This window comes from Clytia hemisphaerica, unplaced genomic scaffold, assembly GCF_902728285.1.
Source record: "Clytia hemisphaerica strain Z4C2 unplaced genomic scaffold, Clytia hemisphaerica genome assembly, whole genome shotgun sequence".
Lineage (NCBI taxonomy): Eukaryota > Metazoa > Cnidaria > Hydrozoa > Leptothecata > Clytiidae > Clytia > Clytia hemisphaerica.
In genome coordinates, this window is record NW_027104166.1 from 508,659 (window position 1) to 644,367 (window position 135,709).

The 135,709-nt window shown below is 35.6% G+C and overlaps 14 protein-coding genes and 2 long non-coding RNA genes across 17 annotated transcripts in view; 9 read left to right on the top strand and 7 right to left on the bottom strand.

The window, feature by feature from the left end:
- Positions 1-2,354, top strand: part of LOC136814213 (cilia- and flagella-associated protein 52-like) — a 13,820-nt gene extending 11,466 nt beyond the window's left edge. Inside the window, exons 14-15 of the mRNA XM_067070729.1 lie at positions 315-449; positions 1,748-2,354. Coding sequence (XP_066926830.1) covers positions 315-449; positions 1,748-1,900 — 288 coding nt within the window. The 3' untranslated portion in view covers positions 1,901-2,354. The remainder of the gene's footprint in view (positions 1-314; positions 450-1,747) is intronic.
- On the bottom strand, positions 2,279-4,980 carry LOC136814214 (uncharacterized). Its single transcript, XR_010847612.1, has 3 exons — positions 4,841-4,980; positions 4,437-4,488; positions 2,279-3,426 (listed from the first exon to the last, which is right to left on the bottom strand). It is a non-coding gene; the product is annotated as an uncharacterized lncRNA (long non-coding RNA).
- A 1,546-nt stretch (positions 4,981-6,526) lies between these two features.
- Positions 6,527-9,025, bottom strand: LOC136814178 (uncharacterized). Its single transcript, XR_010847602.1, has 3 exons — positions 8,956-9,025; positions 8,317-8,368; positions 6,527-7,578 (listed from the first exon to the last, which is right to left on the bottom strand). It is a non-coding gene; the product is annotated as an uncharacterized lncRNA (long non-coding RNA).
- Positions 9,026-9,831: 806 nt separating this feature from the next.
- LOC136814158 (uncharacterized) lies at positions 9,832-12,175 on the top strand. Its single transcript, XM_067070671.1, has one exon. It carries the CDS (start codon positions 9,832-9,834, stop codon positions 10,750-10,752), a length of 921 nt encoding a protein of 306 aa, XP_066926772.1. The 3' UTR covers positions 10,753-12,175.
- Positions 12,176-19,199: 7,024 nt separating this feature from the next.
- LOC136814217 (fibrous sheath CABYR-binding protein-like) lies at positions 19,200-31,995 on the bottom strand. 2 transcript variants are annotated; one of them, XM_067070731.1, is made up of 4 exons: positions 31,749-31,995; positions 23,337-23,556; positions 22,619-22,776; positions 19,200-21,473 (listed from the first exon to the last, which is right to left on the bottom strand). In XM_067070731.1, exons 2-4 carry the CDS (start codon positions 23,512-23,514, stop codon positions 20,712-20,714), a joined length of 1,098 nt encoding a protein of 365 aa, XP_066926832.1. In that variant the 5' UTR covers positions 23,515-23,556; positions 31,749-31,995; the 3' UTR covers positions 19,200-20,711. The 2 variants fall into 2 exon arrangements, with proteins under 2 accessions (XP_066926832.1, XP_066926833.1); XM_067070732.1 differs by lacking the exon at positions 31,749-31,995 and adding an exon at positions 28,120-28,284.
- Positions 31,996-32,096: 101 nt separating this feature from the next.
- On the bottom strand, positions 32,097-35,770 carry LOC136814218 (uncharacterized protein RP689-like). The gene is made up of 4 exons (XM_067070733.1): positions 35,514-35,770; positions 34,523-34,734; positions 33,342-33,672; positions 32,097-32,866 (listed from the first exon to the last, which is right to left on the bottom strand). The coding sequence occupies exons 1-4, from the start codon at positions 35,707-35,709 to the stop codon at positions 32,853-32,855; spliced, it is 753 nt and encodes a 250-aa protein (XP_066926834.1). The 5' UTR covers positions 35,710-35,770; the 3' UTR covers positions 32,097-32,852.
- A 6,858-nt stretch (positions 35,771-42,628) lies between these two features.
- On the top strand, positions 42,629-59,880 carry LOC136814219 (Bardet-Biedl syndrome 7 protein homolog). The gene is made up of 5 exons (XM_067070735.1): positions 42,629-42,780; positions 55,880-57,325; positions 58,046-58,289; positions 58,644-58,699; positions 59,326-59,880. Exons 2-5 carry the CDS (start codon positions 55,929-55,931, stop codon positions 59,795-59,797), a joined length of 2,169 nt encoding a protein of 722 aa, XP_066926836.1. The 5' UTR covers positions 42,629-42,780; positions 55,880-55,928; the 3' UTR covers positions 59,798-59,880.
- LOC136814159 (uncharacterized) lies at positions 55,079-55,660 on the top strand. The gene has a single exon (XM_067070672.1). It carries the CDS (start codon positions 55,079-55,081, stop codon positions 55,658-55,660), a length of 582 nt encoding a protein of 193 aa, XP_066926773.1.
- A 1,308-nt stretch (positions 59,881-61,188) lies between the features above and the next one.
- LOC136814220 (cyclin-C-like) lies at positions 61,189-62,927 on the top strand. The gene has a single exon (XM_067070736.1). It carries the CDS (start codon positions 61,630-61,632, stop codon positions 62,485-62,487), a length of 858 nt encoding a protein of 285 aa, XP_066926837.1. The 5' UTR covers positions 61,189-61,629; the 3' UTR covers positions 62,488-62,927.
- An 862-nt stretch (positions 62,928-63,789) lies between these two features.
- LOC136814221 (soluble calcium-activated nucleotidase 1-like) lies at positions 63,790-65,191 on the top strand. The gene has a single exon (XM_067070737.1). It carries the CDS (start codon positions 63,884-63,886, stop codon positions 65,060-65,062), a length of 1,179 nt encoding a protein of 392 aa, XP_066926838.1. The 5' UTR covers positions 63,790-63,883; the 3' UTR covers positions 65,063-65,191.
- A 12,484-nt stretch (positions 65,192-77,675) lies between these two features.
- LOC136814222 (four and a half LIM domains protein 2-like) lies at positions 77,676-86,176 on the top strand. The gene is made up of 4 exons (XM_067070738.1): positions 77,676-77,836; positions 84,170-84,346; positions 85,143-85,251; positions 85,787-86,176. Exons 1-4 carry the CDS (start codon positions 77,834-77,836, stop codon positions 86,092-86,094), a joined length of 597 nt encoding a protein of 198 aa, XP_066926839.1. The 5' UTR covers positions 77,676-77,833; the 3' UTR covers positions 86,095-86,176.
- A 2,181-nt stretch (positions 86,177-88,357) lies between these two features.
- Positions 88,358-91,108, bottom strand: LOC136814179 (CD209 antigen-like protein E). The gene is made up of 4 exons (XM_067070691.1): positions 91,001-91,108; positions 90,119-90,260; positions 89,208-89,293; positions 88,358-88,565 (listed from the first exon to the last, which is right to left on the bottom strand). The coding sequence occupies exons 1-4, from the start codon at positions 91,068-91,070 to the stop codon at positions 88,417-88,419; spliced, it is 447 nt and encodes a 148-aa protein (XP_066926792.1). The 5' UTR covers positions 91,071-91,108; the 3' UTR covers positions 88,358-88,416.
- Positions 91,109-93,837: 2,729 nt separating this feature from the next.
- Positions 93,838-107,468, top strand: LOC136814223 (resact receptor-like). Its single transcript, XM_067070739.1, has 6 exons — positions 93,838-94,410; positions 94,917-95,265; positions 95,671-95,945; positions 96,484-96,612; positions 97,484-97,619; positions 106,678-107,468. The coding sequence occupies exons 1-6, from the start codon at positions 93,916-93,918 to the stop codon at positions 106,911-106,913; spliced, it is 1,620 nt and encodes a 539-aa protein (XP_066926840.1). The 5' UTR covers positions 93,838-93,915; the 3' UTR covers positions 106,914-107,468.
- Positions 103,238-105,430, top strand: LOC136814224 (solute carrier family 22 member 2-like). Its single transcript, XM_067070740.1, has one exon. The coding sequence runs from the start codon at positions 103,294-103,296 to the stop codon at positions 104,830-104,832; it is 1,539 nt and encodes a 512-aa protein (XP_066926841.1). The 5' UTR covers positions 103,238-103,293; the 3' UTR covers positions 104,833-105,430.
- On the bottom strand, positions 107,336-113,790 carry LOC136814225 (protoheme IX farnesyltransferase, mitochondrial-like). The gene is made up of 8 exons (XM_067070741.1): positions 113,677-113,790; positions 112,555-112,649; positions 111,665-111,830; positions 110,804-110,928; positions 109,753-109,823; positions 109,238-109,329; positions 108,337-108,567; positions 107,336-107,826 (listed from the first exon to the last, which is right to left on the bottom strand). Exons 1-8 carry the CDS (start codon positions 113,696-113,698, stop codon positions 107,504-107,506), a joined length of 1,125 nt encoding a protein of 374 aa, XP_066926842.1. The 5' UTR covers positions 113,699-113,790; the 3' UTR covers positions 107,336-107,503.
- Positions 113,791-115,391: 1,601 nt separating this feature from the next.
- LOC136814227 (uncharacterized) lies at positions 115,392-118,128 on the bottom strand. The gene is made up of 3 exons (XM_067070743.1): positions 117,523-118,128; positions 117,201-117,310; positions 115,392-116,959 (listed from the first exon to the last, which is right to left on the bottom strand). The coding sequence occupies exons 1-3, from the start codon at positions 117,843-117,845 to the stop codon at positions 116,097-116,099; spliced, it is 1,296 nt and encodes a 431-aa protein (XP_066926844.1). The 5' UTR covers positions 117,846-118,128; the 3' UTR covers positions 115,392-116,096.
- Positions 118,129-135,709: the final 17,581 nt, after the last annotated feature.

Sequence of the window (135,709 nt, forward strand, 5' to 3'; positions counted from 1 at the left end):
AAAAAAACTTATAAATAACAAGTCTACACACAATCAAATACACCATTAAACATAACAAACTAATGTAATAGCACCGAAAGATTTTTCTTTATATACATGATTTTTATAAGAACATCCAAAATTTTTGAAGCCTTCGGATGCTCTTAACTTTTTGAGTTTTAAGCCTAAAAAGTATTTTTGACCATTTTCCTAAGAAATAGGGTGTTTTTAAGTCTGCAAAGCCTTAAGATGTTCTTAACTTGTATTAGTATTTTGGCCATCGAAGCCTTATGTTCTTATATAGTTTGTTCTTATAAAAAACGTGTATTCCATAGATCGGATACTGGGAAACGTATGATGGCTCGCAAATCCGAGAATTGGTCGGCACAAAATCGGGTGCAATAAACGGGATGGATGTTTCTCCCGATGGATCGTATTTCGTGACTGGTGGAGAAGATAAACTTTTAAAGGTAAGACAGTCAAGGATATCCTGCATTTGCGGTATATGTTTTTGTTCTTATCCTGCGTATCCTGGTATATGTTTTTATCGTATACTACAATCGCAGGTATGGTATGTCTAATGCAAGGAACACAAATTTTTTCGAGTTAAGGAAATTTCGAGTTATAGAGTAAGGATTATGAGGCATTGTTAACTAAAGGGACTATAAACTTGTTCGAGTTAAGGAGACATGCGAGTTATAGAGGTTCGAGTTATGGAGACTCCGCTGTAGTTCCATTTCTTTAAAGATATTCTTTTTAATGATATAGAAAATAGGAGTCTCTATGCTGATGAAGCAGAATAAACAAAAGAATTTCTCAAAATCTGACATAACGTGGCGCCGAAAAGGGGAGAAGACTGTTCTTTTTGGTCCAGCGCGCAGCAGAATGGACCTTTAAAAAGCAACTGATCGAAAAGATTTTGTCTTTGTCGGGGCCTGTGCGCGCAATAAATTAACAAGTCCAGGCTAAACCAACCGCCGATCTAGAATTTTTGCCCCACCTACCCGCGCGATGTTTGACCTATGTTTTGGATTGAATTGGTAGAAAAGTCAAATTTCCCGGTTAGATTAAAGGGTTGTTTCAGGTAGGGTCAGGTAGGGTTGGGGATGGGAGTTAACCCCTGGTTAGGGTTTTAGCCCCCGGGTAGAGTTTGGAGTAAATTTATAAGGAACTTTGAACTCCTTAATGCAGTTGTGATCGATGGCCGAGTGGTTAAGGCGCTGGCGTTCTAATCATAGGTGCTTTGTATATAGTGGGTTCGAATCCCATCAGCGGCAAAAGTTTCGAAATTTCGGGAAATGCATCAAAAACTTTCAAAATTCAAAACTTAGTAATAATACAAAGAAAGTGTCAAAGAGTAGAAGCTCAGAGTGGAGGATGGGAACGAAATTTTTTTGCGTCACTTAAGGAACCCGGTACGAACGACATTCGGTTATTGCCACGTCAGCTGGACCTTCACGCCGCTCCGGCTTTTTGTTTTTTGTTTAAAAAGCTGTGTAAGCAAGTGGTAGGAAAAACGTTAAAGGTTTTGTTTTTACATAAGTGTTCCCGTCTCATATCAGAGACATATTTCATATCAGGACAGTGTCTTTTGTTATGTTATGCTGATATAAGCAAAAAAAAATTTCTTTTCCTCTTTCTGACCAATCTTGCTCCGCATCTGTGTCAATCCAATGCGAAAAAGCTTGTGACTTAAAATTGATGAGTAAGCAAATGATATCACTCTTATTTAAAAACAAAACCTTTAAACTCATGCTTTGTTTTTCAGGTGTGGAGATATAACGAGGGTGACGCGCAACAAGTAGGAATCGGCCACAGTGGTGAAATCACACGATTGAAGATATGTCCAAACCAAAGACATATTGTAAGCGTAAGTGCTGACGGTGCAGTTTTACGATGGAAATTCCCTTTCCCATCTTAAAGAAAGATGTGTTTTTTCCCTTTTTTTTAGAAAATTGTAAATTATTTCCGAATGTATAATTTATTTTTTTAACGTATTAACCCTGAATTCGGACTAAGGATTTATAAAGAGGACTTACACACGCCATTTTACTTTACCAACACTGAATCTTTTAAAAGATACAAGAAAATACACTCAAAATCTTGGTGATCGTCTTAACAGCTTACAGCTTCTTAAAACTTAAAAATGGAAGTCGTTGCACATTGTAGAGCATTGTAACCTGTTCAATTTAAAAAATTGGCCAAAAACATAGATCCGTCCGTATTTAGTTCTTCAAAACTTCTATTTTCACTGATTAAAAATATTGTTCATAAAAATTATTTTTTCAAGTGTGTATATTTTTGTTCGATTTTTTAAAACTTATTACAAGATTGTGTGATTTTAATTGAAAATATTCTGGCTTTTATTGATTAAACTTTCACATTTTTTTCACTCGCAAATTTGTGAATCTTGGCTGACTCTCGCTAATTCGAACTAGAACGGGGAATATTTGAGGTTAGACTTACAGAAATTATTTCAAGAGGGTTTCTCCTTGATGGGGATTGGGAATTATATCGAAATATAGAAAGATTCGAATGATGGAAGTTCGAATAAGCGAGATTCTACTGTAGACACTGGATACACGGTTATCGATTCAGCCGGTGAGATTACTTAATTCATAATATTCATTACGTAATGTTTTCTTTGGAAACACCCTGGTTCTCCTCATTAGTTGCAAATTCTAAACAAATTGTCCCTAGCTTGAATTGCCACTACTGGCAAAAACCGAGATGTTTCCGTTGAAAACTTTACTTACTGAATATCACTAATTAAATTATCTCACCGGTTAAATTAAAGGTTTGAAATTTATCTAGCCAAATCTTTACAAAACTCCTCATTCCCTGTAATGAATCAAAATTCAAAAATAAGTGCCAAGGCAAAAAGTTACAATAATTTACACTATTAATTTTAATTTTAATGATAAACTTATAATAGTTTACACATAACCAGCAGCGTCCTTTTCCAGTTAAATGTTAAATGTTTTCATAAGAAATTTACAAATTTGAAATCAGAGACGTCACAATCTGCACCATTCGTTCGCAAAAGATAGAACTTCATATCATAAAATTGTCTGGCATCATTGTTGAGTGTGTTATGTACTTCTTCGCCATCTAATTCAATTCGGTATTTATATTGACCATTTGCAATATAGTATTGGCTAATCTTGATCATGTACGGCTTGTTGATGACCAGCCCGTATTTCAGATATTTATGGTCATAATTTGAGTTGACAGCAGATGAGATTTGAAGCATTGAATTTTGTGTGGTGACTAATGGGGAACGAATACCATATGATTGCCTGCTACCGTGGTTTGTGATGATAAAAATATTATGCCAGTCAGATTCGTTTTTTCCAAAGCTATGAAAATTGACGGTGAAAGAGATTTCCCATTCGGTAGACTGCCGTGCAATGCTTGTAATAAATCCACCAGATCTGGCTTTCATTTCTAAGACAGGAAAATTTATCCTATAGACCGGCTAAGTAAATGGCTTTCAGAGTATGTACATTTTTTTAAATAGAAGCTATATAAGAATATTAGGATTTGACGATCAAGAGCAAGTTCTTACCCTGAGTATCAGAGGTTAAGTTTTCAAAGAAAATAGTAACCTCTGAAGACAAATAATAGAAATTTTATCGCGCATGTGTCAATCTAATCACTGTAGAAAAAATCAAAGATGAAGAGCAAATATTACCATATTAATGTCTAACAGACTGTATCAGTATGCAGTTTACTATTTACGAATTCCCCAGAAACCTCCAAGTGTAGTTGAAATGAGTTTATTTCGAAAGAAATCTTTTACATGATCCCCAAATGTATAACAGTAATTACTAAACTTTTAATTATGGAAATGTCACTTTAATTGAATCGAAATAATAGACAGACTTTATGTTTTGATTCTCTATCACTGACTCTTTTTACAAAGCATTGATGACTTTTTGTAAGTTGTGTTTTCAACGACGGGAATAAAAATATCGACTATGACGCTCATCCAAGATCTTGGATGGTCGTCATGGTTACTTTTGTCTTCGCTGATTGCGCGATGAATAGAATCTCGATTCGTCGGCACAGCGTAAATATATGATTTTGAGCTGTGCTTTTCACGGTAGCAAGTTCTAAGAAGCTTTCACTTTGCTTGCATGGGAAGGGTTTAAGATTTTTCTCTCTCCTTCATCTTTTCAGAAAATATTTATTGGCCTCTCCAAGAAAAAATTAATATGGGGGCTAGAGGATATGAAATTTTTTTGAAATTTACTCCCTTTACCCTTTACTTTGTGAATTATGATCCCCCGGGTAAGCATCAGTTGACCTCCCAGAGATTCAAAACTATCAAAACAGAGCAAGTTTGCCCCCAAATAAGGCAAATTTCGCCGATATTTCACTACCCCCCCGTACAAAATATCCAATATATCCTCCACCCCCATGTACCAAAATTTTTCTCGAACGGTCCATTTTACCTTTGATCAATATTTGTGGCTTAGCTCCATGGATATTTTCTGGTATTCCTTTCTAGAAAAAAAATTTGGATTGAAAATAATCAAATTCACAGTGATGTATGCCTTTGCTTGAAATCAGCAAAATCTTGTTATATACTCTCGGGTACCTAATAGCCGGGGAGATTGGAATAAGCAGGGGGATCGGAAAACTCTCAAAAATCAATAAGTGGGGAAGGGGCTGGAATAAGAATGTCTTGGGTGCAAAACTTTCGAAAAATTATTTAGCGGGGGGACGGCTATTATAGGTACCCGAGAGTACAGCTCTTTTATAAAAAAACACCAGCAGATGAAAAAAGCTAGCGGACACCATACTGCTTTACCAGGAATTGGCTTGTGTCCGGTATTTTTTGAGTATTTGTACTTACTATGCATTTATTTTTAGCCTCTAAAAAAGACAAATCAACGATCGTTAAAATTGCCAGAAAAAAGAAAGTTGATGATGATTTGTTTTGATGCATCTTTATTCTTCCTCGTTCAACGATAATCTTTCATATACTAGTACTGTCTTTGCGAGAAAAAAAATGCGATTGCAATTTATTAACATTTTCTTTTTCGGTATACTTTGATGATTTTTTGTTCTTACGCGTTTTTTTTTATAAGAACATCCAAACTTTTTGAAGCCTTCGGATTTTCTTAACTTTTTGGATTTTAAGCTTAAAATGTACTTAACATGTTCTTATTTTCACCATTTTTGCCTATTTTCATAAGAAATCGGGTGTTTAAGAGTCCGCAAAGCCTTTAAATGTTCTTAACTTGTTTTTAAGATTTTAGCCATGGAAGCCTTATGTTCTTATACAGTTTGCTCTTATAAAAACGTGTATTCTTTTACACGTTCTCAATTTTATTTGATTTTCGGTCTACATGTTACCTGAATGATTGAATCAAGTTCCTAAAAGATAACCAAGATTTTACCCCATTTGAATATTTAAAGCAAAACAAACTTGTAAAACAATTGAAACAATCAAAATCAGCCATATTTGTTTTGATTTTTGATTTTGACATGTGACATATGTTTTGATTTTGTAGGGACATAAAAGTATTGACGAAATTTGTAAACAAACCAGGATACATTTGAATATTTAAGTACGGTTTTTAACAATAGCCTGTCTAAAATAAGCAAAAGGCTAACCAAAATTAAAATCTAAATTTTTCACACCTTTATTAACCGAATTTGCGCCTTCGTCGAATTACAAGATCTTTTTTCGAGTTAGTGAAGGAAAACATTTCATTTGGACGATTTAGTTGGGCGAAAGTGACAAAATTGTAAATTTCGTCGGGGAAAAGTGACGAATTGAAATTTTGGTCGAGGGAGAGTGACGAAAATGCCTCTAGGTGACGAAACTTTTCCCCGACGAAAAAAAACTCCGACTAAATAAAACTCTGACGTTTCTTTCCCGATAAGGTAGAAGATATTCTTATAAAAAAAGTGTGTATTAAACAACAAAATAAAAAATAGCGAACAAAAAAGAACAAACAAAAGAAGAAAAAGAAACAAAAAAGCTATATAACAATTATATGCTTATCTGATTATCTGATATTCCGATGGCGGATTGGCGGCCACCCACGCTAAAGCTCTAAAGGAGCGGGCCAATTTCCCAACGGAGAGGAATGATAGTCGGCCTTTGATGTGCCGCACCTCCAGTCGGGTTCAACATCCCTTGTGCGTAAACCTATAAATATTTCGGTTGGACCTGCCGATCCCCGAAAACGAGGGCTGGGTTACCAGACCTCCCACTGCAAAATTCTTGAAGCGGTCTCACGAAATTCCGTAACGTAAACCTTCCAGATGTTGAAAATTTGCCTGATCTTCAGAGCTTTAGCGTGTCGGATCATAGTATAAGAAAGCCGCGGCTGGAATATGTACAGCATTGTCTTTTCAGTTAATTGCTGTTTCATCTCTGTCTCCGAGCTTTATAAGAACATCAAGATGCTCAGTTTATTATTGGTAGATAGTTTTTGAAATTTTTCTCTTATTTTCCTCCACAAAAAGATTTTTGTTGCTAGATATCTTCGAGTCTGTACCCAATAGAACACTTGATCTAATTTTGGACATATTTTAGGGGTATTTGTGGAAACAATAGTTTTTCGCCAAAATTGAAATTATAAGAACTATATTCAAGATGACAACTTTCCTGTCAGTTTAAATGATAAATTTTGAAGGTGCTGGCTTGAAATTTTCACAGTATTATCTTGACGTACTTTTTCATTGATTTCTAAAAAGATTTCACTGAAATATTATGAAGGCATTTTGAGGCACCTCATTAATTTTTGAGTTCTTTCAGCCCAGCCATTTTGTGCTTGTTTAAATTTCTTAGTGTTGATTTTTCCTTTACAATGATTTTATAATACAAGTGTATTATCAAGGGCATATCATTAATGTCTAAAACGCACTGAGAAGTAAGTATTAACGACAAACCAATAAAATTTACCATTAAAGATGCTACATTACTGATTTCTTGATCAACAAATAGTCATCAAATACGACAGAGATAGAACAAGAGAAATTCAGATGTTATCATTCCAGCCGCGGCTTTCTTATACTATGGTCGGATGAAAGTTTCACCATGTGGTTACCAGATAAATTGTATGCTTATTTAACAATAAAGTATGCTATTTAGCAATAATCTCTAGTTAAAGGTTTAGAGTTTTCATAAGAAATTTACAAATTTGAAATCAGAGACGTCACAATCTGCACCATTCGTTCGCAAAAGATAGAACTTCATATCATAAAATTGTCTGGCATCATTGTTGAGTGTGTTATGTACTTCTTCGCCATCTAATTCAATTCGGTATTTATATTGACCATTTGCAATATAGTATTGGCTAATCTTGATGTTGTACGGCTTGTTGATGACCAGCCCGTATTTCAGATATTTATGGTCATGATTCGAGTTGACAGCAGATGAGATTTGAAGCATAGAATTTTCTGTGGTGACTAATGGGGAACGGATACCATAAGATTGGTTGCCACCATGGTTTGTTATAATGAAAATATCATTCCAGCCAGATTCAAAGCTATGAAAATTGACGGTGAAAGAGATTTCCCATTCGGTAGACTGCCGTGCAATGCTTGTAATAAATCCACCAGATCTGGCTTTCATTTCTAAGACAGAAAAATTTCTTTAATAGACCAGCTAAGTATGTACAATTATTTTAATGGGTTTTCCCAGAAAAAATTGGAATATGGGGGGTGGAGGATATAACAATTTTCAGTGATGAAAACCTCCCGGATAACCCAAATTACCCCCCGGACAGAGCAAGTTTACCCCCCGGACAAGGCAAATTTTTATGATTTTTCGCTACCCCCCGGACACTATATCCTCCACCCCCATGTACGGACATTTTCTGGAAGAGCCCAATATAGAAGAACAAGCTATAAAGAACATAAGGCTTCGACGACGAAAATATTAAGAACGAAAATACACAGAAAATAGGGAATAATTTAAGAACATTTTTAGGCCTAAATTCAAAAAGTTAAGAACATCCGAAGGATTAAAATCTTAGACGTTCTTATCAACAAACTTGTAAAGAGTTGTCCCCGTCTCACTAGAAATTCAGATGGCCCATAATATTGGAAGTAATATCTGCCAGCAGAATTCGAAAAACGCCAAAACAAAAAGAAAGTGCTAACCCCAATCCACCATCTGAAATGCAGAAAATTCTAAGAAGCCTTCACTTTGCTTGCATGGGAATGGTTTAAGATTTTTCTCTCTCCTTCGTCTTTTCAGAAAATATTTATTTGGCATTCCAAGAAAAAATTTGAATATGGGGGTGGATTATATAACATTTTTTGGAAATCCACCCCCATGTACAAAAATTTTTCTCAAAGAGCCTTTTTTACCTTCGATCGATATTTGTGGCTTAGCTCCATGGATATTTTCTGGTATTCCTTTCTAGAAAAATAATTCAGATTAAACATAATCAAACTCACAGCGATGTAGGGGCCGCTCACATGGTACGTACGCACTAAAGGGGGGAGGGGGTCTTCTCAAAAGCATATGCTTGCGTACTGGGGGAGGGGAGGGGTCAAAGGAAAATGTACGTACGAAGAGAAATTTTTCATAGCCTTTTTTCGCTTGTTTTTCTGTCGACTTTTACGCTTCTTATACCCATCAAGGAAAAGTTTCTTAATAAACATTGAGTTTCATGTATGAAATAAAGGTCCGAACCAAATGATTTGAATTCGAAAATTTATTCAAACGAGGGGAGGGGCGGTGAATGAAAAAGTACGTACTTACCAGGGGGTACATCCATTTGCGTACGCTTGCGTACATGGGGTGAGAAGTTACTCAATTTTCGGCATTTTAGTGCGTACGTACTATGTGGACGGCCCCGTATGCCTCTCTCCTCTCTCAGCAAAATCTTGTTATATAAGTCCCTTTTATAAAAAACACCAGTAGAAGAAAAATGCTAGCGGACACCATACTGCTTTTCTAGAAAATGGCCTTGTCCGGTCTTTTTGGACCGTATTTGTACTTACTATGCATTTATTTGTAACCTCTAAAAAAGACAAATCAACGATCGTTAAAATTGCCAGAAAAATGAAAGTTGATGATTTGTTTTGATGCATCTTTATTCTTCCTCGTTCAACGATAATCTTACATATACTGTCTTTGCGAGAAAAAACGATTGCAATTTATTGCAATTTTTCTTTTTCGGTATACTTTGATGATTATTTACTCTTAATCTTACACGTTTTTTTTTATAAGAACATCCAAAATTTTAGAAGTCTTCGGATGATAACTTTTTGGATTTTAAGCCTTGAAAGGTTCTTAACTTGTTATTAAGATTTTAGCCATGGAACCGTTATGTTCTTATATAGTTTATTCATATAAAAAAGGTGTACTTTTTTACAGATTATCAATTTTATTTGATTGTCGGTTACTTGTTTATATTACCAGAATGATTGAATCAAGTTCCTAAAATAACCAAGGCTTTACCCCATTTGAATATTTAAGTGCGTGTTTTAACAATAACATATTATCAAAAATGAAATTACCTATTCATTGCATTTATTTCAGTTCGAGCTTCGAAAAAATAAATTTCTGATTTTGTATTTACTTTGATTTTCTTTTCGGGTGCGGGTAAACTACAATGACAAAGTTTTCTGGTTATATAAAATTCTGTTCTCTTCTTCGTTTCATTCAAACGGCACCGCGAAGATATTACCTACGGTGGCCGAGAGGGGACAGCACTTTTTTTTTTGCTGCGCGTTTTTTTTTTGCAGCGCGTTTTTTTTTTGCTGCGCGTTTTTTTTTTTGCAGCGCGTTTTTTTTTCGCAGCGCGTTTTTTTTCGCCAACGAACCAGCCAGGTTATGAAATGCGGGATTCACTTTCAAAATCATAATAAACAAATATGGCGGCGCACTGCACTGAATGTGGTGTTCCTCTTTCTTTTGAGGATTGCAAATTTTGTAGAACATGTGGTGCTCCTCAAAAACGAGAACAAGGTACTAAAGCCAAGGAAAAACTTACAGAAGAATCAGAAGGTACTTCAACAAAAACACTTTCAGAGTTTACCAGATCCAGAAAAAGAAAGCTGGCCAACAAACAACCACCAAAAACGAAAAAAGCAAAATTAAACGAAGTATCTGTTAAGATTGGTTTGCTAACATTTAAAGATGGAAAATGGAAAAGGCAAGGAAGAAGATTGCCTGTATTGGTTCTAGACCGTGTAAATGCAACAGAATTAAAATCGAAAGCAGTTAAGAAGTTTGCAGAGTATGATCAAAACTTTTGTTCGACAGAGGACTACATACTCCTTTATCATGATTATTCTGAGATGGTGTATATACCTGGCACAATGAAAGCGTTTATCTTATCTGACTATAAAGAAAACTTAGGAGATCCGTACTCTAAAATAGTTTTCTTCTTAGTCCAAGAAACTGACTTGGAAGAGTACACTTTATTCAAGAGATCATCATCAACATCAGGATCAGAAAGTGCTGAAGAGGGCCAAGGAAATGATGATAACGAGAACCAAGAAAATGATGATGACGAGAACCAAGAAAATGATGATGATGATGACACTATTTCTGGAGCTACTTCTAATGCTAGAGATAGAACTTACCAAAATGACTTTTTTGATGATGCTAATGAACTCTATAATAGTGGTGGATATAATCCTATCATCATAGATGGGGATGATGAAATGTTGAATAATGAACACCTTTCTAACGCAACCCCACCACTCCTCAATACGGCTAGTTCTGCTGTTCCACATGAGGTGAAAACCAACGATTTTGCAGAAAGAAATCCACCATCCAATTTGATTTGAATTCTTCTAATGCATGTGCAGAAACCACCCAAGAGAGTAAAACAACTCATTCTAGCGCAAGTACAACAACGCCAGAAGAAGATGATACTCTTGATGGTAAACTTAAATCAATCAATGAAACTTTAAATCAAACAAGTTCTTTCAAACTTGAAATCAGAAGAAATAAGGCTTGGCCTGACACCTTTCAGAAACTTAACCGTGCATTCAAAAAGTCGGTAACACCCTTTGATGTAACATTTATTGGGGAAGACGCTAGAGACAGAGGTGGACTTATAAGAGAATTCTTCACTGTTATTTTTGAGGACATCAAAAAGTATCTCCTTTGTGCTGGTGCTGGTGACGGATATACATTCAAGCATGACATGGAACGCTTAAAGAGAAAGGAATTCTATGTCCTCGGAAATTTACTTGGGTTAGCCATTTTATATGGTTGTGCTGGTCCAAGATATCTGATGCCTGCAGTGGTTTCAAAAATCTTTTTTCAAAAAATCACATTTCAATTCTTTATCCATGATGTACCAGATTTCGAAATTCAGCAAAAATTGATCAAAGTTGATAATTCAAAAACTGAAACTGACTTTCAAAAAGCCATTAATATTGATGAATTCCCAGAACGATTTGATGCTGTATCAAAATCATCAGTCAAGCTTGAAGAGAAAAATAGCTTCATCCAAAATATTATTGAACATTTCATTATTTGCAGATGCTCAGAAGAAATTCTTGATGTAGCCAGTGGAATGGATATCCATGATTTGCATTCTGTTCTTTTATGTCATTCAGAGGAAGTGTTTAGTGAATTTTCTCTTGGGGAAAAATCAAAACCTTCTTCAGAGGATGTTATCAAAATATTTTCAGAAATTGATTATCATAAAGAATCTGAGGAAATCAGAAAATTACAGGGAGATTTTTACTATAACATTACAAACTTTGTCCAATCGATTGAGGACGAGCCATTCATTTTATCAGTCCTAAATATTGACGGAGAAAAGGAAATCAGTCAGAAAAAAGAAGTAACACTGTCTGACTTTATAAAATTCATTTCAGGATCTCGTTTTGTGTTGCCGTCAATGATTGGAAATTGTAAATTGAAGTTTGCAATGCCAGATGAATGTGAAAAAGGTGAACGTGTCTTTATCAGTATATGTCAAATGTTGTTCAAAATACCATTAAATGAGAGATATTGTGTAGACACTGAAGACTTTAATAGAGCCCTATTAGAGGATATATGTGATTCTCCAGGTTTCGGTAAAGAATGAGACTTATTTTTTATGTTGAAATTTCTGTTATTTATTGTTGAATCTTAAGTTCATCAATATGGCTTACTTTTTTTCTCAATAACCTTTTTGAAACATTTTCACTCTATGATACCATCATCTGATGTTTAAAATATAGATTCTTTTCGTTGTTTTTAAAATCTTTATTTATTTGGGACCCTTAAAAATATTGCTTTTTGAAAAGATGATCAATCTTAAAAGTTTTTATTGGATATTTTATTGAATATGTAGTGGATATTAGCCGATAAAAATATCAGCTTTTTAGTTGATATTATTTAGTTCTTCCTTTGTTCTTTATTAACATTACTCTCGGGTGCCAGATAAACAGGGAATCAATATAAACGGGGACGTTTGAATTTTTGTTTGAAATTTAATAAACAGGGGGAGCTCCTAATTACTGGGGTGGTTGGATAATGTGGCCCAAAAACGCTAAAAAGAATGAAAATAGAGTAAGTTTAGGCATATTAGAGCAAAAACAAGGAACTTTTCCTTTAGTAGCTGGGGATTTGGGAAAAAATCGAAAAATTAACAAGCAGGGAGGGGGCGTTTATTCAGCACCTGAGAGTACATTATTGATAGTAGATGGCAATCAAGATGTTCTTTATTTTTTATTGTTAAAATATTATATATCAACCTATGTATACCAGGATTTTAAGAGAGAGAGAGAGAGAGAGAGAGATTTATATTTTTACACTTCTTCTGAAACCTTTTTTCTTGGAAGTGTTTTAGAAGTTTTCCAAGTAGATTTCTGATCTATTTCAATGCTAGGTTCTTTCTGTTGCATTTATTCTTTTGTGAATGTTTAAATTTTTGCTTCATGAAAAAAAAACCTTTGGAAAATGTTGAAGAATTTTAAAGTGTAGTGCTACTTGTTTAGCAACGGTTTCGAAGAGATCAGATAATCACTTTAGATCACTGAAAGATATTTAGTATCATGTTAGGTAACTTGTTTATCATTATCCTTTTTTCTCCCAGATTTTTACCCTGTTTATATTTATGATGACTTTTCTATTTATACTTAGTCCAGAAAGAAATGCCCAAATGTCCACCTTTAACCGGACTTTGTGAACGAATTTTTAGCTAAAACATCCCCCTTCAATTTTTTTAAATGCTGTTTTATGCCTTCTGATATAGCTTTGACGTGCTGTGACAATTTCTAACTTTTAGTAAGCCTTAATTTTCGACAAATTTATTTCACTAAAATGGTTAATTTTTTTACGTCAGCATATTTTGAAGTTCCTCTAAATTTTGTAGTACAAAGCACTGTATTTCATTACAAATTTGAAGATAAATGAATTCTCTGATGACGTCATAGCTATAGAATGACGCGAACAAATCGAAAAAATTATTTTTGGTAATTTTGGCGCTCCATGGAGAAAAGAAAGTTTCGTAAAACTGATGACATATTCAGGATATCAAAACAGAATTTAAAAATCTTCTTTAGATATAGATCCTCAAAGACAGACCATATTTTGCGAAATTCTGACAACTGTTTGTCTAAAACTGTAACGTGCTAAAGCACTGGGTTCAACTTCAGTATACATGTGAAAGTGAAAGGCCCAATTGTAAACACTTTTTTTAAAAGGGCAATGGGTACTACGGATAAGAGAAGGCCGATTGTAAACCCGTGGTGAATGGTGATTGGAATAAGAGAAGGCTAAGTCGTAAACCCATAGGGTGATGAGTAATCAGGACTAGGGAAGACTTAAAATTGTAATCCAAAAGTGATGGTCACTCGGAATAAGGCAGGGCTAAATTGTAAACTTTGGTTGATAAGCCTACGTGGCGATCGTTCACAGGAAAGGGAAGGCTCGATTGTAAACCCAGATGGCAATTTCAGGAATAAACAAAAATCGGAATGAAATATCTAGATTGCAAAAATTCAAGTAGAAAAATTTCGTGGTAAAATGGGGATAACTCCCGAAAAAGAGCGAAATTAAAAATATTGAAAAAACTGCCCCTAAGTTTTAACATGGCGTGTGCCAAATTTCAGCTCCTTAAACCAATTATTCCGCTCTCTACGCTGCCCCAAAGTTTGCGGACAAACAAACTCACAAACAAACATTCTGAGATTCTAGCTCAACTAAAGTTGAGAATAAGAATGAAATTTTGATTAATCAAGCAAGGTCGGTACGGTAAGGTACCAAAAGTTTTTTCCAAAAAATATCTGGATTGTTACAAATAACTAGCGTGTAAAATTTATTGTAGTGGAATTTCAGGAAATTTCAATATTATTAATTTTTCGATTTGACAAAAAATAAGTCGGTTGGGCCCGTAGAACAATAAATTGAATTGGTCTTGCCTAAGATATTCAAAAATATTTAGAATCTTGCAGACTTTGAAAAAAGTTTTACCGGTCGAAATATAAAATCGAAAAAAAATACATTTCGCGGGTTTGGCCTTTTTTCAGATGAATTTCTTTCATTTTCCTAAAAGTTTCAACAAAATTTTCAAAAAAATCATATTTTGCGGGAAAAAAACGAAAATCAATTCCCGCAAGAATTATTTCCATTGGGTTTGAGGTGAGGAGGCCAATATTTGACCATGACCCTCTTGCCCCCCTCCCCCCGTTGACAGGACTCGTGTACGTACGGACTCCCTAGAGTACACCGAAAACGAAAGGGTTAAGGGCGAATGATTGAGCAAAATTAAGTTACTTTGTCTCTAAGTATTTTTGTCTAATTTAAACGAAAAAAGTTTTAGATACTCTTGATTATACACATTTATGGATAATTTGTAAAAATGTCTCTTTAGCTTCTGCCCAGTTTTGTGGGGGATATTGAAAGTTTTCTGATTCTATAACATATCGAAAATACGCATTTAATTCTTCATCTGTGTTCTCCACGACGGCGTTTGACGCTTCTTGAGGAATGTTTCTTTCGTTTAAAAGGTCAGCTATCAAATCCTCGTCTAAATCTTTTTTTCTATCTTCAAAACCGACGGATTCTGGAGCATAAAATAGTATATCTGGAATGCCTCCTTGAGTATCATGACGAGAGCTTCTTATATGATGAGAGTTCCATTCATCTTTTACAACATTGAGTTGATTTTGTAAAAATTTGGAAAATACAAACCACACACATTTCAAATGAACATAATGGCCGAGGATGAGGTTACCATCACTTATGAGCTCCTTAAAAAAGTCAATAATCCAGCCAGTGAATGATTTTTTTAGAAATGACCACCAGTTTTCTATTCTTTGGTTAGATACCGAAGTACCATAGAAATGAGCATTTTCATTCTGAACCAAAAAACAATGAACATCAGCCATGATTCCATTTTCAGTTCCAAGATCGGATCTCAACTTAGCTGGGCAAAATTTAAATCTTCTCACAGTTTCTAAATACTTAGATGCAATTATGACAGGATTGTTATTTGATTTGACTACATTAAGCCAAAGGATCTTCCGGGAAAATCCATCGATACAACCATGAATTGCTAGGCCATAAGGCTTGAGCTTGTCGTACCCATCAACATGCCAGCAATGGTTGGCACCAGGGGAAGAATATGCTCGTCTGTTTAATCGTCGGTTTCGTCTGATCATAACACCCTCAGGATCAAGCTCCTTCATTAAATTCATCACTAAATCCCTTTTTACACTAATACCAAAAGAATGTTTTAGGTGGTTACACATACTTCGATATCCCTTACCTTGGCCAGGCCCTTCCATTTCACGTAAAATTAAGGCTGATAAAGCAGGTACTGGGATGTCTGTAAAACTTCTTGACAGGTTATATGTCTTTAAACGACGTTTCAGTGTTCTTAAGCTCATCTCGATACCATGATATATTCTTAACATGATGACTATTTGGTTGTATTTCAATAAACCTTCATTAAAATAATGTTCAATTATTTCACGTTCATCAGTCACACCTTGCTTTAGTCTCGTCTGGTGACAATAGGTTTTTGTTCCACAATTAGAACAAAATATTGCCATGGCATCATTTATCAAACTCCTACATTCAGTACAATAAACCATTTTGCGTTGTTGAATTGAAGTTGAGTAACACTGTAACACTGGGTGCACTATACAACAGTCTAGCCAGTTCACTCACTTCGCCGGCATTTGAACTGGGTATTTTAAAGTCGTGCAAAGAGTACGCGCTGCGAAAAAAAAACGAGCTGCGAAAAAAAGCACGCTGCGAAAAAAAAACGCGCTGCGAAAAAAAAGCACGCTGCGAAAAAAAAACACGCTGCGAAAAAAAAAGTGCTGTCCCCTCTCGGCCACCGTAATTACCAGTGACGAAACCACACACAAGCGACCGCCGCCAAATGTGATGTATTTTGTAACATTTTTAACTCACGCAATGCTTTGAAATTTTACTAGTCTGAATCGCAGACCTCTATAGATATACTTCTTCAATAAGAAACTTTTTTCGCTAGAGGATAAGCAGAAACCTAAAATTTTACAAGCTTTTGACTAAATATTATTTTAGTGAGTGCGCCCATCATGCTCTAATAAACTATAAATCGTGGTCAATGTAAAAATGCACAGCCTCGAATTTAAACCTGGGGGTATTAGGTTTGCGAGATGACGGTAATGTTCGAGCCAAAGTTTGAAAATCGACCCTTAGAAAGACTGAATTAAATTTTGTCCACTTATGACGTTTTTGTACCCTTGGAGTGACTAATTTCCGATAATGGCAGCAAAAATTTTAAAATATTAGTACATCAAATTTCAAGAATTTATAACCCTTTGAGGGAGTTGATTTTTTATTTTGGTAATTTTGGAACCCTTACAGAAACTCAATTTGCCTTTTAATGGTTTTCGTACCTCTTTTATGAGCTTTCGAGCGTGTGAAAAAGGGACCCTTATGGCTCGCACATACCCGGGATCCATTTTTACCCCCCTCCCCGGATCTAGTCACGATGTTCTTTGTTACTCCTCAAAAAAGTATGATTAAATAATTTTTAAACCACAAACCAGGGGGTCCCCAAACTGGCGTAAAAACCAATCATATTGATGAATATTTCAAGCTATTGTGTGCTACTTTATCAATACTGCAATTCTTATTCAGCAAAAATAAAAGAAACTCATCATTCAAAAATAAACCAGAGCATTTCTACAGACCACAGGAAAGAGATTTTTAGATGAATCTCGATATTCTTATCTGAAATATGAATTCATTTAAAAAAGTATAATCAATCAAGATTAAAATTAATTGAAAATTCCCTAAAATAATGGAGTTCAACAGTCAGTAAGAAATATCAAATTAGCCCTTCTCGACAAAAGCATGGAAAAAGCAAGGAAAAGCTCAGAATAGGCAAATTAGCCAATAATGAAGAAAAAATTGATTTTTGAGCGAAATATTGATATGTTTTTTTTACCAGAAACAAAATTTTTCATGTTATTCTAAGAAACTTCTCCTCTTTAAGATGACTAATCGAAATATCCAATGCAATAAAGTGGAAGTACTGAAATCACAAATCGCGCCCAAACTTTAAATTCTGAAAAACGTTACATTACACACATAAATCTCAACGTAAATCTCAACATATTCAAACCAAAGTAAAAAGATTTGCTGGGAATGGGAAAGTTTAGCCCCTACGCTAGACTATTATTACCTCTCTTACTACTTTTCCCACCTCGAAAATCTGTCCATCCAGAGTGTTGTTACCTCTTTTTTTTAAACTACCCACATCTTAACTATTTCGCTTACAGTATACTAGCATGCTAAACGACAAATATTCTGACATGGTAAAAAATATGAAAAAACAATGAAAGGGACAAACTCTAGTCTACACCTTACCAAGACGACTCCAGTACAGCTTCTAAACCATAAATTTGTACAGTATGTGTCCCCCAAAACGGCGATCAAATTTGAAATTTCTCTCAAATCTAGAGGAAAAGAGATTTTACAAAAATTTTTGCTGCATGAAAACCTTTAACATCTCTACTTTATTTCCTGGAAGTTCTTTTTCAAAATTTTCAATTTCAACAATATTTTTCAATCGCTTAAAGATAGGTAGCTTTTTTCTAATGGCCCCCAAAACGGAGGTTTGAAATTTTAGTGATTTCTCGAGATATCTTTAAGATATGAATACAAAATTTTGACCATAGTTTTGAAATATGATTTAGAGGGTTTTGGGCATAGATTTATTTGATAAAATTTTTACAATATACCCCTGGTTGTCAAAATGCAGGTTTGGGGCCCCCAAAACGGAGGTGTAGTCAAAATTAAATTATTAAGCCCAGTGGTAATAGGGGGAAAAAATATGAGCATATTTGTGTTTTCCCTTAAATTTACGACCCGATGGATGTAAAATTTATGATTTTTATGAAATATTTCAAAATTTTCGATATTGCAAAGTCAAAACTGAAAATTTAGAAATTTTCAAAATGACAATTTGGATTTAACAACGTCTTAATCAAGTTTTTGAAAACAAATCTCTTTTCATGTATTCTCCATTCATGTATGGAATAAGCTGTGAAAAAAAGAATTTGCCGTTTTTGCTGATTCAGCGAAAATTTTTATATATAATGTTAATTTTTTGTTATAAACTATTAACTCAAGGTGATAGGAATAGAATTCCAAGATTTTTTGCTTTTTCGGTTTAGTCAATGCTGATTCTAGGGCTCCTAAATACTGGTTAAGCTTCAAGATGCTATATCTTTTACCCAGCCTCTAAAGTCACAGATGTATTTACATTTTCTGAACGGCATTAGGTGTAGAAAGTTTCCTATACCCCGTTTTCATAACTTATTTTCAATATCCAAGGAGCTAGAGTGAGTTATATGCAATTTTTATCTAATTTTGGTGTTAAAATATTTCTTTTAGACGCAAATATGTTATTTTGAATCTGTCTCAAACCAGCAAAAACATGCTCAGTTTTAAGTATAACCATCATTCTTTCAAAATAAACAAAAATCGTTTAATTCTGATAAATCTACAAGTCAGAATCTTCATTTTAATGAAAACCTCCTTTTTGGGGGCCGTCTCCGTTTTGGGGGCCATATACTGTAAAGCCCGAAGGGCTAGATATCGTGCTTTTGCTGAAAAGTGTGAAATCCTATCTAAGTCACGTGACAGTAACAATAGAATTACAGCAATATTTTTTGCGATATTCACTTTTTTTTTGCTTGAAACAGCTTCGGGCTTTAAAATATATGGTCTAAACGATAGTATGTCTATGAAAACAGGCTAAAGGGATAAAGAATTTTAGAAATTATTTACTAAAAGCACACTTCTTCTTTGATGGTTAAAAATTTTTGAACTTAAAGTACAGATACAATATAAACTTTTTTATAGTTCCATATTTACAACGGTTATAACAAGGCTCATAAAAACTTATGAATTCTTTAACCCTCTCAATTTTTATGAGTTTGCGTTGGCTGCCCACATCCCCTGATTTGATATAGGAATGCTAATATCGTGTGTAAAATGAAACGATAATTTTCTTAAAAAGGTTCAGAAATCCAATGATTGTACACGCTTTTTTTTATAAGAATAGTGTACTTTGGCTGGGTGAGCATTATTCTTCTTTTTCTATTGTTATAAACAATAAGTCCATTGCTCTAACTCTGAAATCTCACCTTGATACTCTTATAAGTTATAGAAGTTATTCTTATAAAAAAAGCGTGTTTTCATTAAATTTGAATTAAAAGCTTGAATGGCTAGAGGCTAATTCTAGCCATTCAAATTTTTAATTCAAATTTAATGAAATTTAAAGACCTCTCGTAAGAAAAACTTACTAATCAGGTAACTTCAAATACTTAAAAACACAACCACGAAGGTAGTTCTCGGGTGGGAATTTTAAACACAATGAGCATCCCTCCCACTGTGAAAATAAAATAAACAAATCCTCTAATAGCATTAGCAAAATATTGTGCTATTTTTTCTATTCCCACTGAATTTTCTGACTTGAAAACAATGGAATTCAAGTTCCCCGCCGTTAAAAAACATGAAAAAATCCTACGAGGTCTTTGAGGAGGTAGCCTGTAACAAACTTTTCTTCGCTGACTGAAAAGATAACACGGTAAGTTTTTTCAAAAAATACTAAACGATCGTGGGCGGGGTGGTACAGGCTAGTGAGAAGGGGATGTTCAAAACATCAGAGGGGATACGTGCAGCCTAAAAGTTTGCGGGAAAAACATGGATCTGATTTTCCCTTTGCAATAAATCGCGAAAATTACCCTATTTCCCCAGACTGATATTTATCATATTTACTGAACGCACCCAAAATTTCAAATTTCATGGGGTATATCCTCCTAAAGGTCTACGAATAAGTCTTTGTTAAGTTTTCAACTACGATTTTTAGTCAAAATTAGAGAAACGCCCTTTCCCAATTATTTGTGTTCATAAAAAATTATAATGTTAAATCAGATATTTACAAAATTTATTATCCACCGATATATACCTATTGACAAACGTACTTTTCCAAAGTAAAGTTTTATAACCTCGTGTCGTTTAGCCTTCATAAATTCAAAAGGGCGTCCAAAAATGGAACACAAAGACCGCGTACCGTTATTTGGATGCTGTGGACGGCTGATGCTACCTGGGGAACAAGTAAGGTCCCAAACTGAACGTTAAACTATTTATTGTCTGCTGGGCTTTAGACAGACAGGCTTCTCACTGCTCATATAAACTAACTCCACCCTATTACAAGATAGAGTCAAGCGAGAACTCCAAAAAGGGAGTCAAAATAGACCATTTCCATTTGTATAAAACTATAACAGCAAACATGTTACTCTGAAGGTTCAGCGGGAGCCTCCGATTGTTCTTCTACAGCTGGCTCACTGCTTTCTGGTGCTGGCTCCTGACTTTCTTCAACGGGGGCTGCCTCTTCACTTTCAGGGGCAGCTTCCTCAGTTGCATTGTCCTCAGATGGAGAAGCCTCCTCACTTGGCTTATCACCTTCATCACTAATCGGTGGTGCTTCTTCCGTATTTTCAGCTGATGGTTCTGGTTCTGTAGCCTCTGCGCTTTCCCCCGTTGCCTCTGCACTTTCTGTAGCCTTTGTACTTTCGTCTGGTTTTGGTTCTTCTTTGAATTCACTATGGTTTTCATCACCAGTTGATTCAGCTGGCTGTTCGTCTGTAGCCTCAGTTGATTCTGACGGTTTATCTTCTGTGTTTTCAGCTGATTCTACTGGTGTTGCTTCAGTTTCATTTGTTTCTGCTGGGGTTTCCTCTTTAGTTTCGTTTTCTGTTGACGGGGTTTCCTCTGTTGTTTCTTGTGCAGTCGTTTCATCAGTTTGGTCTGCAGGAGTTCCTTCTTCTTTAGGTTCCTCAGGAGCAGGGTCTGCTGAGTCCTTAGGTTTTGCTTGTTCTGGCGTTTCTTCTGCATGAGCATCAACAGAAGGGGTTTCCTCTGTTACTGCTGTTTTTGACGTTGGAGTTTCCTCTGCTGGTGTTTCAGTAGGATTTTCTGGTTTACTTTCACTCTCTGCCGTTTCGTTTGGTATCGTTTCTGCCAGTGGTGTTTGTTCTAGGTCAAGACTTGTCACCTGTAAGATGAACCAGAGGTATAAATATAATTGAAATACAAGGAATTTAATGTTGCCTGATATACCTTTAACCAATGAAAAATGAGTAAGTAGCGTCGCTAAAGGGTTATGATTGTTTACACCACTCCACCACAGTGAAATGTCTCTCATATCTTAAAGTTTTAGCGGGAATTCGCTTGGTTTGTTTTAGAGGCAATCTTGAAAATGCCCTGCGCTAGGGAAAAACTTGCTTTCCTTTCCTCAAAAGCCAATCGCACTACAAAGGGTTGATAGGTATATGATGTGAAGGTTAGCTTTAGTTTAGACGGCGGACTTTGCTGAATTGGTAGAGAATTAGTAGGGGGCCAAGCCTGGGGTCCCGTGACATCTTTTCTACGACCTAGCCATTTTTAGTCTATTCAAAAGAACAGTATATTAAAAGATAATTTTGAGAGGGAGGACGCGGATTAGGCCTGGAAAAACTTTTTATGACCAAAATAGTGACGCCATAGGCAAAACTGCAAGGGAAAATAAGGGGTAGGAAAACAGCTGATTTTCGAAAGTCAAAATAAACCAAAATGATTGGTACCATCAGAAAGAGCATGAAAACCTGAGCAAAAAAAATGTATTACAACAACTCTCTGACTAAAACACACAAAGAAATACAGCCGCTTGAAGTTCAAAAACATACCGACGTCATAGTACGATCAAGACTGACCAAGACAAGATTTGACGTCAAATCGCAGTAGAGCTGACAGTTAGTTGGTCTTAAAGCGGCTGCATTTTATTGTGTGTTTTAGTCACAGAGTTGTTGTAATACAATTTTTTGTTCAGAATTTCATGCTCTATCAGATAGTACCAATCAATTTCGTTTATTTTGACTTTCGAAAATCAGCTATTCTCCTACCCCTTATTTTTCCTTGCAGTTTTGCCTATGGCGTCACTATTTTGGTCATAAAGAGTTTTCCCGGGCCTAATCCGCGTCCTCCCTCTCAAAAATATCTTGTAATATACTGTTCTTTGGAATAGACTAAAAATGATTAGGTCTTAAAAAAGATGTCACGGAACCCCAGGCTTGGCCCCCTACTAAATGCAGTCTAAACTAGAGCTTAGATAGACCTTGTTTTGATAGTTTGCGCCAATCAGGAATAAGGTTGAATTCATACCTCGTCAGCATCTTCAATTTCTTTTTTAGCATCTTCAATCACATTGACTTCAGTTTGTTCTTTCGGTGAAGAAGAGTCCGGTTGTATATCCTGCCCGTCGCCCGCTTTCCGTTCTTCCTCCGGTTGAGGACTCTCCTCTTTGATAGGAACGTTCACGTCTGTAGTAAGAATTTCAAAAAAATCATTAATATTTTTTAAAATGATGATTTAAAGATAAGTACGTGAAAGTTAAGAAACCTTAATTAAATCTAAGCAACAGTCTGACACACTTGTCTCGCAGCCCCGGTGAAACTTTTCCCCACGGGGATAAAAATTTCTATCGAAGTCCCAATACACAGGTTGCAAAATTATAGCAGTGCAGTCAAAACATGTGATTACTCGAAAAAGTTCATGTGACTTTATTCCCATGTTACTTGGTTTTTAACTCAGTATTAATAAATTCGAACCAATCAGAAATAAAGGTCATGTAACAAGCACATAAAAATTTCGAGCAAAAGCGTGATTTGACTTCAAACTTTATTTTTGCAACCTGTATATTGGGGTAGAAATTCTGTTGTTCCAACATTCAAGCTCAAAAGATCCAATAGAATCTTTTACATTGAACGACTTGGGATTAAATCAAAGTCAATTTCCCCGGTGGACCTGAAATTAGGTATTTTTCCCTTTGGAGACGAAATTTCGGCCAGATTTGCTTTGTACGAAACAGTGGTTTTACTACCTCTTGACGGCTGTGTATTTTCATGGTTAACAACGGGTTTAATGTTTTCTTGATTTTCGTGATGATTGACAGGTGGTTGATTGGGTTGTTGTTTTGGTAGGTTGCCATTTTCATTATGATTGTCGTCATGGTGATGGTGATGCACTACAACACCTCCTTTGCTTGTACATGAACCCATAATGGTTGATTTGTTGTGGTGTGGTAGGATATGTTACTTTAGCTGGAAAACAAGATGAAAGAAATTTTTACTTTTATGACTTTAACAATCTCTCGGATTCATTCTTCCATAATCTTACTCTCGTATATGTATCCCAAGTACTATTTTTGATAAAGTTAATATCCACTGAGAAAAAATTAAAAAAAAAACAAGTGTCCCAAAGGACAAGATCTGCTATGGAAAGGTAATTTATACGTATTGACCAACTCTCGGTGTAAAAAGTAGCAATTCAATATGAAATTTTAGATCGGTGATTTATTAATTTTTCACCGTGAAAGCCACGGTGACTTGCACGGTGAAAAACTCGATTTGAGATTTGAAAAACCAAAAAAATCAAGGTTAATTGCTTAATTTTTTACTAAGCATGATAAAAACCTCATAAAATCTAAGATGTGCGTGAACATAGTTTTAAGCCCTTTATAAACAATTACACAACTTCTTCTTCAGTTTGGGTGAAAAACCATGGGAATATGCAAAGTAAGTAAAAGAGTAAAAACCTAGGAAAGAGGTGATAATCATAGAGCACTCAAAAATCTAATTTACATCAATTTGAGAAATGTTCTCAGACATTTTCGAAATAATATTTCTTTTAAAACACTATAATTTAACAATATCAAAATACTAGAAGATTAATTCCGCATAATTTTACCTTCACACGGGAAAAAAGAAAAAAACCAAGCCAGTTTTGTTGTCAAGACGACAGAAATATAAGTAAAATTTTAACAAATTTTTTTGATAGCTGAAAACCTTCATAAAATCAAATCTAAAAAATTCTTTTAGATTTTGACATTCGAAGGAAAAAAATCAGTAGGTAATAGTCAATCGGAAATCCGTAAAGAAAGAAGAAGCTGCCATATTGTTTTCTTGGTAACCCTTAGTTACAAAGACTTTTAAAATATGAATTCGGTATTAGGAAATAAGTTAACAAACATATTATGGTAACAAACTTATCATAAAAATTTATTGAATGAGAGATTTAAATATTTCATAAAATATAGAGCTCTCTTGGGTAGTAATGTGCAAATATTTAAAAACTTTCAAATAAAGTTGACAATTCAAAATTCTGGAAATGTTGAAATTCACAACGTTAAGATGCATTACACTAATCTCTCGCACTAATCAACGTCCAACTTGAAAATCCTTATGTGAAAAAAATATTCAAAATTTAATGAGGTATCAAAATATCATCGAAACTATCCATTTAGATAAAAGTTTATTTCAATTCGACTGATAGCGGTTTCATTACTTCCAAAACTTGTGGTCCGAACCGAGGCTCCCAAGAATATATACATCCTTTTTCTTTTGATTCTACGATCAAAGAAAAATGTAGACTGCTATAGTCTAAGACAAATCGCTATCTAAGAAATAAGCCCAAAGGAGAAAGAAAATTCGCAAACGGGCTTTTTTGCCAAAAACAGTTTACAGCCGGTAGAGTTTGCCAGTCTTCGAAACTCTCCCGCCGACTTTTTTCAGTATACCGCCATAACGCCCATACCGCCATACTTTCCCACCTTTACTATCACTGTAACGTACGATAACTTCGATACTAAGTTTCTGTCGAGTCTCGATTATTTTTAGCGCTAAGGAACCTGAAATCTATCATATCCTATGTTTAGGTCAAATGTGGTCTTTTACATATTACGGTAAAATTGTCCGGATAAAAAACGAATACCGAGGAGAATTACGACAAAGCTCTAACCCTCTTTCAGAGCTGAAAGCTCAGCTATTCTTTTGTCTCTATTCCTTATATCAAGTAAGTCATCAAGATGGCGTCATATTGGCTAACGGAAGCACAAAAAAGAAAAAAGCTGGATTGTGACCACCGTGTTTCTTTTTCAGGGTGTTTCCGTTAGAAAAATGACTTTCGCATATCAAGAATTTGGGTTTGCAAACAAAAAAACACCAGGGTTTGAAAAACATCCCTCTCCTGATAAAACACTCAAATCAACAAAATTCACACAAACACGTTTTCTTTTATAAGAACAAACTATATAAGAAAATTAAGGCTTCGATGGCCAAAATACTAAAGAACAAGTTAAGAGCATTTTAAGGATTTGCAGACTCGAAAACATCCGATTTTTTAGGGAAAATGGGTAAAAAATGGTCTCATAATGGAAAAAATAAAAACATTTTAAGACTTTATTTAAACCCAAAAAGTTAGGAACATCCAAAGGCTTCAAAAATTTTAGATGTTCTTTAAAAAAAACATGGTATACTCGAACCAACGTTGCTCAAACCGACAAAACACATCCTTACCCTTTAAAACAATCTCAAAACAATGCTATATCGTACTACACCCTTTTTCAAGCAAGTAATTTAATCCGAACATAAAATACTTTCGAAGACGTTGAACCAATTGACAGAAAATGCAATTTTTGGCAAGATGATCTTGTTACACTATATTTTCAATGTTTGCACTATATCAATTTCTATATTATATAGACAGACAGTTAATTTACTTAAACGAGATATATGTATACGCTGATTACGTAATTTGTTTAAGATATTACCATGGTGACGAACTCTCAAGACAACATGGCGGATACTAGAATGATCACTATTTTGTAATCTCTTTTCGGTTTTGATAAAATCAAGATTTGCAACTTATATATTATACCCCTATCTCTGTGTTAACCTGTTCCAATAAGATCTTAATTCCATCGTGAATTTCCCTTCTTCGACTGCAATAAAACAACACATAATGGGCTATTCCAGAAAAAAATGTTACCCCTATGTTGCCCTATGTTGTTGATGTCTTTTTTTTTGGAGAAAGGTGACCCCCCTGGATTTTTTTTCACAAATTTTCAGGACCTCCCTAAGGTTTTTTTCGTATTTTTTGGACCAACCTGGACTTTTGACCCCGTTTTACTGACCAACATAGGGGGTACAGACTATTTCTGGAATAGCCCAAATTTATCATTTCTCAAAGAGGAGCCTGTGCTGTGGTCTTCTTATGACAACACAATTTTTATAGGAACAAACTATATTAGAATATAAGGCTTAGATGGCCAAAATGTTAAAAACAAGTCGAATACATTTTAAGGCTCTGCAGACCCTAAGCCCGGACCCTAAGACACCCAATTTCTTAGAATAATTGACAAAAATACTCACAAAATGGTGAAAATAAGAACATGTTAAGAACATTTTTAGGCTTAAAACTCAAAAATCTAAGAAGATCCGAGAGGGATCAAAAATTGGATGTTCTTCAAAAAAGCCGTTTAGTAGCGGACCATTAAAAATGACAGTTAAAAAGAGAACGTAAAAATCCTTTTGAAATACTACGTGTACCAAAAAACTTACTTCAGTTCATTAAAGATTATATAAATAAAATAACAACAAATCAAATTTGAGTCCAACAACTTTTTAACAATGACCAACAATAGCTCCAGAAAAGGTTATCAAATTAAAACGTTTTTAAAGGTTTTAAAGTGTTCCCGTTTCATATCAGACACATATTTCATATCAGGACAGACAGATTCTCTCTAAGAATTCCGGTTCTCTATCTGTGACGATAAGAAACATCAAACTGCGGAGTTAATGATTGCTAATGGATTTATTTGAGCTGTTGATATTTCATATCAGGACAGTGTCTGCCTATTGTTATATTATGTTAAAATAAGCAAAAATTGTTTTTCTTTTCCTTTTCTGACCAATCTTGCTCCACATACGTGTCAATCCAATGTGAAAAAGCTTGCGAATTAAAAGTGATGAGTAAGCAAACGATATCACTCTGATTTAAAAACAAAACCTTTAAATTATCGGCCCAAGGATATATCTTTCAAATTAAAAACACACATTTAACAAAATATAGAACAAACAGTCAACACAACCGTCCACACATCTCTCTCTAAAATGCTGTGTAGAACTGAACAAAATACTCGCAAGAGCAGGAAGTATGCTATATAGACAAAAGTGTCATATTACCCACAAAAACAAAAAGTTGAAGTCCCTTTCGTTTCAAGTGTACAAATGAAAGACAACGGTCGGCATTTTGTACTCAGTCATTACAAAGGAATTTTCTAGTTCTCAGCATTGGTGACCTCTGAAGTTCTGGGGCGGATGAAGTGTTATAAGAAGGTAAACTAATTCGACTGTTATTTATGTGGAGTGACGATATAACTTGAATGAGATAAATTGCACTGGAAAATGGATACAAAAAATATATATATCAAAATGTGGTATCCACTACGACCGTCCGACACCTTGGATTTACCTAGTGTGATGAACTTTCTTAAAAAAGATGCGATAATCCATATATATATATATGGAGTTAATTACACTGGAATTACGGAATTATAGTTGATATCAATTAAATTTTTATAAAATAGCGTAACGTAAGAATTAATATCTACGATTAATATCTACTCTAGGTAATCCGGGGGTTGCTAGTAGGGTTGGAGAATGTAGCCCAGCTGGCACACAACGTCGTTTCAACGTTTATCTAATCTTCGCAACGTCCATGTAACGTTGGAACAACGTTGTGTGCCAGCTGGCCGGGTATTTGCAGACGAGACCTAATCTCAAAACCCTTAGAGAGGCTTTGAGAGATCAAAAACCGACCCTTACCTTATCCTTCGCACATACCAAACACCCGTCTTTCCCCGTGAGGTAGTCCAGGTAAAAAAATCAAAAGTACCAGGATTTAGCACCTAGAGTGCGAAAACTATCAACAAATCTTCAAAATAAACATCTAATGTCACTTTAAAAACTTGAGAGAAACTAAATCAGAAAAAAGTAATTATAACTTTGTAACTTTCCGTACAAAGACAAGAATTCTTCTAAAGTTCAAATTGTCTATAAATATTTTATGAACCATAACTTATTTTTAAGAAAATTATATATCATCTCCTTTAAAGAGATATTATACTAATAGCTGTGATTACCCTCTTTATTACGCCATTCAAATAATCGCGAAAAATTAAAAACATATCACTCGAAGATAACAAAAAGAGTATTTGAGATTTATGAGAGATGTGAAATCTCATATCAAACAAGTCAATTTGAGATTTCGAGAAAAACCAATGCAAAGTTTAAACAGTTCTGTCTATAAATCCCTCATCTCTCAAAATCTCAACACAAAAAAAAACATACAAAGACACATAATGAAAAAAAAATCTCCCATCAAATGTTTATTAACGGTTACCATGGCAAATAAAAACATAACGAAAGTGTTAATAAAAAGTAGCAATTTGAAGACCATTATTTAATACTCTTATTACTTTTAGTTTTTTTTTTTCATATTTTATTTTTATATGGGATTGTTTTGTTTGTGTGTTTTGTTTTTGTCTTATAACGTTACGTTGACGACCCGTTTGAAGCCTGAAAACTTGATATTCTCAGGGGATCTTATTACTGCTCAAAGATCAAGCCCCTAACACATTTTTTTTATAAGAACAAACTACAATCTCGGACAAAAGGTTTGAAGACATTCAGAAAAATCCCTCCCTTCAATACTGTTTGTGGTGATGCCGTGTGACCATCCCACTACTACAACATTGGGAGGGGGAGGGGAATTCTGGCCATTTTATAGATTTTTTTTCAATTTTGAAAAGTCTACAACCTTTTGTCCGGGATTGTATTTGAGAACAATCGGCGGGCTACAATATATATCAAAAAAAAGTTAAGGCTTCGTGGACTATTAAAGCACCCAATTTCTAAGGAAATGAAGTTGTCGAATTCAAAACTGAGGGCTTCGAAAACTTTTTGGATGTTCTGATAATTAAAGAAACGTGTTGATCATTGTCACATTAAAAAAAATCATAAGTCTTTAAAGCCTTCAGATGTTGACTCTCTCTAATTCGATCTTCAACGGGCCAAAAATTTTCTTTGAACTAGAGCAAGATTCGAAATATAAAGAAAGCAATTCAGAACTATTGATAAAGAAAAAGTTTAATAACTGAATCCAAAAACTAGCGAACCCAATCACAACAAGCAATATGCTGAATGGACCTACCTGATGATTAAAGTTAGATAGCAATGCGAAAAGAAAAATGAAAAAAATCAGTCAGAAAATATAGCGTTTAGCGAAAATACACAACACAATAAATTCATCATTGATTGTTGATGGGGGAGAGGGAAGGGTTGTAGGGAAATAATAAATAGGAAGTTCTGGTCGCAAAAATCAGTTTTATTGACAATTGAATCATGCTTGATAATGAGCATTGTTATGAATAATGTTTTTGTGTGAAAAGCATAGAAATATAAGTAAACTAAACCGGAAAAAATTTTTTCTCAAAAATACAACTCGGCCATGTTTTGAGCATTGCGAATACGCATCTTTCTGCAAAAAATCAGAAAAAAATAAAAATGAAAATTCGAGAAAATATCAAAAAACCGATTTTTCCGACATATTTCCGGCATTTTCGGCCGGAAAAATTTTTTTTTTCGAAAATCGGGCTCTGTCACATTTTAGGTATTGTCATATTGCATCAGTGTGCAAAATTTCATAAACAAATATAAAGTACAGCTCGAGAAATTCAAGAAATACTGTCTTTCCGGCGAAAATAGGTTGTTCCGGTGACTTTTAAATTAGTTCCGGCTTCAAAAATCAATTTTATTGAAAATTGAAACATGCTTAATGGTGGGCATTGCTATTAATAATGTTTTTGAATGAAAAAATAACCAATTATATGGAAAAAGCCCAATGAAAATCCAGAAAAACGGCGATTTCCGGCATATTTCCGGCATTTTCGGCCGGAAAAAAATTTTTCTCAAGAATTGGACTAGGCCATGTTTTGGGCATTGTTAATACGCATCTTTGAGCAAAAAATTAGAAAAAACTAATGATGAAATCTCGAGAAAATCCCAAAAAACCGCTTTTTCCGGGACATTTCCGGACCTGGCGACCGGAAAAAAATTTTTTTCGAAAATCGGGCTCCGTCACATTTTGGGTATTGCCATTTTACATCATTGTGCAAAAAATTAGAAAAAACTAATGAGCCGATCCCGAGAAAAGCTGGCAACAGACGAACGAACGAACGGACGGACGAACGGACAAGGGTTAATTTAAAGGACTACCTTAAGGTAGGTCCAAGTCCAAAAAATCAATTTCAAAGATCATTGCTGAAAATAGCTCAAAGCAAATGCTCGAATACCACTTAACTCTCAGATACCACTATCAGAGAGCCTAGTGTAAAAACTGCCATGTAGTACACATCCATCAACCCACACACTTAAATACCCATTTCCATCCAACATACACAGTATAAAAGACAAATCCAATAAAATGACAAATCCGACGACAATATTGTAAGGGTACGTAAGTAGCTCAGTTTCGACCCTTTTTGCTGGACTTACTTGTACCAAGATGAAAACAGGGTCACCTGCGACACAGGCCCACCCAATTGGACAAGTCCGAAAGTTTTAACCCAGGGTTCATAAAGATGCGTGCTGAAGTTGTGACCCTTTGATAACGATGTTCTGAAAATTGACGAGCTTTTCAGGATTTTAAAGATCATACATACCCCCTTCTTACAGACACGGAAGGATTTTTTCAGCAAGTGGGGATAAAAATAACGGGCTGAAACTTGATATTCCTATATTTTTTATGGCTGGGAATTTCAATTCTTTTGTTTTCAAGTCATTGGGGATGGGGAAAAAAGCATTATTTTTTGCAGTGAGGATTGGTTTATTTGATTATTTTCAGTGGGACAAAAATTGGAGGATAATTTTCCACCGGGGACGATATTTTGGACAATTTTTCCAGTGGGTCTATGAGAAGGGGGTGTATCATACATCCTTATTTTGGATGGTCCAACAAATCATATTTAAAAATCTGTCTGGGTGAGCAATAATTTAGCAGGCTACAATTTGATCATTCCCAGCTGGCACACAACGTTTTTTCGACGTTTATCTAACGTTCACAACATTCATATAACGTTAGATGAACGTTGAAACAACGTTGTGTGTCAGCTGGGTTGGGTTTGTCCATAAAAGACGTTTGCGGATTGGGCTCTTTCAGAAAAAAATTCGATATAGGGGGTGGATGACAGGAATTTTCAGATAAAAAAACACTTGGAAATCCAGTCAATTTTTAAAAGTGCTACGGAAATTCCGCTCAATTTTTTATTTAAACCCTTGGAAATTCCATAGAATTTATCAAAATCTTCAAAAGTATCGGAAAATCCAGATTGGAAATCCAGTAGGGTCAATTGCTTTTGTATAGGAAATCCAGGAATTTCAAAAAAACATTTTACCTCGAAAATCCGCTGTCGTCCACCCCTGTGTAACGGTCTTTAACTGGAAGAGCCAATTTAGGTTTGTCGTTGTTGATTCTGGATCCATACAGTTTTCAACAATGCCATCATATTTTGCACGTTCGTTTTCTGTAATCCCCATACGACACCATCTTTTGAACTAAATGCTTCTGTAAGTTATTGTGATATATGGATAAAGTATAGCTTTTAACTTTTCTACATTGTATCTTTTACTGTAAAGTGAAAAAAAGATGATCATTATAAAGAAACAAGCTACAAGCATCTGATTGAATGCAGATGAATGAACAGATAAAAACCTATATTCTATACTATATAGACAAAATACGCTTGGACATTCCGTTACCATCTTCAGATTAAAGAAAACAATAGCAAGAGCATTGAAAAATGCTAAAATACAGTGTTGTACTTACAAAATATTCCACAAAAATAAAAATTGCATAAAATTTGACAAAAGGGAGGAGCTTTGTTGTGGCTGAACGATAATTGCTGACTCAAAGAAACGTTTTCATGCATATACCAATTCATAACTCAATTGTTATTCCATCTACATACGCTTCATAAATCAAAATTTCCAACCGTTTCTTCTAGAAAGGTACCTCCGATTTTTGTTTTTATTACAACTTTCACTTTCAATTCACTTTCACTTTCAATCAAAATGTCGAATTTTAAAATTTTTCTAACTCAGGAGGAACTGAAAGGGTAATTCCATGTCAAGTCATCCAAAATTCAAAAAATCTTGACATCGTTACCTCTCTGATTTTCTTCAATTTTTTACCAGACGGAGATATCCATGAGAAAAGACAATCCTGAAAAATTCACCTTTTAACTCCCAACAGATCAGTTTTTATGGCACCTCATAGTTTTCACCCTTCTCGTCGATTCTTCTCTCTTTTAAAGTTTCATAAACGATCTACGTATTATCAACAAAGTCTTACGACTTTCTGCTTTTACTATAGGTGGAAATACGTTTGACAGCATCCAGTCGCTGTAAGGCTATTCCTAAAATTCATCATCACCAACATCATCATATAATCACCATTATTACCGTCATCTGTGACGTTCTTCTTCGATGCTGTCGTTATCTCATTTCACATTATCTAGTAAAAGAATAAACACTTTTCCTTAATCCAATTGGACCAACAAGGCGTACTCTAGGGTACCTGATAGCCGGGGTGGGGTGGAATAAGCGGGTTGGAATAAAAATGTGCTGGGTGGAAAATTTTTGAAGAGGCTAATACAGCTAGCTATATTAGGGCAAAATAGCGGGGGCGGACGCTTATTAGGTAAGTGAGAGTAGTTTTTATGAAATAGCTTTTACAATTCGATGTAAAGTGGCTATTTTTGGCGTTATAACAGGGGCACTTTAAAAATTCTTTTTGAGTCATTCGACAAAATCAAATCCACACGAAATTTTTTAAATGTTGATTCGCTCCGAAACGAAATGAAGCCATTCCATTGGTTAGAAGTGACGCAAAACTTGAATGTAACCAATAGAACGGCTTCATTTCGTTTCGGAGAGTAACGGAATCGTTACGTGCAAACATGGTCTTAGAGCAATAATTCATTTCTTACCTAAGTAAAAGGGTTTGGCAGGCTCCAATTCAAACGATGGTATAACTTCAGATTGCATTGACGATCTCGTATTGTGATCGTAATCGTGAGTTCGTGCAACTTTCAAACAATCTTCACCATAACTACGGTGTAAATATCCCATAGGATCGCACGGGATCATGAAATAAAAATCACCAAAAAGACATGGTTTCAGTGATTTGATTTCAGTGTGTTTGAACCATTCGTTGAGCCAAAATGTTCGCGCTCGACCGTTTCGTATTTCAACACGATCGGCTTTATCACTATCTTGCATAATTATGACGTCACAAAATGGCAGCCGACGATCGTTCACCTGAATATAAAAAGAATTCGATTTCAGCTTAAAAACAACTCAGGACTTTAAGCAAAAATATAGTCAAAATGTGACTTTGAGTCTGAGCCCTTAAGTGAAGGAATTACATAACTTTATAAGAATGACACAAAAAGGCATATCCAGGTTCAAGTCTTTGAAAGATTTTTCCATGAGCATAAGCTGAAATCGATGTATGAAATTCAATACAGTTGATGCTTTCTAATTCGACTTTAAAGGAGGATTAGATTTTCATCGAATAAGGGAGAATATCGAATAGTAGAACGTCGTTTATCAGACGATGTTGTTGAAGATGACTTTCAATATTATCGAGTAATGGAACTTATCGAATAGTAAAATGTCGAATTAGAGAGCGTCAACTGTAGTTACCAAAAGACATATATAATGAGCTGTTTTAAATATAAACCCCATGTATAGAAAATATTTATTAACACGGCTGTTTTTCTTTGTTCAGTATTTTCATTCCACAATCGGCTTAATTGCCATTTTGCATAATTATGACATCACATGGCGTCACAAAATGGTTGTCTATAATGAATGTGTATGTGTGTAACGAAAAGAATTCTCTGAGAAATCAATTGATGGGGATTAAAAATTTCTAGAATTTTCTGAAAAATATATTGGTGGGGATTGAAAATTTCTGTGAGTGGTCCTATTTCTCTAGTTAAGAAAGTTTAGGGTGTAGTGCCAAGAAAAGGGGAGTCCTTTATAAGAAAGAGGGGAGTCCTTTATAAGAAAGAGAGGACAGGCATCTTTCTTCACAACTATATCACCAAGAGAATGCCTTCACTTTTGTAATGGTTAATTATTGAAAAAATATTATTAGAATAACCTCGTTGTTGACATTATTTTCAGAGGGTGTTGATTCCGTCTTGTGGTACATGACATAGCCTGGAAACGCCTCTTTAAGGATGATGCCTTCCTCCAAAAGAACATTTCTTAGGGAAAGTAGCCTTTCCTCGTCTTTTGCCATTACGCTTATATCGAGATCATCGTCCCAGGGGATCAAACCTTTATGACGGACACATCCCAGTAAAGTTCCGCCTAGATAATCAAAATAAATGCAACAGGTAGTACCGATTGTATAACGAACGAACGAACGAACGAACGAACGAACGAACGAACGAACGAACGAACGAACGAACGAACGAACGAACGAACGAACGAACGAACGAACGAACGAACGAACGAACGAACGAACGAACGAACGAACGAACGAACGAACGAACGAACGAACGAACGAACGAACGAACGAACGAACGAACGAACGAACGAACGAACGAACGAACGAACGAACGAACGAACGAACGAACGAACGAACGAACGAACGAACGAACGAACGAACGAACGAACGAACGAACGAACGAACGAACGAACGAACGAACGAACGAACGAACGAACGAACGAACGAACGAACGAACGAACGAACGAACGAACGAACGAACGAACGAACGAACGAACGAACGAACGAACGAACGAACGAACGAACGAACGAACGAACGAACGAACGAACGAACGAACGAACGAACGAACGAACGAACGAACGAACGAACGAACGAACGAACGAACGAACGAACGAACGAACGAACGAACGAACGAACGAACGAACGAACGAACGAACGAACGAACGAACGAACGAACGAACGAACGAACGAACGAACGTGAATTTGAAAAGGATGGCACTAAAGACTTTTGCTATTCATCATGTCGTATTGAATAATTAATAACTCCAGTCCAGTATCAAAACAATGACAAGCTTTAGCAAAAGGTCTACTTCATGGGTTAAGAGAAGAATTTAATTATGAATTCTCGAGATACATTACATGTAACCCAGTATGGTAGCTTATAATTTTGAAAGATCTTTGAGATGATTCTTCCCAAGTGATAAACTCTTCCAACTGTTAGCTCATCAGTTGGTTTATATTTATTGATTGGCAAATGTGAGGTGATCTTGTCTTTACACTCTGATTCATCGAATAAGCTATGAAGTGGATCATTGTCTTCATTTTCACTTTGCATCGTGTATTTTGTCTTGAAGTTTTTTTTGTATGCGCCACTATTAAAGAAAGTTTGTCATAGTTTTCCATAGTTATAGACTACACAATAGACAGCGTTAGGCTTTTAAGCTTTACTCTTGGTCTATAGGCACTGCTATAGGCGGCCACTAGTGACACCCACCGAGAATTGCTTATTAATAGGTTTAAACATAATAGACAACTTTCGTAAAAGATGTTTATCAATAGAGATTACAAATAAATGAATGTTTAAAACACAGCTAATTGGCTTGGGTTTCGAAACTGTCTATTGTTTCAATAAAACCTCAGTGCGCATGCGATTTATCCGGATAATTTCAATATTCAAAAAAAGAACAATGCTCATATCCCAAAGAGTAGGAGTTTTACACTCGAAAAGAAGGAAGATATGACGTAGCCTACCATAGTTATTAATTCTAAATTACCTGATTGGGCTCTTCTAGAAAAAAAATTTACATGGGGGGTGGAGGATATAACAATTTTTAGTGATTTACCCCCCCCCCCCCCGGACAGGGTCACTTTTGGCCCCCCGGACAATCGGTTTTACCCCCGGACAAACATCTGCTGACCCCCTGGAAACACCAAATTACCCCCGGACAGAGCAAGTTTACATCCAGGACAAGGCAAATTTTGATGATTTTTTGCTACTCACCAGACAATATATCCTCCACCCCCATGTAAAATTTTTTTCTGGAAGAGCCCAATAATGAGGTCTAGACTTTTACTAATTTTCAACATCATCAATTTATCAATTTCTCACTACCCCTTCATAGCCATTTTAATTTCTTCACAATATGAACAAAGTCTTTGCACAAAGCAATCTGAATATGACAGCAAACCTACAGGCCAATCTCGCATTATTTCTACAATATATGTAGATATGTAAAAATCCATAAATCTACAATATTAGTAGTTAACAGTATAAATACTATCCAGACAATCTAAAAAGAATAACAAATTAAAACCCTAACTATCAAAGAACGACATATTTCAATTTCAAACCCCAACCCTAACTATCAAAGAACGAAACAACATATTATTAAGTAGCCAATTGATCCAGTTTAATACGAGTCATGAATTGAACAAATAAAAGAAAATTGGTGATATGAGGAAAAGGAAATGGATTGACAAAAATCTCTCAAAAGGCCTCTGAAAGTCAAAAGAATTTCTCTCAAAGGGTAGATTTTCTATTCTTGAGGCAGACAAACTTTTTACCTCACAAACCTGGTACCCCAGGCATTGGATATATACACTTTTTTTTTATAAGAACACCTAAAATTTGGCTGAGGTGGATGTGCTTACTTTTTTAGCAATTTTCAGCCTAAAATGTTCTTAAATGCGTTCTTAATTTTTCAGACTACTCTAAATCAACAATATTATATAAAATGAAGAGTACTTAAAATTGGTAAAATTTGGAGAATATTTGACTCTCGATTTTAGAAAATCCATCCCTAAGGTCGATTAAAACTGATTGAAAAGAGGAAAAAAACATAGTTTGTGTGAGTGTGTGGGTCAAATTATTACTGTTTAAATTATACCTGCATATGCATTTAACACAGATAATAGGTGTTTTGGCAAACGCAACAGTCTTTTGAGTAACTAATTACTCCACATACATTACTTTCCCTCAGCCAATGAAAACATGATAAATTATCTTGTCTCTAGGTAACTGCTGTGGAGTAATTAGTTATCTAAAAGACTGTTGCGTTCGCCAAAACAACTATTGATATCCACTTGAGCGTGACCATTAAAAAAATCATTCAGAACACAAATAGTGACGAATTATTAAATTTTGTCGTTCCTTTTCATCATCGATTGTCCCCCATGCTCATTAGGGTGGTATTAAGAGAATATCTATCTCATCTAAAATTTGAGTAATTTGGTTTGGAACATATTAATCTAAAATAGTGTTTCTTATGGATAAAGATTCAATTTTTGAGGCAAAGTTTTTTTCATGAAAATCTGCTTCAACCACGCAAAAAAATGACCCATACAAAAAAACTTTTGACACATGCCAAAACTGTTTCAATTCACACACACCCACAATTTTCTTCGTTTCTTGATCCATCTTGATTCCAAAGAGGACACAGGGAAATCAGAAAAACAATTAATTAATAGGCATGCTGTTACTTATCACGATCATCCCACCAAACCGGTTTACTGCCAAACCGGTTATCTTTTGCTACTTTTTGGGCTTCCTTTGGGTCATTACTTTTGAAGGAAATACTTTTAGGTTGTGAAATGTTAACACGTTAATTTGAGGGACTTCAAGATGATGTATAAGAAGATTCATGCTCGTACGATCAATTTATTAAAAACGAAAGTAAAAATGGTCAAAAGTGGCCGAAGACATCTGGACTTACGGTACCCACACATCCACAAAAAATTTAGTAGCTAAACTTGAAATGACCCTGTCGACGCACCAGACAGTCTGGTGTGTTCGTCCGGTACCAAAAAGTATCCCTCAGCCACACCGGAAACCTTTTGTCCGGTGTTAGTTCCGGTATGAATTTTTCGAATTCCTTGACACTTAATATATTTGTTTCGATCCCTGATCCGTGGCTTAGGTTTTTTTCTCATTTTCAATTTACTGAAGAAAGTGGGAATTTGATGCGAGAGTTAGGTTATCAACAAAGTGCCGTAAAAAATCATTGAATAAAAGAAGAACTTAAAATCTTAAATATTTTCATTTAGAAGAATAGGTGCGAAAAAGTGAAACATAGAAAAGTTTCATTTTTCATTGCTTTAATCGAAATTGGGGATTTGGAAAATTTTATATGTTCAGTTTTTTGCACAAACCCCTGTAACTATGGGCAAGCACCCTGTTGTTAAGATGTTGGCTTGAGATCGAAAATGAAACCACTCAAAACAAAAGTAAAATTGGCTCGTACTTGAAATCCTGTAATCTTGATATACCATCAACTGCTCTAACTTGGGATGATTGGTCGAAACATGGGACTGTCGCATATCTGGTCTGTATTTTCACTTACTGTAGAATCGAAAGACAAATTCTGTATTTTTTAATATGCCGATCCTTAACTGAAATCAAATGACTTTGGAGGTTCGGTGAAATGGTGACCGAATTGGAATTGCCGTCCCATGTTTTGTCAGATAGTCCCAAGTTAGAGCAGTTGATGGTACGAGTTTAAGTCTATACTGACTTTTCTGTTGGAAAAAGACCAGGACTGGCAAATGGGCTATTGAAAGTTACAGGCAGTTCCAGACTCTCCCACTGCTCGACTAGTTCGAAACGCAGGTTCAGGTTTCAGGTTTCAGGTTACAGGCTAAAACGAAATAATTGCCAGACCAGATATATCATTTCGACTTTAAGTTTGCAGACCAGATAAAAAAATTCTTATTTATTTTTCTCTTTTCCGTGTATGTTAAAAGTTTTTTTTCTAACATGTATATTCTAACTTCTGTATATATTTCTGGTATACCTCTTGTGGGTGATAAAAGAAAAAAATTGACCGACTAAAAACGCTGTATGTACGGCCCGGCAATCATTCGTACGGGGACGTCCTGCAGCGTACCTTGTGCGGCCCGTAGCCCGACATTCGGTGACAGTGGAGTGATGAAATTTAGCATGCTTTCCCCCTTCCATATGCTTGACGTCTCCAGAAAGTTTCAAGTCGTGAGACTTACCCAGTCCGACGGTGGGGGAGGGGGTCATTTACTGTCCCGTAAGGGTCCTTTACCGTCCCGTTGCGCCCTTCCGTCAACTTTTCAGGACTTAGGACCTATTTTTACGGAATCTACACACCCAAAAAAACATGAAATACACGTTGTTTTTTTTATAAGGAACCTTAACTTTGCTCTGAGCCTGGAGTTCCTTATTTTTACAGAGAATTTCAGTCTCAAAGTTCCTTATCGAGTTCCTTACTACATAGGAAATTTTGAACTTTTTGCCCCTTGAAAGATCAAAATTTAGTCAAATTAGTCCCAAAAAGGTACATTATTTTCAAATCCACTTATTCTCAGCCTGAGCAGTTCCTTAACAATTCCTTATTTTTTGAACCATTTTCAGCCTCGAGTTCCTTATAAACGTGTTCCTTATAAAAAAAAAAACGTGTATCGAAAACTGGATAAAAATCTTACTGTGACCTTAACTCGGTTCGATCCAGGGACCCCTAGTGCGTGAACCCAACACCTTATACCACTGGGCAAACTTCAAGCGGTACGTTGATGTTAATTCTCAGCGATGTGACTCCTTTGCTAGCTTGGCTTGGCCCAGAGCTCAATAGGGACCCCTCAGAGTATTTTTTAGACTTGGCTGAAAGTGTATGTCTGTACCAAGTGGTTCACGAGTTGTAGAAACGTCTCACTGCTTTCCATCTCACTGTAGTCTGGTACGAGTTCTGACCCCCCCCTTCCCATGAACTTTTCAGGACTTCGGACCACTTTTTTTGGAATCTACACCCAAGGAAACATAAAACATCAAAACCTGGTCAAAAATTGAAAATGTTTTCAATTCAGCATAGGTACCGGATCGGATTCGATCAGGGGATCCACAGTGGGTCACAGCTGTACCAAGGTCGATCCCATACCAACCATATTTTGGCTCTGAACAGAAATCCCTGATTGAAAAAAACATTGATACGTGGTTGAATTTACTAAACTTTGCCAAATAAAAGCGCTGGAAAATATCGCATGATGTATGACCACGGCTCTGGTATTATCCAAATATCACAAAAACAAGTGACATTTGCATGGTTGATCTATATAAAGTTTGAACTGACGGTTTGTTGTAAAAAAAGTTGACCCCCATGTTGGTTTTATAGCCTATCTTTTTGGATTTATGAGAAGACAAATGTTATTGTAAAGAAAAGTCATTTGGAATTGTAATCATACCCTTTCCAGGGAACTGAACCAACATTTTTTAAGTCAGAATTCATTGCCAGTAATGCCGCAGCGTGGTTTGAATTGAAAGCTTGCTGGTGGTTGTTGTAGGTTTTGTGGAAAATGGATTTATTTCTGAATATAAACATTACTGCAGCTAGAATATTTTCTTTATTTTGACAAACAAAAGGTTCAAGGTTTGTTTACTTTTTATTTTACTGCATTTCTCTGTCTCATTCTGCTGTAGTAGGCAATTGAAAATTCCTGATTTTTTGTTTTTGTCAGTACTCGCTAGTGCTCGCTCGGCAGCCATTTTGAATTTTTTTTTTGACATCTGTACTCAGCAATTTTGTGACCTCTACAGAATCGACGATTTTGCCTGAGGGAAACAGCTGTGGCGTGAACTTCGGACTAGAAACACCGGTCTGTCAAATGAATATTAAGTCAGTAAATTGAATGTGGTTCAAAATAAAAACAGACATTTTACTTTGTATGATAATTCAATGACTACTAACAATTATAAAATAATTTATCTATTGTCAAAACCGCAAAGCTCCACTCTACACGTTGGGATATTTTATTTTTGAAATTTCCATCAAAAAGATTTAAGCTGTAAGGCGGCAATCTAAAATATGTTTCGTTCGCGTCGCCCGACCGACTCACCTTCAAAACATAAATCCCGAGTCGGACAAGTCAGAAAAAGTTTTTGATAGCTAAGCACTTCTTTGAATCATCATTTGCTAAGAGTTTTTGTTACTTAACCCACATTGAGTCCCGTTTGAGTTTTTTCATGTACCCTTATTGAAATTTTCAAGTCGAAATTCGGCGACGCGGTAGGGCCAATACCCCCGAGAGCCGAAAATAACGTCCGCTTTTAAGGTTCACACATGCGTTGCGCACGTTGGGGCAAATCAAAGATGGCGGCAAGAGATTTTGTTCATTGCCGACTTGATTCTTCGGCATTTATTAGATTTAAAAAACCCGACAAAATCTACTACCGACCGACCGACCGACTGGATTTGAAGTTGTTTTAGGCCGATGAAATTTACACATGAGTTTACCGTCGGCCGCCCGCATCTCTAAAAAGCACCCGCATGAAAATTTCATTATCTTCAAAATTCCTAAAATTTTCATTATTTCTATATTTCTTTACAACTACAACTTCCATCGTTGTTAAAATCGTCTCTACGTAGGATTCCCTCTACGCATGACCTTTTTCCCAGAGTAAACACGGGTAAACAAAGAAGATTTTTTACAGAAAATGTGACCGCCCTCAATCCTACAACTACAGCGGGCGTCACGCCCATCTATCTGCCTAACCGCCCTGGCGGCCATTTTAGTTTTTTGCCAAATTTAGCGCCACTGTAGCAATCGATCTTTATTTTTCGTTCGCAAAACATGATGCGTAGGGTTGAAGCGAAGCAAAATTTTTTATTTTGAGAGAGAATGGTTAGCAGAAATGGTGGATAAGGTGCTGTTGGGAAAATAATGAATAATGAATAATGAAATCATGCCGCATCTATTTTTGGGTAAGTTCACGACGGTAAACTCATATGTAAATTTCATCGGCCTTATGACGCGAAAAGAACATATTTTAGATAGTCGCCTAACCTGAAACCTGAACCTGTAACCTGTAACCTGAAACCTGAACCTGCGTTTCGAACTAGCCGCCCACTGCTTGACACTTGACTTGATACAAATTCAAGTTCAATTGATAGCTTTTTCCAATCAACAATCATAATCAATAAAAATAACCAGTCGTTTCATAGGATAGGTATTACTGATTTTCTCAAACTCACACCAAACCAAGAAGCAATCCCTTACGAGAGGAAAAAATGTTCAAGTCTAGACAAAAATGCAAAATATAAAAGGGATACTTTACTTCATATACCATTTACCATCCACATTGCATTGCACGTGGAACCAGGCTGCCAGGTGGAACTGCAGACTCCCGCCATTTGAAAACTATGATTTGAACAATCGAGACTTACATCTGAAATACGGGTGGGCGGAAACACCTTTTGGAAGGCGTTAGTTTTGTTTTGCCAGCGGTTGTAAAGATGGTAGAAAAGCAGTGAGGATTTTTCAACTCGACTTTTACTGGACACTTCAATCTCAGGTCTTCGTTTTCACAATCGATTTACAAATCTCTTCAACTTACTTTTGCTCATCATTTTACAGATTTATAACAGTTCACATCCTAGTCTTCATGAATTTGGTAAGTCCAAGTTTCAGAAGTTAATAATTGCATTTTGGCGACCGAAATTTTTTTATTCAAATTTTTCACTTACTTTTTTGAAAATCCTTTTCAACCAACGCTTAGACAACTTTTAACGTGCTTTTCGTGTTTGTTTTGATTTTATTTGAGGCAATCTTCTTAGACTAAGAAATTTGAAGACAGCGGTACTAGTGCCAAATTAAATTAGCGACTCACTCCAGAAGTCAGGCAACTTTCGTTGACGTCAAACCGACCAAATGTTTCATTTTTCCGTGAATTTTGAACCCTTCTAACCTTAAAAGCGTTCCCGTTTTTACTAAAAGCCCCTGATCGTAGCTTTCCAGCGGTATATAACACTGTGGACCTACTGTGTGGACTAGGGCTAGGCTAGGCGGCAAATTGGGGGTATAGACAAAACGGCTGAACGGCGGAACGACGGAATGCCGGAACCGGAATAGCTGTTCCGGCCGGAATACCGTGAAAAAGGGTAACTTGCATCATTGGAGGCTAACATGCATAGCCCTCAAATGAAAGACCCAGCTGGTCATTAAAATACAAAAATAAATCAAAACAAAAATGGTAGAGTAGAGCTGCGAGCGGAGCTGCGTAGTTCTATTTTTTTAATGACCAGCCAGGTCATTCATTTGAGGGCTACCGTGAGAGGTCCTAAAGCCGACAGCCCAGCCTAAAGCCGATGGGGGTCTTTCAAAGATACAAACTAAAATAAAAACAAACCTTTCGCTGTGATGCAACGAAGATACCAAAGTGTCAACTAAACTGAGAGATTTGATACACTGAACCAATTGAACCAAATAACAATAATTGCTTCTTATAACAAAACATATTTTTTTATTGCAATATGCACAACGTCATAAATGACAACAGTAGTAACAGCATCATAAAAAGTAACGAGATGTTTTGATTTTCCAAAGCACACGAAAATATAAAAGAGGTCTGTGTACAAGCGTGCTCATTTTGAAACGTTACGTAATCAAGTCTGGTTTCTATTACTTCACACTGGCACTTGGCTTGATTGCGGGGCCGGGACTCTGTAAGGATACATATAGAGGAGGTATATTACATTATTTTATATATTACATGATGATAAGAATACAAATAGACGACGTATATTACAATTATTATGTATTACATGACACCTTGCTCCTATTCTAGTAAAGATAATATATGTCGTCAAAGACAGGCTTCGGCATATTAGGCGTGCGATCGCACGCGCACGCCTCCGCACACGCCTAAAAGCCTTTTAGGCGTGCAATTTATCACACGCCATAAATCATGAAAACCTAGCGAGGCGTGCGATCAATCGCACATGCAAAAATTTATTCTAGAAATATTTTTTCTGCTTGTTGAAAGAAGATCAAGTATCTTTTTCTACTTTAATCATAAGAACCAAATAGATGAAAGATAAACTTTCCTTTACTCTTTCAAACTGCTATATGTATACAAAATTTCTTATTAAAAAGTTACTCTAATGGATACACATCATCTCTCTCCTCTTTCTCTCATACTATGCTTTGGTCTTCAATAAACAAGCCTTTCTCAAAAATAACTTTTGCTATACGATTTTTCGTCTCTCTAAAACCTTTTTAAAAAAATCACTTTTGATGTATGATTTTTCCTCTCTCAAATCTTTTTCCTTCCCTCTCGCATGCTATGTTTATGAGGTCGTTGGTTTATGACAATAAACTAGCTCTTCTTAAAAGTTACTTTTGCTGCATGATTCTTCTTCTCATTTGTTTTCCTAAAGTAAAGTATTCTCCTTCGTGATTATTCAGTGCTCTTTTGGTTTCTGTTTTTGTTTTTCAAATATGAAGATTGAATATACACTTTCTTCTTTCCTGTTGTCTAGTTTTTATGTAGATGAAAGAAAGATCATTCTTAGGAATTGTTCAAAAGTTTGTGCCTCATCATTGTTAATGATGTTTATAAAATAAAAGAAAAAAACGATCGCACGCGATCGCACGTCTAAAGAAAATGAGGCGTGCCATGATTCGCACGCCTAAATTACTAAAAATTACTATGTAGGCGTGCGATGATCACACGCCTTCTTTTTTCTTATGCCGAAGCCTGCAAAGAGTACACTTAAATGAAGAGCTCTGATTGCGGGCCTTCCATAAATAAACATCCGGACTTATGGGTGGTATAAAGAGGGCGTTCATAGTTCCCGCCTCATTGATTCGATGTTTGTTATTCAAATTAAGTGCTACCGCATCCGCCCTTTTTTCAACTTCGCCCCATTTTTACAATTTAGTCTGTTTGTTTCTTGATGGAAACCAGTCCAAGTTGTTTCGTATTTTTCCCGCACAAGTCACTTTTATTACAAAACTGTTATCGTTTTAAACACGAGCAACTGATCCAGAATAAAAGGTAATTATTTTTACAACTCGCACTTTTTAATTACATTAATTGACATCTTGACATTACAGCTATCTTGTTAGATGTTTTGTTTCGAGAGTTCTAGCAATAGTTTATCGTTCAACTTGGAGAGGGAATGTTTGTAAACATAGAATTTTTTTTCATAACAGTTATTTGGGGGGTCAGAATTAGGCTGGGCTGTCGGCTTTAGGACCTCTCACGGGTATGCATGTTTGCCTCCACTGATGCAAGTTACCCTTTTTCACGGTAGCTATTCCGCGGAATAATGATTTTTTTTTATATTTTGTATTCTGCGGAATATGATTATATATTTTTTTCCATAATCACCTACAATCAGCAATCGGCTACCTTTAATACACCTTTCCCAGGATGTTGTTTGGGATTTTATGTTTGAGTGTTTCCCTTACATATAACTAATAAGATATAATTAATTACATGAAAACGAGACCTGGCTGTATATGGAGGGCTGTAGAGGCCTCAAGTGGGAAGTTTATACAACTCGTGAACCACTTGGTGCTGACGTACACCTTCAGCCAAGTCTAAAAAAATATGTCTGAGGGGTCCCTATTGAGCTCTGGGCCAAGTCAAGCTAACGAAGGTATGATATGACTGAAAATTTTCAGTAAAGTACGGCTAGAAGTTGGTCCAGTGGTTTAAAGCGTTGGTTTCACGTACTAGGGATCCCCTGATCGAAGCGGGTCAAAATCACCTTTAAAATTTTATCCAGGTTTTGATGTTTCATGTTTTTTTGGGTGTAGATTCCGAAAAAATAGGTCTGAAGTCCTGAAAAGTTGACGGAAGGGCGCTATGAGACCGTAAAGGACCCGTACGGGACCGTGAATGACCCCCTCCCCTAGCGCCGGACTGGGTAGGTCTCACGACTTGAAACTTTCTGGAGACGTCAAGCATATCGAAGGGGGGGGGAGCATGCCAAATTTCATCACTCCACTGTTACCGGTCGCCAGGCTACGGGTCGCGCAAGGTATGCTGCAGGATGTCCCCGTACGGACGATTGCCGGGTCGTACGGCATTTTTAGCCGGTCAAATTTTCCGTGAGGTATAATTAATCTAGTTCTATCTTAGTTATATCTAAGGGAAACACTCAAACATAAAATCCCAAACAACACCCCGGGAAAGGTGTATTAGAATCACAAGCGAGTGCACGAGTGCATTCCTTTATATACAAAAAACAGCCAATGAGGTAGCCGATTGCTGATTATAGGTGATTATGGGTGGTAATGGGCAGTGGCGTGGTGGGAAAATTACTCTGGGTGGCCAAGGCAAATATGGCGCCCTTTTTAAAGATTTTTGTTTTCGGTGCCCCTCTCTATACGTTCATTATGAACAAATAAAAGGGAATGTGCGAGCGAAGCGAGGCAGAAAATTCTGAGTTTTTGAGGTGATGACTGAGTTTTTGAGGTGATGAGGGGCGCCATTTTTGTTTTTTCATTTGTCAATCTTTCGATATGGGCGCCTGAAAAATCTTTCTTGGCGTCCCTTATTTTTGGGCGCCCCTTCTCAAAAGGGCTCCGCTGGGGGGCCTGGCCCCCCTGGCCCCCCCTGCCACCACGCCACTGGTAATGGGTGATTATTATGGAGGATTATGTACATAGATATACCCTCAGGGGTGATAAAAGAGAAAGATTATTATTATAATAAAAAATCATATTCCGCGGAATAGCTATTACAAAAAATAAGAAAAATAAAACAAAATCATATTCCGCGGAATAGCTATTCCGGCCGGAACAGCTATTCCGGTTCCGGCATTCCGTCGTTCTGCTGTTCTGCGTTTTGTCTCCACCCGCAAATTGGTAGTAAAGTGCTAAACGTTTTTGCAACATTTTCAAACTTGTTTTCCAACGGGAGAAAAATAAGTTGCAGCTATCGATAAACAATGTTTCTGGAAATGGAGGAAAATGCAGTTGAAGGCTGAAACTTTGTATGTTGATTAAAAAAATGGGGGGGGATTTAAAAATCACAATCGCTAATAATTCTTCTAGCTAGTTCTTGTTGTGTTGATCTTCATGTAGTTTTTTTCACTTTTTTGCTTCTTTGGCATTGGAATGTCCCAAAAAAGAGTTTATATTTCTGCCGAAATGGATTTTCTTTTCATTTAGGGTTTCTCTTTTCTGAAAAACTTATTCTTTCACAAGTGTTTCAACCGGTATTCCAACAAAGCCATATTTTGGTTTGTACAGAAATTTCGCCCGCTCAAATCTAAACAACAAAATGGTCAATCTCACTAAAGCAAAACATTACGGCCACGGCATTTCCCTGGATAAAAATTCTGGTCACGTGACCAATGAAAACGCTTCATTTTCCCGGATTAAAGTTGTGTCTACACTAACGTGTGAAAATTAGATAGAAAAAGAGAGAAAAAACCGGGGGTCAAATTAAATGTTTCTCCCTTCTTGCAAGTTTGGCATAGATTTCGGCCAATTTTCCGCAGTTTCCCTGCGGAGCTTCGCATTCTCCGTGATTTATTGTGTTTTTGAAGTGTGATCTCAAACTTCGCCGCCGCCGCCGGAGATCGTGGATATGCTGCGGAGCTTCGCATTCTCCGCGTTTTCTTGTGTTTTTGAAGTGTGATCTCAAACTTTGCCGCCGCCGCCGCCGGAGATCGCGGATATTCTGCGGAGCTTCGCATTCTCCGTGTTTGCTTGTGTTTTTTAAGTGTGATCTCAAACTTCGACGTCGCCGCCAGAGATCGCGGATATTCTGCGGAGCTTCGCATTCTCCGCGTTTTCTTGTGTTTTTTAAGTGTGATCTCAAACTTCGACGTCGCCGCCAGAGATCGCGGATATTCTGCAGAGCTTCGCATTCTCCGCGTTTGCTTGTATTTTTGAAGTGTGATCTCAAAGGGGCCATTTGTTTCTTACCTCAAAACTTCCACTTTTGCCATTTTTTCCCCAAATGCCACCATCGTGTGAAACAAATGGAAACCGTGTTAAAAATGGCAAAAGTCTACCATTTTGCGAACTCTTGGTTACGTCAATAATTGCAGCATAAATTATGTCGGAAATATAAACAAACTAACAAGAAAACGAAAGTGAAACGCATCGTAATTATGCATTCGATTATTGCCGCCATTTACAATAACATTCTTCCACTTTTGACCCAGAATGCAGAAACAAATGCGAATTTCTTTTTGCTTGGAAAAGCTTGGCAAACTTCCACTTTTGACACAAAGAACACAAATGACCAATGTAAATTAAGGTGGTAAAAATGTAAGTATTTTTTAACACTTTTGAACACATTTTGATGAAACAAATGGGAAAAAGGTGGCATAAGTGGCATAAGTGGCATAAATGGTGATGAAACAAATGGACCCAAAGTCATCAAGCAATTCTCGACTATAACTCGAAAAGTTTAATAAGGCTTGTGTTTTAGAAGACAAAATATTGAAATTAGCATTTTAAGATTTCGATTATTGATATTGATTTAATATTTTGAAACTGAAACAAAATTGCCGAAAAAATATAATAACTAATTACGCTTTCATTGATAATAAAAACATATCGAGACAAATAAACAGTTTTCACAATAATTGTTAACTATGTCAAATGAAAAGAGCCTATAAAAGGGTACTCTGGGTACCTGATAATCGAAGGGGTTGGGGCGGGGTTGAAAACAATCTCAAAAATTCAATAAACTAGGGGGGCTGGGTGGAACATTTTTGAAACTGAGGATAATACAACAGATTTAGGGCAAAAGAGAGAGCTTTCAAAAAAAAAATTGGGGATCTCGGCTATTAGGTACCCGAGAGTAAAGTGTTACAACATATATAATGTAACTTATACCATGGTCGTAAAAATAACCATTCGTGCTGTATGTATAAAAATTGTATTCAAACATCGAAACGTTTTGTTAGTCTTTTATTAAATGCGTGGTCGATCAGTTTAAAGAACATTAACCGTTTTCCATAACTCATTTTTCTCGTAGCAAACTTAAACGGATTAAGATTACTGAAAGATTGTTCAGCAACTTCAGTGTTCATTTTGTTAACATGTGAAAACTTTTCTAAATCTGGATGATACGCGCAACGAGGGTCGTCCAAAATACACTTCGGTTGTGTATGCTTTTCCACGTGGAAAGAGTCTACTATGTAACTTAATCCTCTATAATTATCTGCTGATTTATTACCTTCGTCACTCAAACGATTTATAAAAGGGTACAGTTCACATGCTCTGTCATATACAATTCCTTTCAAATTTTCTTTCTTAGGACATGAACCGAACAAATCTAAAAGATAGGTGAATATGCTTGATAGCGATTCTGCAGTGTACATTTCATAATTACACAATTTGATGCCACAAGAACGAAAAATATAAAATTGTCCTGCAGTTCGTGCATAGAATTTATCAATGTTTTCCTCTTGTTTACATCCTTCCCCCATGGTTATAACTGTTGGCAGTGATTTTGTCATAGATCGTGTTACCGGCCCAATGTCTAACTGTTCAACCGTAGACCCAGACGCTCCATTCAAGTGCTCTTCACAAAGCCTTTCGGATTTCTTAAATTGATTACCACGAATCGGATTACGTATACACATATCATATCCATTAACTTCTCCTTTATTACCCATCACTTTCTTCTTTTCGGCTGAACAAATGAATCTGTACAACTTTTTATTTCCATCAATTACAATAAATCGTTCTTTACAACCAACTTCGGAACATATGTGATTTATCCATAGACTATCCATCATTCTTTTTATTTCTGGAAAATTGAAATGACATAATGATTCCAAATCTAATGCTTTGCTTGAAGTATGACGTGGCCATTCCGGAAAAACATTCATAAATTCTAAAATTCAGTAAATAAACCATGCCTCTTCGTTTACTGTATGCCGTAATGTTGTTAAACATGATGTAATCTCGATCAACATTGAGTTTCCGCATACCTAAACGAGAAAAAAAGTCTTAACCTCTCATGCTGTTAATCCTGTTACCAAAACATACGAATTCATCACATAATTTTTTTGATTAGCTGAGAAAATTTTAATCCAAATAATAATGGGTAATTGTAAAGGATTGGTTTGCCATGAGTTAATGATATAATAACAAATTAATATCGGGAGGAAAATGTACTAAGTAACATACCACTTTTTTCATCAATAAATCCATACGAAAACATCCTTTTACATTTTTGCATCGTGAATGATATGACTTTGCGATGGTCACTTGGTTGATATCATACGCAGTGACACTTGCGAAATAGGATTTCAGGTGTAACAAGGATCCACAACAAAAGTCTTCCGTCGGCAACAATATCAATGGGACGTCATTCAGTTGTAACGATAACTTAGTTTTTCTTAGATTGTGCTCTAATAGGAGTATATCATTAATTGTGAAATTAAATATGTTTTCTTGATAACTTTCAACGTTGTGTGTTTTATTTTGAAATGTAATCTTCACTTTAGATGAATACCTTTATTTATTTGGATTCATGAAAGGTTCAAATCAAGGTTTGTTTTACTTTTTATTTCAAATTATTTCATTGATTTATTGAGCTGCAATAGCTGATTGAAAAACGAAGATTTTTGATAGTTATCAGCAGGGGGTTGGCCGCCATTTTGAATTTCGATTTTTTTCTCTTGTACTTGGCAATTTAGAGGTTGTTCGTAATACGCGATTTGGCTTACGCGTAACACCTGTGCTTTATTTATAACTTTTTGTTCCTCCATTTCCAGAGGTAGCCATTCATAATATTCTAACACCATCAAAGAATTCTCCCTCCAAATTTCAGGTCTGTAGCTACACTAGAAAAAGAGATATGCAAAATTAAAGAAACCTGACTGGGAAATATCTTTTTTTTCTTTTTTGACACATTTTTTTGAATTTTTCCAAGCTATTTTCCTAACCTTTTTTTGACATTTTTAGTCAAATTTTTGACACTAAAAATTGAATATCTTTACAACCACTTATCCTCTGGAGGCCTATGAGCACTCATTTTCTTTCTTTTTCAAAGCTCTACAAGATAGGATAGGTTTTGAAGAAAAAAATTAAAATTTGAAAAATCTTCTGGGGTTGCTAGCCAATTCCCGACCAACCTACCAGTCTGCGACCGATTGCTTACAAGAGAAAATCAGTGCTCCACTTGCAGGTTAGGTCATATGAATTGATCAGGATGATAAAGAAACTCATAAACTTTCCTGTATGAAATTTCTTTGCACTCGTTCTTTTGTTTTAAAATAGCTCACTTACAGTTCCCTTTGGCATGTTTTATCAGAATTTTTCTTCAAGTCACCATTTTTTTCTAAAGTTTTTTTTTGTTTTTTTTTTAAAGTGGCGGTCTATGGAGAGTCTTCATTTGATGAAAACGCAAGAATTTTTTACATCTATCCGGAAATTCAATATACCGACGTTTCCTTTGTTATTTCAAACAGGAACTAGAAACTTCGCATTGGAGCTGTCAAGTTGAAGACCGCGGGCATGCCCCTTGAATGTTTTGATTGCAATGTAAAGTCTTCTTTTTTTTTCTCTGCGTCTGGAATGTTTTCATTGCAATGTAGAGTCTTCTTTTTCTTACTTTCGACTTTGTTGGTCGCAGACTGGACGTCTAATTTTGAAACTGATTGCATCAACTTTTTTATCAATATTTCAGACAAAGGAAACTGTGTTGAGCTGATTTTTACAAAAATGCTTTCTAACATACTCATCGTTTTGGACAAGTATTTTTTGGAGTGGGAGTTGAAGCGTTTTTTCTTTCAAAATTTTTTTGTCCACAGGTAGCCATTTTTTATTTTTTTCAAAAAAACTAGGTTTTTTGTGTGCTTCTGTGCAAAGTTGCATCTTCCAGATTCTACTCATTCTTTTCTAGAATTATTTTTACAAATTTAGGAAAATAGGTCAAGGCAGATAACTACCAAAAGAAATTTTCCAGAGGTTTGTTTTTGTATGACTTTTCTGGGTTCAAAGATGTTCGGTTGCTAACTAGACCAATCACCACCTGGGCAGGGGACTCTATATTGACTTATATTGTTTCGGAAAGCAGATAATAGCGTAATAGGCTATTGTAATACATTTTTTTGCTCAGAATTTCATGCTATATCAAATGGTACGAATTATTTTCGTTTATTTGACTTTTGAAAATAAGCTTTTTCCTACCCCTTATTTTCCCTTGCAGTTTTGCCTATGGCGTCACTATTTTGGTCATAAAAAGTTTTCCTTGGCCTAATCTGCGTCTTCCCTCTCAAAAATATCTTGTAATCTACTGTTCTTTGGAATAGACTAAAAATGGTTTGGCCGTAAAAAAGATGTCATAGAATCCAGGCTTAGCCCCCTACTATATTAAAAGGGGGTTCTAAAATTTTTGAAAAATTAACAAGTGGGTGGGTCGTTTATTTGGAACCTAAGACCAGACGGTAGAGTCAAGTTACCAGTACGCGAACGGCCCCAGTGCACGAATGAACGTCTTTGAACTTGAAAAAAACAACCAAAAACAAGCTTCAATAGAATTCCCTTTGTGTAGCAGAATCCTCAAACTATCCCTTGCAATCTGTCCAAAAAATAAAATAAACAGAGCACTAGAACGACACAAAACCAATTTTGAATGAGGCCAAGTAAAAAAAACCACAAAATTCCTAATTTTTGTAAACATGGCTGATCGCAAGAGGAAATGTTTTTTATCATAAGATTTGCGCAAGAAGAGTTCTAAAAATGACTTTCCTTTTTTAAAAACCGGTTATCTTCCATCACACAAAATTTTATTGAAACATGTTAGTTCATTAATTAAAAATCAATAGAAACATATCACCAGTAGTTGATATAAAATAGGGCCCAGTCTGCAAAATGATCCAAACACCATATTCGAAATGAAGACATTGCAACGTCAAAACATTCCAAAGCTGGTGATCTCAATTAAAAAAGAAGACACTACATTGCCGTCATTTTCGATGAGCAAAATATGAAAAAGAAAACAAAAAATGGACGACAAGAAAATATTTACAAAAATAAACACGTTCGTAAAACGCTAAAGTTCTTATAATAAAAAAGACGCTTTTTTAGTGAAAAAGCGTATGGTTTTGAAAAGTTCAAATACTCCTGTATCATCTTGGAGGAGAGTTAAAGTATTACCTGCGAGTGGAGCTCTAATTTTTTCTTGCGAAAGATCGTTCGCGCACTGGTTCCTCGTTTGCGGACTGGGTTCGCATAGCGCTCGCTTTAACGACTTATTATTCCAAGAAAGAGCTTTCAAATAAAGTGAAAACAAAGTGAAAGAAGGACTTCAAGCTCATCTACGAGATGGTCTAAAAGGATTTATGTAAAAACCAAAAGTAAGTGAGAAAAGTGAAAAATGAGTTTGGCCTTCGTGCATTGGGCACCCCCTCTACTAATCGATAAATTCGATTATCGAAGTAAACGATAATGCTCGAAGTAATCGAACGACCACTTATCGGTTAACAATCGAACAACCACTTATCGATTAACAATCGAATGTCGAGTACCAAAATTTCAAAAATATTGTGAGTATTTGATCACTTTCTTAACAACCCTTCGAAGACTCAATAACCGTTCGAGTACTTTGATTGTTATTGATTACTTTCGATAACTTTGACAGCTTTGATAACCAATTGATTACTTCGATAACTAATTACTATGATTATCTTGAAGAAAAAACAAAAAAAATGACCTAAAACCAAAGCACAAAAAGAAGCCCCCCCTTATTCCCCAGCCATTTCGCCCGCCGTTTTGTGTGTCTTCGCCCTGGGTTTCCTCTACTCTATTACCTCATATCGCGCGTTTTGATTGGTCAGAGAAAACGAAAGTGGTTTTGGCGCGTTCTGATTGTTTGGAGAAAACAAAAGTAGTTTTTGCACGTGAATAAAATAAAATTGGTTTCAGATTATTTTGAGGCGCTGCTACTGGAAACATATTTTGCGTGTGTGTGTGTGTATCGAAGGCTGGAAGGTACTCAATACAATCGAAAAGTAATCGAAATGATTGAACAAATCGAAAATGGTTGAAGAAAATGCCATAATCTGGAGTCGAGTAAGTATTCTAACACCGATAAAATCGATAGGTGGTCACTGACCACCTTCGATTATTATCGATCATTATTGATTACTTCGATCACAATCGAACATTCAATTAGTACCGTCTGGCTAAGAGTAAAGGTCTATGCACCTCAAATATGCTATAAACAAATGCAAAAGATCTTTGTTTTTATTGAGTTGCTTCTAAGGCAAACATGAAATTGATATGATCAGAAAGTTAATTCAATGTTTTATTCAATCTCATTTGTAAATTTTGTGGTTTTGCTCTGGGAGATTATTCCAAAACCTTGGGAATATTAGGTATTTGTATGTGTATGTGATGGCACTATGTCGAGGCCGAAATATTCAGAATAAAGATCATTGTAAAAACACATCCTTTTAAAAACCTTGGATGGGATTAATTTAATTAAGTAAGGGTTTCAGTCATTTAGATTAAAGCCCAAAGGGCTAGAGTAGAATCTCTAAGCTTTTCCAGGCAAGAAAAAGTGAAACCACTTATTTCCCATCCATAACGCGACTAGAACGCGCTGCAATCATGACGACGGATTTTATCTAGTAGTTCCTTTGTTTTTGAAGACTGCAATTCTTGAAATCTAGCAATAGATTTAACTTTCAATCTGGCGTTTGTGTAAAAACCACACGCGGATGTTCTGGGCGAAAAATAAGTGGCTTCATTTCCCATCCAGGAGTCTCGAGTCTAGCCCTTCAGGCTTGGAAGTAAGGGTTTAAATCCCCCTCTTTTCATTTATTTTTGATTAATTAATTTTTAACACTGAATAAAGAAAGAAGAAAACGATGTTACATGTAGTAAAAAAATTCGTTTTCAAGTACGCTTGTCAACCATTATTTTATGTTTGGATTACTCATGCAAGCTATGTCACAATCAAGATTACATATCTTTCACTGATGGCTTCGGTTAGGAGTATATCTGGCAGGAAGGAGATAAAACAACAAACAGGACCTAAATCAACAGTGTTGTTTTTCCCTGATAAAAAGCAGTTATGTGGATCACTTGTGCAACAATCCAAGAAATGTCCAGGATTAGAGACTTGTTTGTTTGGACATAAAGAAACATCACTTTGGAAACTGATTGATACACTTGAGTCAAGTCAATTTAAACTTGATGTTTGTGTTTTCGTAATAACTTCACAAGATTTAGCAGACATTCTGATTAAGAAACACAAAGAGGGTATTATAGTTCGTATTGTGACTGACTGTGAAAAAATGGACCTGAATTGCTCACAAATAGAACAAATGCGTGCCAAAGGTATACAAGTACGACACGATAAAACTTCATATTTCATGCATCATAAATTTGCCCTTGTTGATGATAAATTTCTTGTTAACGGCTCTTTTAATTGGACTAAACAAGCAATAACTGGGAACCAAGAAAATGTGATCATATCAGCTGAGAAAGATTTGATCACACCTTATAAAAAACAGTTCGAAAAACTCTGGAATATGTATAAACCGGGTTCTCAACAGTGACTTAAAAAACTTTTTTACATTTTGTCCAATATTTTTATTGTGTATATTTTAATTTTTAATATGTAAAATTACATGAAATTACAATATTGAATAAAGTGCTTTATGTTGTAGTTGAAAAAAACCTAAAGATTTAGAAGCCCTATATCCTCAATTGAACTTTTGTTTTGAAAATACTACGTTCAGTACATTAAACAATGAATTATTTTCTATTCTGTTTAGATAACCAAAGAAGAATAATAAAAGTCAGCGTTAAAAACACAGCAACAAAATGTTGGCTTTGAATTTGAGCCGTGTAGACTATCTTCAGGTGGGAGTAACGTCCAATAAATGTATGAGTGTTATTCCCACAGCAGGTGGATCTTCATCCAAACCTACCACTCAGCGTATTGTAGTTGGTGATTATGAAGGGGTTGTTACTTGTTTCAACATCAAAAAACATGTACCAAACATCTCATTCAAAACTTTACCGCTAAACAACAAAATATTACGGTTATGCATGGGAGCAAGAGCTGGACCGCTTATGGAGAAAGTTTATGTATGTTCTGGAAATGAAGTTTATGGTTTCAATAAAAAGGGAAAAGGTTTTTTGAAATTTGATAGTAATTTGACTGAATCAATTCAAACAATGTATGCTGATAACTTGGATTTGTATCTTTGTGGAAAATACATTTGTAATCATTATCATGATTGCATTGATTCAAACTACTATCTTTCACCAGATCTAATCAATGATATTGTAGTTTTGCCAGAATCTGGTGGTCACAAACCAATGCCTATCTTAGCATGCCAAGACCGTGTTTTGAGAGCTTTGAATGGATCTGACCTCTACTATGAAGTAGAAATTCCTGGATCGCCTTCAGTAGCTGTTCTTGGAAGTCAAGCAGAGAACGGTGCTGATAGTGTTGTATATGGTACCGCCGATGGCAAAATTGGTTTAGTGCAGTTGAATGCCAGTGCTCCAGAGCATGTCTGGGAGATCGGTAATGAGAAGCAATCTGGTGATGTTTTGTCTTTGGATCTCTATGACGTGTCCAGTAATGGCACCAAAGATTTATTAGTTGGGCGTGCAGATGGTGTGATTGAAGTGTATGGTTTTGACGAGGGAAGTAATCCATTTCAACATTACAAATATACACTTTCAGAAAGCATAACTGCAGTTTCTGGCGGCTCTGTCTGTGCTCCTGGGTATCAAGAGGTAGCCGTTTCTACCTATACTGGATGGATTCTTGGTCTAACTTCAGAACCACAGCAAAGACAGACTGGTATGCAAGGTAGTAACACAAATGACCCTGTGACAGCCGAAATCAAACAGAAGATCACAGACCTCAATGCTGAAATTGAGGAACTTCAAGGCCTTGTGCTTAAAGAACGCGATAAGTATCAACAAACTGCTAATTCTAAAACAGCCGTGTCTGCAGTACCCATGTTTGAAATTAATGATCGATTCCAGTTGAATCACGGGGATGCCAGCTATACATTGAGCATTGAAGTTTTAATGCCCATTGATATCATATTACTTCAAAGCGATGTACCAGTAGATCTGTTGGATGTTGAGAAGAATTCAGCGGTTGTTTCTTACAGTAGTTGTGATCCGGAGAGTGGTAATTTCTTATTGGCTACCTATCGTTGTCAAGCAAACACAACAAGATTGGAGTTGAAAATCAGGTAGGATGTGTTATTGTTGTACCTTAAGTGGATTAATTTTGGCGTGTATTAATTTTCACATGACCGAATCAAGGGTCTTCAAAATTTTCGCGGGGATTTAATTCGCGAAAATTAATCCACTTTAGGTAAGTTATGACAGTTTTAATTACAATACTTAACGTAACACGTAACTTCTTCATTGTGATGAAGGCAAAGGTAAAATACTTTATAAGGGTTTCCTTCTTGTGGTATACCAATGCAAGCAAATTGTTGCAAGATCTGATGGTCTTGTTTGATTCACCTTCTGTAAGCAGTCTTATAATTACAGAAAGGTATACTTTTTATATAAACAAAAGGATCTTTCAACCATTAGTATTGTAGATACATGGTTTTGAGGGGGGTGTTAGGAATAAAAGCCTCAATGGTCATTGAAAATGTTTTAAAATGTTTGAAATGTTTTCATCAATGAAACGAGGGGTAATAGACGAAATCGGATTTAGATAAATGCAATGCATTCTGGTTTCTAGGGACTCTCAAAGGAATTATAATAGATCAATTATAATAGATTATAATTCCTTTGAGAGTCCCTAGAAACCAGAATGCATTGCATTTATCTAAATCCGATATCGTCTATTAATTCCGAAATCACCTAGCTTTTCCCTTTATTTTTAAAGTTTTTAAGTCAACTCTGGTAATAATTATTGGTAATGTTATTTTCAAATCTCTCAACTTTTGGAACAGGACAATTGAAGGGCAGCATGGACATCTACAAGCCTACATTACGCCACGCCTTCAGCCCAAAACATGCATTATGAAACAATATCAAATCAAACCTTTATCGTTACACCAGAGATCTCATGTTTTTGACCAAGACAGACCTCACAATGAATTGAAGCTAAGTGGACAATTCAGTCAAGCTGAAATACATTCCTGGGTTTATCACGCCCTACCGGAAGTCCCTGAAAGAGTTCCAATGGAAAATGAGGTAGAACTGATATTCTGATTTAAATATCGTTGGAAATATTTGTATTTTTGTTGATAGAGGGGACTATAAATCGAAATTAGATTTTTTGTGTGGAATTCACTCATGAAAAATAATCGTTAAAAAATTATAGTTTTTTTTCGTTTTTTCTGGATTAAGAAAAATTGATTATCGATAATATTCATTAGAACCTCCATAACTCGAACCCACACGGGGAAAATTCGAGTTGTGGGATAACGTTTATAAGGCATTGTTAACTGAAGGGACGATAAAACTTGTTTGAGTTAAAAAAAAACTCTACTATCTTCTCATAGTATTATTTATTACAATTAATTTTTCTTTTGCTCTTTTTTTCAGATTTCCTTTTACTTTGTTTCAACGTTTTTGGACACTCAACTTGAATGCCGGTACAGGTACGATGACGTCATAGATAAGTGCCCCTATTCGACCTACACGCCATTTGATAGTTCCTCCTTCACAATCAGATTCCTTAGAACCAAATCTTATCTTATCATTTCATTTCTCTGATGTAATCTTGCAAGCCTTGTAACAACTCAATAGATAACCAGGGGGGGTACCAAGTTGTGGTACTGGACCAGTGCTGAAAAGTTATACTTTCTTGTTTTTTGAAATTTATCTGAAACCACCACCACTTAGTACCCTGGTACTAAGTTAAATTTACCCCTTAAAATAGGTATACCACCTCTTTGTACAAGGTACAATCTTGATATCACCATTGAGAAATTACACACCACCGTTAAGTAGCCTGTACTAAGTTGATTTTCCCCCTCAAAATAGGTATACCACCCTTTAATTCTTAGTAATGGTACTTTCCGGTACACCTCCTTTAAATTTTCTAAAAAACTTTACAACACTATTAAAAAACATACCACACCACTCTGTACCACCCTTAATATCTCAGGAAAAATTCCTGTCAATTTAGGTCAAGTCAAATATCATTTTCAAGCCAATTTTTTTTAAATCAAAAGAAATAAATGTTTTATCATTTCACATATTTTTTCACTCTCTTAAAAAACAGCAAAGGCCAAGCAACATTTCGTTCTGACAACATTTCCACCATTTCCATCTTGAAAGACGTATTATCAAAGGAAGCTACGAAACGAAAAATGAATCTAAACATATCTTGTGATCTCAACGAAGACTCCATTCCTAATGTTTTATACAGAATCCACCCAAAGCTTGAATATCAACTTCTCTTAGCAAAGAGGGTCCAACTAATTGATGGTCTAAAGGAGCTGGAAACCTATGAGGGCAATGTGGATTTCTTGACAGAGGAATACCGTGAAATTTTGGAAAATGCTGATATTCTACAAGCAGAATTCAAGAAGCAACCTTGTCATTTGGAACGTCTCTACGGAATGATTACAGATTTGTATATTGACCGACATAAATTCAAAGGCCAGAATGTGAAAAATAAAGTCTCACAGTTAATTTCCATTTTGGATAACTATGACTTGGATTCGCTCTTAGAGTTTTTTCAAGAATCTTGATATAGTTTAAAAAGTGAAAATGAGGTACTACTGATATCCTAGATGAAAATATTTGTTGCAAACTTTTAGAGCATTTGTCGATACAGAGGATTTCAAATTGCTGTTTGTTTTTTGTTTTTTTTTGCATGGAAATAAACCTCTAGGGACAAATAATGATTGATTTTCTATGGTGAGCCTCTTCTGGGTTACCAGTAATCAAAGATCAACACCTTTGATTTTTAAGGCACGTATCAAATGGGTGTTTTTTTAAAGGATGGAACCAAAATATGAAATTGCGACGAGTTTTAAAGGCGTGATTGATCTACTGATGTGAATTAAGTTTTGTTTTTATTTCGGGTTTTTATTCAGACTTAGATGCAAGTTTTCAATAGAGAAAATAGATTTTAATTGCTAAACAAAGTCTCTTGCAAAATTTTGAATTTTAGAAAATTTGTCAAGCGAAAATGAAAACAAGATATTTGATTTGTTGCCATTAATAAAACATATTTTTTCCAATGTATCTCGTAGTGTCTCTAGCTAGCCAGGTATTGTGGAGCAGTGGAAACTTTTCACAAAATTTAATGTGAAAATGCTACGTTTCTAACATCATTATGTTAAAATCAGATAATTCAATAATATATTACGATTTGAAATTTTTAGCACTTGTACATAAAAAACGATATATTATAAATTATTCTAGCCATAGGGGTGTGTAACATGCACATATTAAACGTGTGGTTTTTAAAAGCAGGTCTGAAACTTGTATATAATATTGTAAAAAATTTGTCACAAAAAACTGTATGATAACAGACTAGTATTCATAGTATTAAAGCCTTCCAAGAATTTTCAAAATTTTCCACCCAATACGTCATTTTTTCTATTGTTTAAGTGACTTATTGGGTGGAAAATTTTAAAAGTTCTCAGAAGACTCTCCAGTGGTGCATGTCATGAATAGGTGTATCTTAAGAATCTCGTGCATCAGTTTAACCTTCATTTTAAAGATAAATTCTAAGGAAGTCATTGTAGTTGATTGATAACTACATCAATTAAGTTAATTAGTGTCAAGGCTAGTTTGTCTCGATTGTTGTTAATTAAGTAGGACAGTAATTACATTTATTACAACAACAAATTTGTCTTGTCTCTAAATCATAACAAGGCTTTAGATGCAGCCTTCAGTGATAAAGACTAGTAATGGTTTATTAAGCTATGATATACCTTATTGTTTACCGCAGTCGTGTTTAAAATTTTACTTAGCTTAGTAACCGAGCTCTATTTTATAGAACACGTAGTCTTACACTAGGAGTTACTAAGTTACTAATCTATGTTAACTTTTTTGTCAATAATATTCTCATTATCATTCTTTGTTGTCGTGAACACAAACTTTATCTATTCTCATTTTCTTTATTTTTCAGAAAGAAAAAAATTAACGATAGAAAACAAAAATCATTTAGAATCGAAAACAACAACAAATATCTATTGTGGATAATCTTTGGTTGTCTTTGTGGCTATACTGGTTGAAAAGGTATTCAAATATTTGAATCCTTGTTGATTTGAATTTTCGAATTGGAAGAAGATTAGCGACAAACATATCGTTGTTTTGGGATTTTACATTTGGAGTTAATAAGCATTGGATTTTAATTGGTAAACCTTGAGAGGATCAAGTGTTATTTGGTGGTTTTGGATATTTACCAACCATATTCGTTCTGAGTATAATCTTATATTTTAAAAAGATTCAAACCACCACTTTCTGGAAATTACATATATATATATATCTTTATACCGTCTTCGTCCTGAGTTTATTCTGAAATAATTGCAATAAACACTTTTTGAAATTACGTATTGAAGAATAAATTATGGCTGGTAATTTTTGGTTATCTTCACACCGTCAACAATGGTTGCTAACACGCGAAGAACTATCTTCAGAAATTTCTAATGATCTACGTTATCTAACTACTGAAGAATATCAAAAGCTTCATATCTTTTTTTCTCACTTTATACAAAGTCTCGGCGAATGTATGAAACTACGTCAGCAAGTTATCGCGACGGCTATTGTCTATTTTCGACGTTTTTATACACGGATTTCTTTTAAAAGTGTCGATCCCCTGTTACTGGCACCAACTTGTATCTACGTCGCTTGTAAGGTCGAAGAATATGGTCCAGCACCCAATTCTCGTTTCCTCAACTTCTGTACAAACGTATGCAAATCGAAATTCAGTTACGTTTTTCCGACTGAGTTCCCGTACCGTATTAACCAGATTTTAGAATGTGAATTTTATTTATTGGAAGTTATGGACTGTTGTTTGATTGTATTTCATCCTTATAGACCTTTAACTAAATATGTTACTGATATGGGTCAAGAATCGAATATAATGCAGTTTGCTTGGAAAGTCTGTAATGATTGTTTACGCTCTGAAATTCCTTTACTTTTCCCGCCCTACCTCATAGCTTTGTCTGCCATTTACATGGCGTGTGTTTTCGAAAAACGTGATTGCCAGCAATGGTTTGGTGAACTGAATGTGGATATGGATCGCGTTTTAGAAGTTGTTCGTGAAATTTTAACTTTGTATGAATTATGGAAAGGTTTTGATGAAAAGAAGGAAGTACCCTTATTAATTAAGAAGATGCCCAAACCTAAAAGTGCACCTAATTCAAGACCATCGTCGGCCACGCCCATGTTGAGACAACACACGCCTTCACCTAATCTGCAATGATGACAACGCCCATCTCGAGGTAACACACGATCTCTTCCTTATCTGCAATGATGGCAACGCTCATGTCGAAGAAACACACACCCTCACATTGAATACGATATAGCCATGCCCATGCGGAGGCAACACAAGCCTTCACCTAATCTGCAACGATGGCAAGGCCTATATCAAGGGCAACTCACGCCCTCTCCTTATCTGCAATATAGGTCACGCCCATGTCAAGACGTTATTCTCCCTCGACTTATTTGCAATGAGGTGTTGCCTATTGAAAAAGTCTGTTATTGTGTCTTATTGATTGACCGAACCCAAAAGAAGCTAAAAGCTTTGATTGGACAAATCCATTCACATATTTTAATGTGATCTGAAAATCAACTAACTGTCTATGCGATAATTTGCATTTATCTCCTCCAATGAAGTGACGAATACAGTAGACTCTTGCTTAATGGAACTTCTATTATTCAGATCTTTCCTTAATTAGAACTTATCTCCAGTCCCTGTCAAGGAGAATCCCACTTAAAATTCTTTCTACAGTTCGAATCTCTTTATAATTTGCAGTAATTCGCACAAATAAGATTCCCCGTTCGAGTTCGAGTTAATTAGCGAGTGTCAACAGTTTTTTTAAAGTTTTTAATTTTAGACTTTTGTGTAAATAGAATAAATATATTTGATCGGTTTTATTTTAAAAACTTACTTCAAATTTTCATTTCTTTCGTTCTTTCTTTCAGTTATACAATTAAAGAGCCATGATTAGAGTGATGATTAGATCAAAAAGGCATAATAGCGTGACGTGGAGTATTGCTGGGCACCCTTCGTTTATATATTTTATAGTTTTGAACTTTAGTTTTTAGTCTATTTGAATATTTATAATGATTTTTCTCCAATATTTTAAAATGGGCTCTTTCAGAAAAAAATTGGATATGGGGGGAGGATATGACATTTTTTGGAAATTTACCCCCGGACATTGTGACTTTTGATCCCCCGTACAACAGATCTAACCCCCGGACAAGCATCAGTCAACCCCCGAACATTTTTAATAACCCCCAAACAGAGCAGTTTTCCCTCCAAAACGAGGGAAATTTTTAGATATTTCACTACCCCCCGGACAATATATCCAACTATACCCTTCACTCCCATGTACGAATTTTTTTCTGGAAGAGCCAAATACCACAACTACTATAAGCACAACTTTGATGAAGATCTTATTTTTCTTTTTCAATATTCTCATTGCTCATTCATTCTTTTCTTTTCAGAAATCAAAACTAAAAATAAGAAAGAAATTATTAAAAAAATGGATTAATTTGAGGCCCTGGTATGAAATAATTGGGAAATTATGAAGCCCTCTGGATAAAAAGAAAAAGAAGAGGATTGGAGAGGAATAAATGTTGATTATCTAAAAAAAATGCTTGATGATATAATGTATGGTTTAAGAATCAGAGGCGAACATCGAAACTGGATCAAAATCGGGATGGCCTCCATCATAGTGTTGTTTCTGTTTTATTTCATGAACGTTTTACCATCTTTGGGTGGACAACAAATCTTCCAGGGAGGAGAACAATCGATGAAAACATGCAAATCAAAAGATCTGGCACACCTTACGAAATCACAAGTTTGTGAGTATACATATCGGTACCCGTTAACACCGGCTCAGGAGACGTCCGGTGGTAAGAGTTATCGTATCGCAATTATAGCGGACCTTGATGAGGAGCGGTCTAAGGTACCTGGTGAGAAATATCAATGGCGTAGCTATATCAGATACGGTCATTTAACACATTATCGGGATGAGAAATACTCGATCACGTGGGATGAAAAGTATACTCTCAAATCAAAGTTGAATGAAAAAGGGCGTGGGTTTGAGTTATCAGAATTATGTGCTTTCAATGGGAAATTGTATACGGTAGATGATCGTACGGGTATTGTGTACCATCTGTACGGACACCAAGACGCCACTAAGCCAGTCCCCTGGGTCATTTTACAAGACGGTGATGGTATGGATACTAAAGGGTTCAAAGGTGAATGGATGACGGTTAAAGATGGCGCACTCTACGTAGGAGGGCTTGGTAAAGAATGGACAACGAAGGAGGGTGATTTTGTTAATTATCATCCGTTATTTGTTAAAAGTATCAGCCCGGACGGGCAAGTGGTCCATCATAATTGGACTGATAATTATTTAAAGATAAGAGCTAAAGCTGGCATTCGGTTTCCAGGCTATATGATCCACGAGGCTGTTATGTGGAGCACTTTTAAACGGCGCTGGTATTTCTTACCGCGTCGTATGTCGACTTTCAAGTATAATGACGTCGATGATGAGCGCCATGGAACCAATGTTTTGATTTCATGTGATACCGATTTTAACGACATTGCGTTGGTCCATGTCGGAGAATTAGATCCGACACACGGTTTTTCGTCGTTTAAGTTTATCCCTGGGACGGATGATGACGTGGCGGTCGCGTTAAAGTCACGCGAAGTTGACGGCGACATTTCGAGTTTTATTATGGTATTCAATGTTGAGACGGGTCACGTGCTCTTACCAGAAACTAAAATTGCGACGGATAAGTTCGAGGGAATCGAATTTATTTAGTTAGTTTGTTTTTACTTAGGAAGAATTTTTTTAGGCGTTAGAGATTCATTGAATAGTATTTTTGTATGTGAATGAATGAATTTATTTTAGGCATGAACTATTCAAACGTAGTTATTTTTTGAATAAGTTCTTTTAAAAAAAATACCTAGCTTTGGGCACCTTAACTAAGAGTGGTAAGAGAACGTATACAAAGTACCGCCATACAAAGTGCCTTGTAGGGCCAATTCCCGTTAAAAAAGTAAGTGGGATTTTGTGGAATTCAAGTTAAGGGTCATAGGGGTCATAGTTTCTCTATGTATTAGTTTTTAGAGGGGTCGACCCTTTCCCCCCTTAGATACATAGGTAGACCCTCCTTAAGACACAACTCATAGCTTCAAGATTAGGGTTTTTGAAAATCTGAGAATCCCTTCCCTTAAACATGGCGAGTATAAACATGTTTGTTACTCATGATTATTAAGATTGAGTTGCACAAAAAACCCACTATGCTCATTGGTTTTCAAGCAATTTAATTTTTCGAGTCGTTAATATATTGAATACTTTTGTACGTGATGACGTTTTTGGTGCAGTTTAAAGTTTTTAAATTTTTATATATATTTTTTTCATTATCATTTGCCATCACGAAGATTGACAGTGTGAAAGTTTCGCTCACAGATTTGAACTGCAATGGACTGTATCCGAACCTTAAGCACTTCCAGGCCAAGTTTTGAATCAATTATTTGAGTTTCTTATATTTAGCGATTCAAAGCATTTAGCTTACGAATAGTATAAGAATAGCGTAAAAATACCGAGATGGATTTAGAATATCGCCAGCCATAGATTTGAGGAACGAATTTTAAAGTAATATTTTTATTATTATCAATTATTTATTTTATATACAAGTATGATATGTATAACTTGAAAGGCACTATTACGAATTTATCAACTTTTAGATGGTTAGCGGTCAATTTTATAGTAAGAAATGGTGCTTTAAGAACAAGTCGGATTATTTATTGACAATCTGAAATTGAATCCAATTGGACCTTTTCATAAATTACGTCACGAACATAACTTGCCTCGTTTTGAAATTATTGCCATTGTGATTAACTCCCAGCGGATTTTATTACAACTACTTTCTATTCATAAAAAATCATTTAATGTCTCAAGGAATATGATCACCATGGAAATTGTTTGAATACGAGGCAAGTGATGTTCGTGACGTAGTTTATGAAAAGGTCGTAATTGTAATGGTAAAATGCGATGAAAATTCGATAAGTATTACAGCACATTCAATCGGGTATCAATCGTTCCCGACATTCGAATTTCTTCTATTAGTCGATTTGGTTCTCGACATCGTCTAGAATTAATCACGAGCTAAGAGTTCAAAGATATGAAAAAATAATTTTTCCTTGTGCAAAATATGTCATGGAGAAAAAGAGAAATATCTTTACGTGATTGAAAATCGAGGATAGTCCTAACTTTATTATTTTATCAAACTTCTTGAGATTAGCCTCCGAAAACTTTTTGGGAGAGGCTAAAAGAAATAAACTTTTAAAAAACGAAAAAAATTTGAACGATTTTTTTCATAAGAATGACGTCAATTCTCATTAGTTTGTTTTGATTCTAAACTAAATGTCATACACACAATCCACTCATTCTGGTCATTCTTTTATGTGTTGTAGTAAATGTCATTTAAAAATTGGAGAGTACCAAAAGTATAAGCCAAAAGGGCTAGAATTGAATCTCTAGCCTTTCTCAGGCAAGAAAAAGTGAAGCCACTTATTTCCCATCCAGAACGCGCCTAAAACGCGAAGCGATCATTACGACGGATTGTATCTAGTGGTTCCTTTGTTTTTGAGGACTGCATCTTTTGAAATCTAGCGATAGACTTTACTTTCAACCCTGCGTTTGTGTAAGAAACACCCACGGGCGTGGCTTAATTTCCCATCCAGGAGTCTCGAGTCTAGCCCTTCCGGCTTGGAAGTCAGTGAAAGTTCCTTTATAAGCCTTAATTTTCAAAAGTAAGCATATATCTGAATAATCTATCTTTATATTTAATAATCTTGCCTTTATCTCTACTTGGCTATCTATCGGATATATTGTTCGGGGGGGGGGTTAGTGAACTTGCCCTGATTTGGGATAATTTTGAATGTCCGGGGGTTTAACTGATGCTTGTTCAGGGGGGTAAACCTGCTCTTCAGGGGGGTCAAAAGTGACCCCCAGCCCATTTTTTGAATTTTTCAAATTTTAAGGACTTTCAGAACCCTGAGTTCTGAGTTCTGAGGTCACTAAAAAAAGAAAAGATTGTTAAAATGCGTGACGAATTATGTAATAGCTCTTTTCAAAACCTCTGAAACCTAAATCCTCTATTAATCTATAAAATGGGTCACTAAACCTCTATCGGTCTATCATCAATCATCAAAAAGGCTTTGATGTTGTTTTGGATATCACCATATTTGGGAAAATGAATTCCCGCAGACAGTTCGTGTTATTTAATTAATGTAATAATGTTTTAACAAACTTTTGGAGTTTAAATTCCCGATTTCGAAAATTGTTGAAAGAAAGGAAGTACTTGAAATTTCAAGCCAAAGATATATTAATGATAAAAGGATTGTTTTCCCGGAAATTATAACATAAAATCTGGTTTACCTAATGTTACCTACCCTTTGACCCATACTTAGAATCCTTGTGATTCCCTCATTTAACGTTGATGAAGCAGACCTTAAAACAGTTGTACTTTTTCCTTTCGCCGCTTTAAATCTCACTCTATTTATCCTAATAACTTGCTAAAACTTTAATCTCTTATCACATCAAACAAATTACGAAACAGAAAAAATTCAACTTTTTTGCACACGTTTCGAACCTGAACTTTGAGTTGAAATCGGACCCGAAAAATTTGGCCTCTGGAGTCCAGAAAATGACTTTGGAATGTGTCAAAATCTAATAATAGCTCACTAAAATCTGTAAAATTCTAGTATAGCCTAAGTACATGGGGGAGAGGGTCATAACAACCCCCTAGCCTAAATTCCAAGTGGAATTAGATCAAAATATTTGCTGTAAATATCCATTTCTTCTCTATTTTCAGTGTAAAAATTGGAAAAATAATGAAAAATGCTCAAAACATCAAATGGTTATAAACAGTTTTGTTGGCGCATAGAAGACAAATCTTGCGTCGAAACGAGAAATGAATACTGTATTGTGTCATGGAAAGAAAATTTTCATCTTAAAACTAATTGGAAGAGGTACTGTATTTCAATACTTTTTTTTCATTTTGGAGCTTGTTTTCCACGATTGGTATTCGGTTGGTTACTCTTAGGTGCCAAATAAACGGGGGGGTTCGAATAAACGGGGGGGTTGGAAAAATATTTCAAATCAAATAAACGGGGGGGACCTAATTACCGGGGGGGTTGGAAAATGGACTTTTAAAAACCCTCAAAAGGGTCAAAATAGACTAGATTTAGGCTTTTTAGAGTAAAACAAGAAACTTTCCTTTTGGGAGCTGGGAATTTTTACAAAAATTAATAAACGGGGGGGTCCTAATAACGTCCGGGGGGGTTGGAAAAAAATCGAAAAATTAACAAGCGGGGGGGCCCGTTTATTTGGCACCTAAGAGTAGCCTGTTAGAACGTCTTTTTACCTTACCTTTCTGTTAGTAAAGTTAAACCATCCTAAAGACTTTACCATATAATGGATGCTCCAATTTCAGCCCATATAATGCGGTTGAGCAGCGTAAAGTACAAAAAGTAATGAATACGTAGTGACGGTACCAGTGAAGTATAAGCCCGAAGGGCTAGAAGTGAATCTCCTTGATAGGATTTGAAGCCAACAAATCCTACCAAAGTTGCGCGGCCTTGAGTGGCTCGCCTGGTTTTTAAGGAAATGACAGATTGAAACTAAAATTTACCGCTAAATTTTGAAAAAAATATCAATCGTAAACAAAGGAATTGCTAGATTCAATCTGTCGTCAAAAATGCGGCGCATTTTTTAAGGCTTCACTTTTTCTTGCCTGAGAAAGATTAGAGATTGAACTCTAGCCCTTCGGGCTTTAAACTCAATGGGCGGTACTCACTATTAAGGTCGGGGTTTGGCATAACCAAAATTTAATTGTCGTCTTTTCTCGTTCTTTTACGTATTATTTCTCGGGGGGGGGGGGGTATTGGCTCATTACCAGGGCACTCGTACCCAGTGACTAAACCTAAAACCTCGTTTTTCTTCGTTCTTTCATGTTTTTATATGGTGGTCTGAAAATGAAGATAACATTTCCTCCTACTATTACTTCCTTCAATTTTTTCCAATGTCATTCAGCATTCACAATAGCGAGATTATGTATCGGAGATATTCTACGGCTACGGTTGCGGGGCTGCCTGTACGGGTCGTCAACAAAAGGCGTTGTCTACTTTGCTCTATACGGGAAAAACACCAAAACACCGTATAAGCAAAGTCGACATAATGCCGTACGTCAAATATCGAACTTGCTTTCACCTGCCATTACTTGCCTTACTCGCCATTTCCCTCGCCGCTTTAGCCGTAGCCGTAGAGAATTCCAGATACATAATCTCGCTAATCTCAGACCGTGGGAACTTGTTGTTATTATTCATAATCTATTACTTAATCTTATTCATATAATGACTTCATGATACATATAATCCGACATATGTAATGACCTCATAATGCATCTTTCATGTTATCCTCAGCTATAATGACCTCATAATATTTCTTTAATATATGTCTCGGCTATAATGAAGTCACAATAGTCGTATTATCGTATTATAACTTAATTGAGTTAAAAGAATATTTCATACCATCGCCACGGACTTTATTGGTTGCCATGGTAAGATGAGCATTGCTATGGTGAACAGGAATCGAATTAATCTTAACTTTTAATCTTAGTGAAAATGATGAAGTGTTTTTAGTGATTTCTAAATGTGAAATCGTGATAAATCGTGACCCCATGTTTGTCATTTTTGTTAATGTCAAATATCAGAATTTTAAACGATATCCTTTTACGGATTCTGATTCAGACGTGCTTTGGTGGTTTGGTAACTTCCTGACAACATAACTTCCCAATCTCTTGTAAATCGATCAACAAGAAAGTTCTGTGATTCCAAAAGAGCTGATTGATGTTTAGGATAGGTGACGAAAAGTTTACAATATAAGTTAATCGTGATGATAACATTTTTCAAAAAAACGATATGTTCAATCGGAATCACATCTTTATTGTCCGCTAGAGGGATAGTAGAAGCCCGAGAAAATCTGTTTTGAATTTACAGTAGACTGGGAATCCAGTCGTTTATAACGTTTTTGTTGAAAGCGGGAAATTTTTATGTCGGGATATGGTTAAAATAAACGACTGGGCTAAGGTGGTTTCCGTAGCTTACGGGAGTTCCAGCAGGGCCCGCAGATTTCTGCGGGGTGAGAAAACAATCATATACAACAAAATATATAAACAAATAAAAATTTTAGCCAATGAGAATTTCTAAGTGAAAGAAAAAAAAACAAACCAAATCAAACCAACAAGACCCCCTGAAAATGTTATCCAAAAACATGAAAAAAGAGAATTTTTATGAAAAGTTTGTTGTGCACAAAATATTCTAGACGACTATATTGATGCTCCTGTCAAGTTTTCTACTTCCTATTTTTTACCGAGTTAAGTCGTCTAGCATGCTAGACTAAATTTACAGCTGTAATTGCAGTATACAGAGAAAAAAGTGGTGGTAGAGAACAAATGAACGGACCGTCAAACTCTACTGGCTGTAGACTCTTTTTGAGCAAAAACACCCGTATGCGAATTTTGTTCGCTTTTGGGCTTATTTCTCAAATCAACCATCAACGAAATTTTGGGATTCCAAATCCCAAAAAAACTTTTCATAATCTATAAATCTAATCATTGCAGTCAACCAGTAAAATGACGTCTAACATTAACCACGTACCTCCTAAAATTCGATATCCAGTTAATTACTGTATAAGTTGATTACGTCACTGTTTATTCCAAAAAGTTTTATCATCAAATGTTTAGAATGAATGACGTACAAGTGCTATCATATCAACTTGATCAATCTTGTCTGATGATATTACGTTAGGTTTTGAAGTATTTTCTAAAAAATAATTCCTTTTATCATACAGTTGATTCTCGCTAATTCGAACTCGAACAGAGACAGGGAATTTTATTTGTTCGAATTACAGAGAGATTTGAATTATAGAAAGTATTTCAAAATGCTTCCTCCTTGACGGGGACTGGGAATAAGTTCGAATTAGAGAAAGGTTCGAATAATAGAACTTCGGATAACCAAGAGTCTACTGTATATGTTATACATCAGCCAGATTGTATTTTACAATGTTCATCTGTTGATATTTCGCCATTTTTGTTGAAATATTGTTTAAAATTAACTTTATTTAAAATCTCTCTTCCTGATAATGCTACAAATGTGCACGAATTCTTTTTGGAAAATCTGATGGAATTTCGTGGGTTCCACAATGGCTACATTGGAAGTCGAGTTTAAAACTTGACTACAGTTGACGCTGTCTAATTTTCTCTCGGTTTTCAAGGACGTCGACTGTTTTAGACGATGCTATCGTCCGTTTTAAAGGATCAGCAACCGCAGGAAAATATATAAGTGCATAGTCAGGGCGTCAGGGTCGTTTACGGGAAAAAAAGTGGCGGTAGAGTTTGGGACATCAAACGGACGATACCAACATACGCACCTCAACATAAAGATCTTTACACTGTAAACACCTCCGCCACTGCTTTCTCCGCCCGAATTTATTACACGCCTCCTATACTATTCCCTTTTTTAGTGATCTTGTGTAGACGATAGAATCGTCTACGACTGTAGTTATTTTTGTAAACTATTTTGTTAAACCAAGTAACTTTTTCATTGTGAGTCACTCAGAGACTCGACACTCAAACCGTTGACATTTATTCCTCATATTGTCATAACTTTTATAATCCAAGAAAAACCACATAGCTTTCAACAGTTTGAATTGAAAAACTTTATTGGTCTTCTTGAGAGACAAGTTGAATGATCAATTTGGCTTAAATAAGCGAATCCATCGCGAAAGAAATTAAAATAGATAATGTCATGTAAAAGGATTTGGCTCCCTGTTTATAGTTTTTAGTTCGTATCTATTTTTTAACACCATATAGCCCTAATGTAGCCTCCCATTCCCCTCAGGCTCCTGCTCAGGTTCTTTGTCATCCAAAATATTTTATTTGGTGTCCTATATTTTACCAGAGATTTGGGAAAAGAGGATAAGAATCGCCGCTGCCGCTCGCTGTTTTCTCATTGTTGACCATTGAATTCGGCGTCGTCTGAAGTCGCTAGGCTAGGGAACAACTTGGCCAAGAAGGTACTGCGAAAAAAATGGCGTTATGTGCAGTATTATAACAGTTCAAGAAAAACTGTCTGAATTTACTCCTTTGGAGGGGTTTCCTACTGATATAAACAACTGAAAAGCAAATAACGATCTTTTGGGGTTTCCACTGACAAAAAAATCTGCTGTTGCATGCTTTATTTTTTGAGAAAAAGATGGCGGAAGCAGGCATGCTAAAATTGGATGTGAAATGGGACCTTTTTATTTTTAGCTAGTTTGCCCTACTGGAAAGTCTTTCAGAGTCAAAATAAAGTGGTTTGGGTTGGCAAAAGGTTGTAGGTGACTAGCCTAGCTTTGGTTTTTATTAGCACCTTCTAGATCTTTTTGGCACATCCTTCAAAGATAGCTGAAAAATTATATTAAAAAGTGTATTTTTTGTTTGTTAAGTTGAATAAAATTAATTTTTTTTGTGTTGTAAACATAATTTTTATGAGTAGCAGTAAGGTTGATTAAATGACAACCTATAGCTTAGTTTTACATGGTAAATCTTCAAACTTTCTTAGCATTTTGATTGAAGATGGGCAGATGGGCAAAATCGACTAAAAATGTTGTTTTTTTTCCTACAGTTTAGATGAAAAAATAATGTTATCCTAGCAAACTTGCTTGATGGCAATGGACAATAGCTTTTAGATTTGGTAAGTATGCTAAATTATCCTTGATGCCTTTTTAGCTTCTACTAAAAGGAAAAACATTTTTTTGGGGTTGAAATTTTAAGTTTTTGTATGTATATAACAGAAAATTGCAATCAAAGTTCTAATATTTTTACTTATGTAGGTAATTTATAAAACTATAACTATGACTCTGACCGGTTTGGCTCTGACCGGTTTGGCTCCTGACCGGTTTGGCTCTGACCGGTTAATAGATTGGCTCTGACCGATTAATAGATTGGCTCTGACCGGTTAGTAGATTGGCTCTGACCGGTTAGTAGATTGGCTCTGACCGGTTAGTAGATTGGCTCTGACCGGTTAATAGATTGTCCAGTTATATAAGGTTTATTTCACCGGTTTTTGTCAGTGGTCGGTGGAATTAAGATTTGTTGTTTGTGTTCTGTATTTGTTCATGATAGCTTGCTACAAAAATCATAATTCCCATTTTCATTATTATATACTTTCAGGTCAGCAGGTTAGTTACCATCATACTGCCCAGTAACCTAGATCCATGAATTATTTTGTATATCTTCACGTGGTTGGTATACAATGAGAATTGGCTTAAAATTTGTCTGAATTTGTCAAGTACAAGGTTCAATATTCATATTTAACTCAAAGGAAACAACAATGGAATCTGATGTCATGGTTTGTTTGCAGTTGGATTGAGGTCTTTTTATCCCTGTTTCACCAGGATTTCTTGCTTGATTACGCAAATAGTCCCAAACAAGACACCAGAATAAGGCTGGACTACAATTACAAGATATGAACCAACCATATATATATAAAAAAAAACTGAGGAACAGATAATGTGTTTTTTTGAAATATTTTTTGACTCATATTGAGTTACTTCTTTCCATCTTAACTCATATTGAGTTACTTTCTTCCTAGCTGGGAGACCCGACTTCTCTGTCTATGTGGTTTCAAAAAAATATCAAAGTATAGACAGTAGTAGCCGGGAATTATACAAGATGCAAGAATTAATCGCAGAATTTGATTGGCTAATATCTTATTGTTATGATTTGATAAACAAAAGTATGACGTCAAACAGCTCTATTGTTTCAAGAAGTGGCGCGAGCTTTTGAATTGTTTTGAAAAAATAACGGTTTTTTCTTTTGTGATTTGAAGTGATTTGAATCGAGTCAATAATTCCATACTCTGTATTTCAGTGAAGTTGTTGGGATTTTAACAGGATAGAAATATTTTTGTACAGAGTATGGTCTCCAGACTACTTTCTTCCTTAAAGTCATTTTAGATCACTAGTTTTACATTGACGGATTTCTATGTCATCATATTTTCCTTTTCTACTCCAACCTGATTGATTTTCTGTGAATGTTCATTCTAGATTTTTGTTGTATTTGTATTGTCTTTTTGTTTTGTGGGTTTTTGTCTTTATTGTTTCCATTTTGAGTAGTTGAAGGTTTTATACTTCTAGACTATATATATAATATATATAGTATATATATAGTAATATATATATAATATATATATAATATCACATATATATTCTTTATCTCCTCTCATGCAGTGTTGAGGCTTTCCTCCCTCTTGAGACGGTAAAGCTTGGCTCCAAAGGAGTCAACAAAGAATTCCGTAGGGAATTTCCCTTCTGTCCACTATTTCTCTCAGTTTGAACCACAAGTGATTTTGTGGTTTAGAGATGCTGGCTAAATCGATCTAGCCAGCCAGGGTGCAGTATGCAGTGCTGACGAGTCCTAATAAGGACGAAATGCATATGCTGCTCTGCCACCCAAATCTCCTGAGTGAATATAGTTGGACAGAAATTCTTATTTCTTCACATATATATATAAAAAATGCTTTAATAGAAATTCCAGTTTGGACACTAGACTATTTTCATGCATCACATTATATAATTATTCATCTTATAAAATACTCTTTTCTTGAGCATTGATGAGCAGTCTGGTTATATTCATACTTTTTTTCTCTAAAATTTTATTTGAAAGGGTAAATTGCTTTTTAACTTAGAATCACACCTCTATTGGAATTAGTGAGCCCCCCTAAATCCAAGAGTGACCGATTTTTCATACACTGTTTCACAATATATATGTTTTTTCCAAGGTGCTTTTAGTGAGGAAGGATCAAGTCAAAGTTTTTTATTTTAATTAATATTTTCTTGCAATTATTTAAGTAACTTTTTGGAAGCAATAAGACAAATAAAATTGACATAACAAGAATCAAATTAGTCCAGAAATTTAACCAGTTTATTATTATTATTTTTTGTTATTACAACGCGACCAAATAAAGATTTTTGTATAGTTTTTGTTAAATGTGTTTATTTTGTGTGCTACTGTTTTGTATTATATTGCTATTATTTTTCGCTTTGTTGTGTAAACTTCAAAAAGTTCTTACAAAAAAATTCATGATATTTTTGATTTCTTGTCATTGATATCATGAATTGCCATTATTTTAGTCCTGTTTTTTTCTTTCCCTTCTCCTTCATTGTTTTAATATTCAACCAAGCTAGCTCTTTTTATATGGTTGTCAAAACACTTTAGCCCGAGAAGTAATGAAAAACTATATTAGTTTTACCAGCTTCGTTTTGTGTTTAAATGCAATGCATTTTAAATTCTTTACTAGTAATTATTTCTATTTCTACAATATAATCTGTGACATTGGTTCGAGCATTCCTTGAGGAAAGTATTTTGGCTAAAACTGAAACTTTTTGGCTCGACCTACACTGTATCCGCCATGTCCAAAATGAAAAGTGCTTATAAAAAATACCAAAATCCCCGATATTAGAAATATTTTTATTTCACTTTCGATATCAACCACGGCTGCCATTTTTTGTTTGTACTTCTAGTCTTGTGCGCATAGAATAATCAAGCGCTCCGATTGGCTCAGAACTAAAACAATCGATCGGTCGCAGATATTTCAATAGAACAAAAGGCTCCCTAGCCTATATTTCTATAGCTGAATAGCGCAATTCTTATCCTCTTTTCCCAAATCTCTGATTTTACATACTTCAACTGTTATCAGAGTTTTTTAAAAAACCTTTTTGCTAAAACCATGGAGTTTAAATCCTTGAAGGAGATAGAAATAAAGTTCTTGGGTTAAATTGAAGTATTAATAAAAGTAGTATTGTTAAAAATAAGGGTATTTCCTATATGAAAACACGTGACCCGCCTGGTTTTCTCACTTACGCCGGATTGAAAAAAAAATGTATTGCCTGATTTCGAAAATTATGCCGCGTGAAAACAAAGAAAACGCTAGATTCAATCCGTCATTTTAAATACAGCGTAAATCCTAAGACTTCACATTTTTTACTTAAGAAAGGTTAGAGATTCTATTCTAGCCATTTAGGCTATGAACTCAGCGAATAAAACCATCTTATAAATCGTTACTTTTTGTTACGTAAAAATGACGTCATTCAAACACTGGAAATTTGACTAATCATGTGACGAGTGTAATATAAGGTGTCGGTTTATGGCCTGTTGTTCCTGTTATAGAAAAGTATTAATATTTTAGCCATATGCTTCATCCCTATATACTAACCATGGGAAAATTTAGGAGGTCCAATTTAACACTGAATTGTAGTAGTTGTAACAAAAACACTTTCGCAAAGTATTTTTGGTAGTGAAGCCTCAAACCCCCTTGCATACAACATAGGCGGTTTTAGACCACGTCGAACTTATCAGAGGAAGGTATTTGTAATTGTAATTTCATTGTCTTTTAACGAGCGTTGCACTCCTTCGCATGTTTCCGACGTACTTGCGCTATTGTATTGTGTACGATTCGTGAGTTTCATTATTTAAGATTCCAGTTTCATAGTTTGAGCAAAAAATGTCATGTCTGATTGAAGCCTCAATTGAGATTTAGACAAGTGTAAAACCCGATCTCTCTTTTGCTAAAATGCATAAACTGGTCTTAATCTAAAAGACTGCTTAGTAGATTTAATGCAAATAGACTGTGATGGATTTCCCATAAATGAAGGATACCCTTATATAATAATCCTTTTAAGCCCTAGTAGCTTCACGACTTTCTCTATCCTGTTTCTATAGTTGTTGGTTGCTCAAACAGTTTTCAACTCAAGCACTTCTATTATACCGACTTACACTTACTCAAATTGATGAGTCGGTTAGAACTCCAAATACAACTCAAAAGCTCTCATTTAGATGGACAACATAAAGGCTAAAGCTCATCACTGGACACAAGTGGTCTCGTCACCAGGGGCCTTGTTTTGACCAGGGGAACGAACTGAATTTCGCCAGGTACAAAGAAAAAATTCAAACAAATGCTAAAAGTTTGCTGGCTTGATAGCAGCACTGATTAGCAATTTTTTTTTCATCTCAGTAAGAATTGTAATTAGATCAGTAGACAAGTTCCAATTTGAGGTTATGTTTTGTCCAAGATGAAATGACATTTCTTTCATGATAAAAATCTTTCGTGTGGGATATTTCCTTTATCGTTTGTTGATGTTTATAAAAAAGTAATGTTTTAAAAAGATGACGTTGTGTCTCTCACAGCAGGACGTCATTCGCATGTTTGAATAACCAAGACAAATGATAATCGGATAATGGTTCTCGATTATTTCGATTTCTATTTTCGACTATAAATGAAGGATAGGACCGACACTTTAATCAGTTATTAAGAGATATTTGAATCAAGAGGTCGCCTTATTTTTCTTGGGTCAAAGATATTTTTTCTGGTAATTCGATATCAAGTGTTGAAACAATTTGTATTTATTTGGTCAAATATATCTTGTGTGGAAACGCCTGGTTGCTTTTTTTTTTTTTTTTGTTAAACGTCAAAATATTCTAAAATGGTAAGCTTTTGGTAATTCTTGTATAGTTTTGTGGCATTTTGTGTTTAAACTTTAAGAACGTTCGGGAAGGTTAGGCTACACTCGATCCCAGGGTCGAAACCGTTTACAGGGTCTGGATACCACCATTCAAATATAAAGTAAAGGAAAAACAACAAAAGTCCTTCGGTAAACCATCATTAGTGCTACATATTACAAAAACTTCGGGATTTAATATTATCGTATAAAATATGTAAAGGTTTCATTTTTACCATGAACATGTTTTTACATAAGTGTTTCTGTTTCATATCAGATACATGTTTCATATCAGGTCAGTGTCTGCCTATTGTTATATTACACCTCTGTCTCATAGCCTTGGAAGAACATTTTTCCTCAGTGGGGATAGAAATTCCTATTAAAATCCTAATGGGGATAGAAATTCTATTGTTCCAAGGTTAAAAACAAAAAACCTAGTTTTGGAGTGCAATTTTTAAACATGGAATTTCGAGCAGGTATGAAATCAAAGTCGATTTCTCAGTGGGGCTGAAATTTATCAAATTTTCCAGTGGAGCTGGGGTCCCAGCGGGTCTCTGGCTAGAACTTAAAATCTAGGGTCAAAACAATATAAAGGATCCAGAAACTTAAGCTTCATCGTGCAGAATACGAGAGCAACTTTAACATTAAATGTAAAGTAAAAAAAATCTTTAGGTAAAACAATATCATCAGTGCATATTATATTGTATGAAACATGTTGGCCCCTATTTGAGAGGGTTGGCTCTGTGGTCCAAAAAAGATCTTCTTATTACTAATTTTCATAACTTGTTAATCCTTTTAAATAAAACATTTTCGTTATTTGCGTTCCGCACGACTCCTCCCCGATTAACCAAATATTTTATGTAATTTCGGCGCCGGTTAAACAAAAACAGTGTAGAAAATTCTGTGCTGATTGCTTGATGGCTAATAGTTCTGCCTAAAAGCATCAAAGACTTAGAGAAAGTCTTCTCTAAGTCTTTGAAATCATCAAGCTTCCTAGTGGATCTAGTTTTACAATCCTTTTGTCTCCTAAAAGTTCTGATTTTTAATTTTAGAACCCTTCTTATCTTTTTAATAAACAAAGTGTTTTACAGAAACGGTTACAAAAATCTTATCAGAAAGGGCACTCTATTTGTCTTCAATCACGATCACGCAAATCAGCAAAAACAATGGACAATCACACATCCCTTTGAAAAAGTCCAAATCACGTATCACGTCTCAAAATCCTTTCAAATCACAATCACATTTTGACCTCTCATCACCCAATCACGAAGAAAAAATTTCCAAATCACGTAATCACGCTGCCAAAAAGTCCCTATCACGTCATCACGAAAACCGCTTGGGGAAAACCTTGGAAAGTGTCCTATGAGAGCATGGAGCACCCTATGAAAACTGAGTATAGAGAGATGTGCCGCTGGGTAGGATGTGATAAGTTTATGTCGTTATTAGATCTTCAAAACTTAACAAAATCCAGCAAATAATTGGACAAAAAGAAATTCCACAAAAGTCAGTATTAAACAGCTCAGTTCCGATTTTCATCAGTAAAACTATCCATCATCCATTAAGATGCCTACCCATCTGACACGTAACGTTGTATTAACGTCCATCATACATTCATAGCGTCCATATTACGTTAAGTAGACGTTCAAACAACACTTCACTACTTGGGTATTTAGTCCCCACACCCTTGGATGTCTAAGATTGCATATAGTTTCGAAAGAATCTAAAGTTAGTTTTATCTGCTGTTTGGAAAAATGTACACGTTTTTTTTAGAACAAACTATATAAGAACATAAAGCTTCGATGGCCAAAATGCTAAGAACAAGTTAAGAACATTTTAAGGCTTTGCGGACTCTAAAAGACCCGATTTCATAGGAAAATAGACAAAAATACTAAACAACGGCGAAAATAAGAACATGCTAGGAACATTTTTAGGTTTAAAAAACAAACAATTAAGAACATCCTAAGGCTTCAGAAATTTTGGCTTATAAAAAAATGCATAGGTCAAATAAATTCCAGCTCAACTTTCAATCATTTACAAACTTACCGAGATACAAATAAGGCAGCGCGAAAACCCACAACAGCTCCCTGGCTGTGATGAAATTTCATTAACATTACCTCGTAAAGCTCCTATCTTGATTTCTTGATTGCGGTTGTTTATTTTTGTCCACTGTTCATAATTTTCGTTCTTATTTAGAGCGATATTTTGTAGCGTTGTCGGTTTTTTCGCTTTGTTTTTGATAAGAAAAATTATTCATCCGTGATTTGATTCAAGACTAATAAAGATTCTTCAAGAAACTTCACTCTTTAAACGGTCGACTTTTTGACGAGCGTCGTCTCTCCACATTTAAAATAAATGAAATGATGTTTCTCGACTTTCCGTCGTTCTTCTGTTGGCTTTTTACTTCAAGTAAAAGGTCGCCGTCCAAGTTAAAAAATTATCCAAATGTTTACGATCTATATAGCCCCCCCCCCCCAACATTTGAGCAAAATAGACTCTTTTCTCCAATTCATGGCGAATTCTATCTCATTTAGTTCCTTTAGCCCCTCCACTTTTATGGTTGTTATGCCGGGCTAGTAACTGAATAGATAAAATTACACATAGTACCCTATATCGATACTTGGGAGGAGGCCAGAAAATCTTTTAAAGTAAAATAAATACTCTACAACAAATTTTTTCCATAAAGTTGATGAATCCCTTATTTGCCATCATGGGAGCCATTATAAACAAACCTTGTTGTGCGCAGAAATGTAATACCTGCGCAGAAATGTAATACTTCCTGCGCAGAAATGTAATACCTGCGCAAAAATGTAATACTTCCTGCGCAAATTTGTAATACTCGAGCTGCGCAGAAATAATGTAATACTTGTCTGCGCAGAAATGTAATTTGGAATTCGTTATCCTTTCAAATATCATATTCTATTCTTCGAAGAAATTAACTTCAACAAAAAGACTTAGAAATTTTTCGAAAAAAATTTGAATTTCTTTATAAGAATTAAATCTACAACTCTCGTTTTAGGGCAAATTTACTGTCGGTTATATGGTTCTTACAAAGTAAACAAGTACACGATGCCAAAGATGGGCAAATTGTTTTTCTTATAAGAATTTTTTATAGGAACAAATCTATAACTCTCGTTTTAGGGCAAATTTACTGTCGGTATATGGTTCTTACAAAGAAACAAGTAATGATGCAAAATGGGCAAATTTATTTTTTTATAAGAATTTTTTTTATAGAAACAAATCTATAACTCTCGTTTTAGGGCAAATTTACTGTCGGTATATGGTTCTTACAAAGTAAACAAGTAACGATACAAAAAATGGGCAAATTTATTTTTGTTATAAGAATTTTTTTTATAAGAAACAACATCTATAACTCTCGGTTTTAGGGCAAATTACTGTCGGTATATGTTCTCTACCAAAGTAACAAGTAACGATGCAAAAAATGGGCAAAATTTATTTTTCTTATAGATTTTTTTTTATAAGAAACAAATCTATAACTCTCGTTTTAGGGCAAATTGATTGTCGGTAACTGGTTCTTACAAAGTGAACAATAAATGACGTAAATATTTTTATAATGACTCATAACTTTTAACTACTTTTTCTGGTTTTAAATTATTCTTCAAGCTAGGAAATAGGCAGAAGATGACAGAATTCGAGAAGTGTTTAAAAACGACTCAATTACACGTTCTTAGTAAGAATACAAACCTTTTTGGGAAGTTTTTTGGTATATTCTTATTAAGTTATTGGAAATAAGCGCTTTAAATTCAAATTTAGACCAAAAAAGGCTAAAAATAGGTCCAATTTCGCTGGTTATTGTAATTTCTAAGAGCATTTGCGTTTTAAATCTCTAATAGTTCCTGGTTTTCTACACCCGAAGCCTTGCATACTCTTATACTTTTTATTTGATTAAAAATACTGGCCCTATCATATTTAAAGCAGGCAGAAACTTCGCAGTAATTTTTCCAGTTGGAAGGCAGGGTTCTCACCGGGTCTGCGAGAAGGAGCGTGCTATGCCAAAATAATAATCAAAGGATTTTAGCAACCTTTCAAAAGATTTGTAAAGGATGTGTACATAAGTATTTTTTAGCATAATTGCGCTTATTTTTAACAATAAGCGTTTCAGAAGCCCCTCAGAAGCCTATGATTTCTTATCTGCAACTTCATTTTAGGGAAGGAATTTATATTTTTTGGTGGCCACGAGATTTAACCCTAATATCAGGAGGGGGTGTTTTGCACCACATTCAAAATTTTTCAGCAAGTTCGTATCATGTTAGGAAATATTTCTGCTAAATTTCATAAGCATTACTACAGGGTGTCCCTAATAAAAGTATCGAGTTTGAACATGCGATTGAGTAGAAAAGTTTGTTTGTGTTATCGCTAAAATATAAGAACGTTCTCCATCACATAGGCTCATTACAAAAGGTAGTTACAACGTATAACTGACAAAGAAAAAAGAGGGAGAGCTTAAAATACAATTTTGTGAATACACACTTAAAACTTATTCTACTCAATCGCATGTTCAAACTCGTTACTTTTATTAGGGACACCCTGTAGATCAAAAATAATCAAGAATGGTAGAATTCCCTCTCCTGAGAATAAGAAGCATAAAAAATCCTGATAATAATAGGATTAAAATTAGAAAAAGACCAATTATTTGTGTCCACAAAGACAGATGACTGTAGACAACACGATGTTTAACAAAGTTAATTATTGTAAGTAATTACATATTGTGCTAAATTTCAATAACAACATTGTTTTTCACACATATATGTAATCTCATAATATCTGTAAACTTTTACCTGTCAGCGGTTGGTTAATGATAAGAAAACAATAATAATTATTTTCAAAATTATTAAAGTCACCGAGTTAAATCTATATTGTTTGGGTATTGCGATTTTCTATATTTATGATTTGATAGCGAGTTCGATTTCGCAAAGAGTGTTGAAAAAAAGTGGAAAATGAGAGTGTGGATCGAATCGTTTGACCGCTGACCAATATTTTCAATAATTTCAATGATACATATACACCTGCAAATCGATTGGGAATGATACAGCTGCATTTTTCTGTTTCGACTTTGTTTGCATCTTTAGTGTTTGAATAAACATAAATAAACGTTTTAAGTTTACATTTGCTCTTCATGGATATCATCTATAGTTTTTTTTCAAAACTACAAAAATATTTTTTGGGCATAATATCAAAAATCGTCTAATATTCTCTTTAAAAGTTGAAAGTATTTTCTTGTCACGTGTACTTCTTATATGATACTATAACCATTTCTAACATTGTACATATTGTATATATTTCTCCGCTATGACTAAAAAAGAATGAATAAGAAAAATAAATTTGCCCATCTTTTGCATCGTTACTTGTTTACTTTGTAAGAACCATAAACCGACAGCCAATTCACCCTAAAACGAGAGTTATAGATTTGTTTCTTATAAAAAAATTCTTCTAAAGAAAAATAAATTTGCCCATCTTTTGCATCGTTTACTTGTTTACTTTGTAAGAACCATATACCGACAGCCAATTCACCCTAAAACGAGAGTTATAGATTTGTTTCTTATAAAAAAATTCTTATAAGAAAAATAAATTTGCCCATCTTTTGCATCGTTACTTGTTTACTTTGTAAGAACCATAAACCGACAGACAATTCGCCCTAAAACGAGAGTTATAGATTTGTTTCTTATAAAGAAAATTCTTATAAGAAAAATAAATTTGCCCATCTTTTGCATCGTTACTTGTTTACTTTGTAAGAACCATAAACCGACAGCCAATTCGCCCTAAAACGAGAGTTACAGATTTGTTTCTTATAAAGAAAATTCTTATAAGAAAAATTTGCCCATCTTTTGCATCGTCACTTTTTTTTACTTTATACCGACATTCAATTAATTTTGAAACTTAAGTTATTGAATTTTATTCTTATAAGAAAAATTCAAATTTTTATGTGAAAATTTTCCAAGTCTTTTTCTGGAACTTTTCTTTGTAGAATAGAATATGACATTTGAAAACATAATGAATTCCAAATTACATTTCTGCGCAGACAAGTATTACATTTCTGCGCAGCTCGAGTATTACAAATTTGCGCAGGAAGTATTACATTTTTGCGCAGGTATTGCATTTCTGCGCAGGAAGTATTACATTTCTGCGCAAGTATTACATTTCTGTGCACAACAAACCTCTATAATTGGAGCAAATTTGTATCATCTTTGATAGTATACATTGTTTTATATCGCACCTAATAAAATTTCAGCAACAGGTCTCAGACAAAGTTTTCAACTGTTCAAACGGGTCTTCTTCAAATATTTTCCCCTTTTCCACCAACAGGATTGCGCTAAATGTAACCAACCAATCAAATTGCTGAAAGTTGACAACAATGGCAAATCATATCACACGGGTTGTTTCACGTGCGAAGCTTGCAAAGGATCGCTGAAGAATCGCAAAGTTGAAAGTTTGGCGGGAAACTTGTATCACGTGGATTGTTTCAATCAAATTTCAGATGTGGTACGATTTTTTTCGTTCTTTGTACAATACTTTCTACTTGAATCGAACTTCTATAATTTGTATGTCTCATTAGTTTTCTAGTCTCTTCACTTAACAATGTTTTATAAATCTTACTCCATAACTCGAAACTCCCTTAACTCGAACAAATTTGTTTTCCCCGTCCGTATTCGACTTCACTGTAATAGTAAACTTATGCAAAACTTCAAAACAACATCTATCTAGTGTACACGTTTTTTTTTTATAAGAACGTCAAAAATTTTCGAAGCCTTCGGATGTTCTTAGTTTTTTGGACTTGATGCCTAAAAATTTTCTTACAATGTTCTTATTTTCAGCTTTTTTTGAGCATTTTGATGTAATTTCTTAAGAAATTGCATGTTGTTAATTCTCCAAAGCCTTAGTATGTTCTTAGAATGTTCTTAGATTTTTGGGCCTCGAAGCCTTATGTTCTTATATAGTTTGTTCTTATAAAAAAAAAACGTGTACGTATATAACGTTAGGCGAACGTTGAAACAACGCTTTGTTCCAGCTAGGCTAGCTGTTAAAGAGAAGTTTAAATCTAAAAGAACGGGAGGCCGAATTTCGTGATTATAGTTTTCTAAGATTCACCGGAAGTGTGACATCGTCCTCAAGGTATAGATTATGTGGTGAGGTGCGTTGTGTTTAAATTGAATATTCTCTCTCAAAAAAAATGATTTGTTGCTCTACAGTTTGATTTGAGCTTAAAGAAAACTGTAAAGGTTTGTCTGCAACAAGGTTATTTAAATAAACCAAATAAACTTCTTGTTTTTTTCTCTAGATCTGTGGTAGATGTCAAAAGATAGTGACGGGGGTTGCGATGGATCACGGGGGTAAATGTTATCATGAAGAATGTTTCACTTGTAAAATGTGTAAAGAATCTATCGAAGGTAAGATTTTACATTATGTTGTGTCTCTCATCAGTTCAGTGAGAAAATCCTTCAATTTTGTTTTTGATCGGGAGTCCAATGGTTGTTGTAGTTATGGCTCATCAGAGCCTTCCTATTCAGAACATAGAATGTTTTGAAATTTTATTAATTTGTGTATTTGTGCCCTCTATTTTTTTATAAGAATGGTGTTTTTTATATCATGGATATTCTTACACCATGCTTAGGTTAAGATCCAAATACAAAGTAGATTTAATACGCAATACATACGTCTAAAGTAAAAAATGGCATGTGTTGTCATTGTCTTTAGAGGATAATTGTTAACTTACAGTTACAAATGCTCTGAAATGGCATTTTTAGGTTTATTAGCTAAATTTCATGAAGATGATATTCTTAGCATATTCTTGATAGTTTGGCCAATTTTATCATAAATATCCTTATAAAATATATTCTTATAAAAAAGACTTGAATTTAATTTCTCTTGTCTCACGGCCCTTGATAAACTAATTTTTCATCATTCATAATTTATCTTTTTCAGGTAAAAAATTCTTTTTCGAAGGTGGCGAATTTTACGATGAAAAATGTTACAAATCACAACACAGCCTCGTTTGCGATATTTGTTTGTTCGAAATTGACGGTACCGATGTCAGATACGTGACGTATTTCGAGAAATTTATTCACCACGAGTGCTTCACGTGCACCAGTTGTAACAAACCACTTTCAACAGCCGAGAAATTTCGTGACGTCAAAACAACTGTTAAAGGGGCGTTGATTTGTATGCCTTGCTCACAAAAAGCACCTGTCAGACGCACCAAAATGAGATTTAATCAATTTAATGGACTGTAGAGGTCTTAGATACTTGGCAAGATTATGTGTAGATCCTATAATCCGCTAGATTCCGTGCATCCCTAAAAAAGTGTTTATTAATTTTTCGTAACAAAACTTATTAGAGGGAGGTTGGCAGCCATCTAGAAGGAAAAAGTTGGATTTTGAAAAGGCGGAACTGTGTTCAAATTGAGGGATTGTCGTGGGAAAAAACTTAACTTAGCCAAACCAAGAACCTCTCTATTTTCGCTATTCTCTTTCTCTTATCGAATGCTTAGCCCACTAGGCAAGGAGGACTCAATTATAATTGGACAGGGGAAGCATGTGCGCAAGGGCGTTCTTACACGGACGTCACGGACTGAAATTTTCCTTGTAAATTCCTTCCCAGTCTCTTAAAAGTTAGCCGCGCCGGTATGTAGAGATTAGATTGGGCTTTTCCAGAAATAGTCCGTGTCCCCCCTGTTGAGGATATCAGATATCCAGGGGGTTAACGATTTTTGCTCAAAATTGGATATCCAGGGGATTAAATATCTACAAGAGAGCGGATATCCAGGGGGTAAAGCGTCTTTTCAAGTAAAAAATACGATATCCAGGGGATATTCAGGGGGTTGAGCATATTCTTCAGCGTGGATATACAGGGGGTCTTTACTAATAAAGTAGGATATCCAGGGGGTTCGATACTTCGGAAAATCAATATCCTCAACAGTGGGGGTAAATTTTTTTTCTGGAAAAGCCCGTTCATAGTCTGTCTACTTCGAGTGTAGAAATCTCGCGCTTGTAACGTAGCTAATTTATTGTATAAAAAGTTTTTTTTTTGTTAGAGAATGTATGTAATATTTTTTTCAAAATTTTAAAAATAAACATGTAGAGAAATTTGAAGTTTTACATTCAGCTGTTCTTTTTTATTCGAAAATCTCCAAATACTGGCGGACGTTTTTATACCATCGAGAAAAATAAGTTAGCTGGAACGTTAGTCACTTTTTCTCAACTAATTTTGCAATGAGGTTATTCTAAATACTTAAGTAAGTGCATCTATCCGCAGACACGTGTTTCGTCCTTCCGCCAGTACTCATTAGTGAGGCTCAGGTAAGCAAGCATAGACTACTGTTGTCACTAGAGTGCTCAAAACAAAGTGTTGAGCTTCGCATAATCGCTTGTGGTGAATGGAGAAGCAGAGCTTGCTCCTCAACAGAGTCTATAGAGGGATTAAAGAACCTATGTGCTGAGCGTAAGTGTGTATTTTCTACTAGGTCACATTGTGGATCTAAACCACACTGAAACGACCGCCTTCCATCACGCATCACGCTCGCGAAAGAGCGCGCGCACATTATTAACGCCTACATGTCATCTCCAGTACATTTTATTATTCATTGAAAACAGATTACAATATAGTCATTTTTCATGTCTTGATTATTTAATTCCGAATAAAAGACATTTAGGGAAAAAAAGAGAAACACCTGGGTAATCTAGTTAAAAAAACGTAAATGAGCCAATTTAAAACGAGATTATCATAAGACTATGAAAAAAACCGCCTCCGGCGGTCGACAAGTACAGTTTGGGAAAAATTATTTTATAAGAAAGATAAGATTTCGCCATTGAATTTTGCGATATATAATATAACTAGGATCTGTCGGATCTTGGAGTAGAGGTGTTGATCATAGATTTATAAAGACCAAAGGGCTAAGATGTCGTGCTTTGGTTGAAAAGTGTGCCGAGGTTAGATAGGAAATCCTACCTAGGTCATGTGACATTACAATAGAATTTCAGCGCTTGACTAATAAGAAGCTTTTTGAGATTTTTTTTTGCTTTTTTGCTCTTGGAAGAGCTTAAAAAAAGCACGACATCTACAATCAGCGCCGAAATATATCAGAAAATTTTGGTATTTTAACGTTTTTCAGAATTTAAAGCTCGGGCGAGAATTGCAATTTCAGTACTTCCGCTTTCTTTCATTGAATAATTCGATTTGGGAAAGGTTAAGTGGTATCCAGGCTATGTTCTCAGCCATATTGGAACATTTTTGAGCTTTTAGATCCTGAGATCTTAAGGTGCTAAGTCTTAAGTAGAATGTTAAAACTCTACTTTCTAACCGTACCTTAAAGCACTTAATAATCACTTGCGGTTTTAAAGTTTTGAGGGAAGTCCCCTTTTGTGCCAAATATTTCGGCGCCGATTGTAGCCCTTCGGGCTTTACAGAAATCTGTGGTGTTAATCCCCCATCTGAGAATCAACAAAATCTTCTTTTGAATTTAGAATGGAAAAAATGAAGATTAGGATATGGAGAAGATTAAAATATCTCGAATACTTTAAATGTTCAGTTATTTAACAAAAAATACATTTCAATATTTATTCAATTTCACAAATGAAACCTCTTCGTCTTAGATTTCCTTTAGAGCATGGTAAATCGTTGTATCCATTGATTGGAACCACAAGCTCTACACAGTCTTCATTGCCAGCGTTGTTTGGTTCACCTTTACCAAATTTGATGTATCCAGCTGAAATTCAAGAATGATTTATTTGATTCCCGGACAATTCCCCCTGGTGAATTCCCCCCGGAAAATTCCCACCCGGAGAATTCCCCCCTGGTGAACTAAAAAATCATGTAATTTGAAATAAGCGAGTTGCGATTCTTAAAACTTTGTAAAAATCCTTGACCCTAAAATTGGAGGTTTGTTTCGACTGAAAGTTTTAAATTAGTCTCTCTAAGGGTCGGAAAATTCAGGATTTTTAGAAAATTTTTTGATTTCCAGAGAAAAAATTGTAATAAAGTCTCTCTAACTTTTTTCAAAAATCGAAAAACAAAAAATTCAAAAAGTCTCTCTAAGGGTCACCTTTTCAGCAAAAATATCAGTCTCTCTAAGGGTCGGTTTTCTGAGGTCCCTTCCGCACATACCTCTCATTCGCCAACCCTAGTACCCCCTGGGGTTACAGTCCATGATTTCGAAACTTAAAAACACATATGAAAATATATGGGTGGGAATTTTCCGGGGGGGAATTCACCAGGGGGGAATTTACTGGGGGGAATTCACCGGGGGGAATTCACCAGGGGGGAATTGTCCGGACACCGATTTATTTATTGAAATGCTAACCTGAATTTCATTTTATATCATTACAAAACAACTGCAAAAAGTTATTACCTGAACTATCTCCGTACTCCCATCTCCATTGACCCTCTTGTGCCATATCGTTCAAACCGATCCATGTCCTATTGATTTTGAATTCACTAAAAAATAATCAAATCATTAGACCAGGGGGTGTGAGATTAGAAAGTATATTATATTTGCGAAATTGATATTTGACTCTCTTACTACCACTTACAGCCTCGGTGGAGCTTTTTTCCTCAGTGGGGATAAAAATTCCTATTGAAATTCCAATGGGGATAGAAATTTTATTGTTTCAAGGTTAAAAAACCGAGTGGGATGGTTTTGGAGTGCAATTTTTAAACATGGAATTTCGAGTGGGGTGAAATCAAAGTCAATTTCCCAGTGGGGCTGAAATTCAAGGGTAATTTCCGACATTACGATTTTTACATTACATTATATTACATTTTTTGCTTAATTTTTCAGTTGGACGGGGGTCCCAACGGGTCTGTGACTCAGGGGTGTTACAAATAATCCGCCCCCTCTCGTACAGTCACTATACCTTTACTCCTTTAATGGTGCTGGAGGATCAGCGGAGATAATCCCAAAGTAACTATGTACTTAGTGTTTTTCACGAATACTGTAGCGTAGTCAATGAAATATAAAGCCCAAAGGGCTAGATAAGCAAATCTTTAACCTTTCTCAGGCAAGAAAAAGTAAAGCCTTAAAATATGCGTCGTATCGAAATTTAGCGGTGAATTTTAGTTTCAATCTTGCATTTCTGTAAAAGCCAGGCGACCCACGCTAGGCTGCGCAACTTTGGTAGGATTTGTTGTTGGCTTCAAATTCTACCAAGGAGATTCACTTCTAGCCCCTCGGGCTTATACTTCATTGAGTGTACAGGGTGTCCCGAATCGAGTTCAAACAACGAATCCTTTGAAATGTGCTGATGAGGTTATACAACTTACCGGAGGTTCGACATCAAATATTCAAATTCATCCTCTGAATCAACGGTCACCAAATGTCCTTTTTGCTTCTTGCATTCTGATTGCGCTTCAGGCCACAAGACTTGCTGTTTAAAATACCGATACTCGGTCGACCTAAATGACCCTGGAATTGAACAAAACACAGAGATAGTAAAGGTATAAATGTTTAACATTTTTCTAAATGCCATAAAAGATTCCAAAAATCTCAAAAAATCCCAGCAAATTAAAATCTCAAAAGTGTCAAAATATTCTCGTACACTTTTTCGGAAATGACTGATGCTTATTTCCATGGTTTACCTTTCATTCAAACTGAAATCGTCCACATATACACTTTTTTACTCGTGGGGTAAGTTTTCGAGGGGGCAAATTAGGGTCGTACTACGGGTGTGGGGCGAGGCACTGAATCCATTCCAATCATGCCCTTAAAACCGGAGATTTAGAAAGTTGGAATCATCGGTTTTCCAGATTCGTTCCAGATTTTCACAGGACAAATTAATTGGGAGTTGTTTCGAGGGGGTAAGTAATCTAGAATCCCAGAATCATGTAAAAGACTATACAAAAAGTTTGATTTATGGCCGGTCTCCACTTTCGCGTGAAATGGGCGACAGATTTTTTCTTTACCTTTTTTTCCTGAAGAAAAGATTACGTCATAAAAAAATTTCACGCGAACAAAAAAAAAGGTTGAAGGAAGTTCTACTTTTTTCATCCGTTACGTCAATTTCGACCAATAGAATTGCTTGTGGCTGTTGCGCGAAAGTGGAGACCGTCCTTTATGCGTGTACTGTATACTAGACAGTCAGGAGCAAAAATCAGTTTTCAGCAAGTTTTTAGTAAAATGCGTATGCGTAAATCTTTATAACTTACGGAAAAAGTCAGCAGATGCCAAAGTGTTGACAAACACAATTAAAATTGAAATAGCAAAAATGAATTTCATCTTGAAAAATAGTGCAACCTTTCCCGTTACGATATTTAAATGTAGTCGTCCTCGTTTTATACCAAAATGTTTAACGTTATTTACCCAATCTCTTATTTCGTTTGAAAAATAGAAATCAATAAAATCAAAAAGTGATACAAGAGGCTCTGAGGATGAGATTGATCGTTTATTTGTTCCGTTTTTTCACATCCAGTATCAGCTTTATAAAGAGCCTGTACCAAAAAACTTTCGGGGAAAAGATGTCATTGAAGTTACACAAAAAAAGCAAAGTTGAACTGTAGATATTTGTGATTAGTTCTAATCTGTCAATCAGTAGGGTTGGAAAAATACCACGTGTGAAAACCGATTGGGCTATTCCAGAAAAAATTTTTACCCCCTATGTTGAGGAGATCTTTTTTTTTCAAGGTGACCCCCCCCCCTGGATTTTTTTTCAATTTTTTAGGACCCCATTCAATTTTTCCCTCCTATTATATGGCCCCTTGAATTTTTTCTTCCTATTATTTGGACCACCCTGGATTTTCGACCTCGTTATATTGACCACCCTGGATTTTTCATGTTCCAGACCACTCTGGGCGTCACACCTCCTCAACATGCCGGGAGGAGCTAAATAAATCAATGGGCAGTGGATTGAAACATTAGCATGCAGTTTTCTTCACTCTCCTACGCAGCTCCTATTTTAGCAAGCGCCCACCACCCTTTGATTTCTGCCAACTAACATTATCAAATACAGACTAGTTTTCTAGTCTAGGTTAGTTCAGGGTACTATTTTGTAAACTTTATAATACCCAAATATTTATGTAAATGTCTGATAGCATACATAGGTCATGATAAAATACAGCTTTGTTTGAGTATTGTAAATATGTATTAATTCAAGCATCAAACTTTGCGTTACCCCAAAAAAGTAATGAATATGACTTTTGTTTCAATTGTATCTTGTATATAGCAACATTCTTTTTATTCCATAAGAATAATTTTAAAAGATTAATGAGGTTCAAAATCGCCAAAAAATAAGAACAATTTAAGAACAATGCTGAACCTGGAATCACTCAGTTTTAAGCAATTTAGGGGTCAAAGTAGTAAAAATTAGGTATAAACCATAAAAAACCTCAATTAAAGATAGGAAAAATTTGAGATCTAAAGTGCTGAGCCTCATTAAAAATCTACGGGTTCTTATAAAAGAAAGTGTAGTACATGTTGCATCCACGTTCCATTCTACCGTGAACCAGGGGGGGGGATAGTTTTGCTATCTCTGAAATTAAACCTTTGGAGAAGAATAATAACACCCCTGTCTCAAAGCCACGGTGTTTTTTTTCACACTGGGGATAAAAATTCCCATCGAAATTCCAATAAGAATAAAAATTCTATTGTTCAAAGCTCAAAAAATCCAGTGGGATGGTTTTGGAGTGCATCTTTTTACATTGAATTTTGAATGGGAATGAAAAGTCGATTGCCCAGTGGGGCTGAAATTGTAGGGTACTTTTTCCACCAAGAACCAAATTTTAACCAAATTTTCCAGTGGGTTGGGCCACCGGGTCTGTGGCACAGGGATGTCTATTAAAAGTATCTTTTATTTCAAGCTTAAGCAGATTGCCTGAGAGCAGTACCCTAAAGAATTTGTAACACAATTTGTGCAGCTATATGGAACTACAGGAGGGATTTTTTTTCAAGTTCATAAAAACATTTATGTAGACTATGCTATAGTATAAGACAAATCACTATCTAAAAAAAAGGCTAAAGCCGAAGAAAATTCACAAACGGGCTTTTTTGCCGAAAACAGTTTACAGCCGGTAGAGTTTGCCAGTTTTCGAAGCTCTCCCCCCGATTTTTTTCCATATGCCGCCATAACGCCATACCGCCACATTTTTCCGTCTTTACTATCACTGTAACGGTTACCCTGAGTATCAGATGTTAAGTTTCCAAAGAATATATTAACCTCTGAAGACCAATAATAGAAGTTTTATTGAATCGAAATAATAGACAGACTTTATGGTACGATTCTCTATCACTGACTCTTTTTAAAAAGCATTGATGACTTTTTTTAGTTGCGTTTTCAACGACGGGAATAAAAATATCAACTTTGAACTTCATCCAAGATCTTGGATGGTGGTCATGGTTACTTTTGTTTTCGTTTATTGCGCGCTGAATAGAATCTCGATTCGTCGTCACAGCGTTGATATATGACTTTGACCTGTGATTTTCACGGTATATAACGGACGATAACATCGTCTAACATTTTATGCTGCAATTTCGGGAAGACATCATAATAAAACATGGCAACCCGTCAAGTTGTTTCAGCAGTTGGTCAAAATTTCGTTTATTTCAAATTTTCTAAATCTTGCTAATTTGTTTTTAATATTTAGCAATTACACTTTCTTTTAAGACAAATTTGATAGATTTAAAAAACTATTTTATTGCAAAGGTACTATTCAGTCGATATAGCTCGATTCTTTTATCATCAAGACTCCTTAGAACGATTGCATTAGATTTCACTAGCAAGGATTCAAAATATCGGAATAAAATTTTTGTGTGAAATCAGCATTTTATTAAACCTGATTGACGTAAAATAACGAAAGTATCAGTTTTAAACGACGTCAAGACTCCAATTTTAAGCGTCAAAGAATTAGACAAAATGCTTAGAGGATTAAGAGTTTATTTTATTTTCACATCAGGTTAAACAAAATACGATGTCAAGACAAACAATTACTTTCACTCAATCTCAATTTCAAAGATCTTTTTGCGCTGTATAAAATGAAGTACAACCTATTTATTATCAGTCATATATCAGCAAAAAGATCATCAGAGTCGTACGAACTAGACCATCAAACGCGCAAAGTCCCAGACAGCTATGGGTTGGAAGCTTTTAGTATTACTTCTGCTATTTGATGTGGTTTTTATGAAAGTTATTATTGATAAAACAAAGTTAATGAAAACTGAAGATTTTGATAAGACAAATTTTATTGATGTCCGAGATTTATATCAGAAGGAATCTGAGCAAATGGAGCGTCCGAGAAAAGACATTACTTTGGCATTAAATTTACCATATACAAGGCCTCTTAGTGAATATCCTGTCAGGTCTGATTTAAACGCTCCGAGATTTTATGCATCCGCAGCTGCAATTGCTATACAAGATATCAACGCTAATCCTGATTTATTAAGAGGTTATCAGTTAAAATATTATTGGAACAAAACTATTACAGATACGCACTGTAATGAAGAAACAGCTGTTAAGAACTTCAAGAAACAGATGACAATGAATTTTGATGGATTTATAGGTTATCAGTGTTCATGTACGAAAGTTGGTCGATTGGCAGCTCAAGCAAATCTCCCTCTTTTCTCAATGGTAAGGCTCTATTTAACCTGAAATCAGATCGTCATTGTTTTTTGCACACGCCTTCAGAGGTTTACCGTGCGCTAAGAAAATTATGACCATCTTTTATCAGGTTAGTCTCATTTGAATCGTCATTAACATTTATTTTAGTTCTATAACCTCGCCCTTTTTTTCTAAATGGTTCACTTTGAGAGTGTAAGGTCACCTGGTATTCAGATGGCGTATTGGCGGCCGCCAACGCTAATGCTCTAAAGGAGTGGTCCAATAAAAGTTTGCCCGACCTTCAGAGTAGAGTGATGTTTCGTAGCAAATTTTCACATCTGTTACCAGATAAATGGTCAAAATCAGTCAATCACGTCACTTTCAACCAAATAAGCTGTTGAGTCCGTGAAAGATATTGCAATAGTGCATATCATGAATATTAGGTTTCTGCGCATCCTCTAGCGAAAAAAGTTTCTTATAGGAAGTATATCTATAGAGGTCTGCTATTAAGCCTACATGAAAACTGTTGATTATAGGGTTGTCAGGAAGAAGATCTCTCAAACAAAACACTGTATCCAACATTTAGCCGCACGACAAACCTTAACCCTGATGTCTCACAAATGATCAAAATGTTTCTCAAGAAACAAAAAATCAAAGAACTTGCTGTCATCTACCAAAAAGATATGTGGATCCATATAGAAGGAAATGGAAATATAAACATGTACTGGGAAAAAATATACAAAGATTTAAAGAAAAATGGGAGTCGAGATAATGGATTCAATATTACACTTAGCAAGGAAATCGCACATTACGAATATTTTGATGATGAATATAATTCACAGATATTCGAATCATTTTTGAAAGATTGTAAATCGAAAACGAAAGGTAAAAATGCTTCTGCAGCTCTTTTTGACCTTTTCTTCATTACTTATAAGTACAATGCCTTTTCGACATTATCTTTTATCAACCTTAAATACACCTTTTCAACCGTAGCCGCTAATTGCCGTGCAGGCATTTTTTTGTCCATTTTACCACCCTAAAACCGCCCCAGTCTTTTTATCGCACCTAAAGACAATAGAAAAAAGTGTAACAAAAGGATTGGATCAAGTTTAAGGTGGTAAATTAAATAATAATATGGCACGCGCCTAACTGCGCGACTACGGTCGAAAAGGTGTATACTACCTGAGAAAAAGTTTTAACCGACTACAATTTTACCCGACGAAAAGTTTTGCCCAACTTAAATACTCCAAATTTTCCTTTTTTAAATATTTTTGTGTTTTGTTTACTCAGTAATCATGGTTATGCTAGAAAAAGGACGACTTCAACATTTTATGATGACGGCAAGGAAAATGAATATGACAAATGGAGACTACGTATTTATCGCCGTACACCCGTTCGCAACTGCGGAACAATTTCTACGTAACACGCAAACATTAAAAGATTACGTTTGGGTGTTACCTTGGAGTGGTTATTACGGCGATGGCAATAAGGAAAAAGCTTTTTTCTTCGGAGAAAAAAACGAAATGATGGAAGCGTTCTCGAGACTCTTCGTTATCCAACCAAAGGTAAAAGTAGTTTTTACACAAACCCGATATCTACGGCTAATTTCAAAATTCATTGCAGTAGAGAGTCTGTTGTCATTGACTTTTCTGATTTGAGATTAAGCATGATTTGAGCACAAAAAAGTGAAATTTTAGAAAATGAATTGTTATTTTCGAATCATTTTGTTAGGGGGGGGGGGTTTCAGGGGGTACCCGATTCCGCAATTCCGTCAATTTTTTCTCCAATTTCCGTCAAACCGTATTAAATTGAACCAAAATTCCGTCACCGAAAATTCCTTTGAAATTCAATATTTTTGTCGAAAATTCCGCAAATTTTGAATATCTTTTACCAATTCCGAAATTCCGCAATTTTTTTTTCTAAATTCCGTTTTTCCGCACTAAAATTGTCTAATTTTCCGTCTCCGTCAGAGAACCCAATTTCCGTAATTCCGTCCAAATTTTCGCCTAATTCCGCCACTCCGCCCGAAAAAAGGGCCGATTCCGCTCCTCCGGCAACCATGAAACCCCCCCCTTGTTAAGTAGTTGCTTCCCTATGTTATAGATTCCACGATCAGATGAAGATTTTAAAGGTTTTCAAAAACGTGTAGTTGAGGGGATGTCAAAAGAACCTTTTCAAAGTGATGCTTATGAGAGAACTTTCATTGGTCAAAAGAAAGGGACAAAAGTCAGCGTGAGTATTATTTCTTTTTTCCCTCATAATGATAAGTGTTAGACAATGTTATTGTTCCTTACAGTGATATTAGAGGCGGAAAATATGGCGGTATGGCGTTATGGCGGTATACAGAGAAAAAATTGGCGGGAGAGTTTCGAAAACTGAAACGGAAACTCAAATTCATACGATTTTGGATGTTTTTGTATTTTGCACCGAAATCGTATAGTCTAAGACTGGCAAACTCTACCGACTGTAAACTCTTTTCGACAAAAAACTGTTTGCGATTTTTCTTCGGCTTTGAGCTTTTTTCTTAGATTCGTCTTAGACTATGAGCGTAGTCTAAGCCGGGGGATGTTTATCGTGTATAAAATCCCCGCCTGAGAGTTAGCCCCATTTCTGTGTTTTAAGGAATATTATACCGAATAGGCTGAGTGAAAGTTTCGCTTTTTATGTGGTTTTACTCGAAAAACGAAGTCTTTCTTATCAAATTTGTGGAGCGGCAATGAAAACGATGTAAATTGAAACCTCAAGATTGAGGTAATTCTCGGACGGGAATTTTATACACCATAAGCCATCGCTATATTAAAATGAATTACGGGGATGCAGTCATAGACTGGGGTGAAGGAACATTTGTTTAGGACAGCAAATTTAAACGACACAGTTATTATGCTTTTATATCATACATCAGGTAAGTGCTTTGAGGTAAAAATCTGCTCTCCTACGCAGATCGTTCTCCACCTCTGTCTGCGCTACTGGGGATGCACGCAGTCTATGGCAGTACCCAACTAGCACACAACGTTTTTTCGACGTTTATCTAACGTTCACAACGTTGTGTGCCAGCTGGGTAATATCTTTAACCATTATTTTGTTTCTTCACTTCCTCATTCAGCCACCACCGGAAGCTCACCAACTGTATGATGCAGTCATGTTGTACGCTCACGGATTGAACAAAACGTTATCCAAAGGATACAGCGTAACCAATGGATCTGATATCATCCAAAATATACTCAACACTCGTCATATAAGTATGTTACATAAACCCCAACCTCCTTCCCTGCGTATTATTAGCTATTAAATGTTCAGTGATATGGCTAGATATTTCTCTAGCGTCTATTAGTATAATAAAGCCTGGATTACATAGGGAAGAAAGTTGGTATAAACCTATTTCTAACATGAGAATTAAAAATTTCCCAAAATTTTTGTAGGGCAGCCATATAGCGGTTGTCGCACGGTCTAAAGCCTAAACGCGCTGAAAAAACATATTGGGTAAGTTAGGGATCACGCACACCATAGTGAATTTCTTCAAGAAAACGATTACCATTGAGAGACAAATCTACGCAAAGTTATCTACCGTCGTTTGGTATAAGATTCTAACTTCCGCACTAAGACTCTTGTCTTTTCCGAAAACTATGCGCTTTTTCCCCGGGATAACCGGTATGAAATTGGAGAGGGTTTGTTACTAAAGGTAAAGGAAATCTTACTCGCGAAACTGCTTAACTATTCAAAGCTTATTTCCAACCACCCGAAATCTTGGTCTTTTTCCGATAGAAAAATGGCAAAGGGATCTCAGTGTAGAAATGGGAATGTGTAACACAAAACAACGGTATGTATGTGAACTGTACAACCATTTCTGCTGGATATCCAGAGCACAAACTATTTTGCACTAATGTTTCAAGTTTTGAACAAAGGTTAATTTAATATCATCTTGTGGTGTAAATAATTCAACAATAGATAAAAATGTGACGTCTGTCGTGACGTCTGTCGTTCATTGTTTGAATATACTTGGGTACTATACTTCCGGCTATTATTGTAGGGTAATTAGTTTTCAATTATCATAACGTGTATTAATGCTAAGATAAAGAATATTAAAACATAAGATTTCTAAAAAAGGGTTAAGGTCAGCCGTTATGAGTATAAGTAAAATGCATTTCTCCTGAGTGAGCATTTCTCCCCGGGGGGGGGGTACCAGGGCAAAATGGGTTACGGGGATGCTCCGCTGGTCAGGGTACCTTTTGAAACCTCCACGTGTCCCAGGTAGGGTCACAAAAAGACCAAAATAGAAAAATCAGTCCCTCGTAGGGTGCCTATTTTTGGAAAATTTGGGGAAAAAGTAGAAAATTTGAGAAAATTTTGGAATTTCAGTCCCATTCAGGGTCACTTTTTTTTTGCAAATTTCGAGTCCCACGTAGGGTCCATTTTTCGAACCTCAGCGGAGCACCCCCGTCGGTCGACAAGGGTAGTACCCCCCCTGGGATTTCTCCATTGAGCAATAACCTTTCCAAGAGAAAGAAAAATCTCTAGTTTGCCAAAAAATGGATTGGAAATCCAGTAAATCCTTTTTTTCCTAATTTTAAGGTCGAACTTTTATTTGGGAACAAAGGGAGGCAAAAAGACAAATTAGCTGAAGCAATTGAACCAGATTAAATACAACCAATCAATACACCTATTTCCTATTAGCAGATTCATGCAAAAGTCACGAAAAAACGTCGAGTAAACAAACTTTTAATTGGCGGAGGCATGCAAAGATTACCTCATACTCTGGACATTTTGAAAATTATGCTTGTATATGCAATATTTCAGCTAATCAGAGACTTTCTCGACGTTTTTCGTGACTTTTTTACATGAATCCGCTAATAGGAAACACGTGTATTGATATTTGAATCCCGAGAAAATTGACTTTTATCTAAGCGAGAAAATTGACTTTTATCTAAGCGAAAAAAATTAGTTTTTCTAAGCGAAAAAGTATTCCATTACTGAGCAAGAATTTCATTTTGATCGAAGCGAAAGCTAATTTATTGAAAGCCAAGATGATATAATTTTGCAACATAAGGCGCCTCATTGATTACTTTTCTCTTGCTATCTGCTTGGTTATTAGGAGGAATGAAGCATCCCAGACGGCACACAACGTCAAAACAACGTCCATGTGACATTCAAAACATCCAAATAACGTTATTTGGACGTTAAAACAACGTTGTGTGCCAGCTGGGATTTTATCAGAATAATTATAACTTAACGTGTGTGAAATGTCTGTCAGGCATTCAACTGACAAAAAATTTGATTTAGATACCAAGAGGTTGACTAGTTTAGGCTCTATTTGTATTGTTGGATATTTCGGATACTCTTTTTGGATAAAATATTGGTGACATTTTATGTTTGTTGAGCTTTTTTAAGCGGTTTCGATGATCAGTTGTCTGGGTTGCATACTCTTTGCAATCAAACTTTAAAAACCTTTCATGAGAACTTTTTAATAGATTTGGAAGATAAAAAAATACCAACTCTAAGATTTGGAAAGTATTTTTTGTCTTGAAAAGATCTAAAAACTCCAAATTTAACGATACTGTTTACGGTTTTATAAGCCATGATATTTTCCCGTGCTCAAAGAGAATTCCAGCAGCAAAAAAATAGTCTTTTTGGCAGGTGAGAAAATTCAGATTGTTCCATGTACAATTGCCTGTCATCATCTGAAAAAATGAATTCTCAATACTTCAAAAGATATAGAGGTTTTTGCTACTTTAGTTCTTACAAAAAGTTGTTTCCTATAAAATGATGAATCAATTTTGAAAACTGCAGGCAAATCGGATACTGGTATTTGGTCACGTGTCATAGTTTTTTCCCAGACCCCGAACGCGGTTTTGTAAAATTCTGCTGAATAAACTTTTCAGATCATCATATGCCTTAGCAATGGTGATCGGTTATGAGATCAGTGGGGATTCGGCTCATAATGCCGCCGGTCCGCAATAGTAGTCGTGGGTCAGGTCGCCGCTCCAGGGGAATAAGGCGGTAAATCTTTGGTAAAAATTTGAAATTATTTTGATAATTCTATCAAAAGTTATTGGAATTTCAATTTTTATGACGTCATCAAAATAGTGCAAAATTGAAGATTTTTGCGAAATGCGCAAAATTTCAAAATGAAAAAACATCTGCCTAGACTGAATCTTATTCTACTTAGTCATACGCTTCGTTTGAACCCAAAATGAGCTTCTGAAATTGATTTGTAACGTTGCAAGCATTTTGACCCTGCCTAATCCCCTGGAGCGACTTTCGAGGGTTGTCGTCCGACCAGAGGAAGTCAAAAACCCTCATCCCACAAAACACTCGCATCACTATTTTTAAGTAGACGACTCTCGAACCGAAGGACGGTGGACCAATGACGACTCTCGAGGGACAGTGGACCTACAACGAGTCGCAATGGATGGCATATATACGATAATATTTTAAAGACCAGATTAATTAATTTGATTAAATTGAGGACAAATAAAATGAAAGAGAGGCTCCCATGATGTCTCTCCCAACGACCTGTTGGTCCGATGAAGACTTTCGAAGGGCGTTGCTCCGACCCACAACAACCTTCGAAAGTCGGCGACCCGACCCAAGACGACTAGTCCAGACCGGAATTGCGAGCGGAACCGAATGCTTTAGCTGAAAAGTGTGCCGGGTTAGGTAGAAAATGGCAGATTGGAACTAAAATTTACCACTAAATTTCGAAAAAAATATCTAGATTCAATCCATCGTTAAAAATACAGCACCTATTTCAAGGCTTACCTTTTTCTTTCCAAAGAAAGGTTAAAGATTCGACTCTAGCCCTTCGGGCTTACACCTTATCGGGGAAAAAAATTCGGGGGAAAGTAACGAAAATTTTGACGGGGTGTAGAAATTTTTCCCCGATATTTTACACCCGACCAAAACTTTTACCCGACTTTTTTATCCCTGGTCAAAACTTTTACCCGATTTTTTAAGCCCTAAACAAAATTAATATCTAAATTTTTTACACCTTTCTTAGCCGAAATTAGTGCTTTAAACGTCGAATTACAAGATCTTTTTTCGAGCTAGGGAAGGAAACCATTTCATTGGGACAAAGTAGTTGAGTGAAAGTGACTAAATTGTAAATTTCGTCGGGGAAAAGTGACGAATTTGAAATTTTGGTCGGGGAAAAGTGACGAAAATGCCTCAAGGTGACGAAATTTTTCCCCAACGAAAAAAAACCGACTAAATAAAACTCCGACATTTTTACCCCGATAAGGTACTTCATTGGGAAATCCTACTTAGGTCACGTGACATTACTATAGAATTTCAGTGGTTGACTAATAATAAGCTTCGTGGATTTTCGAAAATAATAACAGCAATATTTTTTGCGATATTCACTTTTTCGTGCTTAAAACACGAAATCGAGCACTTCGAGTCTCACAGAAATCTGCGATTACACCAAAGGCATTTAAAGTGTCAAAGAAATTTCAACCAAGGTTTCTACTGTGACCAACAGATTTATAAAGTATGAAACCGAAGGGCTAGATTTAAAAGTGTGTCGTAAGTAGGTAGGAAATCCTACCTAGGTCACGTGAACTCAATGAAGTATAAGCCCGAAGGGCTAGAAGTCTACTGTTGTATAATAGCCGTTCATATCAGGAATTCTTCAGGCATATAATTCATGTTAACCAGCTATGGTGTGTTCTTAAAAGAGTAAATTGTTTACCGTCAGTATCACAGTTCGAATAAATATCCAAAAACTGAAAACTTGAGCTTTGGTACCCAGGGTAGAAATTCTTATTTTTTGATTTGTGTTAATTTTGGCTAGTTTTAAATTTGTGTAATAACTAACTAATCGCGTGCGTGTAGCTAAGTGGTACACCTTTTTTTAAATAAGGAACACGTTTATAAGGAACTCGAGGCTGAAAATGGTTCAAAAAATAAGGAATTGTTAAGGAACTGCTCAGGCTGAGAATAAGTGGATTTGAAAATAATGTACCTTATTGGGACTAATTTGACCAAATTTTGATCTTCCAAGGGGCAAAAAGTTCAAAATTTCCTATGTAGTAAGGAACTCGATTAGGGACTTTGAGACTGAAATTCCCTGTAAAAATAAGGAACTCCAGGCTCAGAGCAAAGTTAGGTTTCTTATAGAAAAAAAAAACGTGTATTGTGAAATAGATATTAAGAGCTCAAGTGTATTTAGACTAACTTTTTTGTTTATGCTCGTAAGTGGTGTTGGGCTTTGAAATTATGATAAGAGCCTCTATTTGTGTTTACCAACCATAAATCTAAAATTGACACGGAAAGAATCACATGTTAAGACAAATCACTATCTAAGAAAAAAGCCCAAAGCCAAAGAAAATTCGCAAACGGGTTTTTTTTGCCGAAAAGAGTTTACAGTCGGTAGAGTTGCCAATCTTCGAAACTCTCCCGCCGATTTTTTACCGTATACCGCCATAACGCCAATACCGCCATATTTTCCCGCCTTTACTATCACTGTAATGGACGATAACATCGTCTAGTGTGCGCCTCACTAGTGATTAGATCGTGGTGTTCTTTGATTGGTTCCCGTGATGATTCCACTGTGTCTCACGATGACTAGTTATCATCATAAATCAAATGTCCATGACGGAAATCTTTATTATAGTAAAAATATTTTGAAAAATTGTTTTAGATATAATTGTCTTCTACATTGCCTAAGATAGTTTTTTTTACATGCAGTAGCGTGGGAAAATTTTGGGGGGTTTTCAAGCAAACACAAACACAAAGAAGAGTGTGAAATTTCGAGACCATACAATGCTAATGGTCTATAACCAGATTTTGTAACTTGATCTTTGATAAATAAACTGTTATGATTGCGCGTTAATCACTTTCAAACCTAAATACATTTCAATCTAAAGATCTATCTCCATCTGACAAACAGCGTAGTACTGGAGACACGGAAAGTGAAAAATGTCGGAGGGAAAAGAAAAAGACGATCTAAATGTAGACGATTTCTTAGGATTTGTAGGTGAATTTGGAAAATTCCAGAAAATCCTAACCCTCATTTTTGCGTTTATGTTATGGCCTTATTTCTTCGTTTACTATGTAATGTACTTTGCAGCCTTAAAGCCAGAGTGGAGATGCGCTGCAAACCGTACCGCATGCCAATTCAATGGGACTTTTACTCATGAAGATAAATACCGTTGTGGAATATCAAGATCAGATTGGGAATATGTTCAACCGAAAGATTACTCTATTATTGTTCAATATGATCTCTCTTGTGATAATGATTGGTTAGTTTTCCTTGCCACCTCAATAACCTTCGTTGGCGGAGTATTTGGCGCCGTATTTCTTGGGTGGTACAGTGACAATTTTGGGCGGAAAAAGATTCTTTATGTTTGCTTCTTCTTTGTTATTTTAACGAATTTCTTATTGATTTTCATGCCGAGTATTGCATCGTTTATTGTGTTCCGATTTATGACCGGCTTCTTGGTAGCGTCCGTATATCCGTGTTACTATGTCACACTAAATGAAACTGTAGGTGAGAAATACCGTGCCATTGCTGGTAACACGCTCTGGTTTCTCTACACGGCAGCTCTTTGTATGATGTCCTTGAAATCGTACCTACTTGATAACTGGAAGTATTTCATTATCGCTTGTACCCTACCTTATTTACCGTTTCTACTGAGCTACAATTTTGTTCCTGAATCAGTCCGTTGGTTGAGGTTAAAAGGACGCATGTACGAGGCTATGAAGATCTTTCGACGAATGGCAGATTGGAATGGGAAGGTACTTGATCCAACCGTAATGTTATCTCCAGGTGCACATGCAGCTAAAATGACCAGCCCCATTGATGTATTCCGGAATGGCAAACGAATGGCTATCCATACAGTGATCCTAATTTATTGCTTCTATGCGACAGCTTTGATTTATTACGGCCTTTCACTGGCAGCTGATAATCTAGGTGCCGGGTCCATTCATTTAAATTTTGTTCTGCTCAGTTTGGTTGAATTTCCTGCTGCTATTATTTCAGCCTACTCAGCTAATCGATTTGGTCGATTGAAATCTACGGCTATACCGATCTTTCTAAGCGGAGTCTTGACCGTAATAATCCCTTTTATCCCCGATACGTCTACTACGACCCGCGTAATTCGTGTTTTCGTTGGCATATTTGGTAAATTCTGGATCACATTTTGTTTCGATGTTATCGAGGTTCTCGTTTGTGAAGTTTACCCGACCAATATCCGATCGGAGGCGTTCAGCATAATGTCCATTTCAAATTGGGTGGGCGGCGCCAGCGCACCATGGGTGTCCAAAGGGCTAGAAAGATTTGATATCGCTCTACCGTATTACGTCATGGGTATAATTGGTATCGTTGCAGGATGTCTTTGCTATTTTTTACCAGAAACAAACGGTGCTGCTTTAAAGGAAATTAATGATGAAGTCAATAATACCTCGAATAAAGTTGACACAGAAATGGCTAACTTCTCTAAAGACAGAAATGATTAACTTCAATGACGAAAATTGCTAGTTACTCCAGTGTAATGAAAGCATAGAATTGTGAGGTAAAGCCTTATTTATACTCGAACTTTAAGTTTATCCAGTGCCAGTTTGCAGAGTGTGAAATCTTGAATGCACAACTCGGGAAAAGTCGAGTGCAGGTGTAAAATTTGAGGTTTTCAGGTGCAAGTTCAGACGGTTTTTAATCTCAAGTGCAGCTAATTTTAGCAATTTTTTGCCTTTTTGGGCAAATTTCCGAGGTTTAGGTGCATCTTGTTCGGAGCAAAATTTATCAGGTGCGTTCTTCCAGTGCAGAACTTGGTATTTCCAAATTTTTCCTTCAGAGCAGCCTTGCCATACTCGGCAAGAAACTGGATCCAGTGTTTGACATTATTTCCTAACGCTGTTTATTGTAGATAGCATAGACTTGTTAAAAATAAATAGACTTGTATCATATTTTATCACTAAGACTGTAGAAAAATATGATTTAATTGCTTGTAAATTAATGATTTTAAACATTTCGCATTTTTTTAGGATAAATACGGTTTTCTTTTGTATCACTAATATAACCTTTCTACAAAATAAATGCTACAAACTACAAAATATCGAACCGAATAAAAAAATGTAATACATCTTAAGACAAGAATCAAAATTTCATATAATAAAAATTAAATAATTTAGCCAAATAAAAAATTAATAATTTTCACTACAGATCAATTAAAATTGACATCTTATCTGGAGATAAGTCTTCTTTCGTGATTACCTGCTGCGCGCGCTCTTGACGTACGGCTTGGGCGCGTTCATCAACTGAAGTAGTTGATTTGGATTTACGTTTACTGTCAACGTTTACCCTGAGTATCAGAGGTTAAGTTTTCAAAGAATATATTAACCTCTGAAGACCAATAATAGAAATTTTATCGCGCATGTGTCAATCTAATCACTGTAGAAATAATCAAAGATGAAGAATATTACCATATTAATGTTTAGCAGACTGTATCAGTATGCAGATAACAGCCTCTGAAATCGTGTTCCACCGCCGCCTGCGGAATCGTAGATATTCGCGGATTTCCTGCGGATTTCCTCATGTCAAAAATGTAATGATAACAGCCTCTGAAATTGTGTTCCGCCGCCGCCTGCGGAATCGCGGATATCCTGCGGATTGTTATTTTAAGAAATCTTTACAATTCTTTTCAAGCCTTTTCAGGATGAGGTCAATGTGTTGTCGTGTGGCGCTAATTGCAGCAGCGGCGGTTAGATAGGAGCATGGGTAATTAATGTGATGTGCACCCCAACCGATAAACTGGTAACGACCAATCGTCTTTTCGTCATTAGGTGTGACAACTCTGAAGTTGGGAAATATCAAAAAATTCATTCCCTTCCCACCATTATACCAAATATCGAATTGAAACTTAATCCGTATATTGTTAGGTTTCTACGATTTCCTAATTTAAAGTTTTCGTACAATTGAGGGGACTCAAATCTCGCACAAGAGATCTTAGACTTCTCTTCGAAAAACGGGGATTTTGAATAACGGAAGTGCAAACAGTAACTTTGTAGTATCAAATTCTAGGGCTAGGTTTTCATCATCAAAAGATAGATCTTCCATTATTATTATGCTTGAGGGGACTTTCTTGGCCAATAATTTCTATGAAGCTATGTTGAAGGTAGCCTAGTTAACTAAGCCCGTATTCACAAGGCTAAGTAAGGCACACACAATGAAGTATAAGCCCGAAGGGCTAGAATCGAATCTCCTTGGTAGGATTTGAAGCCAACAAATCCTACCAAAGTTGCGCGGCTCGGCTGGTTTTTATACCTAATAACCTTTATTAAAACATTCCCAACTTCACTCTTTAGGTATCACAAATTCACCCTACATTGTAAACTGTAATGGAGATTCACAGACTTTATACGAAGTACGACAATTCCAATTCGACCAAAAAGATAAAGATCTTCCTCTGAAGAAAATATTTCAACCAAAACGGATATTCGGGTTCGAAGCAAAAAACGTCGATTGCAACGACTCAAACCGAGCTGAAGAAAACAACTTTTACTTGATCGAACCTGATGAGACGGACTCAGGAGGGCAATAAACTGTAATTTTACAGAAAAGCACGAAAAAAAGACAGATATTAGCCGCAAGTTTCGAATTTTGAACAATTAAAATGCTACTAAATAACTGGTCCACTTCGAGGCATTTCTACCTTCTACCTGGTTTTAGGGGTTACTTTGTAAAAATTTATATTTTCTAAAGTTTCTTTTCTTAATTTTGTTAACCGTTTATCAGTATCAATACATATTTTTTTATAAGAACATCTAAATCTTTTGAGTGTTTTTGGGCAATTTTTAAGACTTGGTTGTTTTAGAATACATAAAACCTTAAATTGCTCTTACAACAAGTTTCTTAATATTTTGGTCATCGAAGCCTTAGGTTCTTATATAGTTTGTTCTTCTTAAAAAAGCGTGTATGTTTAAATATAATTGATATAAGTCCAATTATAATGCTAATTTCGAGTTAAGTAAAATCCTTTTTAGTTTTGTTTCTGAAAAACCAATATATAATACAAGCGCATCATAAAGAGTTATAGTAGAATATAATTTCTTCAATAATAAAAAAATTGTAAAATGAAAAAATAATTATAACATGTCTTTTAAAAAAAAATACTAGCTATCGTCATCCATTTTATTCAACTTCTAAGTGATTTCGTGCTAATTCTTTAGATTTCGTGTTCCGGCTACATATGATCATGAAAAACATAAGTACGGGCAAATGTAAAAGCGTGAAACGAAATAATTTCCGCGCCGTATTATTGTTCGAGCTCTTATAAAACTCCCAAGAGAGTAATGATAAATATACGTTAAAAGGTAGCGATAGTACGAAGAATGACCAGTTCGCCACGCCTAGATATGATACCATCGCAGCGAACGGAATCTGTAGCAAAGCATGACGTAATGTGTTTCGACGGCACAATGCAGGGTCAGTGACCGACATCATTTTGTAGCCAGCTGAAAAGACAAAATAAAAAGAAAATTTCAAATACAAGGACCGCGATAATGAATTTACAGTTGAGTCTCCATAACTCGAGTTATGGAGATATTTGAATTATACTCTCCTGTATTTATGAATATCTAACCAATGATAAAGGAAAAATTCAAACATAATTTAAGCTAATTTTAACTCTCCAGGTGTAATTTTAACAATTACATTTGTTTCCAAACAATTAAATCCCTTCTACATTGTATGGAATTATATATTTATTGAATGAAAAGAGATGAGCTGGAGTTTTTACAAGATACTTCACTAATTGGTCATTTGAAGTGATAGAGATGACGCGCTCTTTAGAAAAAGTAACAAAATTGTTTTATTACTGGTTAACGACCAACCAAATAAGAGCTTGTAAAAACTCCAGCTTGTCCCAATGAAAACAGCCCTTTTGTCTTTTATGGGGGCAATATTTTTATCGGCAAAGTTGGAGAATAAGATGCAGCCCTTTAAAAATTCTTATATTAACTAACCTCTAGAATAGTCTGGTCTGTAGTTCCAGCTCAACGCATTGAAATGTGGAAATTGCCATGAGAATAGGATAGCCGCCAACGTTAACGCCCCAAAATCTAAATTACCCGTACAAGCCGCCCATCCCATGAGGGGCGGTATGGCGCCCACTACAGCACCGATCCACGTGTTTGCGATGTGATATCGTTTGGAGGGCGTATACACGCCAGCATATAAGAAAATGTTCAAAAAACCTGAAAAGAAAAATGTTTGAAGATTAAAGATCATATAAGCCTGTACCACCCTGGTACCCAAAACATTTGTTTTTATTTTCACGTTATCTGTTCTAACAGTTTGGTACAGTCAGACTTGAAGTGTCTTTAGTTTTAAAAATGAGAAGGACAATTGTCAATGGTTAATTGTTGATTTTTATACAAGGAATATCAATAAAAACAAACATTCATAAAGACTCTTTGCCAACAATCTCGGAAAAATCCCGAACAATTCTTAATCACGTACGAAACTACAATCTTTTTCGTAAGTCGATCACAGAAATCTTATTATACAAAACACTAGATAGATCTACTTCATCCATGTCTGGAGTAAAATATTCCGCCTTCCATGAAAGAAGGCGCCGGTGTCAGTTGTTTATTCATATTGAACAGATTACCGGTACCGAACTGTGGTCTACTATTGCGGTTTACTTTCAGCAAAGATGGTGCATTATTTTGCTTCAACCGATGTTGCTTGTGAAAGACCGAGTAGAGCTCTGTCTCGTGTTTGCTATGAGACTATTTGTGTTATCAATGCAATGACTTTTGACATCGTTCAACCTTTAAAAGAATTCAATCCCTGTTCAACTCAAAGGTATATTTTCTATGACGTTACCAATCCATGAATGATAGGGTTTTAAATATGATTTACCTAATGTTGCAGTCAGTGGATTAACAAAAGCTGCTAAAGTGGATACACCAAGAAGTCCTGACGTTGTTCCAAAGGTTACACAGTCGATGGGTCTAAAATAAAGAGGAAGCTTTCAATAAATAAGTAAGTTTGCGGAACAGTAATAGCCTACGCCATAGTATTAAGTAAGTTTGCGAGGGCAACCCGAAGGCTCTCTTTTCATTAATTGTATACCAGAAAGTAGGGAAGGGTGCAGCTCCTTACCCTGGATTTCTCCACTTGACCTTGACAATATGAAATTGCTTGGCATCAAGTAGAGAGACATCAAGTACCATTTTTTATTTTTTTTGGTATGAACCTAAAGATCAAATTCACAACTTTACACACCGTAGCTGGATGCTCTACCTTTGTGCCAGGGATCAGATTCAATATCCAGCAAACAGTGAAGGGCGTGGTCGCCTTTAACAGGGCCTCTTACATTAAATTAATAAATCCACAATACAAATTCACAAATGACCGACGAAGGGTTAACTTACCGCAATAGACCTCTAACCAATACGCGATCCTGTGTCCTGCTCATTTGACTGTCATACGGAACTTCCATGAACTAGAACGAAATGAGGAGTAGAAGGATAAAGAAAGCGACCAGACCACAGATATCTTACATAAAACACTAGATAGAGCTACTCCGTCCCTAGCTAAAGCAAAATAATCTGCCATCTTTGATAATTAAGACCATAGTTTGGTGCCGGTAATTTGATCGATCACAAGCCTATCTTTCGCCTCGTCGCTTCGCGCCATTCAGGTTTTTTTTCTTGGTTGAAAAAATTGCCGGTACCGAACTGTGACCTATTTTCAGCAAAGATGGCGCATTATTTTGCTTCACCTGTTGTTGTTTGGGAAATACTGAATAGCTCTATCTAGTGTTTTATATAATATATCTATGGGCCAGACATAAAGGATACAGTAGATTTAAAGGTCTTATTTTTACATAACACTTAGTGTTCCCGTTTCATATCAGACACATATTCATATCAGGACAGTGTCTTCCTATTGTTATAGTGTGCTGATATAAGCAAAAAATTGTTTTTCTTTTCCTCTTTCTGACTAATCTTGCTCCACATCCGTGTCAATCCAATGTGAAAAGGCTTGTGAATTAAAATTGATGAGTAAGCAAACGATAGCAGTCTTATTTAAAAAACAAAACCTTTAAATCAGATAAACTTTCGTGAGGTATAATTTCGTACTTCACTGTATTTTCGCAAATCGAACAATGAGATCGCTGATTTACGAGACTAAATCCACCTGACCACAAGATTAGACGTTCAGTTTCCAAGGGGCTCTTCCAGTAAATCTTTGTACATATATTGATATAGATATATAGATATATTGTATATTTTGTCAGGGGGGTCGTGAAAAATCTGCAAAATTTGCCTTGTTTTGGGGGCAAATTTGGTATGTTTAGGGGTAATTTTGAATGTCCGGGGGGTAAACTGGTGCTTGTCCGGGGGGTGTAATTTGTCACCCCCCATATTCAATTTTTTTCTGGAAAAGCCCAAGACAGGCAACATATATTTGAGTGGGTACCTGATTAAACGAGTTAGCAGCAGAGGAACACAGCATGGTTCCCAGTGCAGTACCAGTGAAGACAAGAGGATCCCAGGGTCCTGGTGCTATGGCATAACCAGCAGCCGCTGTCAATACAACAAGTCCTATGAACCGAAAAATAAAATAGAAAATCTAAAATCTTCTACTCATTGTACATGAAGTTTATAAATCTCTAGTCATTATTGGCCCTGGCAAATATTGAAATATTGAAATTTGTTGTAGTTTGTTGATCCAAATAATCCTGACAACAAGGCTTAACTTTAACTCAGCTCTGATACTTGAGTTACTTGAGTAACTTACTTTCCCACAAAAAAACACAGTTTGCATGAACTCCTTTGACTTTAGAGCAGGCTAAGGTTGGCTCAGCTACGTTCAATAAAGCAAAATTAAAATATATTATAGACATATATATTTTCTTTTCCTTATCTTCTTCACCACAAAAAGTATTCTTCTCGTAGATATCAAAAACGAAAAAATATTCAAAAAATTGATAATAGCATGGTCCCTTCCTCTTTATCTGTATAAAAACTCTACAACCCCAGTTCAAGCATAGTCATTATAAAAAACCCCGGTCTGGAAGGCTTTTGTTTCTTTCTATTGTTAACAGATAGAGCTTGTGTTCGCAAATTGACTTTATTTTGCATACTTTTTGATCATGTGATTGAAATTTAGACCAATCCCAAAAGGAGAATTTGGTAACGTGATCAAAAAGTATGCAAATCGCAACTTGCCTTTTATTTATAACAAAAGAAAATTCGACAATAAAGCTAAAACAATACATTGCCAGACCAGTGTTTTTTTATAATGACTATGGTTCAAGCATAAACAAACTGCATATACCTGTTAGCCTTGATTTTGATAATTTTGCATACAATCCTAAACGTTTCCGCAGGGAGGGACGTCCGATCTTTGTCCAATCTTCCGGATTTTTGACTTCTCCGGTAATTGTTGCATCCGACTTCTTTCTTTTACTTTCGTAAATGAAACTGGATGAAAATCCTGCAGTCTGTTGAAAAAGAAGTTTCAAATGTTTCAGTGCATGGCTTATAAGCAGGTTCTAGGTGGCCCCTAAGAATTTAGGTGACCCCTAGAATTCAGGCGGCCCCTAATGCAAAAATATTCTAGGTGGCCCCTAACTTTGAGAAACTATGAAAATTTGAAAAAATAAGATATCTTTAGAAGTGCTTATCTCATTGTAACATGTAAGGCACAATTGAATGCAACATAAGCCTGCTGACAAAAATCCCAAAAGATATTACCGTCTCACTGAGACAGAACTTTCATTAAAGGTGAAAATAATGTCTAATGAAATCAATGAAATGGAATCTATGAATTTATTTGCTATTCTAAATTCACAGTTACCGAATTAACACAATAATTTAGAATTCAGCCCCCATTTTAGTTTGAATAAATGTAGGGGTCCCTTAGCTGAGTAGGTGGCCATTGGCCTCAAGCTATTTCTAGGTACCAGTTGTTTTGGAACCTTTTAGCCCCCCTGCGGTGAGCAATGGGGGGGGGGAGAATACAAAGATTCCCTTCCTCGCTTCACCGGGCACAACACCCATCAGATAAAATTAATGCTTTCTTTACTTCAAACTTGATTGATTACTAAAGCGTTTTTATTGAAGGAATACAATAAGATGGGAGCTTCTCGACCTTGATTAACCTCTTATAAATCAACTTGTTTAAAAGGTTTTTGTCACAAATGGAATGAACACAATGAAACTTACACTTTTTTGAAGCCATATTGGTTGATGAGCTAATGGTTTTGTATTATGACGTAACCTTTGAAATAATCTGAAAGCATGTTTGCCACCTGATAAACCTAAAATAAGAAAATAATGTCCGTCGATATTTCTTTTGGATTTGCAAATATATAAACTCAGAATTCTCATCTCCTAATTTTTCTAGCATCTCCATTCAAAAATGGAACTGTTTATATGGAGGCGAGCTGGCCCGGCTAGGTAAGGTGGGATGGATTACAGACCAGGATGTAAACTTGACCAAAAACATGTATTGACTGATTGACTCATTCGAATTCACTGTAATTTGTTCCTGAAGGCTGATTTGTCAAATAAAAGAGACTAGTAACAGCAAAAATTCGTTCTCATGAGTATTTGGTACTTTGCAGACCGGTATGCAAAATACACGTTGACCACCTACCAAAACTCAGGAACTACTGGAGATTTTGACTTGAAATGTTCAACGGTGATAGACATTGACCATAAGACAGTGTACTTGAGGGGTTGACATTTTACAACCCAGTCCGCTTTTTACCTAAAATGCTCAGCATAACCACTCGTCCGATTTTGCCGAAATTTTGGCTGCAAGGTGGTATTGTCAATACCTAACACTTGTCCAAATTTCAAGTCAATACAATTTTCCAATCACTAGATACAGTATCCTAGGGCTGTTTAGGCAAAAAAGGACAATTTTGGGCAGGTCTGTAAAAAAAACACGATACTAACAGGTGGCAAAAACATGTCACATGGAGTTGCAGCCTCACAAAATTTGAGCAAAAATAATTAAAGTGAAAAAAAGTGAGGGATTGTCCTATTATTTGGTGGACAGTTGCAAAATTTTAAGTCAATTGGATAAATATTTCAAAAGTTATCAAATAAGATTAATTTTTTTGGAAGGGGAGGGGGAAGGCACTTTGCCCTTCCCCCAAGGTGCTTGAAAGGTTAGGATGTTCTTATTTTCAGTATTTTAATCTAACTTCTTTAAAAATTGCAAGACTCTGCAAAAGCCTCAAAATGTTCTTAGAACTGCTCAGAATGTTTAGGTTTGGGCCTCAAGGTTTTATGTTCTTATATGAAAAAAGGTGTATGAATAATTAATGGACAACAAACCTGAGCAAGCACAGATAATCATGTTATTCAGTCAGTGTAATGTCAATCCATTTCGAGTAATATTAATCACTTTTAGTATATAGTTTTATTGCTTTATTCTTTGATATCTTTTCTGTAAAGAAGAAAAAATGAATATTTAGTACAGTTGTGAAAACTATTAGATACCTTCGTAAGGATAAAAACAAAAAGAATTATTAACACTCCAGCCATTTAAAATAGTTGTCTAAATTAAACTGACAATACACATTATTTACAGTAGGGTCAATTCTTCATGACTCATTTTATGATCTTTTTCAAAGTGTAAAAACGCAAATCCAAATAGGACCAGATCTAAATTTTTGACTGTTTTTTCATAATTTTCTCCTTAATTTGGAAATATTATTGTAGGGATAAGTTACGAAAATAAAAAATAAATTTCAAATAATGTCAAGCTCAACTCCTTCATTATAAAATAAAATAAGTCTCAATAAATTTCTACAAAAAATAACAGAAAATAAAATTTTGTTTTTACTTTACAAAAAATATACATCAAATAATTATGCAAATTTATGATAAAACTACCTCAAGGTCTACTTTTGGTATTATACTCTCTGGTCTCTCATAAATGCTAAAATATTTTTATGCTAAATATTATTTTTCCATCCAGAATTTTCTTATTAAACTCATAGCTTATGAAATTTGGAAAATTAATTTTGTTCATTTGGCCTCAATTCTTCAACACATTTTTTTGTAATTTTCCACCTGAGATATTCCAACTCCCTGGTTATCAGTTTTTGATAAATTTCCAACTCCCTGTCTATTAGAGACCTGAGAGTAATGATTTATTGTGCTCTAAATAAAATAATCTAGCAAAAAAAAATAAGAATTGTTATCAAATTACACAAACTATAATAATAATAATAAATCTAAATTTCTTGAATAAAGACTAATAAATACCAAGCTATTAAAATAATATTATTTCATTTTAAAATTAAGATTGTTGAAGTTGGCAATTGATCAGAACAGGAATTCTTTAACTGTTCATCAAATGTAACTGTTTTATTTCGAATAAACACCCAGAGCATTTATTTCATATTTTGTCATCTAGGAAGGGCGTTAATATAAAAGAACAGAATGTTCATTCAAAGTAATATGGTGTATTACACTCAGTAGATTTTTTATGAGGCTCGGATATTCTTACTTATTTTTGGCATTATAGTATAAATCATTTTAATAGGATAAATTGACGCATTTTAGCCTAAATTGCTTGAAATTGTTTTTATAAAAGAAAAACAGTGTAAAGTTAATAAAACTTCTGCACATAATGGAGGTCTATAAATAAACTAATCTGTAAAGTTAAAAGTACCAAGTCTAATTTACAAAATAATATTTTCAAGAATAAAATAACACTACAACAGAAAACTGAACAAAAATCTGATTAATCACCCTTCAAATGAAATCTTTTGAGCAATATGTAGTAAAAATTTGCTGAGATAAGGAGAAAATAAAAAAATGTAGTGTTTCCAGATGTTTCCGAAATGCGGGTGAAGGAAAAAAGCTCTCATGCGACCGGCCGAAAAACATTTTTTATGCTATTTTTGATAGCTTAATTAAGATCATTGAAATAGAACTTTTATGTACAAACAGTATGAAGTAAGCCCTGAAATTAATGTTTCAGCTACTAACAAACAAAACTTGATTGACAAGCAGGAATATCTAACCAAAGGACGTTTGATAGCTTGAAGGTCTACTTGATTTTCTTTATGATGAACCATAATAGATGAACCCATAGTCTGCAGCCGGGTCAGTAGAGGTTTTTTTCACCTGGCCGGTTTCCGGAAACACTACATTTTTTTATTTTCGCCTAATGTAAAAAAGTATTTCAAATTGAGATTCCAAATAGTGTTTGTTTACTCAAAGTTAAACACAAATAATTTTGAGATTTGGAAATTAAATGTATACCCATTGTAAGAAAATGAAAAACATCTCTGTATAACCACAATACAATATTTTACAAATTTTATATTTACTACAATATTTACAAATACAAAAAACGTCAAAACCAGAAAAAACAGAAAACCCCAGAGGAAAGTTTGTAAAAATTCCCATAACCATCATAGCCCTGAATAGACAATAAATGCAACTTTATGCTTTTTCATTCAAGTTTTTTCGACTTTATTATAAACATATCTCTTTTAATATCAATAATAAAGCTACATTCCATCAATTATAACATACTCAACTTAACAAACTGGGGAAACCATTGATCAATACCTTTTCATTATCATTGGTAAAAACTTGTCAACGTGCAATTCCATATTTTAGATTCATATTATCTTACTTTTAACCTTATTGCTCAAGCAGAATACACTCAAACATGACATTTAAAACTCATTAAACATGAATTTTTGACTGACAAAGCATACATTTTATTCAACAATTTAGCAGCGACGTTCCAACAAAATATCATCTTCTCCAACAATTTGGTATCCATCTTCAATGTCGTCATCATCTTCGTCGTTTTCAGAACTATCCTCATCAAGAATATTACTGGTGATCCATTTATCTACCATTTCTTGGTACAGTTCACCATCTAAACATGGTCCAATAACATCAAGTATCACAACATGTTCCTTTCTGACTTCAGCTAATGAGAGATTGGATTTGGAAACCATTTCCAGTTCAGATTCTTCAACTGCCAGTAATAAACAATGTTTTTGTTTATCATCATCATATCTTTCCAACTCAACCAATTGGTATTGACGTTCTTTCAACAATGAAAATAGCTCGGTTCTCAGCTCATCAGCAATATTTTCCAAATCTTTGGCAATTTCAGCTTTTTCTTTTTTGTGGATTTTAATCGAGTTGGAGATCATTTGGAATAGATCAATTGGTATAAGTACAGCACCGATAGCGATCCCAGCAACATGCAGACCAGCTGTACCAGCACCTCTAGCTAGACCAGTTGCAATTGCTCTTGCAAGGTTAGTAGCTGCTAAACCAAACTTTGCAGTACGACCAACGAGACCAATAAAGCCAAGTGCATCTTGTAGAGGAATATTCAATTTTTCAGCAAACGATTCACTTCTAGCTGCTCTTCCAATGAGGATTCTCAATTGCATTGAATGAAAATAATCTGATTGTAAATACTCATTTGCTCCTTTCAATTCTTGCTTCTTGGAGATCATCTCACCGATAATACCACCACCAACAACCAGGCCACCTGTTCCACCAACAGCAGCACCAGCCATAGCAAGTGGGACACCAGCAACTGCTCCAACTCCGGTTAAAGAAAGGACACCCCCTAAAAGTGTTGAAATGATTTATATAATGTTTATGACAGGTTGGAATTGGCATAATCATAAAAAGCTGAAAAAGCAGTAAACTAATTTTTTCTAATGATTTAAAACAAGTTTTCCATCCTTAGTTGTACTAATTTATTAAGAACGTTAAACTCATTGATTCATTATTAGAAGATAACTTTGTTGAAAGTTTCAGTCTCTGCAAACATTTGGTTTTGTTTCTCTGTTTGACCATTAACCTACCTGTGACTACCATTCCTGTACCCACAAGACCCGCAACAGCTCCCCCAATCTTCACGCCTGCTGCACTTAATTCAATTTGTGTCACTGCATCTGCTGCATCCAGCAAAATACTGAAATTACAGAGGTTAATTTGATTCTATCTCATCACCTTTCTTTAAAATCATAGCCATACATAATATTGTAAATATTATATTCAAACATCTCTGCCGAAAAGCCATTTTTTAATTAACAAGAAACTACTAAAATAAATCTTAACTGAAAATATATGCAAAGATTGTGTGAAAATATAAAATAATATCATTGAGACAATAACATAACTTACTTGATTGTTTTTGCTCTTCGGACCATCTGAGCATGAAGTAATGTTTGTATTTCCTTAATATCTTCGTCTTCTGGCGATTGATCAATATATAAGGGTCCTTCGTAATAACGTGGGTCAGTGAGATCGTAAAGACTACGTTTTTCCTCATATCTACATTTCGGGCAATTGATCAGTTTTTGCTCTTTCCAAGCTTCAAGACATTCAACACAAAAGATATGACCACAACCAAGAACTTTGAATTGATCCACAGGTTGCATGTCCATATCAATTGAACAATAAAGTTTGTCATTTAAAGGCTCATGCCTTGAATGCTTTGGACCCATTTTTTTCTTGGATGTTATTAAACCCCTTCTTTATATTGATTTACCTGGAAAATCATTATTATAGGTAGGAAAACATGGAAAAAAGCAACAGACTACTTTCTTTATTTTCTAATGGATTCAGAAATTCCTTCTAGCTGAATCACTTTGTGTAATAAGGTATTTGTTCTAAAAGTTTCTTTTTTGCTTTAAATTAGACCTACAGTAGTCTATCAAGCTAAAATCATTTTGGATGATCTACAAGTACTCACAACCTTTCATTTCTTTTTATAGCTGATACCAGTCTTTTACTTAAATACTTATATTATCTGTATTCGTGTAAATTCATAACAATTGTCGAATAATCACGTTGGGCTCTTCCAGAAAATGTTCATACATTGTGTGGGTGGGTGAGGATATATTGTTGAGGGGGGGGGTAGCAAAAATCATCAAAATTTGCCTTGTCTGGGGGTAATTTGGGTTGTCTCGGGGTCAACTGATGCTTGTCCAGGGGGTAAAACCCTTCATCCAGGAGGCATAAAGTCACTTTGTCTGGGGGTAAATCATTGAAAATTGTTATAACTATTATACCCCCCCTCATGTTCAAATGTTTTCTGGAAAAGCCCATTATATAAATATATTATATATATATTTCATTTGCATATTTAATTATAAACATGTAGTCCACTTTCAGCATAATCATTAATTGCTTTTAGAAAATAATACTGTTTATGCTCAAAAAAGCTTTGGTAGAGATTATGTAACTTTTTCCAAGTCTCTTTTGTTCAATTTGCTCCTGTCTACATCTGTAGGGAGACCATAGTACATGAGAAAGAAAGAAATTCTCATATATGTACTATGGGGAGACAGGGTAAATCCTGCCTCACTTTTGACAAATTAAACATATTACCTTGAATAGGAAAATATGGGGGATTTCTTAACAGTTTTCACAAGGTAATTCTACTTTCGATCAAATATTTCAATTATTTCATCTTGCGTAAGCAAAAAAAATTATTCTTAGACAAAACAAATTTCTATTTCTATTTGGTTGAGTTGCAGGAGGCTTTAGAGGCCTATTCTCGCAACTATAGACGCTTACTAATGAGCGTCCCGTCAGCACCTTGAACTGACTACCCAATTCCCCTCACATGGCATGGGTTGACCCGGGCGAAGGAACGTTCACTTGCCAAGGGAACTGCCGTAAGTGGGAATCGAACCCTGGCCGCCTGCACAGAAGCCAAGGTCGACTACCACTATACTACATAGTAAATCAAAATCCAAAGTTGGACCACTGCGTGACAAAAATAATTCTTTGATATATGATGCTGACCGTATTGCTAATATACTCCAAGACCAATACACATCGGTTTTCAGTGTACCATCGGAAAATGACGTCACTCATCCAACAATATGTCCAAACGTGCTAAAAGACATAGACTTTGACGAAAAAGATTTCATTGAAGCAATCTCAACATTGTCACCAAACTCTGCTCCAGGTCCTGATGGATTTCCTGCGATTTTGCTGAAAAATTGCAAAGAAGAACTTGCTAAGCCACTCGCAATATTCTGGAGGAACTGTCTGAACCATGGAGTAACAGAGGAGATTCACAAAAGAAATCATATCACACCAATATCAAAGGGTGGAGATCAAGGAGAGCCATCTAACTACAGGCCAGTATCACTTACGTCCCATCTCACCAAGGTGTTTGAAAAAATAGTTCGAAAGAAGATAGTCGAATTTATCAACAACAATGACTTGTCCAACCCAACACAGCATGGTTTCCGGGAAGGGCGATCATGCCTTAGTCAATTACTCAGCCACTATGACAGTATCCTATCAAAACTAGAAGAAGGATTGGATGTAGATGTTGTATATCTCGATTTTTCAAAAGCATTTGATAAAGTCGACCACAGGATACTGCTATCAAAACTGAAATCTATTGGAATAACAGACAAACTACTTAAATGGATTAAGTCATTTCTTCAAGACAGAAACCAAGTAGTATTTGAAGACGGTCAAAAGTCGTACCAGGCAAAAATTCAATCAGGAGTACCTCAAGAATCGGTTCTTGGGCCATTCTTCATCATCATGATATCAGACATTGATGAAGGGACAACCAAAGCAGAACTTGCAAGTTTTGCTGATGACACACGAGTAAAGAAAGGAATCCAAAACATCATTGACCAGTTTCACCTACAAAACGACCTTAACAATGTTTATCAATGGTCGACCATAAACAAAATGATGTTAAATGGAAAAAAGTTCAAGCATCTCCATTATGGAAACGGACCAGCCACCAGTTATTTCACAGGTGAAGGAAAGATAATCCAAACCAAATCTTCAACAAGGGATCTTGGTGTTACCATGTCAGACGATGCGAAATTCAACCAACATATTCTAACCATTGTAGAAAAAGTACAGATACTCATTGGTTGGATTCTGAGAACATTCAGCTCAAGAGAACATGATGTCATGCTCACTCTTTGGAAGTCTTTAGTCATACCACACATCGACAACTGTTCTCAACTATGGTCACCCAATGAAGTTAATCTGATCCAGCAGATCGAAGATCTCCAAAAATCATTCACAAGGAGGATTAAAAACCTACACAACCAAAACTATTGGGAAAGACTACAAACATTAAAACTGTTTTCACTGCAGAGAAGGCGTGAAAGATATATTATCATATACACTTGGTGTATTATTGAGAAGCTTGTCCCAAATCCTGGGACAATCACGTTCTATGCCAATCCCAGACAAGGAAGAAAATGTCACATACCACTAGTGAAAAGGGGGCCCTGGCAAAAAGTCATATACTCAAGTTTTAAAGTCCAAGGACCAAGGCTTTTCAACTCGCTGCCAAAACGTCTGAGGGATCTCACTGGGTGCAAGAAATTGAAATTCAAAACTGAGCTGGATAAATATCTTTTTACAGTTCCCGACGAGCCACTCGTGACTGGCTACACTATGATGAGACGAGCTGAAACAAACAGCATCATCAATATGAAAATTTACATCGGTCCTCACAGGATGGATGCGTAAAGATATTACGAAACAAGCTCAAGGTAACTCAAGGTAACTACGGCACCTACTATATATGGGGCATATTAAATTCCTTTTTATGCAAGGCTTGCTTGTGGTTCTGAAAATCTGCCTGATGAGCGATAAATTTTAGCTTGTTAATTTTGAGCTAGAAATGATAGCTAAAAATATTTTTCATCACAATAAAGCTTGAATACCTATCTTCCTGATAGACCTTTCTACAGTATTACAATATCATTCTTTATAATTAAAAACTCCAGTATCAAAACAATAACCAACTGATGCATTATAAATAAAAACTTTGCAGTGCACTCCCTCCAAAAATGGGAAACCACCCAATTCTGATAATGTATGAATGGCAATTTTGGCTCCTGTGGGGAAGAGCAGTTTATGTTTGGAACTGGAAACTATTGAAGGTTGGTAGAGTATCATGTCAATGAATGTTTGTGTCAAATTTGAGTTTTCTTCTTTGCAGTATTCAGCAAACAAAGGTAGTCAGACCAAAATTAAAATCAGCTTGCTTCTATTCTAGAAATTAAAACTCACATGGTCAACCAGAAAATATTCATTTTTACATTTTTTTTTACATTCTTGATTTTCACTTTTCAGGAGAAATAATTTTGAAAGTGATGTCTGTAATAAAACACACATAAAATAAACAAAATCAGTTTTATACAATTTCTGATTTAATTTTGATAAGTGAGGACTGCACAAAAATAGGAAAACTGTCAGATTAAATGGGGTTAAACCTGTTACCAACGCGACATTCCTTGGTCTTGCTTGCTCGTTCAGCACAACATGCATTTAATGTTTTTTCTGGCTGTGACTGTAGCTAGCTAGACCTTTAGATGCTAGACGCGATACATTTGGATAACTAACTGACTAAAAACTCCAGCCAGCAGCACTGGCAGTCTAAACTTAAAACTCCTATATCAGGATTAGAAACTAGGCTAGTCTTACCTCTTTTATCTTTTCCTTTACAACAATACAATGCTGTACAAGTTTGTATCTTTGAAAGACCCCATCGGATTTAGGCACGGCTGTCGGATTTTTAAGGACCACTCACGGTATTTATTGGTCTAGCAAAAAAGTCTTTCCAGACTCCAGCCCCCACCCACAAGCATTTTACAGAAATTTAAAAAGGCCAAAGAAACAATTGAGGAATCCTACCTATATAAATAGAAGAATTTGTATAATCAGCAAAATACAATATACAATACTTATCATTTGCTTGATGGTCATGGGGTTTTGCTGATTTTGTACTTTCCCTTAGTAGAATAGAAGAGCTTTCTTCGACTTCGAACAGCAAATAATACTAATAGATTGTTCATGTCACACCACGCGGAAAAAAAGCAAAACTTTTAAGCCAGAGGTTTGTACGAGTTGTGTGGCCAATTCGAATAAGAGCAATAAGTTACATTACGTAATCAAAAATTCTAAGACAAAATGGCGCGAAATCTGACGACCCCGGGTCCCCGAGGCTAAAATGTGGCGCGAAATTTAATCTTATAAAGAAATGCACGTGGTTTCGAATAAAAAGCCAGAAAGCTGCAGCCAAGAAGAAGCGAAGAACGCGAAACAAATATTGGAAATGTTTGATTTGTAGGCAAGTATCAGTTGAGTTTTTTACCCAGTTTGCTTCATATCTCTTAAACTATCAGAGAAAGGCTTGCCTGATAGTGATAGCAGAATTTGGGCCCTACTGTTTATTTTATCTGTAATATTATTTTTTATTAAATTCTCTTTCATCACCAAATAACGTTTTGGTATAATACTACTATGTCCCTTAAAATAAAATAAATAAGAGCGTCTACCTACAATGTACAGTAAAAATTTCGTTTTTAAGGTAAAATAAAAAAATAATCCTATCTATGGGGCTATGGGGCCTATCCATGCATAACTGGAGACCACTTCAGGCAACTCTAGCACTACAGGTAATCCTGATAGGAGGGAAATCGCCCTAAAAAGGGGGAATGGAAAGGGGACCAAAAGGAAAGGTAGGCAAAAAAAATGTGATAAAGTCAAAAAGACCCTGACCTACACTACACTAACAAAATATACATAAAATATAAGTTTCGTTTTAATTATCATGAATATATTTTAATATATTTTAATGTTTAAAAACTGAAAATAGACAGCCTCAATCATACCGACAAGCCAGAAAAGGGGCTAAAGGAACTGGCGAGCTAAAGGACTGGCAAGGAGTATAAACCTCAAGGAAAGAATGTGACCAAACAAAGGGAGAAGGAGGAGACTAAGGGAGGTTGTGAACTACTAGCGAAAGAAAGGGGAGTGGACCGGGAGTGGAGCAGGGGAAATTCACAACCTCAACACGTTCTCCTCCAACTTAGCTCTAAATAAAATCCTATTTTCTAACAAGTGCCAATTACCAATCAAGTCCACACAATAGTCAACCTCAACCGATGGTTCTGCAACAATAGATTTAACGTTTCTCTTAACATAATTTTTGTCTAATAAAACATGAAAAATGTCCAGGTTCAAACAGTTCACTGTGATGTTTGCTGAGTAGGTGAAACTATGGGATATGTTGTCCCCAGACGACAACATATGGTGCATGTATGAAGCTATTGAGGGATTCTTGATTGCCTGGTGAAGAAGTGACAATTTGCGTTTGTTGATTTGAGTGGTAACATCTTGGAGGTTGAAGATAGTGCTCAGGAGGTTCCTCGATTTTTTGGACATACCAGAAAGCGCCTTTAAGCATATGCGGGCTTGCGTGTTCAATAAGACTGTATCTGACTTATTCAGATATTAACAAGTTCGAGACCATATAGTAGCTTGGGAATAACGATGGATGTAAATATGGTCACGATCTGGTTTGGATGACATTTTCGGATTCCAGCACTGATGAGGGAGGTAGTCACTGACCACATGCATGCTATGCAATCCAACATATGTCTTTTGAGAGATAGAATGTTTTTATCAATCTCCCATTGAAAACCAAGGTGCTTTAGGGTCTCCTGCTTCTGAACGACAGTGTTGTTGAATCGAATGACGGGATTACTGATAGGTGGTTTGCCGGATATTGCGAACTGAGTTTTGATCTGATTGTATTTGAGGCCTTTATTAACACCGTGATCAATACAATGATCAATCATCTTTTGAAGGTGAGAGAGAGTAGGACTCATTAGTATAATGTCGTCGGCATATGCGATAATTCCCGTGTGGAGATTGCTTGGCAAGAAGGTTCAAATCTGTAGAGATTTCACATGGAGAAGGAGATCTTCAATGTAAATGCTGTACAGAAAAGGAGATAAAATACTTCCTTGGCGGACGCCTTGGGTCATACAAGTTCTTTTGAGTAATTCGCGGCGTAGTGGACTATAGCAGAACCATTCAAATAGAGTTTTATCAACATGGCTAGGACCTGGTTTGGAATGTCCCTATTTTGCAGTTTGGAGAAAAGGGTGTACCAATTACACGAATCAAACGCCTTTTCTGCGTCCAGGCTGCATACATATACAGAACTGCCTCGACTGTTGTAATATTTCAAGGTGTCTGAGATCAATAGTTCTGCATGAAGGGTTGATGAACCAGCCACAAAACCAAATTGAGAGTCTGTGTGGTTAGAGATGTCTGGGCATTTAATCAGAATAACAAGTTCTACAACTTTAGTCATAATAGTTCTAGTTCTAGTTATGTATTTGCATAAGACAATTAAGCCTAATCTCGCAAATTCTACGTAAAAATTACAAAAATGAAAATATTTTAAATGTGCTGTCAGCAATAAATATATTAAAATATAAGTTAGTTATGTATAAAAGTTTTTTTTATTTAAAATCTAATATAAATAAATAAATGTATGTAAATATAAAAAAGCTAAAATATAAAATGATCTTAATGCCGAAATCTTAAATTTTAAGCAGACAGATTTGAGTTGATTAGCTTGCATGGTAGATTAGTGTGGAAAAGTGTGAGAATTTATTCAAAAACTAGCAAAAGGATTTGAGTAAGTAGTTTAGTGTAAGTTTTATCTATCTTAGTGATTTCGCAAGAGTTTAAATTCCTAAAGTTAAATTTTCATCTATTTCTTTTTTAAATTCGTTTTCATCAACAAGGTTTGCAACATTTGATGGCAGTTTATTCCAGTACTGTACGGTGGAGGGAAAGAAAGATGATGAATAGCACTTAACTCTCCCTTGAATCGGTTGGAATTTCACATTACAACAGCGTTGCCTCTTTGGGTGGGTTTTTAAGTCAACAAACTTTTTACCGGATGTAATATCGTGTAGCATTTTAATTTTTGATTTGCATCTCCTACCTTCAAGGGCTTCAAGGTCCAAAGGCTTCCTGAGGGATTCTGGGCTGACTTCATAACTCCACTCACTGGCTATCCAGCGTATTGATTTTCGTTGAATCATTTCAATTTGGTGAATTAAAGATTGATTATCTACTGGATCCCATACCGTACTTTCGTATTCCACCAATGGTCTTATGAATATTTTATAGCATGTTAGTCGCGTGTTTTTGTCAGTCCATGACAAATTTCGTTGTAAAAACATTCTGGTGTTGGTTGCTTTTGATGTAACGCAGTTTATGTGGTTATTCCATGTTAGGTTCTTTGAGATGGTGATACCAAGGTACTTTGCTTTGTCAACAGTTTTTAGTGTTTGACCATGAATATTATATTCTGAGTCAATGATATTTCTCTTGTTGGTTACTCTCAAGACTAGACATTTATCAGGATGGAATTGCATTGACCAATTTGTCTCCCAGGAGACAAGATTGTTTAAGTCCTTTTGAAGTTGTACAGCATCTTCAATTGAGAGTATGGAACGATAAAGGTATGCATCATCTGCAAATAGAGCTATTTTTGATTTAACTTTGTCGGGCAAATCGTTTATGTAGATTAAGAAAAGCAACGGTCCAAGGACTGTACCCTGAGGTACTCCAGAAATAACTGGTGAGGATTTTGATGATTTCCCACGTACAACAACACACTGAGTACGGTTTGATAAGAAGTCACTAATCCAGGACAAGATGTTGTCGTTGATTCCATAATGTTTTAGTTTAATGATCAGTTTACGATGACAGACTTTGTCGAAAGCCTTACTGAAGTCTAGTAGAATGCTATCCACTTGTTCCTTATTGTTGATAGATTTTGCTAATGAATCAATTGTTTAAAGAAGTTGAGTCTCACAGGAACTCTTTTTGTGAAACCCATGCTGAGTATCTGTGAGAGAGCCATTGGCTTCCATGTGATTGATGACATGACTGTGTATAACATGTTCTAACACTTTACATGTGACTGATGTTAGGCTGATAGGGCGGTAATTTTCTGCTTTCGAGCGGTTCTTGCTCCCACCTTTGTAAAGGTGATAATAGGAATAAGGCTAATACCATGATAGTTGTTAGGGTCACTTAACGACTTCTTGTAGGATTTAACCAGCGGAATCAGGATTGAAGTACCTAGTTGGCTCGGTAAATGTGGCAATGAAAACAGTTTGTTAATTAGGTCTGTCAGGTATGATTTGATGGTCGGGCTTTTCGCACAGAGAAAATGTTCGGCTTTGAGCTGAAAAGGATCCCTAGACTTTCCGAATTTCAATCGACTGAGAGCGTTTGCTACATTAGATTCAGTTACGTAAAAATCATCTGAAGGATCATGGTTAATCTGTTGTAGAATTTCGTTGAGTTTTAGATTGGTTTCTGCATTGTCAGTATTTGGAACGCGTGGGGTGTTTAACAAGTTATTAAAATGAGAGAGGAATTCAGCTGTAATATCTGATTTGTTGGATTTACCGTTTATTGTATAAAGTTTTTGGTCAGTATTTCTCAGGGATCTTTTCCAGTAGGTTTCCGGTGTAACGTCCTTCAATTTATCAATGTTGATGTAGTGTCTGGCGGTATCATTGCTTTTGGCACGTTTTACGTGATAACGAAAGGATTTGCGTGCAAATCTATATCGACAATATGAGGTGTTAGTAGGGGATTTTGGGAAACCATTATGTTTCCAGATATTGAACATTGAGCGTAGGATTTTGTGAGCTTTTCGGATATCGTCGTTCCACCAAGGTTTGGATTGAAAAATATATGCGGTTTCTTGGAAAGACTTGCAGGCTTCACTTGCACACGAACGGAGGGTGAAGTGGAATTGGTCTAACGAATCATCAGAACTAAAGTCAAGTTTGCCGAAGGCTGTGGTGACGCAAGAGCGGTAGAGATCAACAAATTTGTCATTTTTCCAAAGGTGGTTAGGAACAAAGTCAGAATTAAGGGTAGTATTAAAATAGTCACCTTCATCATTTGTTGCTGGTGTGAACGGTGTGTGAAATATAGCTGATACCGGAAGGTGGTCGCTGGTGTTAACAGGGTCAGGATCATGCACCGATACTTTGATGACAGTTTCTATAGATGATGCAGGAACCAAGATATGATCTATATACGACGAGTTTGCTAGGGAGAAGTGTTGATATGTGTATTTGGGGCCATCACCATTAGTAATGTCGATTGGTAACAGTTCGTTTTCATTGATAAAGTCTGAGAGATATTTGGATAGAATGTTGGGTTTGCCAGATCGAATCGAGTTAGGGGTCGCAGGCCAGCTTTGGAAGTCCATGTTCTTGTTGTGTGGCTGGGTGGAAGATAATTGTAAAGTCTCCTTTAAAATGATGTAGTAAATGATATTCACTTTGGGTGAGCCATAGCTCTGATAATGATAAGCAGTCATATGATTTAGAAAGGTTGTTAACATATGGACAATTTCCTTTATAGCCATACCAATTAAGAGAAATAAAACTTGTCGAATCAGTGTTAGCACTAAACATGGTTATAATTGGTGAAATGTTTGTTCCTGGGGCTAGCATGTTGGAAGGATAAGTCGTAACGGTTGTCAGGGATCAGTGGGCGAAGGGATTGTTCTTCGTGGTAGTAGGGTTTGTCGGTTGGGAACTGGTCGTGATGGCGATAATGGTTGTCATGGGGGACGTTCAAGGAATATCTTCGATGTTTGGGGTGACAAAAGGGTTTCACAATCAGTCTTTGTGTCCATATTGATGGATCGAAAGCTTTTCATTTTTCGGATGCATTAACATCGATTCTAAACGACTGGTTGTACTTGTAACTACGATAATGAGAGATGTCACAAACTTCCAAACCAATGTCTTTTTCAATAAATTTTTTTGTTGATTGAGGAGTTATTTTAAGGTTAAATCCACCTACAAAGAGAGTAAACGGTTTGGGTGATCCAGTGATGTTGGGTTTTGAAGTTTTCTTATCACCAAAGATTGGATCCTTATGGTTGTTATGGTATCCTGTTAAAGCACGTTTGCGATTCTCGGTGTTAGGTTCTTGGTGTTTAGTAACAGAACCAGCGGACTCATATGTTGGGGACGTTTCAATGATCGAGGAGTCGATAGGAATATCCATGAGACAGGAAAGCTCGTGCTGACGTTGTTGTTGATGGTAAACTGCTTGTGGAGGGACATTTGGAGAATTGGATTGATCAGGATTGGACTTGCTGGGCGAATGCGGTTGTAAGGAAGCTTGTGCTTGAGGTGTTGGATTCGGTTTAATTAGTCTGCGAACGGTCGACTCTAGAGAGGTAACCATACGTTTTTTTAGATTAGAATTTTCAGTTAACAGTTTTTCAGTAGACTTTAGTACCTCGTCTAGCTTTTGGATGATCAGACTACTGCTGCTGTCTAGAATTGGTTGATGAGAGGTGGTCTTTATTACACCAGGTGCGGGTTTGAAGACATCCTTTGCCATACTGTTAACAATGATTTTTTCAAAAATAGATAGGCCCAAATTGTAAATATCAGTTGCTGCGTACTTGAGGTTGCCTCTTTTCTTAAGTTGGGATGAGAATGGATGATCATTTGACAACTCGAATCCATTCTCTTGCAGGGTTGACCATTGGAATTCGTCAATAAATATCTCGTATAATCTCTCCCTGAACAGGGCAAGTTTCTGTTTGCTTAATGTTAGTAAACTGTCAACAATATCGTTTTTTGAGGTGTAAATAGTGCTCAAATTAGCCATAAAACAAGTCGAAGGCTCCACAGAGTCATCTGCAAAATTGGAGGAGAGATCACACAGGAAACTTGGTCTGTTATTGAGTTCATTTTGTTGATGTTGATGATTTTCTTGGTTTCCTTGATTAGCTTCATTGTTTGGATTCTGATCCGCCATCTTGACTTGATCCGCCATCTTATATATTATGTATATCATATATTATGTATATCATAATATATTAAATCAGCGATTATCATGTGAGCTGAGAGCCCCACAAGGCTCTGTTCTAGGAACTCTCTTTATTCTTAATTTATATTAATGATCCTAACAATACAACTTTTTCACTCAACTTCAGTTGAGCTAGATTTTTTCAGAATATATGTACCGTCAACTGCTCTAACTTGGGACTATCTGACAAAACATGGGACGGCAATTCGGCCACCATTTTACCGAACCTTCAATCCGGGGGTAAGTGTCGAAGCAACACCAATTTTTCTTAAAACCAAAAGTAAACAAGTATCTTTTTGCATTGACAATCAAATATATATAATATATTTTATATTTTCTTATTTCAAAAATTCATTTTGCATAAAAAAATGATGAATTAATATTACATACTAGAACGCCCCCAGCTTTTAGTCTCGACTAATTTCTAACCTCGGAACTTGCAAAACGCCTGTCTGCCCAATATCCACCCAATCATCTGAAATATACTTTAATTCATTTTGCATAAAAAAATGATGAATTAATATTACATACTAAAACTTACTTTATTTCTAAATCTTTCAATAGCAAGCCTCGTGAAGATCTTTCAAAGTTTGTATATTCTAATTCTGGCAACCTTGAATCCACCTTTGCTGAAATTGTCCTGAAAAACCGTAAAAATTTCATTGTTGGATGTATTTATAAACACCCTCTTTTCGACATTGATCTTTTTAACGAAAAAATCTTAACTCCTTTGTTGCGAAAGTCTTGTCAAGAAAACAAAAATCTCGTCCTGTTGGGTGACTTCAACATTGATCTTTTGACTTGTGATTCTGACATCTCTCACTCCAAATTTCTTGACGTCCTTGGTGCCTATCAAATTCTTCCATCTATTACTCTTCCAACGCGGATCACTGATACTTCAAGTACTCTCATTGATAATATTTTTATCTCTCCTCTAAACTGCTCTTCAATTTCTGGAAACCTCACTGTCTCGATATCCGATCATCTTCCACAATTTTTGATTCTAAACACCGATTGTAGCTCTCACTATAAACCTGAACTTCCTTTTCGTCGAGATTGGTCAAACTTTGATGAAGTAGGTTTCAAAGAAGAATTCGAGAACATGGATTGGAAAGGTCTTCTTGATATTGAAAGGGGAAATGTTGATTCGTCTTTTAACTCTTTTATAACTCGATTTAATTCTTTGTATGACAAACATGTTCCCATGAAACAATTGACCAGACGTCAGGCTGATCTCTTACTAAAACCTTGGATCACCAAAGGCATTCGTTACTCCATGGAAATCAGAGATAACCTTAAAAACGACTATCTGAGAGTACTTGATTCTTCACCTGATCTTAAAAAATTTCTCCGTGGTAGATATAAATTTTATCGAAATCGAATTGTGTCTCTTATTCGTGCAAGTAAAAAACTTTACTATTCTCGTTACTTTTTTCAAAATTCTGGTAATCTTCGCAAACTATGGCAAGGCGTCAGAGAGATTATATCCTCTTCTTCTTCTTCCACTGGCATTACCTTGAATATCAATGATTCTTTATCTTCTAATCCTGAAGAAGTTTCTGAAGTTTTTAACGACTTTTTCTCTACTATTGCAGGTAAGATACGCTCTAAAATTCCTTACACGCGTCATCATTTCTCAGAATGGCTGAAGAATGACAATCGAAACGTCAATCACTTTCTTGTTTCTCCAACTTCCAAAAATGAAATCTCCAAAGTTATTTCATCTCTCAGTGAACATAAAGCTTCAGGTCCAAACAGCATTCCTTTTCGAATTATCTCCTCAAATCTGAAAAGTCTTTCTTCAATCTTTGCAGATATCATAAATCTTTCTTTCTTTACTGGTATCTTCCTAGTCAACTCAAAGAAGCAAAAGTCATCCCGTCTTCAAAAATAAGGGCTCTCCATTCGATGCTGAAAACTACAGGCCCATCTCTCTTCTTTCAAACATCGACAAAATTTTCCAAAAACTTATGCACAAGCGGCTAATAAACTTTCTTGATCATTCTAACTCTATATATCCTTTACAATTTGGTTTTCGTTCCAATCATTCAACTGAGACAGCCCTTCTTTACTGCATAAACAAAATTTCTAAAGCTCTTGATGATGGTGAGTATGGATGCTCTATCTTTATCGATTTGCAAAAAGCCTTTGATACCGTCGATCACTCAATTCTACTGTCAAAACTCGATTTTTATGGCATTCGTGGCAAAGCTCTTGACTGGTTTCGTTCTTTTCTTTCTGGTAGATCACAATTTGTGTCAGTATCTGGTAAAAACTCAAGATCAAAACCCATGGAACATGGTGTCCCGCAAGGCTCTGTCCTTGGCCCTTTACTTTTTCTTCTTTATGTGAATGATCTCCACATTGCACTTCGATATGCATTGGTCAATCTTTTTGCTGACGACACTATGTTATTTTTTTCAAACGAATCTCTAAAACCAATTTCAAAGCAAGCCAATATTGATCTAAAACTCTTGATGAATTGGCTGAAGGCAAACAAAATATCTCTGAACACCAGCAAGACTGAGCTCATGATCTTCCGTCCAGTCAGAAAGAAAATCAACTACGATTTAAAAATTAAAATCAATGGTCATCGGCTTAGGCCAAGCAAAGTTGTAAAATATCTTGGCGTGTATATTGACGAGCATCTGAACTGGAAACATCACGTCGACTTTGTATGTAACAAATTAAAAAGAGCCAATGGGGCTCTGAGTAAACTTCGACATTATGTCAACAAAAAAACCTTAACATCATTATACTTTTCTCTCTTCCATTGTCATCTTTCTTATGCAGCCCAAATTTGGGGCCAACGTCAAACTACTCATGCTAAACGAGCTCTTATTCTCCAGAAGCAAGCTCTTAGAATTATGTCCTTCTCTGATTTTCGTGCACATTCGTTTCCCTTGCTTTTGGACTTTAAACTTCTTTCCTTTTTTGACTTTGTCAAATACTTAAATATCATTTTACTGTTTAAACTTTTAAATCACAAGCTACCTCTTCCTCTTCTGCAAAGTCTTGAATATAGGCGTCTAAATGATACTGACCGTCATAATGTAATTCGTTGTAAGTCTGGTCTTTTAAAAATTCCTGAAGTAACTACAGTGACTTATGGTAATTACTCAATTTTATACCAATCTATTTCGATTTGGAACGAAATACAAAAATACCTAGCCTATGACGACATCTCTACACTAACATTGGATCGTCTCAAAGATTTAACAAGATTATATTTCCTCTCTTCATATACTTAATTTTTACGATTTTCGAGTTTCGTTCTGAATTTTTCATTTCTTTATTGCTATTTTATAAAAAATTTATTTTCAATGTATCCTAGTAAGATCTTAGAAACTATTTTTTCTTGTAACAGTAGCGTGCGGCCACCTCCTTAGTTTAGCTTTATGTCTATGAGTGTGGTCGCTCGTATCGCTTATTAAGACAAATAAATTCATTACTTACTTACTTACTTACTTACTTAATTGTCCTTTCACTTGCAAAAGTAGTATTTAAAAACTATAAATTTATGATATTTACAAAAAACAAAAAGTTTGATGCTTCATAAGTGAAATATAACAGTACCTATAGACTTAAACTCGTATATCAAGATCACGGGATTTCAAGTACGGGCGGATTTTACTTTCGTTTTGAGTGGTTTCATTTTTGATTTCAAGCCAACATCTTAGCAACGGGGTGCTCGCCCATAGTTACAGGGGTTTGTGCAAAAAACTAAACGTAGAAAATTTTCCAAATCTCCCATTTCGATTAATGCAATGAAAAATGAAACTTTTCTATGTTTCACTTTTTTGCACCTATTCTTCAAAATGAACTCGGGTGAGTTAAGGCATGTCCCAAATATATTTTGCGTGACGCGCACTGCTTCCCATTATTTCTTAACTCTCATATATACCTCAAAACAATCGTATCAACGAGAGGATTTCGAAAAGTGCTGGGTCAAAAATTTACATTAAGTCAATCTGAAGATATCGGTCAAAAACTGATTTTGACGTTATAAAACACATCGAAAAAACACGCTGCGGAATTGAAAACTCTTTGTTTTATTGATTTTTGACAACTTCTCCCCAAGAGTCTTTGTTTTCAAAACCTGATTCAAAAAATGTTCAATTTTGGTTGTGAAGAAAAGATAATGGTGTTAAAGTTAGGATTTATCTTTTATCCGATACAGAACAATAAAATTGATATCCAGTGAAAATTTCGTAGCTCTACTCCTTCCCAATCAGGAAATATTCCGATTCCGATTTTGAGGGATCTTACGCGGGATATGGCGGGATTTTGAGGGATCTAAAATCAAATATTTCCCTAATTACCCGATTTTGAGCAACCTACATCAAAACAAATTTTTGTGTCCAAATTATACACATAAGGGCTTTATTGACCCAAAGAAGAGGGTTTTTTTAAGGAAACTGAACAGTACTTATTACAAATATCAATTTTGGAATTTCCCCGATCTTTAAACATTACTCTGAAGATCGCATGATCTTCACAATCCAACTTTTTCAAGTGGAACATTTCATTTTTCTTATGATATCTACCTTTAAAATTTAAATTTTTATCTTCTTTACCTTTGCAACAGAGTCAATTGTGACTAACAATCTTTTCAATCATGGATTAATGCCAATAAAATAACCTTAAACGATAGAAAATCTAATCTTCTGGCTATATCGAGAAAACCTCATTTTCATACTGTTCCGTTCCTGCAACGAAATTTTCCAAAAGTTCAAATATAAAATATCTTGGTGTTTTGATTGACTTGTATCTCAACTAGAAAGCCCATACCACATTGTCAGCTAAACTCTTGCAAGATGAAATAACATTATATCAAAGCTCATGGTTTCATCCTTGACTTTAGTCCCCCCTTATTAAAACAGAAAATCAAACTCTTGTCCACCCCCTTATGTACCAAAACTTATTGAGGATGCCGCCCTTAATTTTTCACTCCAATGTTTAGGCAGCAAATCTAGGGAACATTCTGTAGCGAGTACGGTTTTTATCCAAAGCAATGCAAAAAAACAATAGTTGTTATTTTCTTTACCAACAGCAAACCATAGCTCATAAAACTATAAATTTCATGATCAGTTAAAAAAGTTTATTGGATTTTGCAATTTCTCTACCATATTTTTATAAGTAATCTCATAATTAATCTAAATAACAAAGACAAAACAAAGATTTATTTAGAAAAATCATTTGATTTCAGGACAAACATTCGATTTTTGAAACATTCGATTTTTGTCTGATTTTGCATAGTGGTGCGATTTCAATTTTTTATGGTATTGTAGTGTGGTGCATGATTTGTGCTATTTTACAATTTTTTCACGAAAATTCAATATCCTTATATTGTGACTCTCGAGCTCCAACTCTAACCCTAATTGATAATAACCAAACCCCCGTGTAGGTCCGCAGATTGAAAAATTTCACTTGCATCCTGAGGAATGATATCGCTTGCCAACCCACCCGGGGAGGGGGGGGGGGGCAGCCAGGCAAATTGACTGACGGGTATGTGCGGCGGCTAAGGGTCTATTTTTCAAGATAGCAGAAATGCACTGTACGGGTAGACTTTTTGTTAAATGCACTGTAAGGGTGGAAATTTTAGTAAATCAAGGAAAAATTAAGATTTTTTGCCCAAAAAGTCTGATTTTTTTGCTCTAAAAGGGTTGAAAATTTGAAGAAAATGCCCTGTAAGGGTATGAATTTGACGGAATTTCGCCGATTTTTTGCTGCACTGTAAGGGTGCGATTTTAAAAGCCAATTTTTTCGCCGCACATACCGTCAGTTGGCAAACCCAGTGCCCCCCCGGGCCAACCCATCAGGCCGACTTGGGTGAATTTCTTACCCAAACCATTTTAGTTTTCCAAGAGTATTTCCAGAATACTTTCAACACCAAAAGATTTCAGGACCCCATTTGAAACCACTTTTGAGATTTTAGCCTGAGAAAATTTGACTTTAACTCTAAATATTGCGTTTTAGTGGGAAATGCAATTCCATAATGGCAGACTTGGGTAAATTTCTGACCCGAACGATTTTGATTCTCCCAGAGTATTTTCAGAATACTTCCAAGATCCAAAGATTTCAGGACCCCATTTGAAATCATTTTTGAGATTTTAGCCCAAGAAAACCAAGTTTTAGCTTGAAATATTGGCATTTAGAATGAAAACTCAATTTCTAGGGCACCATTATGGATGTATAGGAAATTTTCGAAAACTCAAAATTGATTTTTCCTGGAGCTATCACTAAAGTGTTTCATTGCTGAAAATTTCAAGTGTGTACCATGAAAAGTTTAAAAGTTGTGGGTCCTCAAAAATGCAGCTTTCATGTATTTTGCTACCAAGAATTGGAGAAAATCAGCCTTTTTAGCCTGAAATTGAAATATTGAGCAATCTCGCGCTGGTTTTTTTTGTCTTTTTATGTTGAATATTAGTACAAGACAAGATTTAGAAACCATTTGGACCATTTCCTGGCCTTTCATGGCCTTAAAATGGGCAAAAATGTCATTTTTACTCATTTTTCACTTTAGTGAGAATCAAAGACCCCCCTGGGGAATGCTGGATTTTTTATCTAGGAGGTTAAAAATTGCGCAAAATGTCTTACAAGATTAAATTTTAAATTTTGACTTTACCATTTGACGATC

Coding starts and splice junctions, on each gene's coding strand:
- LOC136814158 (XM_067070671.1), top strand. CDS start 9,832: ATGGCGGCGCACTGCACTGAATGTGGTGTTCCTCTTTCTTTTGAGGAT.
- LOC136814217 (XM_067070731.1), bottom strand. CDS start 23,514: ATGGGTTCATGTACAAGCAAAGGAGGTGTTGTAGTGCATCACCATCAC. Junction 22,777..23,336: donor AAATACACAGCCGTCAAGAG/GTAGTAAAACCA, acceptor TTCTTACTACAG/ACGTGAACGTTCCTATCAAA. Junction 21,474..22,618: donor AAATTGAAGATGCTGACGAG/GTATGAATTCAA, acceptor TTCATCTTACAG/GTGACAAGTCTTGACCTAGA.
- LOC136814218 (XM_067070733.1), bottom strand. CDS start 35,709: ATGCAAAGTGAAAATGAAGACAATGATCCACTTCATAGCTTATTCGAT. Junction 34,735..35,513: donor GCTACCATACTGGGTTACAT/GTAATGTATCTC, acceptor TTGATTATCTAG/GCGGAACTTTACTGGGATGT. Junction 33,673..34,522: donor AAAATAATGTCAACAACGAG/GTTATTCTAATA, acceptor TTTTATATTCAG/GTGAACGATCGTCGGCTGCC.
- LOC136814159 (XM_067070672.1), top strand. CDS start 55,079: ATGGCTTCGGTTAGGAGTATATCTGGCAGGAAGGAGATAAAACAACAA.
- LOC136814219 (XM_067070735.1), top strand. CDS start 55,929: ATGTTGGCTTTGAATTTGAGCCGTGTAGACTATCTTCAGGTGGGAGTA. Junction 57,326..58,045: donor AGATTGGAGTTGAAAATCAG/GTAGGATGTGTT, acceptor CTTTTGGAACAG/GACAATTGAAGGGCAGCATG. Junction 58,290..58,643: donor GAGTTCCAATGGAAAATGAG/GTAGAACTGATA, acceptor TCTTTTTTTCAG/ATTTCCTTTTACTTTGTTTC.
- LOC136814220 (XM_067070736.1), top strand. CDS start 61,630: ATGGCTGGTAATTTTTGGTTATCTTCACACCGTCAACAATGGTTGCTA.
- LOC136814221 (XM_067070737.1), top strand. CDS start 63,884: ATGCTTGATGATATAATGTATGGTTTAAGAATCAGAGGCGAACATCGA.
- LOC136814222 (XM_067070738.1), top strand. Junction 84,347..85,142: donor TCAATCAAATTTCAGATGTG/GTACGATTTTTT, acceptor TTTTTTCTCTAG/ATCTGTGGTAGATGTCAAAA. Junction 85,252..85,786: donor GTGTAAAGAATCTATCGAAG/GTAAGATTTTAC, acceptor TATCTTTTTCAG/GTAAAAAATTCTTTTTCGAA.
- LOC136814179 (XM_067070691.1), bottom strand. CDS start 91,070: ATGAAATTCATTTTTGCTATTTCAATTTTAATTGTGTTTGTCAACACT. Junction 89,294..90,118: donor TATTTGATGTCGAACCTCCG/GTAAGTTGTATA, acceptor ATTATTTTTTAG/TGAATTCAAAATCAATAGGA. Junction 88,566..89,207: donor GGAGTACGGAGATAGTTCAG/GTAATAACTTTT, acceptor CTTGAATTTCAG/CTGGATACATCAAATTTGGT.
- LOC136814223 (XM_067070739.1), top strand. CDS start 93,916: ATGGGTTGGAAGCTTTTAGTATTACTTCTGCTATTTGATGTGGTTTTT. Junction 94,411..94,916: donor ATCTCCCTCTTTTCTCAATG/GTAAGGCTCTAT, acceptor TGTTGATTATAG/GGTTGTCAGGAAGAAGATCT. Junction 95,266..95,670: donor TTGTAAATCGAAAACGAAAG/GTAAAAATGCTT, acceptor TTGTTTACTCAG/TAATCATGGTTATGCTAGAA.
- LOC136814224 (XM_067070740.1), top strand. CDS start 103,294: ATGTCGGAGGGAAAAGAAAAAGACGATCTAAATGTAGACGATTTCTTA.
- LOC136814225 (XM_067070741.1), bottom strand. CDS start 113,698: ATGATTATCTGTGCTTGCTCAG. Junction 110,929..111,664: donor ATCAAAATCAAGGCTAACAG/GTATATGCAGTT, acceptor TTCGGTTCATAG/GACTTGTTGTATTGACAGCG. Junction 109,824..110,803: donor CTGCTAACTCGTTTAATCAG/GTACCCACTCAA, acceptor ATTTCGTTCTAG/TTCATGGAAGTTCCGTATGA.
- LOC136814227 (XM_067070743.1), bottom strand. CDS start 117,845: ATGGGTCCAAAGCATTCAAGGCATGAGCCTTTAAATGACAAACTTTAT. Junction 117,311..117,522: donor CGAAGAGCAAAAACAATCAA/GTAAGTTATGTT, acceptor CTGTAATTTCAG/TATTTTGCTGGATGCAGCAG. Junction 116,960..117,200: donor TACAGGAATGGTAGTCACAG/GTAGGTTAATGG, acceptor CAACACTTTTAG/GGGGTGTCCTTTCTTTAACC.